Source organism: Lethenteron reissneri, chromosome 6 (genome assembly GCF_015708825.2).
Source record: "Lethenteron reissneri isolate LAM-NWPU_2019-01 chromosome 6, ASM1570882v1, whole genome shotgun sequence".
Classification (NCBI taxonomy): domain Eukaryota; kingdom Metazoa; phylum Chordata; class Hyperoartia; order Petromyzontiformes; family Petromyzontidae; genus Lethenteron; species Lethenteron reissneri.
In genome coordinates this window covers 5,144,664-5,284,769 of record NC_083784.1, presented here as the reverse complement: position 1 = coordinate 5,284,769, position 140,106 = coordinate 5,144,664, and the positions used below count along the sequence as shown (strand labels likewise).

The following is a 140,106-nucleotide window of genomic DNA, read 5'->3' as shown; positions in this document are numbered from 1 at the left end:
CCCTCGTGTACCGTTCCGGCCTTCATAGGTGCTCGCTAACAGCACTTGCCCCAAGTTTGTAAAGGCTACCCGGGGGACCTTTGTCTTTGTGTCCGCACGTGGGTGGGTGTTTCCACGTGTTCGTATCCACGTATTCGTATCCACGTGTACCAGTGTGTACACACGACATTCCTAACCCCCATTCTTGCTCCGGGCCTGTCCGACTGAAAAAAAAACACATTCGTGAATAACACCGTGGGCCTTCGAAGAAAAGCGACGTTTCGGGCAACGGCCCTTCTTTACAGCAGCACATTTGACAAACCACAGCAGTGTATCGACCACGACTGTGCACGGGACTCGATGGAAGCGTTCGGGGGGGGGGGGGTTCTTTTACTTCGATGTCGGGTGCCCGGAGGCCACAACCGACGCCGGCAAATGTGTCGACAAAGGCGGCGGCGGCGACAAGGGGCACCTGGCCCCGGCCGGGTGTCGGGTTCACACCTGAATGCCCGCGGCCACGTGCTCAGTCGCGAGCAGAAGATTCCCCGGGTAGCGCACACGCGGCTGTCGGGGCAAGTGCTGTTTGACGAGCACCAACAACAGACGGGCCGTTGTCTCCCCGGCGTTGCTGTGTACACACCGCGCCAGCAGCAGTGCCGGATGATCCGAGTAGCTGTATGTGTAGTAGCTACTACACGTGTAGCAGCTGCACGTGTAGTAGTAGCTGCACGTGTAGTAGATACTACACGTGTAGTAGTAGCTGCACGTGTAGTAGCTGCACGTGTAGTAGTAGCTGCACGTGTAGTAGCTACTACACGTGTAGTAGTAGCTGCACGTGTAGTAGCTGCACGTGTAGTAGTAGCTGCACGTGTAGTAGCTACTACACGTGTAGTAGCTGCACGTGTAGTAGTAGCTGCACGTGTAGTAGCTACTACACGTGTAGTAGCTACTGCACGTGTAGTAGCTGCATGTGTAGTAGCTGCATGTGTAGTAGCTGCACGTGTAGTAGCTACACGTGTGTAGTAGCTACACGTGTAGTAGTAGCAGTAGTAGCTACACTTGTAGTAGTAGCTACATGTGTAGTAGCTACGGGCGCCGTCCTCAGGTGAAGAACAGGTCTGTCAGACGCTTGCATTGTGGCCGAAACGTCGTGAGAATTATTTTATTATGTTTATTTTTATTATTTCCCTTCCACGTGACTTTACCAAAAGAACCAAGAAGAGGTCAATTAAATGTTTGTCTTGACAGGTGGCGCCTTTCTGGCACAAATCTGCCACCCGAAGCGCCCGGGGCTGGTTCAGAAACTCTTCACCGATGTTGGCCGTGAGTGGGAATCGAACTCGGGCCGCCGGGTTTCGTTAACCGCTCGCTACCCTACCACTCGCAAAGACAAAGATGAAGATCCCCCGCAGAGCCTTAACGGACTGTAGGGGCAAGTGCTGTTAGCGAGCACCTATGAAGGCCGGAACGGCACACGAGGGGGTGGGTGGCCAGCACCACGCCCGACCGCCTTTGTCTCCCCAGTGGCGATGTTTACACACTGTACCAGGTACTAATTTCAGGCTGAGTCGACCTAGGGGAGGCCCAGGACCGGTTCAAATAATCGTCACTGGTGTTGGCCGTGAGCGGGAGTCGAACCCGGATTGCCAGGTTTATAGCGCAGCGCGCTAACCGCGACACTACCGCTCCCCACTAAAGACACACACAGATGCACACACGAACCGACCTGTACACACACACTCAGTCTCTCCTACACGTGGAGACAAAAGACACCCCCCCCAACCCCCCGTATAGCCTGAATAGACTTTTGATAGCAAGTGCTGTTAGCGAGCACACGACACACACAAGCACCCCCCCTACACACACGCACATGTGGGGGTCGCTAGCCCCCGAGATCCCTCCCTCGATAATGTTAACGGCCGGGCTAGCATCATCAATCGCCCCCCCGCTGCTAAGCGAACCGCTGCTAAGTTCCTCACCCATGGGGTGGGAGCCGTCGCCCGAGGATTCCACTCCACCGCGGGTCCGCGTAGCAGGCATGGTTAATTACGTACGCGCACACCCACACACACAGCTCCGTACGGCACTCACTCTTGCGCTTCTCTGCGCCGCGCTGGCCGCTCACGTTACAATCGCGCACCTGGGGTACGCCGATTTCGCACGACGAGAGCTTACGCCTACACCGTACTACACGCGTTCACACTTATAACACGTAACGAGCACACGCAAGCGGGGCACACGCCGACACAACGACTAAAGTCGCCGCCGCCGTGCGCGCGAGATAAACCGTACAACAATGCGCAGCCGATTACGCTATGATCGCGCACCTGGGGGACGCCGATTACGCACGCTGCGAGCTTACGCACACACAGTACCACACGCGTTCCCACACGCTCACACTGCACGACAAGATCACGCGAGACCACGCTTCGCTATTAATGATTTATTACCTGATAACTAATGTTGAATTAGTGAGTCGACGAGGCTGGCCTATTCCACTAAACCGGCACCTATTCCCTATTTATCGGCTATGATTCTAATTCCCCTTCTTACTCACTGTTAAGTGTCCACGGCGGTCCGCTGATCCTTGTGTTAACCGCGTGCCTCGGTGCGTCGCACGGACGTCCGGGTCGCTGGCTCGAGCTGCGTCTGGTCGCCTGGCGCTGGAGTAAGAGAGCGATTTCCCCTCTGCGCTCCTCTATTTATCCTCCCTACCTCCCAAAGGGGATGCTGCGCTGAACAATGGGCTCGTGCACCCCAAGCCCGCGCACGGCAGTCCCCAGGCGCTGTTGATATGCTAATCAGTGTGCTGCGTGCAAGGCGTAAATCCTAATTACTCCCTTACCCTTCCTACCAATGGGGCTTGCGCGCTCAAGCGCAATTATCCCAACCCTCCATGACTATGCGCAACAGCCCCTGTGACCCCGCTATTCATGCTGTCCCGTGCCTCCCCTGCTCGCCCCGTCGACCCGTGGGAGTGTGTGTGGGGGGAAATGCGCCTCAACCGCGGTGGCCGAATGCCCCACGCCACGACCTACCATATTAAGGCCGGCCGCAGCGCCGCGGTGCCACGTAGCACGGGGAGGTCATCCAATTCCCTGATCGCCGGAAACCGTGAGAATTAATCCCGATAAGGGTCTCTCGGATAAAAACCGGTCGATCAGGTGACCTTCCCTTCCAGCTCTATGGGGGGGGGGGAATGCGTGCGGGTGTGTGCTTATGTGGGGCGGGTGATGGGGGGCAGTGCGGTGGGGGAAGCCGGGCGGCTCCCTGGTTCGGCAGAGCGGCCCCGTCGTTGTGGCACCACATAGCCCCCCGGGGTGCCAGTCCCCGTCCCGGGTTGACTGGAGCACCTCGCCTGGGTTGCCCCCACGAGGTATCGCCGCGGGGTCCGCGGGATTCGCCCGGCCCTTGTGGCTGGCCTCGGGGGTGGCGGCTCCGTCTCCTGGGGCTCCGGCGGTGGTCTCCTCCTCCATTCCAACGGCTCCCCTCGGCCTCTGGCACCTGCGGGCTGGGGAACAAACTCAGAGGCGATGGGGTTTAAGGGTCGCCGTCCTCGTCGCCCCCGGCCCCGCCCGGGGCCCCTCGGAGCCCGGGGCTCCGTGGGGCCCATGTACTGCGCGAGGCCCCCGGGCACGGGGGGTGGGGGGACCCCGGGGTTTCGGGGTACTTGGACGGCGGGGCTCCCCCCCTCGGGGGCTGCTCGCCACGGCTTCAGTCGGCGGATGTTGACCACCATCTCCCGGCCCCTCTCTCCTCCCTGAATCAGCACCGTCCATGGTGAGATCTGCCGTCTCACAATCCAGGGTCCTCGCCAGTAGGTGGTCAGCTTCCCCACCTGTCCGGCACCGACGCGGGGAGTGTACAGCCACACCTCGGAGCCCGCAGTGTAGAAGGGGGGCTCCATACGGGGTCGGGCGCCCTGCTCTTGCCGCTGGTGCGCGGCCTCTCCGTGCGGGCAGGCTCGGTCCCTGGCCCCTCGCAGGGTCTCCAGCAAGTGCTCCACGGGGTGGCTCCCTTCCTCCCGTTGCGGCGGAGGAACACCGAACAGCAGATCTGCGGGCAGGCGAGACTCGCGACCAAACATCATTAGGAACGGGGTCTGTCCTGTAGAGGTGTGAACGGCGGTGGTGTAGGCGAACAGGGCATAGGGAAGGTGTTCGTCCCAGTCCTGTTGATTCGCGGCCGCCATGCGTTTAAGCTTCCCGGCCAGAGTCTGGTTCATCCTCTCTACCATCCCGTTCGCCTGGGGGTGATACGCCGTGGTTCGGTCCTTCTGGATCCCGAACTCTCGGCACAGCGCCTGAAATAATTCGGCCTCGAATTCACTACCCTGGTCGGTAATGACTCGTTCGGGGATCCCGCACTTAAGTACATAGTTTTCCACGAAGGCCCGGGCCACTACAAGGGCTGTTTTATCTGGGATAGCCACCGCCACGGGGTAGCGGGTGAAGTATTCCACCGCTACGAGAATATATCGGTTGCCCCGGTGGGATCGTGGAAAGGGCCCCTGCAGGTCGATTCCGACCAACTGATTCGTCCGACTGACTCGGAACGGCCTCAGGGGTACCTGGTACCTCGCCGGCTTTTGCCCACACTGCTGACAGGCCCGGCAGCCCTGCACCCAGGCGGCCACATCTTGTGCCAATTTGGGCCAGAGATACTGGCGACGCAGGGTCTCCCGGGTGCGCCGTTCCCCATCATGGCCCCCGAGTGGGTGGTCATGCACCAGCCGTAGCAGCTGGGGTCGCACCTGGGCAGGAACACAGATGCCCCCCGGCTGGCCGGCCTCGGTTAACTCCCGTACCACTCCGTTCCGCACACACAACCGGGCATACAAACCGCTCCAGGGTCCTGGTAGGGCGCTCTTTTCCTCCCGCAGTGCCGCCTCCACTGCCGCCAGATCCGGATCTCGCTGCTGGGTCTGTCTCAGCTGCTCGTCGTTTAGGCCCGGGAAGGCGCAGCCGACGTCCTCCTGGATCCGTCCGATCGGGTCCCGAGCCGCGGGTCCCGCGCTTGCCGGGCGGTCGACGGGATCCTCAGTGCCACCTGTGAGGGTTTCTGTGGCGCACACTGCACTCTCCCTCGCTGGGGGGGGGTCAGTGGCCGCGGCCTCTCGGGGGTCCGTTGCCTGCCGGCAGCGTCCCGCCGTGAAACACGGGCAGGCCTCCTCCGCCCTCGTCTCGGCGTACACCGTGGGTCGCCTCGATAAGGCGTCCGCGTTTGCATGCGTCCGGCCAGCCCGATACTCGATTTGCAGGTTGTACTCCTGCAACTGCGCCAACCACCGGGCCATCTGCCCCCGCGGCTCCTTGAATGTAAGAAGAAACTGCAGAGCATAATGGTCAGTGCGTACGCGACATCTCCTGCCGTACAAATACGGTCGGAACTGTTTGCATGCGAAAATCACGGCGTACAACTCTTGGCGGGTCACGCAATAGTTCAGCTCGGCCCCACTCAAGGTCCGGCTGGCGTACGCGATGACTCGTTCCGCCCCATCCTGTACCTGTGACAACACCGCGCCCAGCCCGCTGCTGCAGGCGTCGGTGTCCAAAATAAAATCGGTGGTAAAATCGGGGAAAGCGAGGGTGGGGGCGTGGGTGAGGTGGTCTTTGAGAGTGGTGAAGGCCGTCTGGCAGGCCCCCGTCCACTGGTAGGGGTGCTTAGGGGAGGTGAGTTGGGTGAGGGGGCGTGCAATCTCGCTGAATCCCTTTACAAATCGACGATAATAGGTGGCGAGCCCCAAAAATGATCTGATCTCCGTCAGATTCCTTGGCCGTGGCCACTCCACTACGGCGCGTACCTTCTCCGGATCGGTGCGCACGCCTGCCTCGCTGACGCGATGCCCGAGGTACCCCACCTCGCGTTGTGCGATGTAACACTTACGTGGCTTGAGCTTGAGATGAGCCGCTCGCAGCCGCTGGAACACCTCTCGAAGCCTGGACCAATGCTCAGACAAAGATCTACTGAACACTATCACATCGTCCAAGTAAATCAGGCACTGTTCCCACTGCAAGCCCCGCATCACCAACTCCATCAACCGCTGGAACGTCGCGGGCGCGTTAGTGAGTCCGAACGGCAACACTCGAAACTCAAACAGGCCCATCGGGGTGGTGAATGCTGTTTTTGGCCGATCCTCCTCCGTCATCTCCACCTGCCAGTAACCGGACGCCAGATCGAGGGTGGAAAAATACCGCGCTCCTGCGAGACTGTCGAAGGTGTCGTCGATGCGAGGTATGGGGAAGGCATCGCCGAGCGTGACTGCGTTTAGTTTACGGTAATCGACGCAGAATCGGGTTGACCCATCCTTTTTCGTTACTAGTACCACCGGGGCTGACCAGGGGCTCGCCGAGGGCTGAATTATGTTATCGCGAAGCATGTCCCCAACTGCCTCTTTGATTTGGACGCGTTCGGGTGCGCCCACTCGGTACGCAGGGAGTTTGATGGGTCGGGCTGCACCGGTGTCAATTTGATGCTTAACAAGGTCGGTCCGACCCACGTCCGAGTCGTGTTCGCTGAACACGTCGGCATACTCCCGCAGTAACTCGCGCAGCCGATCGGCCTCTCCCTTAGGTAAGTCCGCCCATGGTACATGTAACGCATCGAGCAGGGGAACGACCTCGGCTCGGGGAGTCGGGCCGACTCGCCAGGCCAGGTCCTGCTCACCCTCAGGACGACCGGGGTCCTCAGCCCAGAGTGCGAACACCGAGTCGTTAGAGTGGCGTGCGTGCAGGGGGTGTACTGTGGCTATCGGGGTGCGCCGTCGCAGTATCGCGGGGGTATTGTGGGGGTTAAACATCCGCATAAACAATCGGTCCCCATCTGCGTTTACCAACGTGGCGGATCCCACAACCCCATACCGTTTTGCCAACTCCGGGTGAGGAGTTAGCATTACCTCCCCTGATGGTCGGAGCGTGGGGTCGGTGGGGGATGTTGCCACCGGCACCAGCACCTCGGTGAGCGGGCCGATGGTGACTGCCGTCGTCAGGATAGCGGCCACAGGTGCAAAGCGGCGGCGCGTCGGTTCTCGTCCCAGGAACGGTATCCGCTCGCCGTTGCTCTCCATGGTGGCGCATCGCTGGCGGGGTTGCACGTTGAGTCCCAGCCGTTCTAAGAGGTCGGTACCTGCGATACACTCGTGACACAACGCACTCGACACGTAGAACTCCTGGGTGCACACCTGACTGCCTATGCGGACCTCTAGGGTGGCTCTCCCCAGCAGCCCCATTCCGGCTCCGCTCGCCGTGTGCAGCGCGCGGTCCGGTGCCTGCAGGTGACGCACGTCGACCCCGATCGCGCTGCAGTGCGCTGCGCTCACGAGCGAGGCCACCGCCCCCGTGTCCAGCAGGATTCGGGTACGCACTCCGTTAACCTCCCCTTCCACCAGCGACGTGGCCCCCGTGATCCCCGCCACCAGCTCCCGTAGCCAGTCGCCAGGAGTCACCGTTTCCGTGGGCGTTGTTGCTGGAACCTGTGTGGAGATCACTCGCTCGCCATTATTCTCATTATCGTCCATTTGTATCGGGACCGCGTCGATTGCACCCCTAGTTGGTCCGCTCTCTAGGGGGCGTTGGAGTTTTAACCCCCGCGTCTGTCTCGCTCGGGTGATTTCAGGACAGTCCCTCACTAGATGCCCTCGGCGATCGCACATATAACATGCCCGGGGAGGGGGGGCGGTTCCGTAGCGGGTCCCCTGTCCGCTCCCTCCCCCCCCATTACGCCGCTGTCCACCCTCCGCCTCTAGTCGGGCTACCCTCCCAGATAACCCTCCCACCGTGGCGCGTAGGTCCCCCATTTCGGATCGGATGGTCTCAACGGAGGATTGCAGTTTGGTCATATTTTTATTTGCTTCCTCGCGTACCTGGGTTACCCTTTCACCTACGTGAGTTACCCTCTCACCTACTTGGGTTATCATATCTCCCATGCCGGCCTGTAACCCGGCTACCCACCCCGGGGTCGTCTCGCTGGGTCTCTGTGGCTCTCTTTCCCGGCCCCTTACCGTCCTCGCGAGCTCCTGTCCCTCCTCCTCGTCTTCCGAGAGCAGGCTCGCAATGGCGCGCTCTCGTCCCAGCCCCCGGAGCTGCGCGCGTTCGCTGTGAATTCTTTCACACTTACGTGCGCGCTCGACAAGGGTGTTAAACGGAAGACGTGGGCAGCTCATGTCTGGCTGCCACCACGCCGTGCGAGACAGGTACCGCTGGATTTTCTCGGCGGCCAGTTCCTCAATAACATCAGTTGCGTACCCCGGGCGTGCGATCTTTGTTAACTCACGCACATCCTCGGCGTAATCACGTAGATCTTCGCCAGGTTGGCGCCGGCGCGCCTCTAAGGCCGATTTTGCTTCCTCCTCGTCACGCGTGCCAAAACGCTGATCGAGTCGGCGCATCAGCTCCTCTAGCTGTGTCTGTGCGCTCGCGGGTAACGCTTCTACAAAATCGGCTGCCCGCCCATCAAGATTCATATTAAGTTGACGTACTGCCTGCGCGTCCGTCCATCCATTAATTTCCTTGGCCCCTAAGAGATTGCGGGCGAATGCCTTCCACGAAGGGGCCCCCCGGCCGGTAAATATTAGTCTTATTTTAGCGTGAGGTAACGCGGGGGTCCGTACCGCTTCTGACACCAATTTGTGGGGGTCGCTAGCCCCCGAGATCCCTCCCTCGATAATGTTAACGGCCGGGCTAGCATCATCAATCGCCCCCCCGCTGCTAAGCGAACCGCTGCTAAGTTCCTCACCCATGGGGTGGGAGCCGTCGCCCGAGGATTCCACTCCACCGCGGGTCCGCGTAGCAGGCATGGTTAATTACGTACGCGCACACCCACACACACAGCTCCGTACGGCACTCACTCTTGCGCTTCTCTGCGCCGCGCTGGCCGCTCACGTTACAATCGCGCACCTGGGGTACGCCGATTTCGCACGACGAGAGCTTACGCCTACACCGTACTACACGCGTTCACACTTATAACACGTAACGAGCACACGCAAGCGGGGCACACGCCGACACAACGACTAAAGTCGCCGCCGCCGTGCGCGCGAGATAAACCGTACAACAATGCGCAGCCGATTACGCTATGATCGCGCACCTGGGGGACGCCGATTACGCACGCTGCGAGCTTACGCACACACAGTACCACACGCGTTCCCACACGCTCACACTGCACGACAAGATCACGCGAGACCACGCTTCGCTATTAATGATTTATTACCTGATAACTAATGTTGAATTAGTGAGTCGACGAGGCTGGCCTATTCCACTAAACCGGCACCTATTCCCTATTTATCGGCTATGATTCTAATTCCCCTTCTTACTCACTGTTAAGTGTCCACGGCGGTCCGCTGATCCTTGTGTTAACCGCGTGCCTCGGTGCGTCGCACGGACGTCCGGGTCGCTGGCTCGAGCTGCGTCTGGTCGCCTGGCGCTGGAGTAAGAGAGCGATTTCCCCTCTGCGCTCCTCTATTTATCCTCCCTACCTCCCAAAGGGGATGCTGCGCTGAACAATGGGCTCGTGCACCCCAAGCCCGCGCACGGCAGTCCCCAGGCGCTGTTGATATGCTAATCAGTGTGCTGCGTGCAAGGCGTAAATCCTAATTACTCCCTTACCCTTCCTACCAATGGGGCTTGCGCGCTCAAGCGCAATTATCCCAACCCTCCATGACTATGCGCAACAGCCCCTGTGACCCCGCTATTCATGCTGTCCCGTGCCTCCCCTGCTCGCCCCGTCGACCCGTGGGAGTGTGTGTGGGGGGAAATGCGCCTCAACCGCGGTGGCCGAATGCCCCACGCCACGACCTACCATATTAAGGCCGGCCGCAGCGCCGCGGTGCCACGTAGCACGGGGAGGTCATCCAATTCCCTGATCGCCGGAAACCGTGAGAATTAATCCCGATAAGGGTCTCTCGGATAAAAACCGGTCGATCAGGTGACCTTCCCTTCCAGCTCTATGGGGGGGGGGGAATGCGTGCGGGTGTGTGCTTATGTGGGGCGGGTGATGGGGGGCAGTGCGGTGGGGGAAGCCGGGCGGCTCCCTGGTTCGGCAGAGCGGCCCCGTCGTTGTGGCACCACACACACTCTAGCGTGCGTGTGGGTACGGCAGCTGTGTGTGTGTGTTTGCGCCGGACACACCACTCGCACCTGTGCTGGGCCTCCCACCTGCGGCTACACACGTGGCCGCGAGTGCACGGGGATTAGCTTCAGAACCATCTAACACACACACACCTTCACTCCCTCCCACGTTAACAGCGGAGCAGCGTTACGAGTCGATTAAGTAGGGCGAGAACTTGTCTTATATTCATTGGGAGCGCCTTAGATCAAGGCGCTCTCTCCATAGCAGAGTTTATAGTGGTAACAAATATAGATTATGCATTAGAAAAAAAGTATTTCACAAATCTGGCTGTCGCCTGATGAAGCTAGTTGTAATTACTGGCGAAACGTCGTACGCAGATTGGAAATGTTGTGGCTTGGGTCTCCAACACACCGGTGTGCTGAACTAGTAGCGGGTTTAATGACACATTAATATTTACGCGATCTAACCCAAACCCCCCCCCCCCCCCACATCACAGATAACATTAGTCGCGAAAGCCTTCCACGCGTTCAGCAGTCGAAAAGAAATTCGTTTTCAGTCTAGGTTTTGAAAAAACGAGCGGTTGAGATGGGCAGGGCCAGTGATAGGGAATCCTCTCTCTCTCGGAGCGATAGAGGATCAACCGGGGTGACGAGGAGACGAGTGGCGGGGATGGGGGACAATCATTGGACGACGCCGTCCTTCGCGCTTCCGGCCTCGCGAGGGCCAACTGTGGCCTGCGGGTCCCGCGGAGGACGCACCGACTCGCTGCGGAGTCGCGCGCGGTGCCCTTCCGTGCCCGCCACCGCTTGTAAGTCACGGAACAGACGAGCGCTGCCATCCATGACGCGTCGGCAGTGGTGCACAGAGCACAATCAGCCGACACGACACGCCGAATCAACAACGCCGCGTGCGTGCTACGCGTCACCGGTGACGCGTCGATGACGCGTCGGCAGTGGTGCACACGGCACAATCAACAACACAACGCGACACTTTCGATTTAAAGCTTTCGTGACTGCAGGGATTCATCTTCTTGGTTCTTTCGGTAAAGTCACGTAGAATGGAAATAATAAAATAATAAAACATAATAAAATAATTCTCACGACGTTTCAGACCTGGTCTTCACCTGAGGACGGCTGCTTGCGTTGTGGCCGAAACGTCGTGAGAATTATTTTATTGTTTTATTTTATTATTTTCATTCTACGTGACTTTACCGAAAGAACCAAGAAGACAACGCGACACGTTGGAGCGAACAACACCGCGTGCGAGCTACGAAGGCCTGTTGCCCGAAACGTCCACTACTGTGCAGTCTTCCTTTCAAGGCCGCAACGGCGTTATGGACGAACCCGTTGAGTTTTGCTTCCGAATTAAATTCACCTCGACTCGACGCGTCCCATGGCTTAAGGCACCCGCGTGTTCAAACCCGGCAGTCATCACGAGCGCGCATTCACGCTCGAGCTTTGGTTGCCACCCGTCCTGCTTTCCCCCGGGATCGTCCTCATGCTCAGGGGCAGCTCGCAGCGGCTGCTGCTGCTGCTGCACGTGGTGTGGGAGCGTTTCTCAACGCGCCGATTGTGACCGTTTCGCCTCATCCACCCACTCACTGAAACCACACATCCACTCACTCACCCACCCACTCACTGAAGCACTCACTCACCCACCCACACATCCACTCACTCACTCACTGAACCACTCACTCACTCACCCACTCACTGAACCCACACATCCACTCACTCACTTAACCACTCACTCACTTAACCACTCACTCACCCACCCACTCACTGAACCACTTACTCACTGGACCACTCACTCACCCACCCACACACTCACTCTCCCACTCACTCAACCATTCACTTATCCACTCACTGAACCCACACATCCACCCACTCACTCACTGAACCACTCACTCAGCCACTCACTCACTCACCCACCCACACACTCACTAAACCATTCACTTATCCACTCACTCCTCCCCTCACTAACCCACTAACTCATCCACTCTCACTGAACCACTGACTCACCCACTCACTCACTCACTGAACCACTGACTCACCCACTCACTCAACCACTCACTGGTTAAGTTGCAGAACAATTCTCACAACCAATTTTAGCAGCGATTATATTCGCGACGTTTCACTTGAAATTGCATCAATCATCTTCAGGACACGATCCAGGAAGTCATAATAAAGGATTCTTTCTTCCGACTTACTGGGTTTTATTACCAGAGCATGCTTTTGTTGGCATGTTCACCACAAGTACGTGTGGTTAATGCGGACACGATTCCTTTCAAAAGGTTTCTGTTTGGTGTTTGAACATCTTAACACCTCCTGTTTTATTGCCAGAAAGGGTAAAAGCTATTCTTCAACTGGGTTTCACTTGTTGTGATCGTGGTGTGGAGAAGACTGCGGTGAGGAGGTTATGGTGAGGTGGTCCTGGTGAGATCGTGGTGAGGTCGTGGTGAGGTGGTCGTGGTGAGGTGGTCGTGGTGAGGTCGTGGTGAGGTCGTGGTGAGGTCGTGGTGAGGTCGTGGTGAGGTCGTGGTGAGGAGGTAGTCATGGGAAGAAGGTGGTCGTGGTGAAGTGACCACGGTGAGATCACGGTGCGGAGGAGTTCCTGATGTGGAGTAGATTGTGGTGAGGTCACGGTGAGGCGGTCCTGGTGCAGGGTTCATGGCGAGCAAGTGGTCATGGTGAGGTGGTTGCGGTGCGGTGGTCGTGGTGAGAACATGGTGAGGAGGTAGTCGTAGTGAGGAGAAGGATGAGGAGCTCGCGGCGCGTGACCCCCAGCCGCGTGCTACTTGAGGGCGTGCACGGCGTAGTTCACGTCCGTGGAGTCACTCCAGCGCCAGCTGCCCCGCAGGGGGCTGTAGGTCATCCCGCGCAGCTCCACCAAGCTCAGCCCGTCTGCAAGAACAGGGCCGTCGGGGAAACCGCCGCGGCCACGACCCGCCATCGTCACGACGTTCCCCACCCCCGACAAACGTCACCACTCTTCTTTTAACAAAGAGGCAACACATTTTCCCCGCCAATGTGTTCGCGATCACGCCAATATCGGAGTCGTCGCGTCCTCGTTGTTATCGTCGTCGTCATCGTCGTCCTCCTTGTCATCGTCGTCATCGTCGTCGTCATCGTCGTCATCGTCGTCGTCGTCGTCGCGACACCGAGGAGGATCCGGTCAGAAATGTCGTGGAGCGACGCGCGACCCGACCGAGGCGTTGATGCTCATCTCCCGTCAACAGCCCTGAGCCAGCGGTGGGAATTCCCTATTCCTATGGCAGGGGGCGAAGGTTATCCAGAGGACAACCGCCGTTGACAAGCCAAGGTCGTGCGATTGTGGCCGTGCAGCCCAAACTACGGACCGCACAGTAAACCCACCGCGGTCTGCCCTCCTTTAACGGAGGAGGAACAGTGACACGACACGAACTCTCTCTCTCTGCTGAAGCCCTCGCGTCGTGGCCAGCAGCAAGACCTCGACATTGACATCGAGCTCTGCTGCCGTATGGCGCAAAACCAGAACAGAACCACTGTGGGAATTTCCCCGCAAATTGGCACTGATTTTATCGACCCTTTAGGGATGATAATGACGATGATGGGCTTGGGTCAACACCTCTCCAGCAGGAGCTTTGAACCCGCGGCCTCACGACTGCCGCTCGCTCCCTACCGGCCGAGCCGCCCGCGACCGGTGCCACGGGACGGGCACCGGGTGCCGAGCGGAAGCGGCGGGAATGCGACGGTGGCGACGGTGGCGGTGGTGGCGGTGGTGGTGGCGGTAGTGCCGGGGTTGCCACTCACTCTCCTCCAGGGCGGAGCGCACGGAGCGCGGCTCCACGAACGACTCCCAGGCGTGCGTGCCACGCGGGACGATCCGCAGCAGCCACTCCGCCGCCACGATGGCGAAGGCAAAGGAGGCCGCCGTCTTGTTGATGGTCGTCAAGAAGAGCGAACCCCCGGGCTGCGGGCGGGTGGGGGGGGGGTAGGGCGGAGGGGAGGCGAGGAGTCCCGTGTTGGGGAGAGCACGTGGAGCGGACGGAACGTTCCCGGCGGACACGTCGGACGTCGAGCAGCACGACGCGCGGCACAAAGCAAACGAGCACGGGGGGAGGGCGATCAATGGCTATGCTGGGTGATGCCATGTGGTGTGTGTGTGTGTTGAACTTCTTTGGCACCGTACGTATCCAGCCGTGCTAATCGGAGGTGCGGGTTGGTTCCGAGTGTTCACCCGGGACGGCCTCGCCGAGTCTCAAGACTCTTTTTCAGGAGGGTCCTGCCAAGATGTTCACATTAGGGGGCGGGTGGATGTCGCCGCTGCTGCTGCTGCTGCTGCCGCCGCTACGCGATTCCAACTGATTAACTTTTAGGTAATTTCTTAGCAACGGGCGGTGTTGTTCTTTGGCCACCACCAGCTCCACTGCGCGCTTTCATTTTAGGTATGCGAGGAGAGAACCGGAGAACCCCGAGCAAACCCATGGAGAACAGGGGGAGAACACACAGACTCCGCGCCGAGAGACGCCCGAGACGCGGCATCGAACCCGGGTCCTTCTTGCTGTGGGGCACGAGCGCTGCTGCTACGCCACCGTGAGAGAGAGCGCAGGAGCGAGACAGGGTGAGTGGGTGAGAGGTACAGAATGAGAGAGTGAGAGTTAGAGAGGTAGTGAGTGAGTGGGGGATAGAGAGCGTGAGAGAGCATGGGAGAGAGGTAGAGAGTGTGAGAGGGTGTGAGTCTGTGGCAGTGTCCGAGAGAAGGAGAGTGGGAGAGCGAGAGCGCGGGAGAGCGTGGGAGAGCGTGGGAGAGCGTGGGAGAGTGTGGGAGAGTGTGGGAGAGCGTGGGAGAGCGCGGGAGAGCGCGGGAGAGCGTGGGAGAGTGTGGGAGAGCGCGGGAGAGCGTGGGAGAGTGTGGGAGAGCACGGGAGAGCGTGGGAGAGCGTGGGAGAGCGTGGGAGAGTGTGGGAGAGTGTGGGAGAGTGTGGGAGAGCGTGGGAGAGCACGGGAGAGCGTGGGAGAGCGTGGGAGAGTGTGGGAGAGCGTGGGAGAGTGTGGGAGAGTGTGGGAGAGTGCGAGAGAGTGTGGGAGAGTGTGGGAGAGCGCGGGAGAGTGCGGGAGAGTGCGAGAGAGTGTGGGAGAGTGCGGGAGAGTGCGAGAGAGTGTGGGAGAGTGTGGGAGAGTGCGAGAGAGTGTGGGAGAGCGCGGGAGAGTGCGGGAGAGCGTGGGAGAGCACGGGAGAGCACGGGAGAGCACGGGAGAGCACGGGAGAGCACGGGAGAGCGTGAGAGAGCACGGGAGAGCGTGAGAGAGCGGCAGCAGCGAGCATCTCACCTTGACAAGGCGGCAGCAGCAGGCGATGAAGGCGGCCGGGTCGTGGACATGTTCCACCACCTCGGACGCCACCACCGCGTCAAACACCGGCCCCTCGCGCTCCGCCAGATCCTCCACCGTGTCCACCTCGTATCTACAGGTTCACCACCTTGTCAACCTCGGAGGTACACGTGGGCTGTGCCACCCAGCTAACTCCACCGGCGTCCGGTCACATCCCAGGTCAACTCCAAGATTGCACACTCACCGTTACCACACCCTCCATGGCCTCGCCCCTCCCACCTCACTCTACTCCTCACTCACCTCACTCTCCGCCTCTCCCCTCTCACCTCACTCTGCTCTCCTCCACGTGCGCTCTCTATTCCAGCAGCCAAAGCTCTACGTCCACCTTCGCTCAGTGGGAGGTCACTCATTCCACCTTCACTTCGACTCCCTGCCCCCGCTCTAGTCCAGGCTCAAGGTTTCCCGTTGCGCTTCTCGCCGACGGGCCGCTATAAAACCGATGCGCCTGCCGTCTGCGTCCTGCGTCCCGAGACGCGGCCGCACTGAGACGCAGGGGGGGCGAGGCCACGCGGGACCTCGAGGTCGGCGAGTTCGCGATCTTGAAATCGACCCGGGGATTCGATCGCGTCGTCACGGCCACACGTACCGGAGGCGCGACGCCAGCTGGGGGTCGGAGCGCGCGTGGACGCGTGCCGTGCCCACGTTCTCCTCCAAGGGGTCGATGCCCAGAACCGTGGCTCCGATCCTGGCCAGCGGCTACGCACAACGCAACAGACGGACGGACGATGGAATCATACCACTCCGCAGCGTTACCGCGATCGCACCATCGGCGTCGCGTCGTCACGACACGGAGAATCCATTCGGAAATCTCGCAACAGCGGTGCACAGGGCTGCCCAGAGTAAGGAGGGCACAAGGGATGATTTTACGTACTAAACAGGCCTGGTTTTTTTTGTCGCTGATGTATAATTTGGCCGCACGTGGCCTCCTGCCCTGGGCCACCTCCAGGAACCTTGGGGCGGGCCTGGCGATGCATCGGCCCGCGTGCTAGCGAACAGCCCACAGAAGAATATATAACGGTCCTGCTTCTGAATCTGTGTGAGTGACACAGCACTGAGCCAAGAACCGCTGAGATTCTGAGCCAGACTTTGAGGCACGCCACCGTGACTGAACCGGGTTCTCAAGCGTCGTGAGTTTACGGTCTCACTGTAGGCCAGAAATTACTTCGCAAAAATTACGCGAGTGGTTCTTCCCAACCAAGCGAGTAACCGATCAAATTTGGCAACGTTGGACCGTGACGCTGACGCACACACGGCCAACTAATCCGTTTAGAATATCGTCAAGATTCTTTATCGTGCTCACTGTGCAGCTGTTGGTCCTTTTACGGTAATTATTACACCCCCGAGTATTAACCAGCACGGCCACTGGGCTCGAACCGAAAGTGTCTGCAACAAGCGGCGAACGGGCAACCGCCTGGCCTTGTCGCTGCACTCAAATCGATCGTGGAGGTGGCCACGGGGTCACAACCACACAACAATAATCACTTTTTCGCCCAGGGGGGCCACACTCGAGCCTGAAGGAGGGTCCCGCTACAATGGGACGCTTAGGCAGCACCAACGGAAGAAGCTCGAAAAAACCCATGCAGAACAGGGGGAGAGAATGTACAAAGCCCACACCACAGAGAGGCGCCCGAGTCGGGAATCGAACCCAGGGCCTTCAAGCTGCGAGGCACGAGTGTTACCACCGCGCCACCGTGCTGCAGTGGTCGCAACACGGGTACCCGATACCCGTACCCTACCCGATACCCGGCTACCCGTACCCAGCCGGGTACGGGTACAGGTAGCCGTTTGCGACCCTGGTGCGGCCGGGTACGGGTACGGGTAAGGAATCAAAACCCGTTTGCAACCTCTGCCGTGCTGCCCCCAAATCTGCGTGAGAGGTGAGACCCCAGTGTGTCAGTGTAACCCCCCCCCAATTGGGGGGAGGGGGTGTGAGGTGGCAGGGGGGTCAGTGTCGACCTCGCATAGCAGGCCCCCTCCGCAGCCCACGTCCAGGATGCGGAAGCCTTTGAGAGGTAGCGCGCCACGGGTTGGGGCCTCGGCACCCAGCAGCCCGTCCCTACGGGACACACGGATAGACACGCGACCCGCGCGGTGTCACCCGCGGTTGAAGAGGTGGGGGGTGATCATTGGTAACGATCGTCATCACGTGGAGCTCAACTCGGCCACGGTGGTGCTGGTTTTTTTTTTTGCAAACGCTGCTGCGACGGACGAAGAAGATGGAACGAAAACGGGAAAAGTGCGCCAAGAAGCACGAGGAGATGCTGCATTTGGAGGAGCACCTGGATTGGAGAGAACATTGCAATGTTAACATTGACATCACCCGGACTGTTATGAAAATTGAGTGGGCTTGGGCAGGGCGCGTTTCGAACGGGCCGATGGTCAAGAACAGTAATGGAGTGGTGGCAGAGGAACAGAACGTGTCCGACAGGATGTTCGACGGGGAGATGGAGCGACGAGATCGGCTCGCGCGCAAGTGCCGGGGCGGATCGCTGCATCGCCGGGGCATTGAAGACACGGGTAGGCCTTCATCCGGCAAACATTTCTCCGCGCGGCGCTTCTAAACCCCTCGTTGAGCGGCCGTCGCCACGCCGCCGGGGGCGCGGAAGCGTCGTGCGCGCGAGTGCTGAACTTAGGCGGCACCTGATGAGGGGCACGCGGAGCGAGTTGAGGCTGTGCAGGGCACCCAGCTCCCCTCGCTCGTTCCACCACGTGTGGGCTAGGGCTTGGAACTTGGCCAGCTCGTGGGGGTTCACGCTGCTGGACTTGCGCTCCGCGTCCCCTGTGGCCTCCGTCGCGAGCCCGCGGGATCTGTCCAAGGGAAACGCAAAGACAAAGAACCCCCGCGTAGCCATTGACAGACCGTCGGGGCAAGTGCTGTTCGTGAGAACCTACGAAGGCCGGCGCGGCACAAAAGGGGGCGGGCGGCCAGCACCACGCCCGGCCGCCTTTGTCTCCCCAGTGCTGATTTTTTCACACACACCCCAACAAATAATTATTTAAGGCTGATCCGACCTACGGCAGGCCCAGGACCGGTTCAAATATTCGTCACCGATGTTGGCTGTGAATGAGGGCTCTGGCCACACTGGGTTGGTTGTGAGCGTTGTCCGACCGCGACTCATCAGCGGTGCGGTGGAACATCGCACGAGCGTTTGTGAAACCCCCGTATGGCGTCGAAGAGGTGCCATAACCTGGCTTACCACAAAGCAGTCCAGCAAGTGGACTAATCGCCACCTGTTTCCATCTGTACGGGGGGTGGGGTTGTTATAGAGTGCTGCTGCCTCCCTCTGCGCGAGTGGGTTTTCTCCGGGTGCTTCCGTTTCCTCCCACTTGTAAACGCTGGCGGAGCCAGTGGGGGGGGTGGCACGTGTCGATTCCTGAAAACGAACCCGCTGCTTCCAAATCGCCAAAGCCTCGTGAAAGGCGGCCACGGGCTCTACGAGGCGATGGGCAACGCGTGTTGTGACTGATCTATAGTCCACGATGTAACTCAGTGCCGGATCATCCAAGTAGCAAACGTAGCATATGCTACGTGCCCCGCACTAAATGCTTTCAAGCTATCAATTCCGGTTCAGTGATTCTGCACTTGCTCTATTACTATAGTACTATACCGCCTTCAACTGTTATGAACGACCGGGTGTTTAAGGTTAGCGATTTGTCGTATTATCTGGCTGTATAGCAAATGAAAAATACAATTACTTTACAATGCACGTGAAAAATGTATGTGTTTTAATATTTACATTTTTTTTATTTATAACATATACCACACAGGCCCCGCACTAGATGAATCTGGCAGCTATTTCTCTCGAGACTGGACCACGACGTGGACAAGTGATCAATAAAGTGTCAAATGCCCGCTGGCGGGAGGTCGCGGGACCCAGGTGGTACCATGGGTTGACTGCTATGCCAGGCTAGGTGCAGGAGGCGGTAACAGGACAGGCTCAGCAGGTGCCATGGGTTGACTGCTGTGCCAGGCTAGGTGTAGGTCATGGGACAGACCCTGCAGGTGCCATGGGTTGACTGCTGTGCCAGGCTAGGTGCAGGTCACGGGACAGGCCCTGCAGGTGCCATGGGTTGACTGCTGTGTCAGGCTAGGTGCAGGAGGTCACGGGCCAGACCCAGCAGGTGCCATGGGTTGACTGCTGTGCCAGGCTAGGTGCAGGAGGCGGTAACAGGGCAGGCTCAGCAGATGTCATGGGTTGACTGCTGTGCCAGGCTAGGTGCAGGAGGTCACGGGACAGACCCAGCAGGTGCCATGGGTTGACTGCTGTGCCAGGCTAGGTGCAGGAGGAGGCTGCGGGACAGACCCAGCAGGTGCCATGGGTTTGACTGCTGTGCCAGGCTAGGTGCAGGAGGTCACGGGACAGACCCAGCAGGTGCCATGGGTTTGACTGCTGTGCCAGGCTAGGTGCAGGAGGTCACGGGACAGACCCAGCAGGTACCATGGGTTGACTGCTGTGCCAAGCTAGGTGCAGGTCACGGGATAGACCCAGCATGTACCATGGGTTGACTGCTGTGCCAGGCTAGGTGCAGGAGGAGGCTGCGGGACAGACCCTGCAGGTGCCATGGGTTGACTGCTGTGCCAGGCTAGGTGCAGGAGGTCACGGGACAGACCCAGCAGGTGTCATGTGTTTGACCTACTGAGACGACCGGTCGACACACCACCTGTGTCCCCTTTGCTATCCCAACGCACGCAGACACAAACACTCTGCGACGCCACGTACGTGCACGCTCCTTCACACACACAGAGCACATTAACTGGACATCAATGAAAAAGAGCTTCATAGCTCATCGGATTTCTCCAGTATAAATACATATTCTGACTCTGAGCCACGACCTCTGAGATTACCCCACACACCCCACACACACGCACCCGAGACCCCGAACCAGGGCCGCGATGCCGAACCCCGCGGCAGGGCCAGGGGACACTTGAAGGGTCCGTGGGGGCCCCGGGGTGGAGGAGGCGAAACGACGGCGCGGGCAGCAGCAGCAGCAGCAGGAGGAGAGGGCACGTGGTCTGACCAGCAGCAGCGGCAGCGGCGGCGGCAGGAGATGATGGAGCTGCCGGCAACGCAGGCCCAACGCAGCCATCGCTACCACGGCTGATGTCTCACCCACTGCCACTGCCCTGGGCTGAGTCGGGCTCAGTGGCGCCCTCTCATGCCCAGTCCGGATGATCTCACACAGAGGAAGCCTCCCACCCCACCATCCCCTTGAGAAACAGCTGGCAATTCGAAACTAATTAAATTCTTTATATTAAGTTCGCGTGCTTGCTTGCTTGCTTAGGACCGTGCAAATCTTTCGGTCGTTTTTTAACCCACTTCCCGTGATCCAATCGAGCTGATATTTTCCACACAGACTCGTTGTGCCAGACAATTATTGTTCGTGAAAAAATTTTTTACACTTTTTAGGCAAAAAAAATGTATTTTACATATATTCAAATAGAACGCATTCATGGCTTTGGCTGAACGTCAGAGTGTAGGAGCCCAGAGCGTAACCCCTCCACTGGCCGTGGCGGAGTAGCGCAGTTGGTAGCGCCCTTGCTTCCCATGCCAAAGGTCGCGGGATCGATCCCCGCGTCCTCCACAGGCGAATATATATTTTAAATCATTTATATTAAGTTCGCTGCCACGCATATAAAGGATTTATAGTGAAAAACTTTGTTTTTACGGGTTATACTTATTTACCAGGTTAAGGCCCACTGAGTTGTGTATCTTTTTTTTCAGAAGCGACCTGACCATCACAAACGATGAGCTCAACAAAGTTGAATTTAGAGTCCCATATTTTTGTTGTTATAAATATATTTGTTGTTATAAACGGGCACTAAATAAATATATAAAATGTAAAGTAAAGTAATTGTATTGTTTCATTTGCCATACAGCCAGATAAGACGACAAATCGCTAACCTTAAACACCCAGTCATTAATTAAACTTGAAGGCGGTATAGTACTATAGTAATAGAGGAAGTGCAGAACCACTGAAGCGGAATTGATAGCTTGAAAACATTTAGCGCGGGGCCCTTGAAAGTGCGGGACCCGTAGCGTATGCTACACCACACAAAAACAACAACAACAACACACTCGTCAATACTGACACCACACTAAGACAACAACAACAACCACAACAACACCACAACAACCACAACACCAACACCACCGAATGAGCGCGTGCTCGTGGAGGCGACGTCACGTGTCACGTCACGCCGCGTGACGTCGTCACCGGAACGGATCTCACATCAACTCCATATTACCCCTCTCACTCTCACACACACACACACCCGGCCGCCTTTGTCTCCCCTATTCCCCATCATCATCATCACCACCACAACAACCATCAACCACCACCACCACCTCCCACAGTCATCGTTGTTTTTATTTTAATTTCCCTCGCGTCGTCGCTGCCAGGAGACGCGGGGACCCTGCCGGGGCGTCTATGGCTGCCGGGGAGCCCTCGCTGCGGGCGGCAGGTGAACCAGGAGAGAGAGGGGGGCAGGTGGAGGCCCTGTCGGGGCCGCCGTGTAACACGGTGGTGGGTGGGGGGCAGCAGAGCAGGGAGGGTCCGGGAGAGGGCAGCGAGGCGACAGGGAGGGCAGCGAGACACGAGACGGGGAGTAGATAGGGCAGCGGGGAGAAGGGCAAGCGATACTATATGACGGCGGAGAGGATGGTCGGAGGGTGGCAGAGAGGATTGAGAGGGCAGCCGAGAAGACAGAAGGGCAGCAGATAGACGCAACGGTAGGGTAGGGGGCGGCAGAAGGGTAGGAGACGCAAGGTAAGGGAGGCAGGTGGAGGCCCTCACGCCGTCATTCGTGTGTTGAGGGGCAGCAGAGTGCAATAGATGACAAGGGCAGGGAGGCAGCAGGGCAGGGAGGAAGGAGACAGAGGAGGGTAGGGGTGCAGGTAGAGAAGTAGGGCCTGACGGGGGCTCATACAAGGGCAGCGGTGTGGAGGGCAGCAGGGAGGAGGGTAGGAAGGCAGAAGGGCAGGGTGACAGGTGAAGGAGGGCTTGACGGGGGTCTATCTTGCATATTAGGTGTGGGCAGCAAGGTAGAAGGACATCAGTAGAAGGGCAGCAGAGGGGAGTAGGGGGTTGGGGAGACAGGTGGAAGAAGACTTGACGATGCATCATCGCGCCCACAGCCAGCAGGAGGGCAGGGATAAGGGCAGCGAGATGGCGAGGCAGGGGGGGGGGGGGGCAGCAACACAGGGGGACAGAAGGCTGCCCTGTTGGGCCCCGTAGTGCACACGTAGGTGGGCAGCAGGACAGGGACACAGGAGGGCAGAGAGGTGGGAAGAGAGGCAGGAACAACAGGGAGGTGGGCAGCGGGGTAGGGAGGCGTGAGGGCAGGGGTAGAACAGGGCAGGGAAGCAAGGGAAAGAGAGTGCGATGGAGACAGAGGGAGACAAAGATAAACAAACAGGGAGACGGAGGCAAGCAGGCATGGAAAGGAGAGAGACAGGGAGGGAGTGAAGCCATTAGACAGGGAGGTACAGTGTTGGTTAGGGCCGGGCAGTCAAGGCATTCCTCGTGGAGCTGCTGAATCACATTTCTGAGTGACGGCTCCCAGTATTAAGCAGCCACCGCACACACCAAGCCCCTGTAAAAGGTCAATCATATTTACAATATTTACAATACTGTATGGGAACAGCTAAGCGCAGGCCAGAGTGCCCATACACACACCCTGCAGTTGTGAGATTTCAATCGGTGCGTTCTTGTCGCATGAGACACACACACACACGACATGTTAATTTGAATCAGCTTCTCGCCAACGTCACATGGATCATACCTCCACACGCACCCACAGTGGTGCACAGCACCAATAGCATGGCCCTCATGCACAGCACAGAGCATCAATGGGCTATGAAGCGTCGCCTGTCATTATCCTGTTTAAGACCACACACTGTTATTGACGAATGTGTCGAGTTCATTGTTATGTGCACGCACACAAGATCTCTCGCATCATCACGTGGGGCACACGTACACACACAAAGAGCTCCGTCTTCATTCGATCCGGCGATCTCTGTGTCACTTGTTTGCCAATCATCAGGCTCGTGCGGTGCACGTAACGACGCAGTGGCGCTTGAACAAAAGCGACAGATGAACGTGGGTTCGGTGAATACCGTGGCGGTTTTGCGAGGATTGCATTCGGGGAAAACTTGCCCGAGTCCCAGGGGCAAAACAGAAACCAATGCCACTTAGGGCGGATAAATGTTATCAGTACTTACGTGTTCATGTGGCACAACAAGTCAATCATGTGATTCATTTTAAAAGGTCATGGGACGCTTTAGGTATGTCCTTTGCTTATTTACAGACATGGTACTGAAAAGTGAAACTCTGGTATTGGCACATTGACTACCTGATCTTAATACGTTTATACTATTCTTGCGTATGTTGGTAATACGTTCAGGAGCTAAATACCAATGTCTGAGATCTACTAGCCACGAGAGGGATTCAGGAGAGAGGCGGTGATGTTTTGCTATTCCTCCGTTGAATGAGTGCCATACTACAGTAGTTTCATCATCATCATCGCGATCCATAGGCAAATAGCTCGTAGGTATCCACTGCGCATTTCGTTATTTGTTTCCACTTTCCTCTGCCTTGTGCCAATATGCTCAAGTCGTGGCCACGTCTTTCTGGCACCGATCTCTGATGTTGTCAAGCCATTCTCTGTTTCGGTCTTCCTCTCTTTCTGGTTCAGTGGTTTGCCACATGGCCAATGGTTTGGATTTCATGGCCACAATCACACTGTGGCTTGTCTTTGATTTTACACACATGCGCGAGATGTGTGCATTGGCCTGTCGGATGTTCTGATGGGATTGATGCTTACGCCTGTGTCTTCACGGAGGAATGTCAAAACCAGGAGGTGCAATGTTTGGGTCTCCAGTGAGGTGTTTATTCTGGACTGACGCGTTGGTCCACTCAGTTCGTCAATGCTCTTCCGGATCTGGGTGAAATTCTAGGATGGTGAGAGCACGATCCCAGAAGGGGGATCGAGACTTGAGTTGTCAGCGAGGGACATTGTCGAGGTCTTGGTTGATGGGGGAAGATTGTCATTGGCAGTTTTCACGTCTCTGCGGACACTGTTTGGTGCCAGGATGTTCGCCAGGACAGGATGCCAGGAGATTGGTGTCGGTTTCAGTGTTCCGGTTAGAATAGCACCTCTTAATTATAGAGGCCTCACGAGGTCATGTTAGTCATGGGGGGCTCTTGACCATACCTCACCATCACTGGTCAGTGCGTGTTGAAGAAAGGGTTTGTCGAGGACCGTTTCGGATATCGCTCCCACTAATTTTGACGGTGGCCCGGATTGTAATAATAATAATGGGTTTTACTGACCCAGGGGAGACTCACTGAGTCTCAAGGATCTTTTTTTTCCAGAAGGGTCCCACTACATTGGGATGTTTGGCCATGAATTCAATTCGTAATGAGGGTTTAGCTTTATGAGGGGGGTAACACTCAAAGCTCCACACGGATGTATTCAAGAATAAATTGCTGTACTGCCATCGACTGGCCAACTCGCAGTCCTTTACGGACCATACTGGGGCTCATTTGTAAAAGTAATATTCTAATCTAGTAGAGTTGTCTGACTATCAGGGAACAGTAGGCCAATTACCTTCTAGAAGGGGTTTCTAGAGCTCCCTCTAGTGGAGGCACTTCCTTCAGCAGTAGCATAAGCAGGCCTTCGCCTTTATCTTTTACATTTGCTGTTTGTGCCATTCTTACTGCAGAAGGCTATAATTAGTTTTACGGCAGTGACAAAACACACTGTGATTGCAGTGCATTACGGGTGACAGGATCACAGCTGTAATTGGCTCCAGGCCTGACTCAGACCGTGGTCAGGCTGTGTTTGGCTGGAGGTGGGCGGTCGGTGTGAGACGAATCTTTGTGTTGGTCCTCGCGAGGGTCCGGAGTCCGCGTGTGGGGCGTGCGTTTCGGTGTTTGTCGATCCGTGCCGTGCCGGGTCGTGACGGCTGATGACCTCCGCGCCTGCCAGCACCTGGGCACGACGGTTTGAGTCGGTGAGGCTTGCAAACGCGACGCTTTGTTTTAACTAATGATTGATTATTCGGGTTTGGCCGCTTAAGGATCTGGCCAAATTTTGGGTCGTAATTCCTCTAACCACCCGACATGGCCAAATGTATTAAATTGTCACATGCACAAGTGTTTAACGCAGGGGTGGGGAACGTCCAGCCCGCGGGCCGTGTAAGGCCCGCAAAATAATTTGGTGTGGCCCTGCCAAGGCAACCGCAGGTGGGACTCTAAATTAAATAAATCTTGGAGCAAACCTGAAAAGCAGTTGCGAGTAGCAACATCATCAATACCAGCTAACATCATATGCCTCATCAAAGAGAAGCAGTTCCAGCCATCACATTAGGGGTGAGTTAATTAAATGTTTGTCCAAATATAGCAGGCTAATTTTTAAGTTGATCATTTTGTGTGGCCCGCGAATGATGTTGTAGATATCCAAATGGCCCTTGACAGAAAAAAGGTTCCCCATCCCTGGTTTAACGCACCAGTTATTATTGTTTATGTTATATTGTCTGCGATAACCTGTGTGTCGTCTCCATATTTTTATGTTTATTTGTGCGTTTCTCAACCGTCAGAGCACTGCCGCTAGAAGGGATTTAGGAAGATGTGGCCGTATGCACGATATTCCAATCGTCCATGTGATCACCGGGTGGAGCCTGGCTAGTGCTTGGGTGGGTGATCACCATGCACGACAGGTTGTTATACTCTTTGGTTCTTTGGATAAAGTCACGTAGGTATAAAATAAAATAAATTAAATCACGACGTTTCGATTGCAACACAAGCAATTATCATCAGGTGGGAAAACCACAGCAAGAACATTTTTTTTGCTGAAGTGGAAGAGAGAAAATGTTGTTCTTGCTATGGTTTTTCCACCTGATGATTGCTTGTGTTGCAATCGGAACGTCGTGATTTATTTATTTTATTTTATACCTACGTGACTTTACCGAAATAACCAAAGAGTATGGATCCCTGCAGTCACGAAAATTCAAATCTAGGTTGTTATATACTGCGGGGTTGTGCTACGTTGTGGGCAGCAGAGGACATTTTGAGTTCCCCATGGCTCCCTCATTTCGCGACGTGACACCGATCGCGCAAAGGGAGATAATATTGCAGAAAAAGTTTCGAGCGTTTATTTTCAATCGACGAAATTTCCACGATGACCCCTTGACCCCTTTGACCTGCAGGCGACGAGCGCGCGGCGTTAGTGCGGTGCGCGAGGATTCGGTAAGAGTTGCGCCGATCGCCGGGCCCGCATGCCGACGGGCGCCGTCAGGATGAACGCGGAGGAGATGGAGCTGCTCAACGACCCTAAGTACCGCAGCTACGCAGCCACCCTTGACAAGGCGCTCAAGAGCTTCGAGTACAGCAGCGAGTGGGCCGATCTCATCTCCGCGCTGGGAAAGCTCAACAAGGTGGCGTGACGGAGGGGGGGTGGGGGAGAGTGGGAGGGGCGGCCTGCACCATTGTCTCCCAGCTGGGGGCGGCTGCTGGGTTGGCCAATCTGTAATACGGTGAAGTTTCGATTTTCCTGGGTAATAGTGGGGGGGGTAGTATTGGCGACCCGGATAAAATGAAAACAGCATTTGTTTAACGTGGCCCGACTCTGCTGATGAGACTCTTAAAGTTGAAACCGGTGTGGGTGGTGAATTGCTCTGTGCCTCCTGGTCAATGGGGCCTCGCCAGCTGAAATAATAAAGCCCGAGTCTGACCTAAGGGGGGTAATTTTGTTCACGAGAGGGAAGTCATATTACCATAATAGAATGCCCACCTCCGGCGGTATTGAAACAATACGTCGTCATTCTGACCCCCGGGGACAACATTTATGGCTTCGCCGAGAATGATGTCCGTGTGACCCCGCGGCAGGTGCTGCAGGGCAGCAGCAAGTACCCGGTTCTGCCGCGGAAGCTGACCATCGGCAAGCGGCTGGCGCAGTGCCTGCACCCGGCGCTGCCCAGCGGCGTGCACCTCAAGGCGCTGGAGACGTACGAGATTATCTTCCGCATCATCGGCAGCAAGCGCCTGGCGCGCGACCTCTTCCTCTACAGGTGGCGCGCCGCGTCACGCACGCACGCACTCGCGCACGCACAGTGCCAGGTTGTGTCAACCTAGGGGAGGCCCGGGCCGAGTCACAGATGTTCGATGTGAGTGGGAATAGAACTCGTGTCAGCCGTGCCACCGATCTCCGTAAATCGCACGAACTCTTTCTCTCTTCACCCCCTGTCCTCCCAGTGCGGGCCTCTTTCCGCTGCTGGCAAATGCGGCGATGTCGGTGAGGCCGGCGCTGCTGCAGCTCTACGAGACTTACTATGTGCCCCTCGGCAAGACGCTGAAGCCCGGCCTGCAGGGCCTCGTCACCGCCATCCTGCCCGGGCTGGAGGAGGGCTCCGAGTACTATGACCGGTGCGATGCAGTTGTTGTGGTTGTTGTGGTTATTTTGTCGTGGTTCTGTCCTTTAATTTGTCAGGAAATGAAGCAATGAACCAACATGTCATCTTTGGCAAGGGTGACCTAGATGGTTTAAGGCTGTGGTACCAAAGCTGTAACAAAACCGTACCACCGCTGCACCACAACCACACTACAGCCATACCACAGCCACACCACCATTGCACCACAGTCGTACCACAACCGTACCACAGCCGAACTGCAACTGTATCACAACCGTACCACAAAGATGCCACAATCGCACAGCAGCCACATCACAACCATACCACAATGATAGCACAAACACACCATGTGGGTTTATACAGCACCTCGGTGTGGGAGCTGACAACACAGGAGGCTGGAAGGATGGGAGTTCCAGACTTTGCGGGCAGCACAGCAGATTGAGTAACCTCCCACTGAGTGAAAGTCGATTGTGGGATTCATCAGAAAGCCTTGGTTGCCGAAGCAGAGAGTGCGTGGAGGGGAGTAGACTGAGATGAGACGGGAGATTTAGGAAGGGATGAGTCCATGCAAGATCCTGAAGACTGTGTGAGTCCGGCCCTGAAGTTGATGCGGGATCGGATTGGGAGGCGGTGGAGAGGTCCGGTCTAGGGGGTGACGTGGTCTCGTTTACTGGCGGGGGGAGTCTGGCGCCCGCGTTGCAGATTGCGTGGAGGTTGGAGGTGAGGGATTGGTGAAGGCCGTAGAGGAGAGGGAGCTGCAACAGTCGAGTCAACCGGGACGGTGGCTGCCACGGGCATGCATCCCCGCATTTCCGGCAAGGCTCCCAGCTTCACCGGCGATGCCTCGGGCCTGTGCCGGGCGGGCCTTAACCGAGCCTGTCGGCGCCTGCGTGCAGGAGTAACTGCCTGCTGGAGAAGACGTCGCTGGCGGTGGAGCCGTGCGTGTTCTTCAGCGCGCTCTGGGGCAGCGTGCTCACCAGCCCCGCGGTGCGGCTGCCCGCCGTCACCTACACGCTCACCCACCTCAACCGCAAGCTCTCCATGGAGGACCAGCTCCATGTCATTGGCACCGACGTCGATCTCATGGTTAGTGGGGGTGGGGGGCGGGGGGGGGGGTGGCGGCACGTCGGTTGTGGGAGGGCGGTGTGTTCGGGGGGTGGGGGCCGTGGTGGACTTGGGGGTGGTACTGTTCATTACAGGCCTAGAATGCCGCATGTGGCAAGCTCAATGACAGAGATCTGGGGAGAACACTGTGTGCGTGTGCGTGCGTCCGTGTGTGCGTGGGGAGCAGTGGTGTCGTGGTTAGTACACTGTTCTATGAGCCTGCCGACTCGAGTTTGATTCCTGCTCAAGACAAACACCTGTGACGATTATCTTAAGTGGTCCCGGGCCTCCCCTGGGTCGACTCAGCCTTAAATGAGTAGTCGGTGCGATATGTATAGAACATCAGCACTGGGGAGACAATTGTGGCCAGGCGTGGTGCTGGCTTACCCACCCCGTCGTGTGCCGTGCCGGCCTTCGTAGGTGATCGCTCGCAGCACTTGCCCCACTGGTCTGTTAAAGGCTATCCGGGGGATCTCTGTATGTGTTTGTGCGTGCGTGCGTGCAGGTGGAGGCGGTGTGCGCGTGCGTGCAGGACTCTAGCGTGCTGGTGCAGAGGAGCACCCTGGACCTCCTGCTCTTCTGCTTCCCCTTCCACCACAGCCAGGTTCGTATCCTCTCATCCCACCTGCGCGCGGTGTCCCTTCAAACAAAATCCCGCACGTCGTCGCGGCGACCCTCATCGCGAGGGCGACGACGTCAAGCGACGCTAACTGCGGACCTGAGCCCGCGTTCTCCTCCACGGGGTCGATGCCCAGCACCGTGGCTCCGATCCTGGCCAGGGGCTTTGCACAGCGCGACGGACGGTCGATGGAATCTGACCACTCGGCGACGTTACCGCGATCGCGCCCTCGGCGTCGCGTCGTCACGAGATGGAGAGTCCATACGGAAATCTCGTAAAGCAGTGCACGACCCTTGGTGTTATGGATCCCTTCTTCATGCGAACGCTGGTTTGCTCGGCATAGAGGGCCGCACTTTTGCCACGCGCCCCGTCACTGAGAGAAACGTTCGTGGCCTGGCAGTCAAATTGGTGTGTTTAATTCTCAGAGCTGGGATTTTAAGTGCGGAGGGTTTTTTTTTGTGCAGTCATCGGTGACCGGGCAGCGACCATCAGTCATTGCCGTGGTGCCGTACTGTGTGTTGTGGTGCGATGTGGTGCGATGCATTGATGTGGTGCGGTGTGTGGTGTGGCGCGCGTGGTCTGGCACGGTGCCGCGCTGCGCGTGCGACGCAGGTCACCAAGCTGGACACGGTGCGCCTGCTGTCGGCTGTGCTGCACGTTGTGCTGCGGCGTGACATGTCTCTCAACCGCCGCCTCTATGCCTGGCTCCTGGGTCCGCTCACACACACACACACAGACAAAGATCCCCCGTGTAGCCTTAACAGACTTTTGGGGCAAGTGATGTTAGCGAGCACCTATGAAGGCCGGCACGGCACACACACGCACATTGGCACATGGTGTGACAGCATTACCGTCCGTGACTGTTACCTATCAGTGAGAAGACAGCTGTCGGTCACAATCACTGGTTAGCTTCACTCACCACAGTTTGACTCATTGAGCCACAGTGTGACTCATTGAGCCACACACCCAGACAGGAGCAGTATTCATTTCCAATAACAGAAATAACAATCGTGCATACGCATGCCCCTCCCCTCCTTCCCGATTAGACGTCCATACTGAGATCGCGCACTTTTGCAGGAAATCGTTCACATTGATTAGAGATAATTTCAATGAAAACTAAATAGCGTGTTTGTCTGTGTCGCGGCCGCGTGTGTGTGCACGTGACCGTGTGTGTGTGTGCGTGACCGCGTGTGTGTGCGCGTGACCGTGTGTGTGTGTGTGCATGACCGCGTGTGTGTGTGTGCGCGCGTGATTGACTGCAGGGTTCGACAATAATGGCACTGCGTTGGGGCCCCGCATGGCGCGCGACGAGTCCCGTGAGGAACACGGGGCACGCTACTTCAGCACCTACTCCCGCGAGCTGCTTGTGCAGGTACATGCGTGTACGTGCGTGCGTGTGCGTGCGTGTGTGTGTACGTGCTTACGCTCATGTACACCAGGTTTATCAGTTGTTAATCTCACTATTTTGCAACCTTTGCTGATGACGTCTGCGGCGAATAGTAGAATCGGTGTGCGCACGTTTCACAGGCGGCACGAATGGAGCGCGGTTAACCCGTAAAGTGGGTGATCCATGCTGTTGTGTATGATTGTGTTGATGTGTGTGCGTCTGTATTTACGCCCATGCGTGTGTGCGCGTGTGTGCGCGTGCGTGCGTGCGTGCGCTCGCAGGCCATGGTCGGGATCCTAAAGGGCCGCGGCGGGGGCGGCTGCGGGGAGGAGGGCGGCTCCGTCTCCCCGGACCTGAGGCCGTTCCGCATCCTCCTGAGTCTGCTGGACAAACCTGAGATCGGTGAGGTCGGGCGCGTTCCCGTGGCCCGGGTGTTTCGCGCGTGCACGCGACGCGGTTCTCCGACGCCATCCGGGGTCGTACCCAGCGCATTGCTCAGCACGATTTGTCCCACGTTCCTCCCCGCGTGCTGCGAGCTTCTCCAGGAACGGTGGCGATTGTGGTGGTGGTTGTGGTGTCACTAGTTTGTGTTGTTGGTGGTTACGGCAAGTGGTGGTGACAATGATGGGTGGCGATAGTGGCGGTGGCGGTGGTGGTGGCAGTGGCGATGGTGGTGGTGGCGGCGGTGGTGATGGCGGTGGTGGTGGGGGCGGTGGTGGTGGGGGCGGTGGCAGTGGTGACAGTGGTGGCGGTGATGGTGGTGGTGGCGGTGGTGATGGTGGCGGCGGAGGTGATGGTGGTGACGGTGGTGATGGTGGTGGCGGTGCGGTGGTGCTGCGTGGACAGGCCCGGCGATCCTGGAGGAGGTGCTGGTGGAGGTGTTCCGTGCGCTCCACGGGCAGTGCGAGATGGAACTGGGCACCGGGATCCAGCCGCTCTTCAGCAAGGACCGTAGCCAGCTCAGCAGGTGCTGGCCCGCGTGGCGGCCTCACGACTACCCACAATGTACCGCAAATTAGCGACGGTAGCTCAACGGCAATTTAGCGTCTCAAGGCAGCTGCGTGTCACTCGCCAGAGATTCATCAACAACTCTGAAACGGAGCAACAGTGTACGAAACCGTCAGTCACTCGTAACAGCAACTCGCTGTCAACGCGCAGTCACCAACATTCATGTCTTACTCTTTGGTTCTTTCGGTAAAATCACGTAGGTATAAAATAAAATAAATTAAATCACAGCAAGAAACAATTGTTTTTTGCTGTGGTAATTTATTTTATTTTATACCTACGTGACTTTACCGAAAGAACCAAAGAGTATGGATCCCTGCAGTCACGAAAACTTCAAATCTAGATTCATGTCTTACATTATGAACCTATGGAGATTCACCGGCACTCACTGACAACACTCATCGAAGACACTCGCTGATGACACTCGCCAATAACACCCACCGACGGCACTCGCCGACATGCGGCGACAGATTTACCATCACACGCCGGCGATGCGCGGAGCCGCGCTCGTTGACGCGCGACCACGCGTGGATGCGTGCCACCGTCCGTGTCGTTCCGCACGTGCACCGACCCGCAGAGGGGACGGGCAGTGAAAGCGACAGCGTGGACTCTTGCGCGGCGCGGGGCGGTGCGGGCCGGCACAGGTGGCGACCGGGCGCGTTTACCTAGGGGATTAGCGCACCGCGAGCGTCCACGAGTGGCAGCAACGCCGCCAGGAGCTTAACGGTGGCGGTCGTAACGGGTGCGTGCCGCTGACGCGTAGAGGAGGAGGGCGGAGCTGGAGGCTCTTGTCACCGGGCTGCCGTGGCGAGCGTGTGCGTTACCTGCGCGCGTCGGCTCTTTGCACGCAGCAAGATGAGGGAGAACAAGCAGACGGCCGAGGTGGTGAAGACGGCCAACCTCCTCTTCAACTCGTTCGAGCCCTACTATCTGTGGGACTACCTGGCGCGCCTCTTCCAGAGCTGCTGCAGGTGCCGGCCAGAGCGCGGGCGAGACTGTGAGGTTGCGAGCGAGCGAGACTGTGAGGTTGCGAGCGAGCGAGACTGTGAGGTTGCGAGCGAGCGAGACTGTGAGGTTGCGAGCGAGCGAGACTGGGCGAGGGCGTGAGAGCGGTGGTGGTGAGCGAGGTCGTGAGAGTGGCGGTGTGCGTGTGTGTGTGCGAGTGGAGGCGAGTGAGATTGTGAGCGTGTGACGGTCGCCATCCCCAGTTCTTCACGAGAGCACGTGTGTAAATATGTATGTGGATACATACGAACGCGTGCGATCGCACTGCTCTTCTCCGTCGCGCTCGTGCTGCGGGTTTTGCGCAGCCGTCACTTTGTCGCTGATCGTCGTCGTCGTCGTCACTGCCACTCACCCCTACCACCGTGCGCCCCTGTGCCCGCTTGTTGCCGCGGCGATGGCAGGCGGTCCCGGCGCGGGGTGAGGAGGGCGCGGAGGCCGAGCGGCATGAGCGAGCAGGAGTTGACCGTGTGCGAGCTGTGCGTCCTGGCCGACTTCCTGCTCGACGTCGTCTCTCTGGTGGGGTCGCCGCTCCTTGCACGCACACGCGTGTGCTCACGCACGCACGTGCGCACGCGCGCACGACCCCGGGCGGCCACACGCAGTCACTCGCCAACAACACTCACAAGCCTGCGTGTTAAACTAACACTCGCCAGCACTCGCCAACACTCATGGTCACTCGCAGTCACGGGTACTCACAAGTACTCGCCACCCCTTGCAGCCAGATGAACACAGACGCACGCGCACACATGCATGCATGCACACACGCACAAAACAGAAGACACGCGCGCGTGCGTACGTATACGCGCGCGCGTATACATACATACACGCACGCGCGCGCGCACGCACGAAGGCACGGGCAGGTGATGTGTGCGTGTGTAGCGCGGCGCTTCATTCCTGGCAGAGCAGTAGCGGCAGCAGCAGCTCATGGCCGTGACCGCCTCGGTGGGTGGCAGGGACGAAAAGGTGCGAGCGTGTGTGTGTGTGTGTTGTCGAGCACGTGTGTGCGAGCAAGCGCGTGTGTGTGTGTTGTCGAGCGCGTGTGTACGAGCATGTGTGTGTGCGAGTGTGTGTGCGTTTCTGCGTGTGCGAGCGTGCGTGAGCGTGCTTGTCCATGTGTGTGTGCGCAGATGCATGCGTGTGAGTGTGTACCTGCTTGTGTGTATGTGCTTTTGTGCGTGATGGCTGCAGTAGGCGTGGCGGTTAGCGCGCTGCGCTACAAACTCGGTAACACGAGTTCAATTCCCGCTCATGGCCACCAATACCAGTGACAATTATCTGAACTGGTCCTGGGCCTCCCCTATCTTTGCCTTTGTGTGATTGTGTATGGATGTGTGCGAGTGTGAGAGGGCGTGCTTGCGTGTGTGTGTCTGCGCATCTACTATTGTGCGTTCATGCTTGAGTGCGTGCGTCCACCGATGCAATGCCAGCCTATGCACGTGCGCCCTTGCCGGGGTATCTACACGCGCACGTCTGTGTGTGCGCAAGCGCGGGTGCGCGTGTTACCATGTACGCGTGAGTACGTGTGCCCAGTGTGCGCGCGTGCAAGTGTGTATGCGCTCACGTGCGTGTGTGCTGGTATATATGTGCACGTGTCCACGCGTGTATGAGTGTGTTCATGCGTAACCCGCGTGTGCACGTTTCCGCACGCGAGCGTGCGCGTGTTCTTCGTGCGAACGTCCGTTCACGCGCGAGTGTTTGCGTGTGTGCAGGTGCGTGTGTGTTCCTGCGTGTGCGTGTGTGCATGCGCTTACGCGCGAGTGCGTGCGTGTGCGTGCGCGCTTGCGTGCCGTGGTGGCTGCCGCGGGGTTGTGGCCCGGCCCGCGCAGCGGTAGTGACCGATGCTTTGCGCACGTGTGTTTGGCCGTGTTCCAGCCGACACCGAGTCTGATGGCCGCGCTGTGTCAGGTAGGCCGTGCGTGCGTGTGCGCGTGCGGGCGCGTGTGCGTGCGTGTGCTCGCTCGCCATCTCTGCATGCAGCTTTCCACTGGGACGCCTCCAATCCGCAATCAGCTGGTGATTGCCAACACAGAAATTGTTTCTCCGTGATCCTCTTTCTGCAATCCTCGCGCGTGGTCTCTAAAATATTCTCGTTGCCCGCTACTAATCGCTGACCGATCCTTCCGTGTCGTTGATTTGTGTCCAATGAGGGGCGCCGCGGCGGACGCGTGTGGGACGGGCGTTGTTAACCTGGGGGCAGACGCTCGCACAACACCGACACGGCACTCATCCAGCAGTGGATCGGGACGATCATCGTCATTCTGCGGTTAGGATAGGCTCCGAGCGATGGGTATCGGACGAACTCTGAGGCAAGGGGGCGATGGTGTGAACATCAGGAACGTATCGCAGTCACAGGCTGAACAGGTGACGCGTCGTTACGACGGAAAGGAAGGGCGGGTGGATCCAGCAGTGGGTCGACAATGTTGCTGTCAAACGAAATAAATTGAGCGCCGAGCTGAGCGAGCGATTCGCGGGACGATCGTGTCGGTGTTGTGGGAGCGTCTGCCGTGTCTCCACGTCTCTTCGTGGCGGCTGGGGAGCGTGGAGCCGTTTCGGTTACTTGGGGGTCATTACGGTTACTCGGGGGTCACCGTGGTTACTAACCCTGGGGTCACGGCTGGAGGATGGATTTCTGACTGGCGGCTGTCGCGACGATGACGGCGCCGCCCGCATGGACGCTGGGCTCCGAGGTGCGAGGAGGAAGATTAACGACGGCTCGTCTTCATCACCGGCGGCATTATGGTTGTCACCATCATCGTTATAGTCATCGTTCATCGTCAAAATCCTTATCATCCGTATTGTCATTACCAACATCAGCTGTGCGGCCAAAATGATCATCTTCATTATCAGCAGCAGCAGCAGCAGTAGCCGCAGCATCAGCAGCACCTGCGATTAGCATGGTCGGCTATGTACGGTACGAAAGAAGTTCAACACACACACACATCGATCCATATTTGGGAACGGGTCGAGCAAGCGGACAGAAGGCCGCCGCCGTCTCGTGCTCCGGCTGAACGCTGTCGCCTCACCCTCACTCGAATCTCAGCTGGGCCACGGAGAGCTTGGCCCTCCCCCTCCGTAGGGTCTTGTAGAGGAGAGGGGACCGCCCGCCGGAACGCACGTTGGTTCACGTCGCACGCGTGTAGTTCACCTCACACGTGGCAGGGTTGAGCATTTGTCAGTCCCTGTAATGGCACTTGAGCCCATAAATGCATCACGAAGTACATGATGCCAATTATAATTATTTTGAAATGAGAATTGAACCCCAATAAATGATCGCTTAAATGCAATCTGCTGATTCCAATCCTATTGAAATGAGAATCGAGACTGAATGCATCACCAAGTGAATGTTTCTGGTTCCAATCCTATTGAAATGAGAGTTAAACTCAATCAATAATCACTTGTGTGCATTACATTGATTCCAATCCTATTGCAATGACAATTGAGCACACGAATGCACCACTAAGTGCATTGCGATGATTCTAATCCTTTCGAAATGAAAATTGAGACCAGGCAATCATCACCGTCACCACCATCACCACCCTCATCATTCCGGCGCCGTTCCTCGCGGGCATCGGAGAACGACGGCGCCCACCGCTGGTAACGGCGGCGGCGCCAGCGGCTCCGACTTAGTGAGGCTAACAAGCGCCGCGCGCTGCGCGTCTGCGGTCCCCCTTCCCAGGAGTCGTACATCGAGATCCAGACGGAGCACCTCCCGCGCCTGCTGCGCCGCCTCATCGGCTGCCTGACGCGCCACCTGGCGTCGCTCTCTCTCACCGAGCTCACCGACTCGCTGCGCCTCTGCTCCAAGATCCTGAGCCGCGTGCAGCCGCCGCTGGTCCCCGTGGCGACCGCCGCGATGCCGGTCGGCCCCGGCGAAGATCACCGTGCGACGGTTGGCGCGGCGACGGCCGAGCGGGAGGAGCCGTCGGAGGAGGGGAGGGAGGCGTCCGGGGGAGTGGGCGGCGACCCGGGCCCAGCGGTACGAGGCACGGTGGCGTCGCTGAACCGGAAGCGGGCTCACAAGTCCGGCGAGTTGATGGTCACAGCCTGGTCACCGATGGCTCGCACAGAGACCCATGGACTCGCTGTGCAATGCCGAGTGCAGCGCGTGCGCGAATGTGCTGCCCTCTGCTGTGTGGACTTTTAAGGCATCTGAGAAGTGGCTCTGTTGCTAACTTCTTCCACAAAGACCCCCCCCCCCCGTATAGCCTTTTGGGGCAAGTGCTTTTAGCAAGCGCTTATATGAAGCTCGGCACGGCACACGAGATGGTGGGTGGCCAGCACCACGCCCGACCGCATTTGTCTCCCCAGTGGCGATGTTTACACACCGCACCAGGTAATAATTTGAGGCCAAGTCGACCTAGGGGAGGCCCAGGACCGGTTAAAATATTCACTTTTATTGGTCGTGAGCGGGAATCGAACTCGGGTCCTCGGGCTCGTAGCACACTGCGCTGACCATTGCACCACCGCTCCCCGCAAACGCACGCACAGTCACACGCGTACCTGTCGGCCCCTCCCCCCGCCCCGCACAGCCCGCCGCAGGGCCCGCCCCGGCGAGAGGGCCCCCCGGCGGGAGCAGCTTCACGGAGTTCGTGCAGTACAGCGGCGGCAGGGGCGAGCATCCCGGCGCCGGCACGGGCTCGCGGGAACGGCAGGAGGGCGGCGCCCGGGAATCGCCGAAGGAATTGCGCGGCTGCTCCGACGGCGCCGGCTCCGGTTCGGAGCGCTCGCGATCGTCCTCCGAGTCTCCGCCGCCGGCACGCCGGCGCCCCGGAGACCCGGCCCGCCACGACGGCGCCCTGGCCGGGACGGGGGACGCCGACCCGGACGAAGACGAGGAGGAGGCGGAAGAGGAGGAGGTGGACGACGGGGGCGAGGAGGTGTACAAGGACAGCGATGACGACGAGGGCGACGAGGGCGAGCGGCGCCAGCAGCAGCGCAAGACGACGATGCAGCGGTGCTGCGAGCGCTTCCAGGAGTTCCTGACGCTCTTCTCGCGTCGCTACGTGCTGCGCAGCGACGGCGCCCCCGCGCAGTTCGTGCGCGACATCTCGCTGGGAGGGGCGCTGACCGGCGCCGGCGCCCTTGCGGTGTGGGGCAAGCGCAGCGGACGGACGGCGGACGGGGAGGCGGGAGGCGGGGGGCCGCGTGGGGAGGACGACGGGGGGAGCGACGGCACCGCCGCCGCCGCGGACGGCTTCTCGGAGGGCCACCTGGCGGCGCTGGCGGCGGCGTGCCAGCTGCTGCTCGAGTGCTCCAGCTTCCCCGTGTACGTGGCCGAGGGCAGCCCGGCCTCGCCGCACCGAGCGCTGCCCGCCGGCACAGGTTTGTCTGTCGGCGTGGCGCTCGTCGGCGCGATGGCGTTGGCGCGGTGGTGGTGACGTCGTCGTTCACGATGCGGTGCGACGCAGATTCATGATAGATTTTGGGATTAGGCCACTTCCTGATCTGGCCAGGGTTTTGTTCCCAAATCCATCTGGTGGAGGGTTTTACAACACAAATCTGGCCGGATCGTTAGGTGGCCTCACCCAAAAGTATTTTACGAGTACTAACATCGACTGGGAAAATCTATGCCTTGAGATGATGCGGAGCGTTCGTTGGCGTTCGCCACTGCATCGCGACGCCACCGATGCCATCGCTGTTGTGTCGTCGTCGTCGTCGTTACGTGCAGGCGACACGACGGGCGTCCTCCCCGAGTGGCTGCAGACCCTCCTGGCCTGCTGCTGCTACGGCTGCGGCGGCGGCGGCGGCTCTGACGCAGGCCTGAGCGGCAGCGAGGCGTTCCCCGTGCGCGGCACGGCCATCGCCTGCTTCCTGGACCTGCTGCACCTGGCGCGCTCCGTCTCCGCGGTGGCGGTCTCCTCGCCGCAGCAGCAGCTGCAGCAGCAGCAGGCGACGATGGCGTACCCAAGCCCGGCGAGCCCCGGGCGCGTCGCCGTGGTGATCGTGCCGCCGCTCACCGACGCTCACCTACGCTACCTGGCGGAGAAGACTCGCTTCTTTCAGGTGTGTGTCCGCGCGGTGACTGCGCGGTGCGGCGCTGTGCGGCCGTGGTACAGAACAGTTGGAGTACGAGGCGGTGTAATTCAATACAGCTTTGAGATGTATACAGCTATAATACAGTGCAGCCGAATTCAACGTGGGTGCAACACAAAGTCGGCCGGACTTGAGTTAGCCAGATTTTTGGGTCTGCTGGAAGGCTTCCCAATTATAAATTTAAAAAGCCAAATCAGAACGCTGGTCATGGACTACGCAAGCTGCACGTGGTAAGAGGTGAGGGGTGAGGGGCGGGGCGTGGGGTGAGGAGGCTCGTGAAGGACGCTACTGCTGGGCAGTTGGAGGCAGTCGCCTTCCAGCAACAACGGAGGGCGGTGGAGCGACGCTCACAACAACGAGCGGAGCGCCGGGCGGCTAAAACACAGCCGCCGCGGTCCCAGCTCAACTCCCGTCCGCTCGTGTCGCGCGTTGCGGGCAGATGGTGGCGGCGATCCTGTGGGCCCAGCTGGGCGAGGGCGGAGGGGGGCGGCACCACCGGCGCTGCGTGGAGCTGCTGCAGCAGCTGCACGGGCTGGCGCCCGGCCCCTCGGTGTGCGAAGACGTGGTGTCCCGCGACCTCGCGTCCCGCGTGCCGGTGAGACCCCCGTCTCCTGCAGGCCCCTTGGGCCTTCCCCGTGGACCCTTCTGTTGATCCACTCTGCCGGACGTTATCCACGCCTCTCGATTCCTTCCGTAAGCTCAGTTGCTGCTCCCCGACTAGCCGTGCCCTCTTCTCCAGAGTCCGTCGGCTCTCCCCTGTTGGCACTGTTCGTTGAGGTAGGCTGGGCTCATCTGCTGGTCTAATCTGTTTTCCCAAAGTGTCTGTGCTTGTATGTATGTATGTACTATGTTGAACGTCTTTCGCGCCGTACGTAGCCAACCGTGCTAATCGTAGGTGTATCTGTGCATGTGCGTGCACTCCCTGTGTGTACATGCGTTAAAGCGTGTGCGTGTTTGTACCCACACGTGCCTGCTTGTGTTTGTGTGCGCGTGCCCTCGTGTGTGCGTGTTTGCTTACCTGTGCGCATGTGCGTAGGCGACGCGCGTGGAGGCGTACAGGAAGTTTGCTCTGCTCTGGCACCTGACGCGCGACCTCCAGCAGAGCAAGAACTGGGCCTTCACGCGCACCTTCGACAGGTACGCACCTCATCGATCCGAGATCGTTGGCAGCTCTCGCGGGTCTCACGATGCAACGGTCGCATTGTTGTATATGTTGGGTATGAAAATTTGTTATGTTGTATGCGTGCGTGGGTGAAATTATTATGTTGTATATGTGGGTTATGAATATTCAGTGGAAATAATAATAATTAAATGAAATTTGGCCAAATGTGTAATTATCCGGAAATATGTTAATTTATGTAATTACGCACATTTTAATTATGCCAATTCGAGAGGTAATCGTATTAATTATGCGAGTGGGTGTAATTATGATAACGCAAGTCGTTATGATAACCAGACCCCGGTTCACCCCGTTATCGCTTTAACATTTACTGAGTATGTATTAGTGTGTTTATTAAGGTCACCAAGTTCAAATCTCAACGCAGAAGCAGATCTTATGCATAGATTTCAGGAAAGAATCACACAACCACTTCTGTATTGATCAATTTATTACTAATTCAACCTTAACTATGATATAGTATGCGAACTCTCAATCCCGGAACGTCAATACGGCATCAATACAGTATCATCAACGATTGTCTGATTTCACTTTGACAACGGCACATGGATCCCGCATAACGCGATGGTTCTTAGTGAGAGAGAGAGTCGTTAAAACATGCAAATATTATGCTAAGAAAACCTTAACGTTAATGAATGATTATACTCAATATTGTTCACGCAGTACCGCACTCCTTATTGATCATACGCAACCCTTATCACGTTGTTAACACCTTGGGTCACGGAACAGTTGAATATTCTGTAGAGGATGCGAGTACGTGCGGCGATTATGACTGAAAGATACTTGAAAGATTATACGGCGATAAAAAAAACACAATCAAAAACAGTTATTATTCTTAAAGGCACCAATCTCAACAGATACATCGGCAGGTTATCTCAGAACGGCTCGGAGTAAGGGCCTGCGACGGTGCTCCTTTTCCGAAGATCGTTATCTTATACCAAGTTTACTAATTGGGGACCAGATCACCTGATAAGGATCCGGTGGGCCACCACTCCCCACGTGAGCGTGGCTCGGCGGAAGGAGGTGCCAAGAATCAGTTCGTATTGATGGATCTGTTGGGAATTTATGCGATTAAGAGTACAGCCCACTAAATATTAAAGATAAAAATTAAGAATACTCTTATAAACGACGGAGGGCCATCCCTCGGTCTCGTTGTGATGCTTTCCAGCCACGGATGGCTTATGGGTTCGAGTGTTTTTGAGTGGTAAGAGTTGTCTTGAATAGTCAGTGTTCGGAGTCGATTCTTTAGGTCAAACAGACGCCTGGTGGTCGTGTGGTGAGGGGGCGGTGCGCGTCATACGTATCAGTCGATCCCGTGGCGAATTGGTTCGGATGGCTGTTGATACGCTGTCGCAGTTCGGAACCCGGTCGGTAGGTGGCGCCCACAACTCGCTCGTAGCGTGCAGCTCTGGGTTGTCGCCGATCCGCGATGCTCACCACTCCGGTGGCAGCAGAGACCCCCGATTCGGCAGAGGTTGACGAGCTGAAGATGAGTCGAGCCGACCCGCTGGTCGCAGCTCGCTCCTGAGTCGACCCTCCCGGTCGAGCTCGCTCCTGGGTCGACCCGCTGGTCGCCCTCGCTCCTGAGTCGACTCTCTGGTCGCACTCCTGAGTGGACCCACTGGTCGCACTCCTCCTGAGCCGACTCCCCCGGTCGCGCTCCTGAGTGGACCCTCTCGTCACACTCGTTCCTGAGTCGACCCTCCCGGTCGAGCTTCTGAGTGGACCCTCCCGTCGCACTGGTTCCAATGCTCAGGATCCTTTACTTTATGCCGAAAAATCCCCCTGGATCCCGCCCACAAGGCGGGGCTTCTTTCGATTTTTGCTGTGTCAGGATCTGTCCGTAGGCAGGTGTGTCCATGTGTCTGTCCGTATGTCCGTGTGTCCTTGTGTGCATCACTGACGGTATATTCGTTGTCACACTCCCTCCATAAAACCCACGAGCAAACAATCAGATGTTACAAATTGCCTCGAAGTCGTCTCTCTGTCTGGGTGCAATATTATCTCTTGTCTGGCCTTCTTCATGACCCAAAACACAGACGTTACAAATCGTCTCATAGGCGTCTTTGTTCGTGTTGCACAACCTGGAGGGAGGGGCAACACTCTCTCCGACCCGGCGCACAAAGAAATGGTTAAAAAGTTTTAAGTTAACATTTGTCCCTTACTATTTCACAGTTATGATTCTGTATGTAACCTAAGGTCTGTCGTTTCCCATCGTGGTTCCCGACCCAAGTGTAGGTGTTTCCCCGAGCGTACACACACTCCTATCCCGCGCTGCGGGGATACAAAGACGGCCGGGATCTCCCTTTCTCTCCGACCCTGGGTTTAACATCGTTTTTTTTTATTATGTATTATATTCGACCTGGTGGTGATTCATCCCGTTATCCTGGCTTTTCCATAAGTTTTACTTTGTCTTTTCATGCATATACTTATTACTATTAATTTATTTCCGATATCTTAGGTTAAGGGGTAAGTTTCTTGATCCTAGGAATTCGTATTCCTTGGTGCCTGGATGGTTATATAAGCGGAATATAGTTTACGGTGAATAGCGTTAACATTGATGTTATGTGCGATATTATGTATTGTGATGTCTTTAACTTAACTTGTTTGTCAGGGCTTTACTGACACGAAGTTGCATTCCATAGCCCGCAGTCTTTGCCCCACCCTATCTCTGCTCGCCGTTGTTGTTGCCTGCCGTTAATTCAAGGCCTCATTAATTTCCGTCACTCCTGAGTAGGTGAGGGCGGTTGAACCTTGGAGTCAGTTCTGGTTTTTGTCTGCCTGCTTCTTCTTGTGTCCCCTGACCCCGGGAGTTATTATTCTACTTTATGGCCTGTCGAAGCCCCACTCGCTGTTGCTGGGCTGGTGTTGTTCCCGGCTTTTTGCTTACGTTTGCAGTTCGCCGTGCTCTTGATTTCCTTCCCTCTTCAACCTTATATTGACTATTCGCTCCTGTCTGGGTGCGATTCAATTTTGACTTAGGAAGGTTCTGATTGTCATATGCTTCGGGTCGAATTGTATAGAAAGTATTGAAGTATGGAAATAACATTTCATATTGACTTAATAATGGTGATGGTTCAGTAGGCGTAACTTGTGGCCTGGTTTAATTGGAGTGGGTGTGAATATCGATAACTTTAGCCTACCCTGTTGTTAAATTCCGACTTTAACGTTACTTTAATAGCAATACAGAATAATTGAGCTTTTTGTCTTAACTAGGCGAATGCGAACTTCTGGTGACCCCGCAGCCTTGTTGTTCAGCTGGGTCTGCCTCCTTGAGAGATATACACCACTCTTATTCTCGTCTCACTGTGGTCATCCAACCTTCTGCTCTGGGAGTGTTATTCTTACTTTCAGGTCAAAGGCCCCCTCACGTTCAGACGTGCAGGGTTGTTTACATCAGCTCCCCCCCTGTGCACGTGTTCTAACTAGCTCGGAATCCCTGAACACACAATCAGTGATGATTCCTGGCTTTCTGTGGTTGTGATTTAGACAAAGGCGCCTCTGTTTCTTCCATTGCCTTTGAGTCGACACTGCCCTATTATTTGCCCATGTGCTGAGGTCATAGAATTCGTTTTGACTTCAGTAATATTAACATTCAGTATTGGATTAGCAAATGGGCAATGGTTCATTGATGTAGCTCGCAGCCTGGTCTCCAATTTGAGCGAGCGCGAGGATCGATAATTTAGCCTACTCTGTTGTTGAATTTCGAATTTTGACGTTACTTTAAAACCATGCAGGATGGTTGGGCTTTTTGCCTTAACTATGTCTGGCTGACACTCCCACTGTCTCTGCCGCCTGCACGGGTGACATGTGCCCGTTCATCAGGCCTTATCTTTCCTTGAAGCAAGGTTGCAAATTCTGCCATCCTAGCCCTCCTCCAGTTCATTACTTAACAACACCTGGTGTTTTGCAGTTTGCTGCGCTTTGGTGTGTTTCATTCATTAAAAAAACAAGTAAAAAGATAATATATAAAAATCATCAAATATTATTAATCTCAATTATGGAAGAAGGGTTAGGATACAACATACCGCCCTTTTAAAAATGACCAGTGGTCAAATGGCCACGGGTTATTTTTAAAAAAAATGTATACCCTTCTTCCATCATGAACCATCGATTGTCCTCAAGTTTTGCTGCTATTCCTTACAACGCGCGCGTACGTGTCACAACTTAACATGGTTATTTGAATTGAGCAAAGAAAATTAAACAAGCGTTAAACATCGATATTGCGTTACATCGGTTCTGATACATCATGACTCCGACGAATATTCATTTTTGTTTTTGTTAAATCCTGGGAAACGCTAGGTAGCGGTTTCGAACGCATTTATGCGTTACCTTCCTCATGTTGCCTCGTTCACCACTTATCACTTCGATAATTCGATCACGGTTTTCGGGTTCGTTTTTGTAGTTTCCTCTCTGACTCTCTGTGTCGTGGGAGTGTGTGGTGAAAAATTGTGCTGCACATAACCAGAATTCGCGCACACGACCCACTTTGACACTTGGTTCGAGGCATTCGCTCTCTCTGCGATTACATGCACATTTGCCGAGTCAGTGTGTCGATTTAATTCTGTCCCTCGTAATGTTGCCCTCTTTGTTTTTACTAGTGTGTTGGATTTCAACACCATTCCCGGTACGTCATGGACATTCGTCTCCATTTTAGCACTCCGATCCACATAATTTTTGGTTTCCCTTGGATATTTTCCATTCAAAGGCTCATGCCTGCGCTCCTCAGGGCGTGTCCCTGCTGTCTGTTTTTGTACTGTCCGATCACGCTTCAATGCAACCCTGTCCTTGTATTCGATCCGCGCGTCATTTACGGGAGCACTGTCCACGTTTTTGCCCGCCCTGTCACTTGCAGCCTGCCTGTATTTCACATTGAGCGCCGGGTTTAACACCTCGGCGGGTGTGGCGCGTATGGGCTGCCCGCTCTCAATCACTGTGGATGGTTCATCACGTATTTGGACCGTATTCTGTGTTATTCCTCTATTCCCTCCTGGTATAGCCGGTGGAGGAATTGGTCGGAATTGGATCGATTGTGTTTGACCTCCCATCCTGCGATTCTCGTGAATGTTCGCATCCATACCTCCGCGGTATGTGTAACACCTTCCCGCTAGGTGGTTATCTTCCCATCTCTGTGCGTAATTTGAACCTTGCGTGTGTCGTGGGATGGGGTGTTGATATGGTTCTGCTCTGAACCTCTCCCTCCTACGATTCTCCTGCACCCTTGGCCCAGTGTTTTTCCCATTTGGGTGCCAAATTTTTCCTGGATTGTTACTTCGCCATCCCTGTGGGTAATCTTGACCTTGCGCATGTCGGGGCATGGGGTGTTGGTATGGTTCTATTCTGAACCTCCCCCTCCTGCGATTCTCCTGAAGGTTCGGCTTTGTGCCGCTCTCATTCTCGTGCCAACCTCTCTCTGGGTTATTTTGCCATGTGTGCGTGCGTTTCTGCTGCTCTCTGCATGGTGGGACTGCTCGGTGATTTTTATTCCTCTCTGAGAGGCTGGGTTCCTCATCCCTCTCCCTGTGTTCTGGATCCGAATTATGATTCTTAGCTCTGTATAACCATGCCATGTACGCCTTGCTCTCTATGCGGCGTAAGGATGCGGTTTCTGGATTCAAAACCATTCTCACCCTTTCTGTAATCTCTGGGCTTAAGGATTCAAAAAACATAATTTTGAACATTTTATCCCCTTCGTGGTATTGATTCACATCGCCTGCGTAATACGCTCTTTTAAATTGGACGAGGTAGTCACGTGGATCTTGGTCCATGCCCTGGGTCATCGATTTTACAGCATAAAACCCCTCAGTGAGTGTCGAATATTCTCCAAACTTCCGAATCACTGCCAGGCTCAATTGTTTAAAATCATTTCTAACCTTGTGTGGTAGTGACTTTACCCATGGAATAGATTCTTTATGTAAGGTCCGTTTCAACAAACTCGCTTTTTCATCCCGTCTCCTCAGCCCTCTAATCATTGCCTCCTCTTCCACTGTCGCGATATGTGTGTGGATATCCATAGTCTTATTGTGGGGGTCAAAATCGGGAATTCTGACTAGAGCCTTGTCCATCAACTTAAGGGTTTTACTGGTGAACAGGTATTCCGAAAGTTGATTGCTGACAGCGTCATCATCAAACAAGTTATCATCAGGCAATCTGTCACTTTGGTCTGTGCTGTGTCTCTTGTGTTTAAGTGGTGTGCATTTTCTGTGTGCGCGCCCAGGGCCGTGTCGCTCGTGTTGCCATTTCCCTTCAGTTTTTGCCTCTGCCCTTAGTGTACCATGTCCTGGCGATTTTACTTTAACTTTTGTGCGATCAATCCCTGGACTCTGTCCACGTACCCAAGAGAGTGATTTGATGTTACTTCCATATTTATTCTGTGGCTCAACGTCTGTGAGTTTCGCTGGTGTCGCGAGCTTTGATTTCTCCTCCCTCTCGAGGGTGTGAGGACATTTCTCGTCGTTTATTAGAGACGATTTCTCTCCCGTTTCCTTTCCAAAATTTCCTTCATTCCACAATCCCTGTCTGTATGCCTGTGTGAGAAGGTATGAGTCCTGTCCTGCCTTCTCTGCAGTTTTTGCATCGTGTTTGCCTTCGTTACTTTTTATCCAGTCAATTAGTTTCCCCCAAGGTGTGTTCGTGTTATCGATACAGCTCCCTTCCCATATGTCTCTCTGACTGTACTGCTTTGTAACAGATTGGTCGGTACGTTTAAATACGAGCTCCCCGTATCCCATAACCCATTCAAATATTATTCTTAATCCTAGCATCTTAAGTATGGCAAGAGTTACCTTAATATTTCTTTTCAGAGTGCATATAAACAATTGTATCACAGGATGCGTCAGTTCAACTCGAGCAAATAATCTCAGCCCAGCTGTCTTTGTTATACTCTGCTACTCTGGTATTTCCCTTCAGAGCGCGTTTTGTTTGTATACCCCCGTTTACAATCACAAGGCAACGTTAGTTCACAACACTTTGATTAACACATCAGTGATTCGTTCCTGAATTCATGCACAAACTGTCTGCGAGAGATCCCGGAAGACGAGCCCCCATTATGTTGTATATGTTGGGTATGAAAATTTGTTATGTTGTATGCGTGCGTGGGTGAAATTATTATGTTGTATATGTGGGTTATGAATATTCAGTGGAAATAATAATAATTAAATGAAATTTGGCCAAATGTGTAATTATCCGGAAATATGTTAATTTATGTAATTACGCACATTTTAATTATGCCAATTCGAGAGGTAATCGTATTAATTATGCGAGTGGGTGTAATTATGATAACGCAAGTCGTTATGATAACCAGACCCCGGTTCACCCCGTTATCGCTTTAACATTTACTGAGTATGTATTAGTGTGTTTATTAAGGTCACCAAGTTCAAATCTCAACGCAGAAGCAGATCTTATGCATAGATTTCAGGAAAGAATCACACAACCACTTCTGTATTGATCAATTTATTACTAATTCAACCTTAACTATGATATAGTATGCGAACTCTCAATCCCGGAACGTCAATACGGCATCAATACAGTATCATCAACGATTGTCTGATTTCACTTTGACAACGGCACATGGATCCCGCATAACGCGATGGTTCTTAGTGAGAGAGAGAGTCGTTAAAACATGCAAATATTATGCTAAGAAAACCTTAACGTTAATGAATGATTATACTCAATATTGTTCACGCAGTACCGCACTCCTTATTGATCATACGCAACCCTTATCACGTTGTTAACACCTTGGGTCACGGAACAGTTGAATATTCTGTAGAGGATGCGAGTACGTGCGGCGATTATGACTGAAAGATACTTGAAAGATTATACGGCGATAAAAAAAACACAATCAAAAACAGTTATTATTCTTAAAGGCACCAATCTCAACAGATACATCGGCAGGTTATCTCAGAACGGCTCGGAGTAAGGGCCTGCGACGGTGCTCCTTTTCCGAAGATCGTTATCTTATACCAAGTTTACTAATTGGGGACCAGATCACCTGATAAGGATCCGGTGGGCCACCACTCCCCACGTGAGCGTGGCTCGGCGGAAGGAGGTGCCAAGAATCAGTTCGTATTGATGGATCTGTTGGGAATTTATGCGATTAAGAGTACAGCCCACTAAATATTAAAGATAAAAATTAAGAATACTCTTATAAACGACGGAGGGCCATCCCTCGGTCTCGTTGTGATGCTTTCCAGCCACGGATGGCTTATGGGTTCGAGTGTTTTTGAGTGGTAAGAGTTGTCTTGAATAGTCAGTGTTCGGAGTCGATTCTTTAGGTCAAACAGACGCCTGGTGGTCGTGTGGTGAGGGGGCGGTGCGCGTCATACGTATCAGTCGATCCCGTGGCGAATTGGTTCGGATGGCTGTTGATACGCTGTCGCAGTTCGGAACCCGGTCGGTAGGTGGCGCCCACAACTCGCTCGTAGCGTGCAGCTCTGGGTTGTCGCCGAATCCGCGATGCTCACCACTCCGGTGGCAGCAGAGACCCCCGATTCGGCAGAGGTTGACGAGCTGAAGATGAGTCGAGCCGACCCGCTGGTCGCAGCTCGCTCCTGAGTCGACCCTCCCGGTCGAGCTCGCTCCTGGGTCGACCCGCTGGTCGCCCTCGCTCCTGAGTCGACTCTCTGGTCGCACTCCTGAGTGGACCCACTGGTCGCACTCCTCCTGAGCCGACTCCCCCGGTCGCGCTCCTGAGTGGACCCTCTCGTCACACTCGTTCCTGAGTCGACCCTCCCGGTCGAGCTTCTGAGTGGACCCTCCCGTCGCACTGGTTTCCAATGCTCAGGATCCTTTACTTTATGCCGAAAAATCCCCCTGGATCCCGCCCACAAGGCGGGGCTTCTTTCGATTTTTGCTGTGTCAGGATCTGTCCGTAGGCAGGTGTGTCCATGTGTCTGTCCGTATGTCCGTGTGTCCTTGTGTGCATCACTGACGGTATATTCGTTGTCACACTCCCTCCATAAAACCCACGAGCAAACAATCAGATGTTACAAATTGCCTCGAAGTCGTCTCTCTGTCTGGGTGCAATATTATCTCTTGTCTGGCCTTCTTCATGACCCAAAACACAGACGTTACAAATCGTCTCATAGGCGTCTTTGTTCGTGTTGCACAACCTGGAGGGAGGGGCAACACTCTCTCCGACCCGGCGCACAAAGAAATGGTTAAAAAGTTTTAAGTTAACATTTGTCCCTTACTATTTCACAGTTATGATTCTGTATGTAACCTAAGGTCTGTCGTTTCCCATCGTGGTTCCCGACCCAAGTGTAGGTGTTTCCCCGAGCGTACACACACTCCTATCCCGCGCTGCGGGGATACAAAGACGGCCGGGATCTCCCTTTCTCTCCGACCCTGGGTTTAACATCGTTTTTTTTTATTATGTATTATATTCGACCTGGTGGTGATTCATCCCGTTATCCTGGCTTTTCCATAAGTTTTACTTTGTCTTTTCATGCATATACTTATTACTATTAATTTATTTCCGATATCTTAGGTTAAGGGGTAAGTTTCTTGATCCTAGGAATTCGTATTCCTTGGTGCCTGGATGGTTATATAAGCGGAATATAGTTTACGGTGAATAGCGTTAACATTGATGTTATGTGCGATATTATGTATTGTGATGTCTTTAACTTAACTTGTTTGTCAGGGCTTTACTGACACGAAGTTGCATTCCATAGCCCGCAGTCTTTGCCCCACCCTATCTCTGCTCGCCGTTGTTGTTGCCTGCCGTTAATTCAAGGCCTCATTAATTTCCGTCACTCCTGAGTAGGTGAGGGCGGTTGAACCTTGGAGTCAGTTCTGGTTTTTGTCTGCCTGCTTCTTCTTGTGTCCCCTGACCCCGGGAGTTATTATTCTACTTTATGGCCTGTCGAAGCCCCACTCGCTGTTGCTGGGCTGGTGTTGTTCCCGGCTTTTTGCTTACGTTTGCAGTTCGCCGTGCTCTTGATTTCCTTCCCTCTTCAACCTTATATTGACTATTCGCTCCTGTCTGGGTGCGATTCAATTTTGACTTAGGAAGGTTCTGATTGTCATATGCTTCGGGTCGAATTGTATAGAAAGTATTGAAGTATGGAAATAACATTTCATATTGACTTAATAATGGTGATGGTTCAGTAGGCGTAACTTGTGGCCTGGTTTAATTGGAGTGGGTGTGAATATCGATAACTTTAGCCTACCCTGTTGTTAAATTCCGACTTTAACGTTACTTTAATAGCAATACAGAATAATTGAGCTTTTTGTCTTAACTAGGCGAATGCGAACTTCTGGTGACCCCGCAGCCTTGTTGTTCAGCTGGGTCTGCCTCCTTGAGAGATATACACCACTCTTATTCTCGTCTCACTGTGGTCATCCAACCTTCTGCTCTGGGAGTGTTATTCTTACTTTCAGGTCAAAGGCCCCCTCACGTTCAGACGTGCAGGGTTGTTTACATCAGCTCCCCCCCTGTGCACGTGTTCTAACTAGCTCGGAATCCCTGAACACACAATCAGTGATGATTCCTGGCTTTCTGTGGTTGTGATTTAGACAAAGGCGCCTCTGTTTCTTCCATTGCCTTTGAGTCGACACTGCCCTATTATTTGCCCATGTGCTGAGGTCATAGAATTCGTTTTGACTTCAGTAATATTAACATTCAGTATTGGATTAGCAAATGGGCAATGGTTCATTTATGTAGCTCGCAGCCTGGTCTCCAATTTGAGCGAGCGCGAGGATCGATAATTTAGCCTACTCTGTTGTTGAATTTCGAATTTTGACGTTACTTTAAAACCATGCAGGATGGTTGGGCTTTTTGCCTTAACTATGTCTGGCTGACACTCCCACTGTCTCTGCCGCCTGCACGGGTGACATGTGCCCGTTCATCAGGCCTTATCTTCCCTTGAAGCAAGGTTGCAAATTCTGCCATCCTAGCCCTCCTCCGGTTCATTACTTAACAACACCTGGTGTTTTGCAGTTTGCTGCGCTTTTGGTGTGTTTCATTCATTAAAAAAAACAAGTAAAAAGATAATATATAAAAAATCATCAAATATTATTAATCTCAATTATGGAAGAAGGGTTAGGATACAACAGCATCCTCGCCTCTCCGTTTCCGCGGCCGACGCCCCCTCGGGCGCGTTCGCTCTGTCGATAAGTCTCCACCGCCCGGCCGCCGTCTTTCCCTATCGGAAAGCGTCCTGCCCGAGCCCGCTCGCTTGTCTTAGCGGTCCGTGCGACGTCCTCGAATCGGCGTGTCTTCTCTAACCCACGTGGTCATCTTCCCGTCTCTCGGTGCAATTGCACGCGTGCACCTGCCCGTGCTTCGCTGCGCACTTGTCAGCTTTCGTTTCTGTTCCACGCGCCGCTCCGATCGGGGCGCCCTTGCAATGGGTTTAACTCATCCCCTGCTTAAATACAGGAGACCCCGACTACTCTCCCCCCTCCACCTTTCCCCTCGAACCTCTCTGCCTACTTTTCCATCTCCCCTCCCTCTATTTTCTCCCCATTTCTCGGCTCTCGGCTCTCGCCTCTCCCCTCACTCCCATGTGACTGACCGGCTGAGTGACCGAGCGAGTGAACGCCCGGCTAAGCGAGTGACCCGACCGAGCGACCCGGCATGCCGGCAGGTCGCTGCTGCTCATGCTGGACTCGCTGCGCTGCGTGGAGTCGGACGGGCAGTGCGCCTCCGTGTGCCACGAGTGGCTGACGCACGCCGTGCAGCGCCACGACGTGCCGCGCCTGCTCGAGCCGCCGCTGCTGCTGCTGCTGCACCCCAAGACGCAGCGCGTGTCGCTGGCGGCCGTCGCCTTGCGGCAGTCGGGCGCCGGGACCGGCTCCCGCGCCCTCTCACTGCGCCAGCTCGGCGACGATCCGCGCGCCGGCGAGCCGCTGGAAACCGGCGCCGACGGAGCTGGGGAGATGGCGCTGCGAGACCCGGAGATGCGGGGAAATGGCGGGAGCTGCGTGGTGGAAGGGGCGTTCCTGGCCGGCGAGGCCGGCGCCCGGGAGGTGACTGGAGTGAGCGGTGAGTTTGGGGATGCCGCGGGTTGCCCCGCTGTGGGTGTTTGTAGGAGGAGTTTGGCAGCGGATAGCGCACTGTGCCGCGAATCCCGGGTGCGTGGGTTCGATTCTTGGCCCCGGCCAACATACGTGGCGAGTCATGCGGTGAATAGCTGAATCGTTCCTGGGCTTCTCCTGAAAACCACGTGCGGTGTATAAGCATCAGCACTGGGGAGACAAAGGCGGCCGGGCATGGTGCTCGCCAGGTATGGTGTTTGCTGTGTAGGTAGTGGGATTGTGGCGTTCGCTTACAGCACTTGCTTCACGGACGATGATGATTACGATGATGATAACGACGATGTGTGTGTGTGTGCGCCCAGTATGCGTGCGCGCGTCCGGCGACCACGCCGGCTACTACGTGACGGAGCGGGTGGCGCGTGGGGGGTCCAGCATGGCCCACGGCGGGTCCCGCGTCCCCGTGGGCCTCACCGTGAACCCGCTGGGCGCCGACTCCGAGAGCCCCCTCTCCTCCTCCCCGCCCAGCGCCAGCCACGCCAAGGAGGGGCCCGGCGCGGCGGACGACGAGGACGACGGCGGTTGCGGCGACGACGACGACGACACGGGCTCGACGCACGGCGTCTCGACGAGGTCGCGCTCCGACAGCGGGGTCAGCGACCGCACGGGCGACTCGAGCCTTGCCGACGAGGAGGTGGACGAGGCGGACGAGGCGGATGAAGATGAGGAGGAGGAGGAGGGTAGGGTGGTCTGCCGGGACATCGATCCGGAGGTGTGCCGGCTACTGGAGGATGTGGTGGAGGCCGTCGCGAGACTGGAGGGTGGAGGGGAAGCGGAGACGGGAGACGCGGTCGATGGTGAGAGCCGCGGCAAGTCCGGCGGCACTGCCGCCACCACGCGGAGCGTTCCGGCGGATCCCAGTCGAGGTTGGGTTCAAGGGTCATTATTTTAGTTGCGATTGTAGCGTCCATCTCGTTTTAATTTCTGGTCTTGTTCATACCGTGCGTCTCGTTTGTACCGGTTTCATTTTGCCGACTCCATTCTCAGCCACGTTTCTGCCGTCTCTCGTTCGATGCTCACTCGCCCGGTCCCCGTGCTCACGGTTCGACGCGCGCACCCCACTATTCTTGGCGTCCGTGGTGTGCCGTTCAATAAACGCGAGAGCCGAGTATTTACCCGCGACTCCTTTCGCCACCGGCAGGCGGTGCGGTGACGGCGCCGTGTGGCACCGTGCTACCGCGGCCCAGCTCCTTCCCGCTGCTGGCGCCGGGCGTCGAGTCCGGCGCCCCGCGCAGCCGCAGCAGCAGCACGCTGGACCAAGGTGGTGGTGGGGCGCGACCCAAAGTCCGGCACGGAGCGGCGCGGGGGGTCTCGGCCGCGGCGGCGCCGGCGGCGCCGGCCGTCCAGGACCTGCCGATGCGGCTGCCGCCGGCGTACCTGGGCGAGGCCGGTGGGCTGGAGGCGTGGTACGGCACCAGGGAGGGGGACGGCACCAACAGGGACTCGTCGTCAGAGGAGGAGGAGGAGGAGGGGGACAGCGACTCGTGCTCGCCGCGCAGGTTGGGCTCCGGTGCCGCGCGGTTGAGTTGGAGGCGCGGGGAGGTCGTTGCGTACGTCGGAGGTCACTGCTGCTGCGCCAGCAGCACCGCAGAGCACCTGAGACGGTCATCGGCTTCAGTTTTCCTTGAGCAAATAATTAGCATGCAAACGGCAAAGGTGCAGCCCTGCAATTGCTCGCTCACATCACTGCTGACGGAGAGGCCTCCGTGATCGTACCGCTCCAGAGGGCTATTTGGTCCGCACTTCCACGCTGGCCAGATGCGTTGGATAGAGGTCGGAGTGCCCACCGCCACACGCGACCTGACGATTATAGACCACCTGTGGTGGAACTTTCACATTCACACAGCTCGGTGGACAGAGGCGGCTGGGGGCGGGGCAGGGAGATTCATTAACTCACGGGAGATAGAATTGGACCGGCGTGACCTCAGGATTGTGCGTCCAGTGCGCTGCTGACCATGACTCCGTTGTGGCACCGTCCCCAATTTGCGTATTTCTGTGTAAAATTGTGAATTGCCATTCTACTAAAGCAGTGGTTCTTCCTCTTAACCTGATGCCCTTTCTGCGGGTGCAAGACATGGTCAGGTTTTTTTAGAAGGTAAATCATCGAAGCACAAATTAATCACGGGCACTCAAGTACAACTACTTCGTTTAATTAAACCTGCGTATTTATTAACGTATATATATTTTTTTACTATTGAGAACCAAAGGGGTGCAAGGACCGCAGTAAAGGTTAAGAACCACTGCACTAAATATTTGGTGCAAGTGGGTCGTGACGATGCCCGGAGTCGCTGTGGGCTGGCGTGTGTCCGGACCGTCGCGTCGTGAGACCCGATGGCGAAGTCGCCCAGCAAGCGCCCGAAGCAGGCTAAGCAGGCTCGAGCCTGGATAGCGCTTGTACGGGCGCACACCACAACGGGTGGCTATGGGCGGCTACGGGGCTACATTGTTAGCGGAGTGTGGTGCAGAATAATATATTGTTGTACTGCACTTGTGTGCTCCTCCTGCTGCTCCTCCCCGACCTTCGCCAATCTGCCGTGACCAGCATGTAAAAGTATCGTCAAATGAACAATGTACGGAACTGACGCAGCCAGCAAGGGGAGGCCCTCATCCAGCAGCGGAAACACGGACAGGGGCCGCGCGTGTACCACGTGGTGAGTGCGGTGGTGCTGTGTCTCCCAGGGCTACCCGGAGGATGGGAGGAGGTAACCATGGCAACGCGGCCGCCCCCTCCTCGTCTTTGGGGGTGATGGAGAGAAGCGTGGCCACCGTGCACCCCCTCTACCAGCACGTGCTGCTCTATCTGCAGGTGAGCACGGCCCATTCGTTTTCAGTCTGAGCTGACCTAGGTGAAGCCCACTGCAGGTTCTCATTTCAGTCTGAGCTGACCTAGAGGCGGGGGAGCTTTCCTCCGGCACGGCGATTCCCCAACATCACGCTTGTCGTGGGCCCCCCGATCAGCGCTGTCAGCTGCCCCGTGCCCCCCACCCACCGTAGGCCGAATATTTAACGAGATAATTAATAACTAACGACGAGTTCATTACATTTACACGTAATTAACACCTACGACGTTTACAACCGGTGAGTAGATAGCTTCAGAATTGCACTTTCACGGAGAGCAGCACCGCTTAGTAACCAGTGGCAGATCGCCCCCCCGTGAGACCCCCACCCCCACCACCCCCCCACCACCCCCCCAATCCCCCTCCCCCCCGCCCCCCCACACCCCCCTCCCCCCCCCGCCCCCACCCCCCCGCCTCCCGGAAGTTTCTGTTTGTAACTCCCGAGTGACCAGACCCCCAGGCCAGCCAGGCAGGGGTGGCAGCGCGCGTGGCCTCTAACCCAGCGCTATGCAGGCAGCAGCAGCAGCAGGAGCAGCGAGGGTTGGTAGATCACACGCGGATGCTACGATACACCCACCTCTTGGGCGTCGAGGAGGAGCCCGCACTCTGGCTCACCGGGAGAAGAGGGCGGTGCAGCAAAGTGCGGCCTAATCTTCATCTGTCACTTCTGTGTGGAATCGAGTGTTGCTCCCTCGTGTGTGCGGGTTTTTTTTCCCCGGGAGCTCCGGTTTCCAATCTAATTAATTGGCTGATGACATCTTAATATACGGAGGACTGCAGAGCTTGGGCAATTGTTGGTAGCTCTGGCTCCTCACCGCCTGGCTGCTGCTGCCTTCCTTGTCGTCTGTGGCTCCTCCCCTGGCGATTGTTAGCGACGCTATTTACACGAACGACAACGACCCTAAACCTAAAGCCTGAACAGTGTTCGGCCTTTATCTCGCGCAATCCCCGCTAGAGGTGTCACGCGTACACACCCCCCCCCGCTTGCGCCCGCAGGTGTACGACACGGGCCGCGTGCTGCATGCGCTGGCGGTGCTCGGCTCGGTGCTGCGCTCCATCCCGGCCGCCTTCGTCAGCGCCCTCGCCACCACGGGCGTCAGCGGCGCCCGCGCCCCGCGCCTCGTGCTGCTTCAGAACCTGCTGGCGCGACACCGTGCCTCCTTCACCGGCGGAGACTTCTATGCCAGCGCCCACGGTCGGTAGCGACTGGAGGATGTGTGGAGAGAGCGGGTGGTGGCACGGCGGTTAGCGCGCCGCGCTACGAACACCCCCAATGACTAATAATCTTACCTAGTCCTGGGCCTCTGATAGGTCGACTCAACCTGAAATTAGTACTGGGTGCAATGTGTAAATATCACCACTCGGGAGACAAAGGCGGCTGGGCGTGGTGTTGGCCACCTACCTCCTTGTGTGCCGTACCGGCTTTTATAGGTGCTCGCTAACAGCACTTGCCCAAGCAGCCCGTTAAGGCTATACAGAGGATCTTTGTCTTTGTGTGGTTTGTGCCGCCGCCGGTGCTGGCTGCTTGCAGGCCCGGGCGTGGTGGTGTCGGCGGAGGGCGGAGGGGCGCAGGCGGGCGGCTTCCGTAACGCCATGTACCTGGAGGTGGTGCTGTCGCTGGGGCTCGCGTTCCTGCGCTCGTACTACCCGCACCACGTACGCGCGTCGCCGCGCCAGCTCTCCGAGAACCGCCACGTGCAGGCAAGGCCCCTCAACCACTGGTCCAGCTTCGTGTGAATCGGCTTGTGCCGACCGGGCCCCAGCGTAAGACCATTGCCGCTGAGTACCCCGAATTATTTCATGCGAATCGTCACCCTGAACTCTTGCCCTTGTCCCAAACCAAATCCTAACCCAAGCTCTGATTCATAATCTGACTATTATCTCTCATGCTAGCCCTAAAACCCTAAATATAGTCTCACTCTAGCCCTAACTGAAACCTGACTTGAGCCTTAAAACACGAAACCTGAACCCATAACTCAACGCGATTATATCCCTAAACCCTACCTTCGCTCGGTGTATATAACCATTAACGCTTACACACACACACACACGCGCATGTACAGGAAGGGCCGCATCACAGCCCTGCTTGTCTCTCACCTCGTTACTCCCCGGGGCTGTTCAGCTCGCCAGCGCCGAGGTGCTGACGCTGCTGGTGTCAGCGCTGGCGCGGCTCGTGGACTCGGGCTGCACCGGCGCCGGAGGTACGGGTTCCGCCTCGAGCTCCGGCCCGGGCTTTGCGAGCTTCCTGCTGGACCTGCTGGCGCGCTGCAAGGCGCAGAAGGTGGTGCTGCACTGCCTGGTGGCCGGAGTGGCGGGGGCGCACGCCAGGGCACAAGCGCACGGTGGGTGGCGGCCCGTGGCCTCGCCGCACGACGAGGCGGTGAGGCCGTGGGTGGACTGGTCGGTTCGTTGCTCGGTCCGTCAGCCAGTCAGCCCGCAAGCGTTGACCTTATTAGCAAGTTGAGTCGCGCCCAGTAACCTGCAATCGATCTAGTGCCTTGCCATCATCACACCGGCACCAATACACTCATCACGCCACACTCGCCACTCCACCATCACCACACCACAATTGGCACGCTCGTCACACATCGTCAGCCGCACACACGAATCCCAACGCATCATCACCGCCCACGTCTGAGCGCGTCCGACACCGACGTATTTTACGAGCGATTTTTCCCTAAAATGGAAAGAAAGGTGGGCAATTGTTTCGATGTTAATTGCAGCCCTACTTTACGTTTGCGTACGATGCCCGTGCAGCCACTTCACGATCGTCCACGTCATTGCCCACGTCTTTCGAGTGTGCGTTGTCGTGCACGTAGCCAGTTATGGAATTTCTCTACCGCCAAGCTTGCGCCGCCTGGCCGGCGCCGTCGTGCACGTCCGGCGGACGCGCCGCGTGGGAGTCGCGGTGTCAAACGACGGCGCTGACGGCGGCGACTGTGCCGACGGTGCCGCCCGTGCAGTGCTCTCCGTGCGCAACGACCCGGCCGCTGAAGAGGGCCTCTCCGTGGAGGGAAAAGTGAACTTTTTTGAGGACGGAGAGGAAGAGGAGTCGGAGTCGGGGGAGGGGAGTGCCGGCGCCAGCGGAGAGGGGACAAGCGGGGCTCTGCAGGCCCAGCTGCTGCGCCTGCTGCAGGTTTCATTGCGTCCGCACAGATCATATTAACTAACTACGCAGGAGGTTTTCGCAGCCAATGTTATTAGGATTCGTAATTGATTTGTAGGTTATGCCGCAGGGTGACCATGTTGTAGCTGCTCACCCCGAGGTATGAACGCCCTGATGGTGCATTATCTTTGTGCTGTTCGCCTTTTGGCATTCTCTGGTTTTAACACTGGTTGGCTGTCTCTGGTGTAGACCAATCGGTTTCAAAGACAATGCATATATGCATATATTACCAATTGTGCGTGGTTAATGCAGACATGATTCCTTGCAAAAGGTTTTTGTTTGGTGTTTGAACATCTTAACACCTCCTGTTTTATTGGCAGAAAGGGCAGAATCTATTATTATACTTTAATACTGGCAAGAAAAGGTCCCAGGGTGACCTGGCCACATCTTTTTATCATTCCGACTTCCTGGTTTCATGACACGTGAGGATGGGCACTTGTTGGAATAACAACAATAACAACAGGAACGAAGTCTCCACGCGCGACCGGTCTCTCTTCATCGCCAGGCCCTAATGGTGCTGGAGCACAAGGTGCTGGCCTGCACGGAAGACCCCGAGGGCGGATTCACCGAACTAGTGGCAGCGCAGCCAGAAAACCCCCCCTCCAACCACCAGCAGCACCAGCAGGAGCACCAGCAGCACCAGCAGGAGCAGGCCGTGGGCCCGGCAGCGCCCACCTCCCTGCGCTTCGTGTCGAGCCGCCCGCTGGCGGAGCAGGAGATGCTCGGCTGGGCGGTGACGCGGGCGCTGCTGGTGTCGGCGCCGCCGGGCCGCGCCAGCTGCGCCGCTCACCCGCGCTGGGTGGGCGCCGTCACGGCGTCGCTGCCCTACCTGGGCCGCGCGCTGGCCCGGCTCGCCGTGGCCGTCGTCGCTCAGGTGTGCCGCAACCTGGACGCGGCGGCGCAGCAGCACGCCTGGGAGAGCGCCCTCGCGGCCGACCGGTGAGCGACGCTGGCTCGGGGTGGCGTGTGCGGTGGTGGCGTGTGCGGTGGTGGCGTGTGCGGTGGTGCCGTGTGCGGTGGTGGCGTGTGCGGTGGTGGTATTGCAGCGGTTAGAGCGCTGCGCGAAGAACCCGGCGAGCCGGGTTCGACTCCTGCTCACGGTCAACACCAGTGACGATTGTCTGAACCGGTCATGGGTCCTCCCCGGCCTTCACAGATGCTCGCTAACAGCACTTGCCCCAACAATCTGTTAAGGCTGTACGTGGGATCTTTGTCTTTGTTGTGTCATGTGGATCTGTAGCACGTGGTTCTGCATGTTATTTTAAGAATGTTTGGTGGTGGATTACTGGTGGTGGTGGTAGTGATGGGTGCAGTGTTAGTTATGGTGGTGGTAGCGGTGGTAATGTGTGTGGTTTCGTGTTGATGCCGGTGGTGGTGGTTATAGGGATGATGGTAGTTATATTGGTGATGGTGATGCAGGTGGGGTGGTGGTGGTGGTGGTACGAACCTGGCGATCTGAAATCGATTCCCACTCACGGCCAACACCAGGGATGATTATCTGAACCCGACCTAGGCCTCCCGTAGGTCGACTCAGCCTCAAATGAGTACTTGGTGTGGTGTGTAAATATCGGCACTGAGGAGACGAAGGCAGTTGGGCGTGGTGTTGGCCACCTGGGTGTGCCGTGCCGGCCTTCATATGTGCTCGCGAACCGTACTTGCCCCAAAAGTCTGTTAAGGCTATACGGTGGACCTTTTTCTTTGTTGGTGGTACACAGTGGTGCATGCGGTGCTGTGCGATGCAGGCCGGACGTGCTGCTGGAGAGTGTGCCGCCCGACTACGTGCTGTGCCTGCTGGAGGGGCTCACCACCGTGGTGCACTACTGCCTGCTGGACAGCTCCACCACGCACATCCACGTGAGAGGGACACAGCATGCATGCGTGTGCGCGTGTGCGTGTACGCGTGTGTTTGGGTGACAGTGTGGACGTGTGCCTTTTGCCGTGACGGTGCGCGTGCGTGTGCATGCTTTAGTGTGTGTCCGACTCCACGTGTGGGCACGTACGCTTGTGCATGTGTCCATGGGTGTGCGTTTATGTAACATGTGTGCGTGTGCTTTGCGTGCGCCCGCGTGTCTTTTGCGTGCGTACGTACGTGCGCCTGCACGTGCAGTCGCCAAGTTCCGCTAGCCGTGCCGAGGCCCGCGCCGCCATGCTGTGCGTGCTGCCCTGCGTCCTCTCCACGGCTGCCCTGCTCTGGAGCCTGCTGGGCAAGGCCGAGGGGCAGCGGGTAGAGGTCGTGGCTGGGGTCACGGGAGGAGCGGCCGCCCCCTCCTCGGTTGGGCTGGGCTCCACCAAGGTGAGCGCGAGTGATCGTTCCGCTCTCAACCAACTCTCTCCCCGCGTGAGTCTCTCTCCCGTCGCGCCGGTGGTTGAGGTGGACGGGTGGCTCGGAGCGCTGAGCCGGCACCGCTGAGATGCTGGGATTGAATCCAGGCGGCCACCTGTGATTAAACTGGGGGTTCTCACATAGAGACCCAAAGACTCACATAGAGACCCATAGACTGGGCTAGAGACCTGTAGACTCATATAGGGCCCTGTAGACTCGGCTCGAGACCCGTAGACTCATATAGAGACCCGTAGACTCATATAGAGACCCGTAGACTCATATAGAGACCCGTAGACTCATATAGAGACCCGTAGACTCATATAGAGACCCGTAGACTCATATAGATACCCGTAGACTGGGCGAGAGACCCATAGACTCATGATGGAGAACCGTAGACTTAGCTAGAGACCCGCCGACTTGTATAGAGACCCGTAGACTCATTTAGAGACTTGTATATTCACACAGAAACCAGGTAGCATAGCACGGTAACCCGTAGCGTATGATAACCGCTTCTCCGAGCCATTCCCTAACACCGAGAGACTCGCTGCTCTCTGCAAGAGTTCCAAGCGGATTCCTCCGTCACGCCGCTCGTGTGTGCTTGCGTTTCGTCTCTCCCGCTGCCCGTCTCAGATCCTGCGCCAGAAAGTTCTGGACCTGCTGAGCCCCCTGAGCCTGCAGCACGGCGTCGCCTTCATGGCCGCGGTGGCGCGCGTGTGGAGCGAGCGCACGAGGGGGCGGCCCGCGGCCTCCCGCAGCCGGGTGTGTGCCGCGGAGGTCGACGATCGACCCCGCTCGTCGGCCGCGGACAACCGCGCGCAACCTCGCTCGACCACAGTTAACCGCGCTCGCCAAAACGTCCACGCCCGCCTACACTCGCCCTCCTCACCCACACTCGGCCACGCTCACCCACACGTGGTTAACCGCACTCACCCACGTGTGGTTAACCGCACTCACCCATGGCTAACCGCGTTCATCGGTGATCCACCGCCCTTTCCCCCTTGCCGAGGAGCGTCAACGCTTATCCACATTGGACCGCGCGTAACCACGCGAGCTTGAACTGTACCCACCCGTGCTTAACCTCGCTTGACTAGCCGAGCCAACCTTAATAGGTGCTCGCTGACAGCGCTCTCCACGACTGTCCGTGTCGGAGGCTACACGGGGGCGGGGGTCTCTCTGTCCGCAGGTTCTGGCGGCCGCCAATGTGGACCAGCAGCTGCTGGTGGACCTGATCCGCGGCATCAGCAGCATGCGCACCGACAGCGTGGTGGGCACCGTCAAGGAGGTGGTGCGGCAGCCCCCGAGCGGGCCGGCCCCCTCGCCCAAGGAGGTGATGAACCCCGCCCCCGCCCCCTCACCCCCCCCACCCGCGGTCCTCCGGTCACTCCGTATCGTCGACGAATGTGTTCAGTAATTTTAGGAATCGTCCCCGGTATTTTGATGGTGAAGCCGTTGGGCACTCGGCAAGCTGCTGCCGCCACTGTCGCGGTGTAACGGCCACCAGCTCGCTGGACTTGCAATCCCGGAGGTCGCCGGTTTCGATTCAATCTCACGGCACGGCGGTTCAACCTTCCAATCGCTTCTGATCGGCCGTCTCTACCCGAAGCGAGGGACGCATTTCTCGGAGAACGCCTCCACGCACGCGCGCGGCCGCCACTCGCACGCCGCGGGTGCGGTGCAGGTGCGTTTAGCCGGGTTGGCGTGATGTGGCGTTTCCCGCTGATCTCTCTCGTCGTGTCGCCAGCAGAAGAGCGTGCCGCTGGAGGTGAGCGTGCTGCAGTTCTTCTTCGCCTACGTGCAGAGGTGAGGCGCTCTTGGGGGGAGTGTGTGCGAGTGTGCGAGTGTGTGAGCGAGTGTAAGCTGTGGAGGACCTGTATATGTGCTCGGTGTGAGTGCTGTTGTGGAGTGGCGGTTAGCACACCACACTACAAACCCGCCGACGCGAGTTCAATTCCCTCTAACGACCAACAACAGTGTTGAACTCGTCCAGATCGACTCAGCCTCAAGTGAGTAGCTGGTGCGGTGTGTAAACATCGCTACTGGGGAGACAAAGGTGGCTGGGTGTGGTGCTGGACACTCACACCCTTGTGTGTCGCGCTCTCTTTCAAAAGGTGCTCGTTAACAGCACTTGCCCCAACAGCCTGTTGAGGCTATCTCGAGAGGGACCTTTTGGCTTTTTGTGGGCATTGCAAACAGAGCACCAGTGAGCCTTCCGCACCGTACACGATAGCCTCAAAGTGGACTTAACATGGCACAAGCGTCACTTAGTGGAGAGTGGTGGCTGTTGTTGTTGCTGTGTGTGGGTCAACTAAGTTGGCTGGGGATGGTTGTGGACGCAGAAAGCCCTTCTGCGCCGTGCTGGCCTTAATGGGTGCTCGCTAACCACGCTCGCCCCAGCAGTCTGTTGAAGGCTACACGGATGTTCTTTGTATTTGCGTGTTACGGGTGTGTGACTCGGCCTCAAATGAGTAGCTGGTGCGGTGTGTAAACATCGCCACTGGGGAGACAAAGGCGGCTGGGCGTGGTGCTGGCCGCCCACCCCCTCGTGTGTCCTGCCACCGTTAATTCGTGCTCGCGAACAGCACTTGTCCCCCCACTCTATTGAGGCTATACGGGGGATCTTTGTCTATGTCTGTGTGCATACAGGATAGCTGTGTCTCAGTTTGTGGACAGCTGGCCTTCATTGCTGTCACTGCTCAAAGATTGTTCCGCTCTCAACCTCCCTCCCCCCGGTCACTTCCTGCTGCTAGGGTACATACACACACACAGACTCATGGACGCACACATACACACGCACATACACACGCACATACACATGCACATACACAACAACAACCGCCATTCGCCACTAAGTGGCGGTGACGTCACCACGACGCTTGTGCCTGGCCATGTGCACCTTGAGGCCACACACACACACACGTACATATTCGCACACACGCACCCACACATACACACTCTTGGACGCACACATACACACGTACACACACACACACACGTGCACGCACGCACACACGCTCCCATGCACACACAGACTCGCACGCACCACACATGCACGCACAGAAACGTGGCCCAGTTTAATTTGTCGATGGCGATTCCCGCTGCAGAATCCTCAACGAGTTTGTGATGAAGATGCCACCCATGGAGAGCAAGAAGGATCTGCGAGACCTCCAGGTAAAGGCGACCGGGTGGCGCGTGGAATGATGGTAAAAGAGCATTGAATAAATAAATACTCGGAGCTCGGACGCGGAGTTGTGACGCTCGCGGTGCGACGTGCGGCCGCAGGATGTGACGCAGCGGCTGGTGGAGGCAGTCACGCACGTGGCCGGCTCCTCGCTGGAGCAGACCACGTGGTTGCGGCGCAACCTCGAGGTGAAGGCCGGACCCCAGGTCACGGTGGACGCTGCCGGACTGCAGGCCGACGCCGACGGTAAGGACTCGCTCGCCCTCGCCGATCCTGCTCCGTGGATCCAGCGTCCACGCGTTCCCGCGGCGCGGCTGCCCAGACTCGCCGCCCTAAACGAGACCGTGTCACCCCCACTACCCGGATCCCTCCACCGCCTCGCAATCCGATCCCGCATCAACTTCGGGGATCGCACTCGCAGTCTTCAAGATCCTCCTTGGACTCACCGCTTCCTACCTCTCGTCTAACTCTACTCCCTTTCACACATTCTCCTACCCCCACTCCTCTCATCTCACTCTATTCCCCTCTCCACGCACTCTCCTGCCTCTCCCCTCTCATCTCACTCTACCCCCCTCTCCACCCACTCTCCTACCTCTCCCCTCTCATCTTACTCTACTCCCCTCCACCCACTCTTCTACCTCTCCCCTCTCATCTCACTCTACCCGCCTCTCCACGCACTCTCCTACCTCTCCCTTCTCATCTCACTCTACTCCCCTCCACGCACTCTCCTACCTCTCCCTCTCATCTCACTCTACCCCCCCTCCACGCGCTCTCCTACCTCTCCCCTCTCATCTCACTCTACCCCACTCTCCACGCCTACCTCTCCCTCATCTTACTCTACTCCTCACGCACTCTACCTCTCCCTCCCTCTCATCTCACTCTACTCCCCTCCACGCACTCTCCTACCTCTCCCCCCTCTCATCTCACTCTACCCCCCCTCCACGCACTCTCCTGCCTCTCTCCTCTCATCTCACTCTACTCCCCTTCACGCACTCTCCTACCTCTCCCCTCTCATCTCACTCTACTCCCCTCCACGCGCTCTCCTACCTCTCCCCTCTCATCTCACTCTACTCCCCTCCACGCACTCTCCTACCTCTCCCCTCTCATCTCACGCCACTCCCCTCTCCACGCACTCTCCTACCTCTCCCCTCTCATCTCACTCTACTCCCCTCCACGCACTCTCCGCCTCTCCCCTCTCATCTCACTCTACTCCCCTCCACACACTCTCCTACCTCTCCCCTCTCATCTCACTCTACTCCCCTCCACGCGCTCTCCTACCTCTCTCCCCTCATCTCATTCTACTCCCCTCCACGCGCTCTCCTACCTCTCCCCTCTCATCTCACTCTACTCCCCTCCACGCACTCTCCTACCTCTCCCCTCTCATCTCACTCTACTCCCCTCCACACGCTCTCCTACCTCTCCCCCCTCATCTCATTCTACCCCCCTCTCCACGCACTCTCCTACCTCTCCCCTCTCATCTCACTCTACCCCCTCTCCACGCACTCTCCTACCTCTCATCTCACTCTACTCCTCTCCACGCACTCTCCTACCTCTCCCCTTTCATCTCACTCTACCCCCCTCTCCACGCACTCTCCTACCTCTCCCCTCTCATCTCACTCTACTCCCCTCCACGCACTCTCCTACCTCTCCCCTCTCATCTCACTCTACCCCCCTCTCCACGCACTCTCCTACCTCTCCCCTCTCATCTCACTCTACCCCCCTCTCCACGCACTCTTCACTTCAGAGATCCTCGCGGCGCAGTGGATCCTCTGTTTTGTGAAGCGATGCCGATCGTACAACAGCAAATAAAACCCAGGTAGAGGACGAAACAAATTGCAAACAAAACTTAATTGACCCAAAACGTCCCGAACGAGGAACTTACTCAACCTTTGAGACTCGGCGGGGCTGCAGCACTTGCCGGCGAACGCACCGCACGGCGCGAGTTTGTTTAGCGAGCGTCTGTGTGGGGCCCGGTCTGCCGTTGCAGACGCCCTGCTGCTTTCTCCGGTGGCCGAGGTGGTGTCGCAGCCGCCCTCCGTCTTCAGCGTCCACGCCCTCACCCTGCTGGCCGAGGTGACGCCCGCCGCTCTCCCCACGCGCCGCCGGAACTCCGTGCTCCGGCTCAGAGTCCGCTCCGGGTCTTGTCCGTCGGGTTTTAACGTGGTCCGTGTCCGTCGTGGGACATACACATGCCAGGATTTACCTAATTCTAGATTTGAAACTTTCGTGACTGCAAGGATTCATACTCTTAGGTTTTTTCGGTAAAGTCACGTAGGTAAAAAATAAAATTAATAAAATAATAGAAATAAAATAAAATAATAAATCACGACGTTTCGGAGGCAACACAAGTTTCCGTCATCAGGTGGGACCGTCACAGCTAGATTTACTGTATCACTTGATACTTGTCCGTGCTCTTGAGACAGTAAATCTAGCTGTGACGGTCCCACCTGATGACGGAGACTTGTGTTGCCTCCGAAACGTCGTGATTTATTATTTTATTTTATTTCTATTATTACTTTTATTTTTATTTTATTTTTTACCTACGTGACTTTACCGAAAAAACCTAAAAGTAGGATTTACCTACTCCGTGCCAGGTGTTGCTCACACCCTGTGCTCTGACTCCGCGCCGGTATTCACGGCGCGCCGTGCCTCCCTCCTGCAGGTGTTGGCGCATCTCCTGGACATGGTTTTCCGCAGCGACGAGAAGGAGAAGGTGGTGCCACTGCTCATCAACATCATGTACTACGTCGTGCCCTACCTCAAGAACCATAGGTGCTCGCTAACAGCACTTATTCCAACAATCTCTTAGGGCTATACCGGGATTTTTCTCTTTGTTACGTGTGTGTTGCATTGCGTATTGTGTGTGTGCGCGCGCGTGCGTTTGCAGTGCCCACAACGCGCCGAGCTTCCGCGCGTGCGTTCAGCTGCTGAGCAGCCTGAGCGGCTACCAGTACACGCGGCGCGCCTGGAAGAAGGAGGCGCTTGACCTCTTCATGGAGTCCGCCTTCTTCCAAATGGACGCCAGCTGCGTCCCCCAGTGAGTCCCACCCCGTCCGGGAGTCTCACCAAGTTCCCTGGGCCTCTCGCTGAACCGCCAGTCGCCTTCCTATCGCTCCTCTCTCGCTACTGCGGTGGTTACTGTTCCCGTGAACCTCGCTCACTCAGCCACTCGCTCCAGTCACTCTCTCACTGGCGATCAGTCACCTCCCTGTCACGCTTCTATCACTACTACGATGGTATCTGTTCCCGTGAACTTCACCGTTGATTCCTTCACTACCTGTGTTGAGAGCTCTGTTCAACCACCACCACGCTGCAGCTCACAACCCACTCACTCACCACAGTGCAGGTCACAGTGCTTCGCTCTCCGCTTACATGCTCACGTGCGCACACGTTTGCGAGAGCCCTGGAGGAGCCTGCGTTGGAGCTGACTCGGTTAACACATCGCCGTGCGTGTGTGTGCGTGTGTCTGCGTGTGTCTGTGCGTGTGTCTGTGCGCGTGTCTGTGCGCGTGTCTGTGCGTGTGTCTGCGTGTGTCTGTGCGTGTCTGTGCGCGTGTCTGTGCGTGTGTCTGCGCGTGTCTGTGCGTGTGTCTGCGCGTGTCTGTGTGTGTGTCTGCGCGTGTCTGTGCGTGTGTCTGCGCGTGTCTGTGCGTGTGTCTGTGCGTGTGTCTGCTCGCGTGTCTGTGCGTGTGTCTGCTCGCGTGTCTGTGCCTGTGTCTGCGCGTGTCTGTGAGTGTGTCTACGCGTGTCTGTGCGTGTGTCTGCGTGTGTCTGTGCTCGTGTCTGCTCGTGTCTGTGCGTGTGTCTGCTCGTGTCTGTGCGTGTGTCTACGCGTGTCTGTGCGTGTGTCTGTGTGTGTCTGTGCGTGTGTCTACTTGTGTCTGCTCGTGTGTCTGCTCGTGTGCAGGTGGCGCTCCATCATCGACCACTTGATGACCCACGACAAGACCACCTTCCGTGACCTCATGAGTGAGTGAAGGTCAACTGCTCGCGCACACGCACGCACACGCACGCACGCACACGCACGCACACCTGTATCATCCACAGTATATGGAGCGTACATAATGCCCAGTGTAACTTTGTGTCGTGTGTTAGTCTGTGGCTCCTGTGTTAGTATATGAGCCCTCTCTGATGCCGTAGATCCCATGTCCTCTATTATTGTTCTACGTATCGGAGGGTTTGCCGCGGTTAGCGTACTGCGCCACGAAGCCGGCGACTCGGGGGTTGATTGCTGGCCAACATCGTGATTATCCACAACGGTCTTGGGCGCACCCCGGTGCGGTACGGAAACATCGACGTTGGGAGGAGACAAAGGCGGCCAGGCACGGTGCCGCCCTTCATAGGTCACCGGTAACGGCCAGGCCACACGGGGTCTCTCTTTATACGTGTGCATGTGTATCATCGTCGTCGTCGGTCACAATCAATCCGCCGCTGGATGAAGGCGTCGGTTTGTCCGCGTGCACGCAGCGCGCGTGACGGTGGCACAGAGCAGCTCCCTGAACCTGTTTGGGAACCGCGAGGCGGAGCTGGAGCAGCGCGTGATGCTGCTCAAGCGGCTCGCCTTCTCCGTCTTCTCCAGCGAGGTCGACCAGTACCACAAGTTCCTGCCCGACATCCAGGGTGAGTCTCCGCCACCGCGCACGCGCATTCATACGTACACACACACACGGACGCACCCACGCGCACACAGACGCATGCACACACACTGAAACTACACTAAACTATTTGTATTTTACCGGGTAAGGCCCATTGAGCTACGTAGCTCTTATTCAGAAGCGACCTGGCGAAAAAATGACAGCTCACCAAAGTGCCTTATCATCACGTGGACATTTATAGCAACCAAATGCTCGTGCGCCTTGCCGGCCTTCGTCGGGTCCTCGTTTGAAAACACTTGCCAGCAGCAGTCTGTGTAGGCTACCCGGGGGACCTTTGTCTGTGCCTGCGCGCGAGCAGAGCGGCTGGTGGAGAGCCTGCGGCTGCCCCAGGTGCCCACGCTGCACGCCCAGGTGTTCCTCTTCTTCCGTGTGCTGCTGCTGCGCGTGTCGCACCAGCACCTGACCGCGCTGTGGCCTGCCATGATCACCGAGCTGGTGGGCAGCGTTCCTTTTGTTGCCCGCGGTGTGTGAGCATGTGCGCATTGTTCGGTGCGCTGGTGGTGGCGATGGGGGCGGTGTTAGTTCATGTGGTGGTGGCGGTGGTAATGTGTGTGGTTTGGTGGTGATCCTGGTGGTGGTGGTTGTATTTTTGGTGGTGATGCAGGTGGTGGTAATGGTGGTGGTTATAGTAGTGATGGTGGTGGTGGTAGTAGTTATATTAGTGGTGGTGATGATAATGCAGGTGGTGGTGATGGTGGTGATGGCGGTGATGATGGTGGTGATTGTTATAGTACTGATGCTGGTGGTAGTAGTTATATTAGTGGTGGTGATGATGATGGTGGTTGTGATGGTGGTGGTTATAGTGGTGATGCAGGTGGTGATGATGATGATGGTGGTTGTGATGGTGGTGGTTATAGTGGTGATGGTGGTGGTTATAGTGGTGATGATGGTGGTTATAGTGGTGATGCAGGTGGTGGTGGTGATGTTGTGAAATTGCATGGTGATGTCGCAGTGTGTTTTTTCTCTCGGGCGTGTTCCCTCTCCAAGCCGCCATCCCATTGCTCGTCCCTAGCACCGGCCATCGCCCCCTGCTATCCGTGACGCGCCCTGCCCAAGCCCACTTACGTCACGTGACAGTCAATGCGACGAAGCCTCCGAGACCTGTGCGTGTCTTCCCGTGTTCATTATTCCCTCTGCGTCTTTGTGCCGACCGCCCCTGCACTCGCTCGCACAGGTGCAAGTGTTCATGCAGATGGAACAGGAGCTCATGGCGGAAGATGACATCACCAGGTGAGATGAGAGATGGGAGGGATGTACAGGAATCTACAAGTGTTGGGGGGAGGCGGGGGGGTGTTCATAAAGGCCGTGTTGGAGCCGACCTCATCACCGCCGCGTGTATAATCACGAACGGAGTTGGCCAAGCCATCTCGTTACAGGGCCCCGCAGAGCCTGGGCAACCGTTGGCGTCATCTGCCTGCGACTTTGTGTTTAGGAGCGCCAGTCCGTCCATCACGGGGCTGGAGACAACGTACGTCGGGGGGAACGGCTTCTCGTCGTCCTACAGTCAGCAGCGGTGGCTCGCGCTCTACCTCTCCGCCTGCAAGTTCCTGGACCTCGCGCTCGCTCTGCCCTCCGCCCACCTCCCGCAGTTCCAGCTGTACGTTCCTGCCTCTTGCAAGCACTCCTCCCCCACTTTCGCCCCCCACCCCGCGTCCTCGCTCGTCCGTCCACGGCTCGCGTTGTCCACACCTCTTGCGTCTCTCCGTGCCCTCCCAACACTTGCAGTCGCCACCTCTTCGTGTCCAGTCGCCACCCATTCTGAATCACCACCTCTTCATGGTCACCACCTATTCACGGTCACCACCTCTTCCCACCGACCTGGGCATACTCACTAGTGTACACTCCACCACTGATCTATTCTCACATATTTGAGCTCACTCAACCGGTGTCCACTCACTCACCTGTGTGCCCCTCGCCTGTGAGCTCCCTCACCTGTCCCCTCACCTGTGCACGCAGGTACCGCTGGGCGTTCATCCCGGAGACGTGCGACGACTCCGGGCTGGAGGTCCGTCGCCAAGGCAACCACCAACGCGAGTTCCGTCCGTACGTGGTGCGGCTCACAAAGCTCCTGCGCAAGAAGTGCAAGGTATGTGTGTGTGTGTATTGTGTGTGTGTGTTGTGTGTTGTGCGTGTTGTGTGTGTGCGTGTGTGTGTTGTGTGTGTGTGTTGGTGTGTTGTGCGTGTGTGTTGTGTGTTGTGTGTGTGTTGTGTGTTGTGCGTGTGTGTTGTGTGTGCACGTGGCACCCCACCAACCTGCTCCGCCACACAAGCTGGCCTCATAACTCCATCTCCGCGGTGGACGTCCTGTTGAGTTGGCTGCCACCTTCGCTGCCACTCTGTTACAAGTTGACGACCTTGTGATTTGTAATATTTTTCGTGTCTCCTCCTTTCCCTCCCTGTCTCCACCTGTCCCCCGTGTCCACCTGTCTCCTCCTCTCTCCCGTCCTCTCAACACCCGTCCGCTGTCTCCCCCCTTGTTTCCCTCCCGCTATCCCCCGCCGCTGTCCCGTGCAGAAGAGCTCGGAGGAGGAGGGGGGCGGCTCGCCGCGCATGATCCCGTGCGAGGCCGGCCAGCCGCTGCTCACCGTGGCGTCACTGCGCTCCATCGACCAGCTGCTGCCCTTCTTCAGCACGCTCAGCCACTTCTTCTGCAACAAGCCCATGGTGGGGGCAGCGCAGGTGTGCGCACGCACACGTGCTTGTGTTGTCGCCTTCTGTCGCCCCCTGCCTCCTCCCATCTCCATCTGCCTCCTCCCATCTTCACCTGTTCCCTGTCATCTCCACTGTCTCCTCCCAACTCCACTGCCTCCTCCCATCTCCAGTCTCTTCCCATCTCCAGTCTCCTCTCATCTCCATCAGTCTCCTCTCATCTCCATCTGTCTCCTCCCATCTCCACTGCCTCCTCCCATCTCTTCCCATCTCCACTGCCTCCTCCCATCTTCATCTGTCTCCTCCCATCTTCACCTGTTCCCTGTCATCTCCACTGCCTCCTCCCATCTTCACCTGTTCCCTGTCATCTCCACTGTCTCCTCCCAACTCCACTGCCTCCTCCCATCTCCAGTCTCTTCCCATCTCCAGTCTCCTCTCATCTCCATCAGTCTCCTCTCATCTCCATCTGTCTCCTCCCATCTCCACTGCCTCCTCCCATCTCTTCCCATCTCCACTGCCTCCTCCCATCTCCATCTGCCTCCTCCCATCTTCACCTGTTCCCTGTCATCTCCACTGCCTCCTCCCATCTTCACCTGTTCCCTGTCATCTCCACTGCCTCCTCCCATCTTCACCTGTTCCCTGTCATCTCCACTGCCTCCTCCCATCTTCACCTGTTCCCTGTCATCTCCACTGCCTCCTCCCATCTTCACCTGTTCCCTGTCATCTCCACTGTCTCCTCCCATCTCCTCCCATCTCCTCCCATCTCCACCGTCTCCTCCCATCTCCACTGTCTCCTCCTTCTATCTCCAGCTGTCTCCTCCTATCGCCTCCCATCTCCACCTGTATTTTCCTGTCTCCATCTGTCTCTGGCTAGATTTCTATAAATATGTAATTTTACTTATTGAGATATTTCACCCGGAATAATGCCTCGCAATGGAGCACCTCGTTTACAAGGATGTCCAGGGTGTAAAGTGACACACGCTTTGAGACACGAGTGGAAGGCGCGTTGCGTTTCAAATAAATGGAAATTATTATTATTATTATTAAACAGGCGATGATGATGGCACGCACCGTTACAGTTTACGTTAATAATAATGAACATCGCACCCAGTGCAACGCACGAGCGGAATGAACGCCTAATGAAGTGGTGCGTGTACCGCCGGTTCATGAGGAATGCGCTGCGGCTGGACCAGCTGCGGCTGTGGACGAATCTCGTGCACGAATGAGGTCCACGATGATCGTGTCGCCCGTGCGTAAAGCGTCGTCACGTCGTGATTATCCTCACTTGTTCTACCTGGATTCACATTTTATCTTCCGACTAAATACTTCGCCACACTCATCCCCGTCTCGACTCACTAGCCTGTCTCCGTGCCCTCAACTGGCTACCCATTGCAGCAGGGTCACATACAAGATCGCTTGCCTCTGCCACCGCGCCTTCACATCTGCCTGCCCGCCGTACCTTTCTTCATTATTGACAACTTGCAGCTCGGCACACGGCAGATGCCTGCGCAGCGCGACTCACGACCTCCTCTTGATACCAAGATCCAGGATGGTCATGTCTATGCGCTGCTTCTCGGTGGCAGCCCCAACAGTCTGGAACGCCATCATCCCTCTGCACATTCGCAGCATCACCTCAATCGTCCTCCTTCAAGAGAGACTTAAAAACTCACCTCTACAACCACGCTGCTTTCGAGCGACTCTGAGCTTGGCTCCAGCGCCTCTGAGTTGCGGCCATTACGTCCGCAAATTTGCGCGCGTTATAAATTGCATTCTTATTATAAAGATTCTGACGATTCCCTGCCTCTCCCCCACTACTACCCAGGCCTTCCTGTGCGACCCGGGACGCCCCCCGGGATCTGGCGGCTCCGGCTCCCTGGCGTCGTCATCGTCCTCGGCGCTGGAGCACGCGGGGAGCGGGGAGAGCGGCGCGGGCGCCGAAGCGCAGTGGAGCCGCGCCCGCCGCCGCGTCGAGGAGACGGTGGGCCGCGACTTCCTGGAGACGCTCAACAAAGGCTAGCGCCGGGGGTTGCCTGCCTCCGAGCTGCGACAGAAACGGGACAACTGAGAATATCTCGCGGCACCCGGCCGCCTTCACCCTCGTCCGCGGTTCCGCCTCGTGCTTCCGAGTCATTCCGTGTCTACGAGGGTGCGGAGCAAGTGGTGCGCGGCGGTGGGGCGCGTGTTACGAGTTGAAATTATCACGATTATTGTCGTTGTACTAAGAGGGGGTGGGCGAGCTGCGTGCGAACGAGTCGTCTCCAGTGGCGCGTTGCGGTAATTTTTTGCACAGCCGATGAAGAAACCCACCCGCGACGACGAGCTTTTAATGTACCCGGAAGACGTCTTTAACAAGAGGACAATCCTGGGAAGAGCAGGACGGGTGGCTACCCCCTGTCTAGCTAGCTTCCTCCCAATGAGGCTCGCCCAGGGATAGCGCTCCGGGCCAGCTCCTAGGCGAACTCCGATGGCTCGCAAACAAAGGCGAGCCCTCACCGGGGCCAGTGTCCGTGAGCCATCCGCGCAGGCCAGCTGTCCCCTGCCCCCCCCACCCCGCACCCCTCCATCACTTGGCATTTGCATTGAAACTGCAAGTGACCAAGTGTGTAATATATTATTTCTTCTGAAGCGTTCATTCTCTCTGTGCTGGAAGGGTCTGACCAGCACGGAGATTCTCTAGGTAACGTGCCTCTGGGTTAGGCCTGAAGTGTACGCGCTGGGGCCATTTGAACAAGTCGGCCGTTTCTCCAAGCCTGAACGGCCTGAATGCCCACAAGGCGCGCTATAGCACTGCTGGAACCAGGCTCGCCGATGCTTTGTCCGGTCCTATGCGATTATCCTACGTTTCGCTGTACGCGCCGGGAAGCTTCCTTTTCGGTTGCTGCAAAAAGCTCCCAGCACGTGGAGCGAAACGTCGGACGTCGCGCCGAAGAAGCGAACGGCACGACCCGGCGAAAACGCATCGGGGAGTTGTACGGCACAACCGCGGTCGTGGCTCACGCGTCGATGCACTTTAAGCCATGCAGGGAAGCTAGACGTAGAGGTGCTTAGGCGGTTTTCAGTGAAAGCCACGTGCTGGCGGTAGTATTGCCGCGAGCAAGCAAGGGGTGCGGCTGGTGAGCGCGATGCCCCGGGGGGGCTGTGTAGGAAGTGTGCGTAGAATTTGTGTATTTGGCGTAGGAATTGCACGCTGTCTGAAATTGGCCAGGAGCGACACAAGCAAGGGACCATCGCTACGGCCCTCGTCCCTCCCTCTGGAATCCTCGCCCCCCACCCCCCCCACCCCCTCCCGGCATCGTACGCAGGGTGACGGTCCGCACGCTAAACCCTTGGGGGTTTCTGTTACCCGCGTCGATGGCCCACGTTGTTTTAGCCGATGGAACACTCGCGATGGGACGGCTCGCGCGTGTGACGCGTTTGTGTTTCTGTAAAAACTAAAATCCACGGATTCGCTCTCGTCGGAAGTGGGGTTCTGCGTCGGCCGCTCCACTGTGAAGTCACGTGTCACTGGCGGCGGCGGTGGCGCTGCTACCGGGTGGGAACACGTGCAGTGGCAACAGCAGGTGGTGCAGCAGCTGGTGGCGCAACTGGCGTAGCCACCAGCAGCAGTAGCTCCTGCCGCTCGCGTGAATCTTACCCACGCTGTGCTAATCAGGATTTTCGTCTGGGGGGTTGAGGACAACTTAACCAAAACGTATTTATGTCGTTATATCTGTAGAGGAGACTCGGGATTGGTCAAGCCAAGTTGCTGGCAAGTGGTGGAGCTTGCTGAAAGATAATATATTTAGAGACATTTGCCACACAGATCCAACACTTGCAAGTTTATTTGTTTTAACCAGGTATGAAGTCAAGATATCAGGACAGTTTCTTTTGCAAGAGTGACCCAAGGGCTAAGCAACCTTCATCTGGATTAGAGCGCGTGAGGCCTTGGATTGGGCGACCAGGAGGTTGAAGCCTCCTTCCCATGACAATTCAGTGGCGACACTGGCTCGCTGAAATTGGCTCCTAACAAAGGACAGTATTTCTTTCCTAAGCTAAATGTCAGCATCCAAGTATCCACGGCATCTATTGCCTTGCCACACTGAAGAGAAACCAAAGTCTTTCAGGCCCTCTTCCAAGTACTAATGGACATGCTATTCGAGCCCTCTAGAGTAGGACCCCTGTTTTTTTAATCTCTGCACATGGCCTCTTACTGGGGGGGGAGGGGGCGGGGATTTAAAGCTCCCCCACGTTTTATGAGAGGTAGAATATCACAACTCTTAAGTCATCGGAAGCGTCTCCACGAGGTGGAGCCCGTCTAGAGACTAGGTGGGTTTACTCTTTCGCTCTGGACAGATGTCTTGGAGGAGGATGGAGTACTCGCACTGGTACGCCCTCCGCATGCGACCTGCTCGCTCGACTAAGTGCGGTACATGCGCCCATTCATAACCGCTGGGTGGACACAAGCGGGGAGGGATTTAAGAAACTTGCTTCGCCCACAAAAACGGCATCGAACCGGCATGTCCAGTGTGCTTGACTGTTACACCGCGTCACCATTTTTCAGGGCATCACAACACCGATGTGGCCTCGCGTCTGTGCGTCCTGGTAACCAGAGAGGGCCACTTGGAAACACCTTAAAACATTCATTGAATTAACAAAAAGAATAAACATGTACATCCCCTTTGTCAGTCTGCTGGTTGAAGGCCTCCCCATAACTGCAGTCGTGGGGGTTGTTTGACCATACTTCACCGCGCCGGTTGGTGGAAGGGGGGGTGAGAGCCCAGGACTGGTTCCGATATCACACTCGCCACTGATGTTAGCCGGTGGTCGGGAATCGAACTCAGGTCGCAGGGTTTATAGCGGAGTGCTTTAATAATCACTGCGCCACCACGCTCCATCCTTTTTATTTCTAAATAAGTCCTTTATATCTGGAAAATTATCCGTTAGTCACTACTATTTATCTGGTGGAGGCGGGGGGGGGGATTGTTACAACTGGGATGGATGTCTGCCATTTCCTCGTGTCTTTGCATGTGGTAGGGAACTGGAGTGCCCGCGGTCAAGAACGCACATTTGATAGCTCCCTGGTACCGTTCGCCACAATGTCCGACGCTCGGCACCATGTCCCGGGGGGAGCGCCTTCAGTGAAACTGAATTACCCGGCATGTGGAGCGAAACGTTGGACGTCGTGCCAACCAACCAAACGCGCGGCCACTACCCCAAGAAGCACGGCCGGGGGGGGTGGGTAGGGTGAGAAGCTGCACAGCACAAAGGCGAGAACATCCGCTGCGGAACGACTGATATATACATCTCATCTCGCATCCCTCCGTGGTTGCGTATCTCACGTCACACTGCATTTCACCTTCACGAACACCCCGATTGGGAAAGTGTGTGTCCCCCGTACCACAGCCAGGCGCGCCGCCGCCACCACACCTTGTGCGACTTTTGAGACGTCTTGGTTTTTCTCAAGATAATCGTTGTGAAAGGGCGCGCGGTGACCGGCGCGCGCGCGCGCGTCATTTTCTAACGTCGCGTATTTCGATGCAATCTGTCTGCTCACTGGGTTTGCCGTTTTGGGGCTCTGCGTTGCTGTGGGGAGGCCCTGTGTCATGTTTACCAAGGTTGGAACACTGCGATTATCGCTGAGTTGCATTAGTATACAAATAAAGTCAGTTTTAAACACTTTTGCCACAGTTTGCTTCATTTTTTTAAAGGGCATAGGCCGATAAGGTTGGATAGGATGGTTCAAGATTCATATCCAATGTTTTGGGTCAGGCCACAATTATCTGGCCGAATTCAAGGCCGTTATCCAACTAGCCTTTTGCCCGTCCAAGGACGGGTGTATTGCAGTAAATCTGAAACTTGCAAGCGAAAAGCAGACCGCGACGTGATATTCATCGCATCAATTCGTGTGCAGTTTGTAAGGGCGCGGTGACACAGACCTCTTTCATTTAAAGGTCATAATCCCTTGATAATTGTTTTTTACCCTTCTATCTGGCAACAAAACTGACACTTTTTTTACAAGGAGTCATGTTTGCATAGACCACAATACCTGCAGTCATAATGCAAACAAAAACTGATAATGTGCACTGGTCTATGCAAACATGACTCCTTGTAAAAAAAGGTGTCAGTTTTGTTGCCAGATAGAAGGGTAAAAAACCAATTATATTTTTTACTGGCAAATGAGGTTCCAATGGTGTTATAATCCCTTGTTCGTCATGACATCCTTTTTACTTTGATGTCTCAACAGCGCTACGGAGACCGCGTGACGTGAGGGTTCTGCCTTTGCAGCGAGGGTTGTAAGTTGACGCCGAGGAGTGGGGAGGAGGCGCCTCGGCCCCCCATGTGGAGTGACGTCAGCCGCTAATTATTATTAATGGAGGGGGTGTCTATTTGGAGGACGTCACCTGCTCATGAATATTAACGAGGGGGGCTGGTAGCTGTGGAGTGACGTCACTTGCACATTATTAGTGAGGGGGGGGAATACTCCATATTGAGTGACGTCACTTGCTCATTGAGGGGTGGGGAGGGTGTCCATTTGGATGACGTCACCTGCTCATGAATATTAATGAGGGGGGCTGGTCTCTATGGAGTGACGTCACTTGCACATGATTGTTCGTGAGGGGGGGAGGACTCCATATTGAGTGACGTCACCTGCTCATTATTATTCATGAGGGCTGGGGGGGTGTCCATTTGGATGACGTCACCTGCTCATGAATATTAATGAGGGGGGCTGGTCGATGTGGAGTGACGTCACTTGCACATGATTGTTCGTGAGGGGGGGAGGACTCCATATTGAGTGACGTCACCTGCTCATTATTATTCATGAGGGCTGGGGGGGTGTCCATTTGGGTGACGTCACCTGCTCATGAATATTAATGAGGGGGGCTGGTCGATGTGGAGTGACATCACTTGCACATGATTGTTCGTGAGGGGGGGAGGACTCCATATTGAGTGACGTCACCTGCTCATTATTATTCATGAGGGCTGGGGGGGTGTCCATTTGGATGACGTCACCTGCTCATGAATATTAATGAGGGGGGCTGGTCGATGTGGAGTGACGTCACTTGCACATGATTGTTCGTGAGGGGGGGAGGACTCCATATTGAGTGACGTCACCTGCTCTTTATTATTCATGAGGGCTGGGGGGGTGTCCATTTGGATGACGTCACCTGCTCATGAATATTAATGAGGGGGGCTGGTCGATGTGGAGTGACGTCACGAGCGTTAAGGACATTCCTGGGTGATTTTTAGTCGGTCGAGGCCACAGCAGGCACAGTGCCTCGGGCGTACGAAAACTAAAAGGCCTACGAGAAAAACGTTGACCCGTGTCTTTTTGCTTGTGTGGTGGTCAAGGTTGACACCAAGGTTGACACAGGTCACACAGGTCACACAAGCTAGGGGAGAGGTACGTACCGGTCTGGACCGGCCCGGATTGACAGGGACGAGAGGTGGTTGGAACGGCTCTGAGGGGAGGGGGCTGGCGAGAGCCAGGGCCCGAGACACCCCCGCCCCTCAGAGAGAGGGGATATATAAGACGGCTCCCGGAGAGCGGAGGGGTCGATCGGAGGAGAAGCTGAAGGAGGAGAGCCGGAGATCCTGGACCCCCGAGCCTCAAGGATGCCGCCCCGCTGGAACTGAGTGGGCTGAGTAGCTGTAGGCTAGGGAAGAGAGTAGCTGAGTAGCTGTAGGCTAGGGAAGAGAGTAACAGAGTAGCTGGAGGCTAGGGAAGAGAGTAGCTGAGTAGCTGTAGGCTAGGGAAGAGAGTAGCCGAGTAGCTGTAGGCTAGGGAAGAGAGTAGCCGAGTAGCTGTAGGCTAGGGAAGAGAGTAGCCGAGTAGCTGTAGGCTAGGGAAGAGAGTAGCCGAGTAGCTGTAGGCTAGGGAAGAGAGTAGCCGAGTAGCTGTAGGCTAGGGAAGAGAGTAGCTGAGTAGCTGTAGGCTAGGGAAGAGAGTAACAGAGTAGCTGGAGGCTAGGGAAGGAGAGAAATGAGAATAGAGCCGGAGGCTGTACCTCCCTAGGTTGTGTGTGTGGGACTGTCTCCCCAGTGAGTCCTGAGGACTAGTGTTATCGGAATAAAAGCGTGTGGCCTCTACGAAGTGTCGGTCTCATTCAAGAATACTACATTTGGTGTTAGAAGCGGCCAAAGAACCTCGCCGACATGGAGACAAGACAGAAAACGCTCACCAGGGGCCAGGAGAAGGACGTCGAGGGAGACGCTGAGCCGGAGGCGGGAGCGCCATTTCCGGGGGACGGGTCTGCGGGGGCGGGCTCGGGTTCTCCGGGGCCCTCCAGGAGTCCGCCGACGTCGGGATGGGCGATCCAGTCAGCCCATGCCCGGCTGGCCGATCTCCTCCATGCCGCTGCCTCCATCCTCGACGAGCTCACGCTGGGGGGAGCGGGAGCGCCGGGTGGAGTACCAGGCCGAAGGATGGGACGGGTTCCCGCCGAGAAACGCGCCATTCCCGTGCAAAACTTTGACGTCACCTCCGGAGGGGGAGACGTCACTTCCGCCGGGGATGCGGCCGCCGGGGATGACGTCACTTCCGCCGGGGGGGTCACCGCTTCCGGGGGACATGACGTCAACCGCCCAGGAGGTCAGGGGGCAGAGGTGGCTCGCGTCACATCCGCCATCTGCGGCCTTACATCGGGAGAAGCAGAGTTTTCGGGTAGGTGCCCGCCGATTCCGTCTGATATTCTGCCGCCGGAAGATGCTTCATATACTGCACTTGGGACGCTGCTGTCTTCGAGGGGGGACTACATCCCGGCGCTACAACAGCGCTTGCCTTCGCTTCAGGTTTTCACGGCAAAGGGGGGGGACTGGGCTGCTTTTTCACGCCGTTTCGTGGCAAATGCCGAGACGGCTGGGTGGTCTGCTGACGTCGCTCTCCAAGCCCTGCCTTCCGCCTTGGACGACGTGGCCTTGGCCTCGTTCCTCCTTATTCCACGGAGGCAACGCTCCACTTTGCAGGAGGCCCTCGATCGGATGGCCTTAGTGTATGGACCTCCATCCGAAACTAGACATCGTTTCGCCAGTCGGAGGAGGGAGGCGGACGAGACACCTCTTGCCTATCAGAGTGCACTGATGGCGTTGGCTCAAGCAGCCTATCCTCGAATGGACGATGTGGGCCTGGACTCCATCGTGCTTGAGAAGTTGCTGCTGCTGGCTCGGGAACTGAGGATTGCCATCCACGTCAAAGATGAAGCTAACCTTTCCTCGCTGGGGGCGGCACATTACCTGCACACAGAGTTGCTCCTCCAGCGGGATGGGCAGGTGGCTGCGTGCGCCGCTGCAAGAGTTGACGAGGTCCCGGATGCCCAGGCCTTCGCGTCACAGCGGGCCGCCAGTTGGAGGGGGGCCGACCGGCCTCGCCAAGGGGAAACCCGGGGGAGACACGGACCCCCGCGGGCGTTGGCTGGCGTCACGTGCTATAACTGTGGCCAGCTGGGTCACCTGGCATCGGGTTGCCCTGCACCCCGGCGCCGGGCTTCGGGTCATCCACCATCGTCCGCCCGTCCGCCGGCCGCTCCACAAGACCCCCAGGCATGTCGCGACACCTCACGCACACGGTCCCTGCCCGCATCTCATACACCGCGATTCGGCGCGCCAGTAGATCGCGTTGCGTTGAGGGGTGGGGAGCGGAATGGGGCTGATGTTCGGGGGCCACTTCGCGCGGTTCAGTGGTCCGAGTTGGCCCACAGGGTCGTGGCCGCGGCGATGGGCTCGTCGGTTATTCTCGGGGATATTGAGGGAATTCAATTTCGATTGTTGGTCGATACGGGGGCTTCGGCTACCATAATCTCTGACCTCATATACAACGTGTTACCAAAGAGATGTCAGGCACTCACCCCGTTCTCCGTCCCTTGCTTTGCGGAAAATGGGGGTTCCCTGGGGATTATTGGCCAAATAACTGCACAAATTTGTATTGGCGACATTAAATTATCTGGTCCCATTTTGGTTTCCGATGCCTTGGCCGTTCCCTGTCTGTTGGGTACGGATTTCTTGGGGAGGATGCCCATCAAAATTTTGATTGACAAAGGCTGCATCGAGCTTCCTTCGGGCCGCCGGATGGCGTTTCTGCCTTCACCAAACCGGCTGCGCACAGCTTGCACGACTGTTCCGGCTATGGCGTCTGAAACCGTGCGGATTCCGCCGGGTGCGCAGATGCTGATACCGCTTCAGTTACGCAAACCACTGGAGGCAGACGCTACTTCGGGGGTTTTGTTATCTCCTTCAAATACGACCGAGCGAGGGTTGGACCTGGTGGGTGCACAAACGCTTGTGCCTAGAGATGGACAGCTCTTCATTCAGGTGCTGAATGCGGGGTTGCGGACGAAGGTCGTGCACCGAGGGGCTGTCATTGCACATGCGTCGCTGCCGCTGCACACTGACTCCGTTGCAGCTCATGTCGGTGAGGCGCCGGCGTCCGGGACGCAGGTGGGTGTCGATGAGGCATGGATGGATTCTCTCTGTTCAGGGGCTGAAAATCTTTCAGAGTCACAAAGATTCAAGCTGCGCATGTTGCTTCGTGATTTTCCCGATGTTTTTAGCAAGCACAAATTCGATGTTGGGTGCACTAATCTATTGAAACACCACATTGATACGGGGGATTCCGCTCCCATTCGGCAAAATCCGTTCCGATTAAGTCCGGCAGAGAAGGAACATGTCCGGTTGGCAGTGAATGACATGCTTGCCGCAGACATTGTGGCTCCCTCCAACAGCCCATGGGGTGCGCCCATTGTGCTTGTTAAAAAACATGATGGCAGTTTGAGGTTTTGTGTGGATTTTCGGAAGCTTAACAAGGTTTCGCTGGCGGACGCGTATCCACTCCCTCGCATGGACGAGTCGCTCGATGCCTTGGCGGGGGCACGGTATTTTTCTACCTTGGACCTTTTGTCGGGGTTTTGGCAACTGCCCTTGGATGACGCTTCCAAACCTAAGACCGCGTTCCGTACGCCACAGGGCCTTTATCAGTTCAACCGGTTGCCCATGGGATTGTACTCAGCTCCAGCGACGTTCCAGAGATTGATGGAACTGGTCCTCGCTGGCCTGCAGTGGGACTCTTGTCTTATATATCTGGACGACGTGATTATTTTCAGCCGTACGTTTGAGGAACATCTGGACAGACTGCGGGCTGTATTTCTCAGAGTGCGATCGGCTAATCTTAAATTTAAGCCTCAGAAATGTTTCCTGTTGCGTGAATCGGTGCGGTACCTCGGCCACGTTGTCAGTTCTACGGGTATAGCCACCGATCCTGCTAAAACTGACTGTGTAAGGTCGTGGCCCACGTCCACGTCTGTGGGGGAAGTCCGCAGCTTTATAGGCTTTGCGTCCTATTACCGCCGGTTTGTTGAGGGGTTTGCGACGATCGCCAAACCCCTTCATGCTCTGACGGCTAAGGGGGCTAAATTCCATTGGGGGGAAGAGGAAGACAGGGCGTTCAGGGCGCTTCGCGATGCCCTTGTCCGAGCTCCTCCCTTGTGCTATCCCGATTTCACGTTGCCCTTCATCCTGGACACCGATGCCAGCAATACCGGCATCGGCGCGGTGCTTTCGCAGGTTGTCAACGGGGTCGAACGGGTCGTTGCCTACGGCAGTAGAGTCCTGTCTCCGGCAGAGCAACGTTATTGCGTCACCCGCCGTGAACTGCTCGCTATTGTCGTGTTTGTTCAACAATATCGACCGTACCTGTACGGTAGGCATTTTACGGTTCGTTCCGATCACGCGCGCTACAGTATGCGTTGAAAATAGACCAGCCGTCCGGCCAGCTGTCACGTTGGCTTGAGGTCCTACAGGACTACACGTTCACGGTGGTGTACCGGAAGGGGACACAACATTTGAACGCGGATGGCTTGTCACGCCTTCCTCCGGGTGATGGGTGCGCGTGTTTTATGGGCTCGGGGAGATGCAAATCGGCCACGAGTACCGCTCCGGCTTCTCCCTTGGCAGCGGCAGCAGGGGTGGTTGATAGGGAACCTGTCGCCGAGGGGGACTCGCAGGTGTTGGTCGCTCGCGACTCACTCCTCGATCTGCCTCTGGACGAATGGGGACGGTTCCAGATGGAAGACAATTCCCTCCTCAGGTTACGCCGTCGTGTGGAGAGAGGGGGAGATTGTCAGGAAAGGGTAGGTATTGTCAGGTTGCGGGAGGGTCTCCTCATGTCATGGGACGCCAGCTCGGGGCGTTACAGAATCGTCGTCCCCACCGCTCTGCGGGGCAGGGCCGTGTGGGCGGCGCACGAACGCGTCCTGCATTTAGGTATTCACAAAACGCTCGCTACACTGCAATTGGATTTTTTTTGGCCGGGAATGGCGCGCGATGTCGCCGACCTTTTGAATAGTTGCACACAGTGTGCGCGGCGGAAACACCCGGCTAGGGCGGCTTGCCCACCCCTTCAGTCCATTCAGGTGTCCCGGGTTAATGAGTTGGTGGCTCTTGACATTCTGGGTCCCTTCCCTGTCACCGCTCGGGGAAATAAGTACCTGCTGGTTGGGGTTGAATATTTCACCCGTTGGCCTATGGCCTGGCCCCTCCCCAACCAGTCGGCAGCAGCCATTGCGGAGGCGTTTCTCCAGGGCTACGTCCTGGATAAGGGTGCCCCGGAACGGCTGCTAACCGACCAGGGAAAGAACTTTTCGTCCAATCTTCTGCGGGAGGTTTGTGACCTTTTGTGCACACAGAAGGTCCGGACTTCCCCCTACCACCCGCAGACCGATGGTATGGTCGAACGTCTACACCGGACCATTACCTCTATGTTGTGTCATCAGGTAGACGACACACAGTTGGATTGGGACCTGAGGATTCCCGGAGTTCTGGCCGCATATAGGTTAGCGCCTCACGCGGCCACGGGCTATTCGCCCTTCTACTTAATGTACGGCAGGGAAGTCGACCCCCCCGTGGAGGTGCAATTGCGGGTCCAGTCTGCGGCTTCTCGCTCGAAACTGTCCGAACACGCTCAGTTCAATATTCGGAAGTTGGTCGAGGCGAGGGTGGCCGCGCAGGAAAATTCCAGGGCAAGGCAACTGGCCAATGAGCGTCTGTATGATCGCCGGGTTACGGTGTATAAATGGGCGGTAGGGGATAAGGCGTGGCTGCACTGCCCGCAGGTGCCGCTGTCGACGTCATCGAAATTGCTGCGGCCCTGGCGGGGGCCGGTCGACATTGTTCGGGTCGTTCGGGACCAGTGTGTTAGGGTCGCGTGCGGACGGCGTTCTTGGTACGTGCACCCCTCGCGCCTGAAGCCCTATGTCGCACCACGCACTCACACACCTTCATCTCGCAGGGGCCGGCCGCGTGACGTGTCCGGCAGGTTGGGGGAGGGGCCTCGTGACCCCCTTGTTGTTCCAAAACCCCCTGCCACTCTTTCGGATGCTGCAGGTGTGAGTCCACCTAGGGTGGTCTCGCCAGAGGAGCGGGAAGCGAGCCGGCCGCCTGTCCAGCAGGAAGACGGCTCGCGGGCTGTGTCCCCGGGGCCTCGAAACGTGCCGGACGCCCGTCATCTGGCCCCTCCTGACCCTCCGCAAGGAACGCTGGCTTCTGGCGATGGACCCGCCACACGGACTCGTTCGAAGGGTCTCAGGTTCTCCTGAGACCTGTCGCAGACACACTGCCTCCTCACGGGGCCTGGGTGTTCGAGTCACCTTGTTCGTTGGTGTGGTGTGTCCGCGGTGTTCTTGTGTACAGGGGGGTTGGGGTAAATTATCGGGGATAGTTGTGTTGTTGTTGTTCTGTTGTTGTTATTGTTGTGTTGAGGCTCACGCATTGTTATTGTCGTGTTCAGAATTCCTGGTTCGCGAGTTAGGGTTGGGATGTGGATAGTGATGCAGCCGGGACGGCTGCGTGCTGTATAGGGGGGGGTGATGTGGTGGTCAAGGTTGACACCAAGGTTGACACAGGTCACACAGGTCACACAAGCTAGGGGAGAGGTACGTACCGGTCTGGACCGGCCCGGATTGACAGGGACGAGAGGTGGTTGGAACGGCTCTGAGGGGAGGGGGCTGGCGAGAGCCAGGGCCCGAGACACCCCCGCCCCTCAGAGAGAGGGGATATATAAGACGGCTCCCGGAGAGCGGAGGGGTCGATCGGAGGAGAAGCTGAAGGAGGAGAGCCGGAGATCCTGGACCCCCGAGCCTCAAGGATGCCGCCCCGCTGGAACTGAGTGGGCTGAGTAGCTGTAGGCTAGGGAAGAGAGTAGCTGAGTAGCTGTAGGCTAGGGAAGAGAGTAGCCGAGTAGCTGTAGGCTAGGGAAGAGAGTAGCCGAGTAGCTGTAGGCTAGGGAAGAGAGTAGCCGAGTAGCTGTAGGCTAGGGAAGAGAGTAGCCGAGTAGCTGTAGGCTAGGGAAGAGAGTAGCCGAGTAGCTGTAGGCTAGGGAAGAGAGTAACAGAGTAGCTGGAGGCTAGGGAAGGAGAGAAATGAGAATAGAGCCGGAGGCTGTACCTCCCTAGGTTGTGTGTGTGGGACTGTCTCCCCAGTGAGTCCTGAGGACTAGTGTTATCGGAATAAAAGCGTGTGGCCTCTACGAAGTGTCGGTCTCATTCAAGAATACTACACTTGTATGATAATAATGTCTTACCAAGATATCTTCTTGAATATATTTATATAGCAAGGATAGTGCACCGTGTATTTCCATGCCAATTGTTTTTTCACAAGGTGGGAGAGAAATTAACACCGGAGACGAGACCTTTTGAGATTTTTTTAAAGTGCGAAATTTGCAAATAACATCTTCAAATTGTGTTTTCCGCACAATCAAGCGAGTGACAGCATCAGTAGCAGCGGCAGTAGTACTACCAGCTGTAGTAGAAAGTTATCACGGAAGGACCTAACGAACCTTAATTGTAGCAATTTCCATTTGGCAGTGTCGGGTGGTGGAGGGTTTTACGACAGCAATTTATTTTGTCCAGATCCTAAGGATAGTAGTTTCAAGTTTCATTTATTAGGTATTGCCCTGTGGGCCATTCGGCTCTTGAGTCGGGTGCAACCGCAACAAACAAAATATGAACAGAGAAACATCTTAAAGCGACGACGCGCAATAGAAACATCCTGGATAAACCAGCAAATCTTCCAGAAAAAGAAAAACACCGTCTTACAACGCTGTGTGCCAAAATCCCAGTGTGATGCAAGTCAAACAATAGCAACCATAAGACAATTTAGATTAAAGTTATCAGGCCAACTCCGCACTTCCGCAAGAAACATGGCTTAACCATTTGTTTTCGAAATCACCAAAATAAAGCTATAAAAACAATTTAACAAAAGTGATCATAGGAACTGTGATTCACATTTAACAATAAACGATATACATAACATGTACGACCAAACTTGCAGCCATAGCTGGCAGCATGGCACTCCCAGTGTATGATGTGTGAGTGAGTCAGTGGTAGTGTGAGTGAGCATATGATGTGAGTCAGCGTATGATGAGAGAATGGGTCAGTGGTTGTGTGAGTGAGCCAGTGGTAGTGTGAGTGTATGATGTGTGAGTCGGCGTATGATGAGTCAGTGTATGATGTGTGAGTCAGCGTATGATGAGTGAGTGAGTCAGTGGTAGTGTGAGTGAGTCAGTGTATGATGTGTGAGTTAGTATATGATGAGTGAGTGAGTCAGTGTATGATGTGTGAGTCAGTGTATGATGTATGAGTGAGTCAGTGTATGATGTGTGAGTCAGTATATGATGAGTGAGTCAGTGTATGATGTGTGAGTCAGTGTATGATGTGTGAGTCAGTGTATGATGAGTTAGTGTATGATGTGAGTCAGTGTATGATGTGTGAGTGAGTCAGTGTAAGTCAGTGTAAGATGAGTAAACACCGGATGGCGTTTTTCACAAATTTACAAAGTACCCTGGCCAACCCAAGTGGCTCCATCATCTAGTCCGTTCGTTGTCACCCTGAAAAGCCAAATACATTTGATAGCGAGACACGCCTGTTCACATTTGCCCATAGACGTAACGATGGTCTAGCAGCTTTATTTAGAGACGAGGCTCAAAAGAAAGCCGTCTCTGGTGTGGACCAATCCGTTTCAAGGACAATGCATATATTATCAGAGTGTGTTTTTTGTTTGCATTTTGACCACAAGTGTTGTGGTTAATGCACACATTATTCCTTGTAAAAACGTTTCAGCTTCTTTGCCAGAAAATAAGGGAAAAACCCCTATTACGATGACCATAAACTTAACGTTGCTGATCTTCGGGGTTAATATCCAAACGCGGTTTTGACCTCACAGCTTCCCGTCGTTTTTCCGCTTCACCCCCCTCAACAACAACATCAAGTGCCATTCGCCACTAAGTGGCGGTGACGTCACCACGGCGCTTGTGCCAGGCTAGGTGCACGTTGTGGCCACGTGACGTGTCGAACGCCCGCTGGCAAGAGGAGGTCACGGGGCAGACCCAGATGCCATGGGTAGCCCCCCCCTCGCCCCTCCCCCCCCATACGTTGTGACGTCACCGCAAGGAAATGTGACGTCATCGCAAGGGAATCTGACGTCATCGCAAGGAAATATGACGCCATCGCAAGGTAATGTGACGTCATCGCAAGGAAATGTGACGTCCTCGCAAGGAAATGTGACGTCATCGCAAGGAAATGTGACGCCATCCCCCCCCCCCCCCTTTGTTGGTCGTGAAGTCACCCCCCCCCCCCGCCGGGTCGCCGTGACGTCTTTCCGAACGGGCGTGCAATCTTACATGGAATTGACGTCATGTCGGTGGGGGGGGCGTGACGTCATGTCGGTGAGGGGCGTGACGTCATCGCGGTAGAGAGAGAGAGAGAGAGTGGGGAGGTTCGGATGACGTCACCGTGTGCGTCGGGGGAGGGAGGTCCGACGCTGAAAATCAACACCCGGACGAGGAGGCGAGGAGAGGCAGCGCGAGAGAGGAGAGAGAGGCAGAGGCAGGCAGGAGAGAGGCAGAGAGGAGAGCGGGCGGGAGAGAGTACACGGCGGGGGAGAGAAGCAGCGGCAGCTGAAGCGGGAAGCGCGGGGGCCAGCAGCAGTAGCAGCGGCGGCAGCGGCGGCCCACGACTATGGCCTCCACTAGGCCTTACAAGCTGAGCGACAGGGGCATTCGCCCCTCTGAGGTGAGCAGCCTCCCCTGCGCACTCCACTGCCCCCCATGCCCTCCCCTCCTTGCCCTTCCCTCCTTTCCCCTATCTCCCCACCCCTGCCCCCCACTGCCCCTCAAATACCCTCCACCTCCCTTCCCCTATCTCCCCGCCCTTCCCCTATCTCCCCGCCCTTCCCCTGCCCTTCCCTCTGCTGCCCCCCTCCCTACCTGGCCTGTCTTCCCGACCCTGTTCGCTCACCTGGGGAATTGCCGACGCCGCCGCCGCTCGCGGTGACACGGAGAGGTGTAGGGGGCCCGGCGAATGTGCCCCGTACCCCCCCCCCCCCCCCCCCATGTACCCATCGTCCCACTCCCATATTTATATACGTTTCGGTGCTCGTTTAACGCGGTAGATGCGTTTCTGAAATGTTAAGCGAAACCAATTCCTCCCCTCCCTTTCCCCCAATAAATAACGTAACGATAAAGTTTCGCGAGATAACGACGTACGCGCACTTCGGCAAGGAAGTGAAATGACTGGACCGCCCGATTAGCGCGGTTGGCTACGTACGGTGCGAAAGAAGTCCAACGTACAAGTGCGTCCGGGGAACAAATAATTGTTAATTTTACGTCGCGTTCTGTATCGCTCAGCCGCGCTCTGCTCAAGGAAGTAGTTCGTCGTTGATCGCTCGGAAACCGCGTTATAAGAGGCGCGTTTCGCGTTATAAGAGGCGCGTTTCGCGTTGTAAGAGGCACGTATCGCGTTGTAAGGGGCGCGATTCGCGTTATAAGAGGCACGTTTCGCGTTGTAAGGGGCGCGTATCGCGTTATAAGAGGCACGTTTCGCGTTATAAGAGGCACGTTTCGCATTATAAGAGGCACGTTTCGCGTTATAAGGGGCACGTTTCGCGTTATAAGGGGCACGTTTCGCGTTATAAGAGGCACGTTTCGCGTTATTAGAGGCACGTTTCGCGTTATAAGAGGCACGTTTCGCGTTATAAGAGGCGCGTTCCGTGCTGTGCGCAAAGTGTTCCCTAATGGCAGATCCGCGTTATGTACGCGTCTTCTCTGCTCCTCTGCTGCCCCTGCTTGAGACTGCCCTCACCTCGCTCGCACTGCCCTGTATTCTCCTTGTGTTTGTACCCGTGCCTTGCCTTCTCATATTCGCTGGCCCACACGGCCCGACTCTGCCCTCGTGCCCTGCCCTGGCATTGCCCTTGTGCCTCGTCCATCTCCGCTGACCCCTCCCGCTGAGCGGTCAACTGCCTTGCCACCCACCACCACCACCTGGTTGCGTGCAACTAACTGGTCGCGTGCAACTGAATCGCCCGTATGTGGACGCCTCTGCAACCAGTTGCGGTCGCTGACCCCACCGCTTTTCGAGCGTCGATGTTACTCGGCGATTTGTAGCGACTGAGTTCACTCTGCGCTGCGCGTTTGAGAAGAAATAAGTAATATTGAGAAATACTTTTTTTAAAACACGCTTTAGTAAAATGTTCCGTACGAGTAATGGCAAAACTCCACGACTCCAGGAAGTGGCCCCGAAGCTTGCCATAACGTAAGTGACCGTGGTGATTTACAGCCAACGTCAGTTGAGCGTGGACAATTAGACCCAAGCCGAAACATAACATATAAAAAAGATGGTTTAAAAATATTTATTTTTAATTTTTTAATGATAGAATATAGTATTGTCATCAGTAAGACATAAGTATACCAAGTTTGCAGTCGATACCACATTGGGAAGTGGGTTAAAATTGAGTTACAAGATTTGAGGATACGACAACAACAACAGAGTGAGTTAATAGAAAGCGTGTAAAAAGATTGTTTAAAAATATATTTTTAATTTGTATGATATAATATAGTATTGCCATCAGTTAGACATAAGTATACCAAGTTTGTTTGCAGTCGATACCATATTGGGAAGTGGGTTAAAATTGAGTTACAAGATTTGAGGATACGACAACAACAGACAAAGTGAGTTAAATAAAAAGCGTGTAAAAAGATTGTTTAAAAATATTGTTTTTAATTTGTATGATAGAATATAGTATTGCCATCAGTAAGACATAAGTATACCAAGTTTGCAGTCGATACCATATTGGGAAGTGAGTTAAAATTGAGTTACAAGATTTGAGGATACGACAACAACAACAACAGTGAGTTAAATAAAAACGTGTAAACAAAGTGGCGTTGCGAGACGATGCGAGGGTAATATGTCCCCGTTGTGCAACTGCTCTCTTCTCTTCTCTCTCAGAGGCGGGCAAAGCAAAAGTCGCGCGATTTTGAGAGCGATTTGGTTGGGCAACTGGATCGGCCAGACGTTTCTCTCAGACTGATTTATTTGGGATCTTGTCGCCGTCAGTTGCTCTTCCGTCTCTCGTTGATTGTTGCGAATGGCTGTTGTTGTTGCTGTTGCTGTTGCTGTTGTTGTTGCTGTTGTTGCTGTTGTTGCTGTTGTTGGTTGCACCGGGGGGTGGGGGTCGTCGTAATTGGACCTTCATCCACAATTCGTAACAAAATTGACGAAAAATTTAACGAATTCCGTGAATACAAACAACACTGATGCGTTAATTCTAGATTTGAAGCTTTCGTGACTGCAAGGATTCATATTCTTAGGTTTTTTCGGTAAAGTCACGTAGGTAAAACATCAAAATTAATAAAAATAAAATAAAACAAAAAATCACGACGTTTCGGAGGCAACACAAGTCTCACCACTTGATGCAGCTAATCCGGCTGTGACGGTCCCACCTGATGACGGAGACTTGTGTTGCCTCCGAAACGTCGTGATTTTTTATTTTATTTTTATTAATTTTGATGTTTTACCTACGTGACTTTACCGAAAAAACCTAAGAATATGAACACTGATGCGCTGTGGGGGGGCGGGGGGTCTCCCTGGCATTAGTCAGACTGAGTGCTATTTGTAAATTGCAAAAAGGGTTTTATAGAAAACATATGAACATATAATATGTAGTAATCTGGGTTTTTTTTGTGTGTATGTAAATATTGTTGTGTTCGCTTACACCGATGGCGCGGCTAAATGTTCATGCTGAAGATGAGTGGTGCCGAGCTATATGAAGTGGCATCAGGTACACTCACATATTTGGTGTGACGTCTACCAATTCCAGGAAAACTCAAATATTACCCCAGCAGGGAAATCTTACCACAGGCCCACCTCTAACTCTACATCAGTGGCAATTGGTTTACTGAATTAGCGACGAAATACAGTTGCCAACGGCGTGTTATGAACCGAGATTCCAAAAAGATTCGCGTAAATAAGCGAGAATCCATGGTGTCACAAGACAATTTATTTTTTTATTGGATGAACAACAAAATGTTAACACGTCTTTACAGAAAGATAGACAGCGCATAGCAAATGCAGTTGTTATGTTCAGTGGCATGGGGTTCCCTGTTTGGTCATCCCTGCAATACACAGAAGCAATCGGCCAATTTTACCAGTGAGAAGTTTTTTACCACCACCACCTTATCGGCCCTACACAGTTGCACATTTACACCAGGGGACTGGCAACAACATCCAAATATCAGAGGACTCCGCCTTCACGTGGGAAGGCTCTCTCTAATTCTGTTCGTTGCTCCCCGGACCACGTCAACCTCGTCCTGTGCCACACACGCTCTCTCAATCCTCGAGATCCACCCAGACTCTGCCTTGTGGATCTCCTCTCGTCCACTCGACACGCACCCTTGATGCTGTCCAGACTCGGGAAGGATAAAATAAAATTTGTATATTTGCCAAAACTACACATGGTCGCTTTCAATTGTTGCAAGCATAATTGATAGTGTACCGTGGTCAGGTGACGTTCTGTCTTACTTACTTTTATTCAGCCCTTGCCTTGACAAGATACCCACGGATGCTGCCAGCTTGCATTGGTAAAAGTAACGCCCTGAGATTAATGTGAAGCTTACTATTTTTACTCTGAGGACTTATCAGTCTCTCCTAATGTTCAAGCCTGCGTACTTTACTACGCGTTCTTCGTACTCATTGACATGTAATTTTTTTCTATAACCCCTCCCTCTCTCTGCCTCCGCCCCCCTCTGTCTATTTAAGGCCACCCCACAGAGACGATCTCCCTCTCTGTACCTGTGTTACTCTCTCTATGTATCTTGGTGATATCTGTCTGCTTATATGTCTGTCTATAGTTTTCTGGTCAGATGTTTTGTTGCTTGTTCATTTATACCTGATGATGATTGCTTGTGTTGCAATCGAAACGTCGTATGCTATTATTTAATTTATTATTTTATCTTTATACGTGACTTTACCGAAAGAACCAAAGAATAATACACTTATCAGTCCCCTTCCAGGATTTTAACGAGGAACCTTTTGCTTGTGAACTGCTGTTTTGTGTGTGCGCTTGCTTGTGGTGGTTGCAGGTGAATCGCAAATACCTCCACACCAACTCAACCAGTCACACCTGGCCTTTCAGTGCATTTGCCGAGCTTATCGGTGAGTCCATGTGATGTACAACAACGATAATAAACATCCTTTTTTTTTTTATTGGAGGCTATCGACGTTGCTGTGTGGTTAAACAAAATTTTTTGCAGGTTTATTTAAATAATTAGCCTACTTTTTACCATCAGGCGGGCAAACTTAACCTTCCGAACGGAATGGTTTTTAGAAGTAGGTTGTCTCAGCCAACTTTTCTAACAGGAAATGAATGTTACGTAACATGTATTATGTTTGCTCAATGTTTTAGACTTATTCTGTCATGCTGTCGTTATTGTTATGATTTATATTTGTTTGTTTTTTCTCTGATTGCTGTTTGATTCATTGTTGTACTCAGTTTTTTTAAAATTCCTTTGTCACTATGGTGACCCACGGTCACTCTTGCAAACGAGGCTCTCCCTGGCCTCTTGAGTTCCCAACTTGGCTAACCACAACAAACTTTAAACCTGAAACGAGCTCTCGCACAGCGGGGAGCACTGGTGTAGCGCCTGCATTGTCACGTCGCTCCTAACACCCCGGGACCTTGTCCCGTGACCTCGCAGACAACGCGTACGACCCCGATGTCGGTGGCAAGCAAATCTGGATCGACAAGACGGTCATCAACGGAGAGCAGTGCCTCATGTTTCGCGACAACGGCAAGGGCATGTGCCCCGACAAGCTGCACAAGATGCTGAGGTACATATATGCACACGCATGGACGCAGGCGTCGCTGCGTTATCCGCCTCCGTTGGCCGTCCTCTCTCGCGCTCAGGTTTCCACTGTTTTGTAGGAAATCCGGTCGGATACTCCGGCTCGTGACAATGCCAGCGCAATGAGGATACTTCTTCCTGGTTCTTTCGGTAAAGTCACGTAGAAGGGAGATAATGAAATAATAAAAATAAAACATAGTAAAATAATTCTCACGACGTTTCGGCCACAACGCAAGCAGCCGTACCGAAAGAACCAAAAAGATGAATCCCTGCAGTCACGAAAGCTTTAAATCGAAATTTAATCAGGATACTGTTGGAATATATAAAATGTAAATAAACTGTAAATAGAAATTGCCCTGATCATGGGAGGGGCTTCTTCTACCAGCCTGGCGTTATTAGAGAATAGAGTTCTGCTTCTTTGCTTTTTCCCCACAATGCTCCACAGTCGCGCGTAAGAGAAGCGTGAGCCCAGGTCTGTGTGAATGGCACTCGAAGATCCTGGCTACTGATTGTGTGCGCTTGGTTAAATTGCATTTCTTTCCCTTAATTTTTGTCTGTAAAAGAATGTCATCATGCTTGGTATGTTGTATTTTTTATTTTTATTCACGTTTTTCTACCGGTTCCATATTCCCATTTACATGAAAAGCACGTTTCGATACTCGCCGTCTGTATCGCCCACCTACGTAACCATGATCGTAACCAAGTTCCGTACTGTGTAGTAACATCTGTGCTGTCGCAGGACACTCATGAAATGGAGCCTAACAGCTCGTTGGACCCTTCCTCTTGAAACAAATACAATCTATCGATGAGCAATTTGTATTATTCTTTGGTTCTTTCGGTAAAGTCACGTGACTTTACCGAAAGAACCAAAGAATAATTTCTGCAGTCACGAAAGCTCCAAAATTAATATTGAGCAATTTGTACTTATTGTCAATATTATTCCACTCTCTCGCTCCACTCGCTCCCTCGCTCCACTCCACAGCTTTGGATTCTGCGAGAAGCAGAAGGTGGACAACCACGTGCCCATCGGCATGTACGGCAACGGCTTCAAGTCGGGCTCGATGCGCTTGGGCCGCGACGCCCTCGTCTTCACCAAGAACGGCACGCAGATGAGCGTGGGGATGCTGTCGCAGAGCTACCTGGAGGCCATCAACCAGGAGACCATCATTGTGCCCATCGCCGTGTGGAGCCAGAAGGATCATATCCTTGCTGATACCGCCGGCGCTTTCCTCGCCGCCACCCCCACTGGACGCGGCGCCGGCCTCTTGATCGCGGCTAATCGTACGGACCAAACGGACGCTGAATGCGCCCCGGTCTCGCTAGATCCCGTGCCAGACGCCGGCGTAGGATGCGGGACGTCCGATAGCCGCGATGATGAGACGATGGGGCACGACTGGCTGCTCTGGGATAGCAAGCTGGCGGCGTGCGCTGGACCTTGTTCAGTTTTGGCGGCTTTGTAGAGGGTTTTTTGTATTCCGCTTGTTTACCCAGGAGAGCTTCAGGACTCCTTTTCATGAGGGTCCTGCCAATTGTTCATTCGGGGATGGTGATGTCCTATGTGTAATCCCAATTGAGTCATTTACAAAGAATTTACAAAGAGCATGACATATTTGGCCAATACCAGTTACATTGTGTTTTTTTTTTTGTTGCTTCAGGAGGATAAGGGAAAAACCCAGAGGGAAACCCATGCAGAACAGGGAGAGAGACGATACAGACTCCACACAGACAGGCACCCAAGCCGGGAATAAAACCCAGACACTTCTTCCTGTGGGGCACGAGTGTCGCCACTGCGCCACCACCCTGCTGCCATAGGATAAGTGCCGAACAGCAACACAACTTCGCACTGAAATTTCTTCTAAAACACAATCCTGCTTCGGTTGTAGGATGAAACCGGCTCTCTATCCTCCAGTTGTTAGTTTTCGCTTGGGTACAATGTGCTATTTTGTCAGTCATTTTTATTCTCTGGAGAGGAACACTGTTGCGCCGCATATCACATAATCCGATAGCCCATCCCTGGTTTGGAGTCGAACCTTAACACAGGCCCGTCGCCGGCGCTTACATAAGCTGGAGCCTGTGGAGGACCGGGAGGTGAGCTTGCGCGACATCCTCCACTACTCGCTGTTCAGGACCGAGCAGCAGCTCCTCACCGAGCTGTCCGCCATCCAGACGCGGACCGGAACCAAGATCATCATTTGGAACTTGCGCCAGTAAGATGGGAGGAAGCCCCAAAAACGCCAAGCAGCCGGCAACAAACAGCACCGTTTAATACTCTTTGGTTTTTTCGGTAAAGTCACTTAGGTAAAAAGAAGGAACATAAATTTAATCACGACGTTTCGGAGGCAACACAAGCTTCCGTCTTCAGGTGGAACCTTCACAGCAAAATTGCTGTATCAAGTGAAGAGAGCTCTTAAGAGACACGGCGCTCTCTCCGTCCCCCTAATCCCCTGCAGCATAACAAAAGGCGGGTTAACTTATCTCCCCCCCACGGCCCATCCTGGCTCCTCCCCCCCCCCTTAACCTGTATATAATCTCGTGTCTCTTAGAGTTCTCTCCACTTGATACAGCGATTTTGCTGTGACGGTTCCACCTGAAGACGGAAGCTTGTGTTGCCTCCGAAACGTCGTGATTAAATTTATTTTCCTTTTTTTTTACCTACGTGACTTTACCGAAAAAAACAAAGAGTATGGACCCTTGCAGTCACGAAAACTTCAAATCTAGCACCGTTTAAGTTGAATTTGCAAGAGTGTGTTTCTGAGTTGGGGCCTGTGTCACCGTCTCTCGCGCGGTCTGTCTCAGGAACCGGGCAAAATCGCTGGAGCTCGATTTTGAGACCGACAAATACGACATCCTCATCCCCCACGACTTGGTGGAGGAGCAGTTGGGGTTGAACAACAGGCAAAGCTACGGGGAGAGGCAGCGACAGATGCCGGACAGCGAGTACTCATTGCGGGTACGCGTTGGGACGGCGTGCGCCTGCGTACCGCTTGTGTGTGCGCGCGAGCGTGTGCGTTTGTGTGTGGCAGGGCACATGCTTGCAGGTGGCACAGTGGGGAGCACAGATGGTGCATCTATCGGTCGTCTCGGGTAATTCACGACACGTGGCTCTGTCCCGTGCCCTCGTGTGGCGAGGCGATGACTCTGGGGGAGTGGGTGTTGTGGAGTGCGTGTCGGTGCGTGTAAGCGACTTGAGGATGGGATTTGTTGTTGATGACGATGATTATCTTGATGATGTTGATGACAACAATGAAGATCACGATGATGCTTCTGCAGGCGTACTGCAGCATCCTGTACCTGAAGCCGCGTACCCAGGTGATCCTGCGTGGAGCCAAGGTGAAGACTCAGCTGATCGCCAAGAGCCTGGCCCACATCGACCACGACATCTACCAGCCCATGTTCCTCACCTCCATGGTACACAAGCATGCAAGCATGGCCGTGGGGGCACACACACCGTCTCCTACCGCTTACCTCATCTCACCTTGCTCCCCTCCACACACGCTCCTGCAGCTCCCCTTTAACCTCACCTTACTCCCCTCCTTGGATTCTCTGCTCCAACAACCAATGCTTCTCTGTCGAAGCCCAACACTCGCAAGCGGCGAGCAACAAAAAAAAAACACTGTCGCATTTCAGATGGGTCGGAGTGCAGCCCGTTTCTAGACCTAAAGCAAGGTTGTTAGAGCTCAGGGGGGAGACGACGAGAGTGAGTTCCACAGTCGGAGTGCGAGGGAAGAAGCAGAAAGAGAAGTGAGGTGACCTGCAGTGTGGTGAGTGCTTGGGTGAGCAAGTAAGCTGGTGAGTGGTGGGTGATTGCTTGAGTGAGTGAGTGAGTGGGTGAGTGATTGCTTGGGTCAGTGGGTGAGTGATTGAGTCGGTGAGTGAGCGAGTGGGTCAGTGGGTGACTGAGTGAGTTCTTATGACCTGCGATGTTCTGGTGGGGGTTTAACAGGGTGCGGATGAGACGAAACAGTCATTCTGGTCGTGGGTGGAGAAATAGAAGTTGATGAGCGGAGTGTTGAGATGTGGACACACCTGGACGCGGCATGACTCCAACGTGCAGAATTGTAAGCGTATCCTGGGCGGACCTTCGGAGAGTTGCCTCGTGTGTTGTTCACCGAGAGTGTGTTTATTCGTTGCCCCAACAGTCTGTAAAGGCTTTGTTCTTGTCTTTGTAGAAACGTAAAGTGAAGGTCACGTTTGGGTTCAACTGCAAGAGCAAGGTGCACTACGGCATCATGATGTACCACCACAACCGCCTCATCAAGGCCTACGAGCGCATGAAGTGTCAGCTGCAGGTGCATGCACGCCGCACACTCACCGCCCGCAACGCTTCCCCCTGGGAGGCGGCGGCGTTAGCTACGCTGTCGCACGTGGCCGCCCGTAATCCGGCACCGTGGAGGCAGCTAGCAGCGAGGGTTGGTGAATCACCGCACTGATGTTGCGAAGCTCCCTTCCCCCGTGAGAGTCACGGAGAGGAGAGCCGTATCCTGGCTCGCCAGGAGAGGTCGGTAACAGCAAAGTGCGGACTAATTTCAACTGTCCCTTTTGTATGGGATAGAGCGTTGCCCCTTCACACACTTGGGTTTTTTTTTTCCTGGCGCTCCGGTTTGCTCCCACATGTTTAAACACTCATCTTAATATATGATGGACTGCAGAGCTTGGGCAATTGTTGACAACACAGGCTCCTTACCACGTGGCTACTGCTGCTGCCTTCCTGCTCGTCCGTGGTTCAGCAGCGATTGTGAGAGACGCGATTCGCATGAACGCCGACGCAGTATAAATGAAATGTTACCACCCCCCTTCCCCACAGCATTCACCACTCGCCATGCTCTCCAGCCATCATGCGCAACACTCACCACGCATACCACTCACCCAGTCACAACACGCATCACACATACCACCAGTCAAAGCACTCACCACGCGCACTGCTCGCCATTCCACTCGCAACACCACATATCACCCGCGCTGCTCATCTTGCACACCACAGGCGCATCGTTCAACACACAAATACACACCGCTAGCCCCACACACCAGTCGTCACGTGTAAGCCACTCGGCACGCAACACCACACGCTCGCCTCTCGCCGCGTGCGTTGAATGCACCGCCGCTCACCGCGCTCTCCACACGCGCGCCGCTGTCTTCCAGGCGAACGGGGTGGGTGAGGGCGTGATCGGCATCATCGAGTGCGACTTTCTGAAACCCACCCACAACAAGCAGGACTTTGACCAAACCAACGAGTACAGGTGAGCGTGCGGGCCCACGATGCCAATCTCTGGCGTTCTTTGCCGACGGTGACCGGATTGGCAGGTGACGGCCGGGGGGGCAGGGTCCTGGGGAGGGGTCGCTGCGCGTCTCCTGTGGGACGTCTGAGGGCTGTGGCGGAGGGTGGCGTGGACGCGTTGGAGGCGCAGCTCGGGCCCGCGGTGACGTCTTCTTGACCTCGGCGTTGTCAATAATTGCATTGAAAAAACCCCCAAAGATGATTGGTTCACGCAGTCTCGCCGACGTGCATTGACCAGAGTGGTGAAGTGTGGTCAAACGTGTCCGACGCGGCACGGTGAGGCCCTCCTCCGGCGGTGACAGACAAAGGGCTTTGCGTTATCTACGTGACGCTTTCCAACTGCGTTTTGAAGTGTTAAGGCTACAGCTGCTCTGCATATATTCAGAGGCCTTTCAGACTTAGCCTGATGAGTCCGGTTACCTCTGTGCTCACGGAATGAGCGCGACGCATGACACGGGCGAATCGGGAACGAGCCGGGCTTGCCCCTCCGGACGTGTTCGCGCTCTATGTACGTATGTTGAACTTCTTTCACACTGTACGTAGCCAACTGTGCTAATTTGAGGTGCCGTGTGTGTTCGCCGTCGTTCAGGCTCACGCTGTCTGCCGTGGATCGCAAGCTGCAGGAATACTGGAGAGACCGCAGCAATCTGAGTTCGTTTCTCGTGGATTCCACCTTCAACAGCAAAGACCTGATGTGAGAAACTAAACACAGCAGACCTGTCCCTCCACATACCTCCACGTACAAAACAAAAGCATTTCTTAAACAAAGGCACCTTTGGTTCCAGTTGCTGGGTCACTGCCGTGATGTGAGAAACACCGATCAGGGTTAGGGTCGTTAAGTCCGGTTCTGATAGCGTTATCGATAATCGAATGCGAAAAATTAAACGGAACAAAAAAATTCGGTTAACCTTCACCCACCCGCACTGACCCACGTGGTGAAGTACGGTCATACAAGCGCCATGATTGAAAACGTCTTGGCGATGCCTTTATCATGTACTTGACGGAAGGGCTGTAAGTTATGTAATATACACGTGAGTATGTAATTGGTTGTCACGTGACGAGACGCATCGGAATGCTTGGTTTGAACGTTACCGCAAATTTCACCAAATTTCAATCATTCTTCGCAAATTTCCTGATTGGGTAATTCATGAGTTACAGCAACACCGACTACTGCCGACCGCACACGTCTGTGAAACGTTGTAGGAATGACGCGAGCACCGAATGCGCCCCCACGATTTGAAATACATGGCGATGGTGCCGATAATGGTTTTGGCGAGAGGTTTTTTGGCGCGCTGCCGGGCCGGCGTTCATGGTGCGTCGTCGCCCGCGTTGTGCCGCCGGCAGAGAGAAACCCGACCAGATCTGGGCTCAGTGCGACAGCTGTCTCAAGTGGCGCAAATTGCCGGATGACATCGGCAAACTTCCCGACAAGTGGTACTGCCGGCTGAACCCCGACCCACAATTCAGGTGATTCCCTCTTCCCCCCTACCCCACCACTTTCCCCCCCCCCCCCCCACATTGCAACACTCTTTTTTTCAATAATAATGTTTGCATCTCTATGACGTTTGCTCAAAGTCCTCCGTAACTGGCAGAGTGGCTCCAAAGCTTACAGACAGCAGAAAAAGAACTTGCCTCGGCATCACGGATATGCCGGTGGAGGCTCGCCCTCCCCCTACAGAGCCCCTGTGGTCTTGTCGCGGCCTATGGCCGCTTCCTGCACGCTTCCGTGACCGTGGCCAATTTAAGTACCTGCGGGGAAAAGAAAAGCACACTCGATGATATCTGTTCTCAGTTGGATTTTGTGGTTTTCATGCACACGCCAGGACCTGCGATGTTCCCGAAGAGGCGGAGGACACCGACGAGATGGACGTCTACAAGAAATCCGTCCGCCGGCGGTAAGCGGTCCATCCGGGACACCTCCGGCACGCCCTGATCCCTCGGGGCCCCTCCCGCGCGCCCATTCGAGTGGTGCCGCGCGTTTGCACGACGACGTTCCAACGTTTCCCCTTTGCGTGCCGGGGAGCTTCGTTGGCTTCGGACGGAAGCTCCCGTCGCGCGGAGCGAAACGGGACGTCACGCCCGAGCGGAGCCGTCTCCGCGCCTTCGGCGAAACCTCGTCGTCGTCAGACTGGAACTCCCCCACTGCTGGGCAGAGGGCCTCCCCCATTCTCGTCTGCTCCCTGCTCTCCCCAGCTGTGACCTCCGGACTCTGACGCTGCCTGCTGCTGCTGCAGTCTCTTCTGCTGTCTCTCCTCCGCTTCTCTGCCGCTTCTCTCGATCTCTGCTCAGGGAATTGGTTTTTGTCTCTCTTCAGTTGATCTCACGACATGCGCTGCCCGTGTACGCTCGCCCTTCTGTTGTTTTGCTTTGCGTCGGCATTTGTGACCGCTGTGCTTTTTCCCGTCTTTCTTCATACGGTCAACTTGGATTGGTCCTAAAGCATGCAGCGAACCCGTAAGACTGAGATCCTATAAGACTGTCGCAGAGCCTACGCCCAACTCGTGTGACTGAATGGACCCGAGCCCTGTTTTAAGAATCACTCTCTCCCATCCACATAGAGAGCTGAGAGAGAAGGCTGAGCAACAGCAGAATGCAAGGCTGCAGAAAGAGGTGAGCTTACCTTGTCCTGCCCCGTGCGTCACCTGTGTGTGCGTCTGTGTGTGTGGGGAGCGGTAGTGTAGGGGTTAACATGCTGCACTATTATTCCCACTCACGGCCAACACCAAGTGACGATTATCTGAACCAGTCTTGGGCCTCCTAGTGTCACTCGGCCTCAATTGAGTACCTCGGGTGGTGTGTAAACATCACCACTGGGGAGACAAAGGCGGTCGGGCGTGGTGCTGGCCACCCACCCGCTCATGTGCCGTGCCGGCACTCATTGGTGCCCACGGATAGCGCTTACCCCAAAAGTCTTTGAAGGCTAAAGGTGCGATCTTTGTGTTTGCATGTGCGAGTCCTTGGAACAGCCGAGTCGCACGCGGGTTTTCAGAGTCGCTCGTAATCTCGTTGTGCCCTTCCGGGATGGGAATTTCTTCTCTCAAGCGTTGGCCACGCACCGCCGCGCCCATCTGCGTGTCCACTTCCGAGTGCGCGTTTGTGCGTACTCGCTGTGATGGCGCGTGCCGTGACTGTGCGTGCGCGTGTTTTCTGGGTCGTGTTCCGCAGGCAATGCAGCGTAAAGTGCAGCTGGCTGCCCAAGCTAAGCAGTCGAACCAGGTACGACCTGACCCAAACCTTCCCCCCCCCCCCCCCTCTCTTCTCCACTCTCCACGTTTCCTCGTCCACTCCCATGGTCAATGCCTGCCCCACTGTCAATAGCACTGTTGTGGTTGGCGTGCTTAGCTCTGTTGAAATGTGCTCTCTGTCACCATCAGCCCTCGTGCGCCGGGCCGGCCTTAATTAGGTGCTCGCTAATAGCACTTGCCCCGAGAGGAACCCGATTGGTCGGGTAGTAGAACCGATAACCGGTACAGTAATCGATGACGGATATAATTGGGAAGAGCCCAGCTCCACTTCTGACTGCGTCGTGCTCGTTTCGCCTGCGTCTTCTGTCTCCTGCATCTCCTGTCGTACTTTCCGACTCTCCCGTCCAGGTGGTTCCCCCGCTGGTTATCCACACGGTCACCGACGGCAACGGCATAACCAGCGCAGCGGTACTGCACACGGGGAAGCCACCCACCCTCGTCGGCGCCGCCGCGCCCGCCGCCGGCGCTGCCTCACCGTCCGTGCCGACGGCTAGGCGGCTGCCGGCCGGTGCGGAGGCCGCTGGGCCGGAGATGGTGCAGAACCTGATGAACAGGGTGATCCAGGAGGCGGCTTTCCTCAAGCGCGAGAAGGAGAATCTCAAACAGCTGTCCCGCCAGGTGGGCCGACGTCCTCGAATTGTCCGACATGTTCACGCGACACGTGCCGCGCGGGGTCCTAGCTCGCGGTTACGGAGTTAAAGTTTGGCCGTTGGCGGGAGGGGGGTGGCTTTTTTTCTGTTGTGATGACGTGTATTTGTTAAATCGTAATGCCGAAGATGATGTAGAAAGAGAGCGGCTTCATCGTTTGCAGAATGCAGCAACCTCAGACCTCCGCTGAGCTTGGTTAGCGGACAGAGGCTTCAATGTTACCACGTGTGCTTGGTAGTAATGGACATCTCATTTAAAACACTTTGTAGAATTTGTGCAGGGGAAATGTTTGGAGCCAGCCAATGGAAGGAAGCACTTACAACTGGGAGATGGAGCGGTGAGATCAGCTTGTGTGCAGGAAGCAGGTGGTTCAAAGGTCAACTTTATTCGGGTGTGACAGCGTGTGTGACTTCACTACCAGTTGCTTGAGTCGCTCTCCCTCTACCCAAAGTCCGACGAGCACAAAAGGCAAACGGAGAATCTGGAGTGTTAAAGGATGGCAAATGTTACCGGTGAGTGCATCTGTACCAACTGCCTGATGTAAACCCAGACGGCCTGTCCAGCAGCAGCAGTGGAATGTGCAGCTGCAGTCCCGTTTATGAAGTGATATCCGGAATCAGATTTGCCTGATTAACCTCAGGCTTCTTCGGGCCTTGTTCAGGCCTACTGGAGGTTTGGTGCTCATGGTTTGGCGTTGTGGTCTACGGAGAACGGTTGTAGGAGGGCGACTTGAGCGAACTGACAACAAGAGTCGCACACGCAGGCAAATCCGCATTAAGTCTAAATATGAATTCTCATTGAAGGCGCCGAAGCCTTCAATCTAACGAGCTAGACAGTTCGCCGCGTCCTGTGACTGCGATGCATGGCGGCAGCTTGGGAAAGCCCTCTTCCAGCAATGGCTAGAGCATGGACGTGGATGATGACGATGATGACGACGATGATGACGATGATGACGACGATGATGATGTGTGTGTGAGCAGGGCATGGCGTGGCGGGGGGGGGGGGGGCGGTAGTTTAGCGGTTAGCGCGCTGCGCTTCGAACCCGACGATCCGAATTTGATTCGCACTCATGGCAAACACCAGTGACGATTGTCTGAACTCGTCAGGGGCCTCCCTTAGATCGACACAGCCTCAAATGAGTACCTGGCACAGGTGTGTAAACATCAGCTTTGGAGAGACAAAGGCATCCGGGCGTGGTGCTGGCCACCAACCCATCCATTTGTGTGCTGTGCCAGCCTTCACAGGTGCTTGCTTAACAGTCTGTTAAGGCTACGCGGGGGATCTTTGTCGTTGTTTGCAGACCATACAGGCAGAAACCACGGCGGTCGCAGAGATCTCAAGGATAACCGCGCAGCACAAAATGGCGTCTTGCTCCTCCACGGCGTCCCCCTCCACCTCCTCGTCCTCCTCGGCGTGCGAAGGCCTTCGCATCAGCGACGTCAAGAGCCTGAGCGCGGACGGCGCGTGGCGGCAGCAGTCCCCGTGCGCCAACGGCACCGGCTCCAGCCCCGGCGGCGTAGCCAACCGGTGGGTCCCGCTCGAGTTGCGCTCGCCCGCAGCCTGACCGCGGCTGTGCCGTTGTGCCCCGCCGGAGGCTTTGTCGGTGGCGTTCCGCGGCTCTCCCGACGGCGTTTTTTTGAGTTGCGCCGTCGCGTGCCGTTGGGCCACCGCGTCCGTTGTTTCGCTCGGTCCACGGTCCGGGAGCTTCTTCGGGATAACCAATTCGCTTCGTTTCTCGGGGAGCGCAACGGGCATCGTGCCGAACAGCGCGCGGTGAAATTGTTGTAAGCGCATCGGAGAGATGTCGGTGCCGTCTCACGCGAGACGAGGAATCCGCGTGGACCGTTCCGCGACGCCTGCTCACGTTCACTTCTACCGGAATGGTCTCTGCTAGAGGAGCCCCTCTCGAGGGTATTTTGTAGCCTACTGCTCCGCCCCAAGAGGGCCGTCATGTACGCCTGTTGTTTGCGCGCCCGCGTAGAGAGAAGCGGAAGTTGGAGGCGTGCGGGATGGACCAAGCGAAGCGGCCGAGGATGGAGTCAGCGGAGAGTTCCCCGGCCGCGAACGGCGTCGCCTCTTCCCGTGCGGCCGCCGCGTCCTCCTTCACCGTCGACGACGGCGATGACGACGATGACGACGACGTGATTTGTCTCGACGTGAAGAGCCCGCAGGTGCCGCGGATCGACGCGGATCTGAGAAAGGTGGGGGGCCCCGCGTGCGTGTGCGTGTGTGCGTGCGCCTGCGTTGCGTGCTCTGCTTGGTCCGTACCGCCGCCTCCGAACTGCCGTTCTGTCGTCTTAGATTCGGTCGTGTGCCTGAAGAGCATGAGTGCGCAAAAGCCCAGCGCTCGAGGGACAAAGGTTCGCAGGTGTGGTACTGGTTACGCCCCACCCCCTTGTGTGCCACGCTGGCCTGAATAGGTGCTCGCTAACGGCTTCTGGCATGATGCCGTCTGAACGGTTATACGGGGAGACCCGTGCCTGGCAGCGCACGCCTGTAACGCGGCACTGTGGAGGCGACGGTTGGTGGATCGCGCAGATGTCGTGAAACTCCCGAACCCGCTGAGCTGCGGGGTTGCAGTCTCGTGGCTCGCCAGGGCATGCCGATGGCAGTGCAGCAAGTGGATTAATTAATATTTCTTTCTTCTGTACGGGTGTTGTGCATTGCACCTACCCTGGCACGTGCGGGTTTTCTCCCAAGTATCCCGGTCTCCTCCCGCAGGTGTAAACACACTCATCCATGGACTTGTCCAAACATCCCGATATAGGTCCACAGGGCTTAGGCAGACGATGGCGCCAGTTTCGGCTGCCTGGATCTCGGCAAAACGCATACGGCGCGTTGCAAGCGTATTTGTATTGTTGATTTGCGCGCGCGTCCAGGTGAAGCTGGAGGCGGACGCGTCGACCGGGCCGGACAACGAGGCCGCCCAGGCCCGCGACGCTGCGGCCACGTCTTCCCACGGCGTGCAGACCGTCACGCTGCCCTTCAAGTGCAAGGCCGAGGAGGAGGACAGCGGCGACGCGGGCGACGCGGGCGACTCCGCCGCGGGCGCAGGTGGGGCCCGACAAAACAGGGACCGGGCGGGCGGAGGGACGGGGAGCCGAGCGGCGTGCGGAGATTAAAATCGCTTCTTGCACGAGTGATGGACGCATCGAATGTCACGCCCGCACGCGCTCGCTCGGGAGCCTCGACCGCGTTGTACGTCGAGGCCCGCGTTCGGAGTCGGGGCCTTGCTCAGGCTCGGCTCAAAAGTCACGCTCACCACGAGCCAGCCCCCGAGTCACACGCGGTGTGGTGTACGGTGTGGTTATTCTCACCTCGTTCAAGACGTCTGGCAGAGTAGGTCAAAATACCTTCACTGGAGGAGCTCTCTAGAGCACTCCCGAGTGGAGCTCTTCTGCCTGCGGTGGCATGAGCAAGAAATTGCAGGTCTCCACCTTTACCTTTCATTGATCAGCAAATCCACGCATCGTTCCTCCCGCGAGTAGAGAGGGCCCTGCAGGCAATCGGACGTCAATGCGTCGGTGTGTGCGTGTAACAGTAGTGTAGCGGTCAGCGCTCTGCGCTATGAACCTGGCGACCCGAGTTTGGTTTCCGCTCGCACCAGTGACGGTTATCTCAAACCGGTTCTGGGCCTCCCCTAGGTCAATTCGGCCTTAAAATGTGTAAACATCTCCACTGGGGAGACGAATGCGACCGGGCGTGGTGCTGGCCACCCTCCCCCTCGTGTGCCTTCCTGTCACACGAGTCCAAATTCGCCGCTAACGGTACTTGCCCCAACAGTCTGTTAAGGCTATATGTGTGGGGGATCATCTTTGTCTTTGTATTGTGGATGACGACCACCGCAGCGGGCGCCGTCCCTCGTGCCTCCAGCGCCGTGGACGCCGCCGTGGACACCCTGCGCCGGGAGAACAAGCGCCTGCAGGAGGTGGTGCAGCAGCTGCAGCAGGAGCTGGTGACCCGCACGGTGGTGAAGGAGGAGGACAAGAAGCAGACGGAGGAGAAGGCGGAACTTGTGGCGAAGGTGGGTTACCCCTCGCAGCCGGGGCCTCGTGACTGCCGATTGGACAAACGAGCTACGATCTGCACGCGCGCAACACTACCACGAGTTTGTAGGAGGAGGCAGTTCCATGGTTTTGGACTTACGTTGTGGACGCTTTGACTGTATGGTTAACCTGACACTGCTGAGAATCCTGGGTTGAAATCCGGGTTCATGCATTGATATCCGCAGACTCTTAGAGTCGCACAGAGATCCGCGGACTCGCACGGAGACCCGCAGACTCGCACAGAGACCCGTAGACTCGCACAAAGATTTACACAGTTACATATAGACCCACAGACTCACACAGCGACCCGCAGACTCGCACAGAGACCCATAGGCTCGCACAAAGACCCGCACAGTCACACGGAGACCCACAGACTCGCATAGAAACACACGGACACTTCTAGAAACTGAGAGGCTCCCGTCTTCGCCCGTCGGTATGCCACTGGCGCCGCTCCGCAGGTGGACAAGGCAGTGGGCGACAGTGAGGCGGCGCCGGACGAGGTGCACGCGCTGCGCCAGGAACTGGAGAAGCTCAAGAAAGATGAGGAGGAGTGGGCGTCTGTGATCAGCCACCTGATGAAGGAGATCGAGGATAGTGTGGCGGGGCACAAGCAGGTGATCCCGGAGAGACCGGTGCCCATCTTGGCACGACACACTTGTGCGTCGCAACAAGACGGGGGTCCTGGGTCGGATTCCCGACTCGGGAGCCTTGCCGCGTGGAGTTTGTATTCTTCGATTCCCCCTCGCGGCCGACACCAGTGGCGATTATCTGAACGGGTCCGGGGCGTCCCCGAGGTTGACTCGGCCTCAAATGAGTATCTGGGGCGGTGCGTAAAAAATATCGCCGCTGGGGAGATAAAGGCGGCCGGGCGCGGTGCTGGCCAACCACCTCCATCGGTGCTCGCGAACAGCACTTGCCTTGACAGTCTGTTAAAGGCTATACTGGGGAATCTTTGTCTTTTGTGTGTGCGGGTGGCGTTCGTATGTTCTCACTGTGTCCTGTTTGTGTTTCCTCCGTGTTCTGTAGTTTCTTCGCCTAGCTCAAACACACCCACATACATACACACAATGTATCTGGCATTGGCCAAAAACATCCCTAACACTAAATGCGTGAACGCCTTAGTTGGAGGCGTCAATAAACTCCACTTCGCCACTCTTGAGCGTGTTGTGCCCGCGCGCCGTGTGCCACCGCAGACGACCGCCGAGAACGAGCGGCTGAGCGAGGAGTGCGCCCGGCTGCGCGCGGCCGCCCCCGGCCAGACTCCGGTCAAAACAGAGGCCGGCACCAACACGGACGGCGCCACGGACGTCGCCGGAGCCGCCGCGGACGCCGGCGTGGACGCCGGCGTGGACGCCTGCGTTGGCCCCGACGCGGACACGGTAGTTGGGGGGTGGGGGGGTGGGGACAGCGCTCCGGTCGGCAGTTCAGAAACGTACGCGTCCCACTCTGCAGTGCGTCACGCCGGGCCCTGTCGACAGAGTTGTGGGGGGGCCGTGGTGCTTTAGTGTCGGCTGGGGGGCCGCCGCCCCTTCTCATAGCGACTTGGCCACCCCCCCCCCCACGCCCAGGCTGTAGGCACAGCGGCCAAGTTGCCAGGAGATTCCCCACGGGTAGGGATGGTAGTTTCGCGAATGGCACGCGTGATTCACCAACCCTACCGCTGCCGTGGGGTCCATGCTCTGTGCCGCACGGCGCACCACCCCGCACCCCCCGCCGCTTGGCCAGCCTGCGCACCGCGTCGGGCGGTCGGTCTCACGCCCCCCGCCCGCTGTCGTTTGCCGCCCCCCCCCAAGGCGAGCGAGACGACGGAGGAAGGGAGGAAGCTCCAGGCGGAGCTGGAGAAGACTGGAGCCGAGCTGGAGCAGCTGCAGAGGGAGAAGGTGGAGCTGGAGGCCCGGGAAACAGAGACAGCCATTTACCTGTCTCAGGGAATGTAAGCTGTGTGTGTGTGTGCGCGCCAGGGAGTGTGTTAGAGCGAGTGTGTGTGTGTCTTTGTCTTGAGCGGTTAACGGTAGTATAGCGGTTAGCGCGCTACACTACTAACCTGGCGACCCGGGTTCAATTCCCGCTCACGGCCATCACCAGTGGCGATTATATGAACCGGTCTTGCGCCTCCTCGAGGTCGACTCAGCCTCAAATTATTACCGTACCTGTTGGGGTAAAATCGCCACTGGGGAGACAAAGGCGGCCGGGTGTGTTGCTGGCCACCCACCCCCTAGTGTGCCGTGCCGGCCTTCATATGTGCTCGTTAACCGGAGTCTTTACCTTGTCAAAAAATATTAAAATAAATGCTCAATACAAAGGCTACATGGATTATAATTTTTGCTTTTGTGCATACGAATGGTGAATAGTTGATGGCTAATCATTGGTGTTGATGATGGTGGCGGCTTGGGGGAGTGGGGGGGGGGAGGCCTTTCACCCAGCAGTGGATAGATCATGGCCAGCGGCGACGATGATGATGACGATGACGACGACAATGATGACGACAATGATGACGACGATGATGACGACAATGATGACGACGACGACGACGATGACGATGATGATGATGACGACGACGACGACGACGACGATGATGACAATGATGATGACGACGATGATGATGACGACGATGACGATGACGACGATGACGATGATGACGACGATGACGATGACGACGATGACGATGATGATGATGACGACGACGACGACGATGACGACGATGATGATGACGCGTGCCCCTCGCCCGTGCGTCGAGGCGCAGGTCCGACAGAGACAGCCTCGTGAGGCTGCGGCAGAACGTGGCGCGGCTCCTGCAGAACCTCATCCCGGAATTCCAGATGCCGGACGACCCGACGCTCGTCGACGACATCGTCCCACAGCTGCTCAAGTCCACATCGTCCTGAAACGCGGGAGGGCGGCTCCTCGCACGGCCGTGGTGGACTTCTGCAACCCTATTTTAAAAAAATATAAATAAATAGCGATTGGGTTTTTTTTTTTCCCTCGCAGGTCTTGTGCTGTGCTAAGCCTGACGCGGCAAAACTGTGGCACACGCTGGCCTCGCAAGAACTCTCTGATGTGGCTCGTGGGAGCGGGGAGGGGCCAAGCGGGGCCAGGGGGGGCACTGACGGACGCGCGTGTCTCGACTCGTCCCGTTGAGGGCGGCAGAAACGGCATCGGCATCGGCTCTGCTGCGTCTGCAATGGAAAACAGCCCTCGGCGTGGCTCTGCTGTTACAGCGGGCGTCGTGCAAACCGCGGGGCGGGGCCTGGCCTGTGGGTCTCGTTGCCCAGGGACAAAAGATCTTTGGGCAGATGGAAACGTCCGGACAATATGTTGGCAGGGGACGTACGGACGTGGACCACGGGATTGATTCGAGCGGAACGTTTCTTCACTATGGTGGCCGCCCCCAACTGTTTGTTAACACGTCGTCGTCGCCATCGTCGCCATCGTCGCCATCGTCGCCATCGTCGCCATCGTAGCCATCGTAGCCATCGTAGCCATCGTAGCCATCGTCGCCATCGTCGCCATCGTCGCCATCGTAGCCATCGTAGCCATCGTAGCCGTCGTAGCCGTCGTAGCCGTCGTAGCCGTCGTCGCCATCGTCGCCATCGTCGCCATCGTCGCCATCGTAGCCGTCGTAGCCGTCGTAGCCGTCGTCGCCATCGTCGCCATCGTAGCCATCGTAGCCATCGTAGCCATCGTCCGCACAGCAGAGGAGGGTGGACGGACGCGCCTTCTCTTGCCACCCTCTCCACTGACTAATTGCCCCCCCCCCCCCCCCCCCCCACTTTTCCACCAAATGGCAGCCTCTGTACGTGCACACAGCATTGTACCCAAATTGATTTACCTAACGCCGCCGCTCCCCCCCCCCCCCCCCATCCTGGCTTAGGATTGTGTTGTCCCCAGGGATTAATGTTGGCTGCAATCCTACGCAGCACCGCATCCAGTGTACATCTTCTCTATCAACTGTGTGGGGACTATTTTTATTTGTGTCACCTGCTTCAGTCTACACCAGCAGCTTAGATCAGCTCCCTCCTCCCCCACCAAACATTTGGTCATCCGAAATGTCATGGGGTACAGAAGTGCATGTGTCACGGCATTCCTTTTTGAGTCGGCGGATCTTGTAAATGTTTTAGGTGACGATAAAAATAATAATATTAGAATTGCAATTCACGGTTGACCTTTGGGTCAAATCGCGCGCGAGTGCAATGCCCGGTGTGTGTCGTACGTGCCCTCCTCCACCTGACACGGCCAAATGAAGCAAAGTTATCGTGGCCACACATTTGTAGAGAAGTTACTCGGAGACGGAGGTAAGTTAGGAGCTTTCGCCAGGGTTTATTAAGGGTGAACAATATTACACAGCAGGGTACACAACTCCCAGGGGCTAGGGGTCCTACTCTGAGTACGGGTCCCTGCCGGCTAGCTCCGGTCTCTCTCTCTCGTGTCGGATCGTGGAGTCTGCCGACTCCACCGACCGGAGAGAGAAGCACCTCTACAGCTACCACCGGCTTCTCCCCAGACTCCCTATTCGATCCCTCTCTCTACCCCTGGTTCCCTCTTCACCCTGCTTACTCTACCCGTTCCCACAGTGACCCCGCTTACGTCACGGGGTATCCCTTAAGTACCCTAGGAGACGTGACGTCATCGCACTGAACGGCACACCTGACGTCACGTCCCCATTTTACTCCTCTACACATTGTTACCGCATGGGCAGTGACACCGGGTCGCTGGAGAGCGATCCGCTCGCGTTCACTAATTGCGCGCGGACGTTTGACTGGCCGTCGCCACTGCCATCGTTATCGTCATTGGCCGGCTTTCAGGATTGTGAAAATATCCTCCAGTCTTCTTGGGGCCTTAAATAGGTGGTGTAATGTCATCAACACGGCCCCCATGAGGTTAATGTCGGCGCACAAATTTATAATGTGTTCTGTCGGCGGAGCTTTTACATATCTGGCTGCGTCGGGTGAAGGAGGGCACGCAACACACACGGGCATTGAGCTCACACTATGGCGATCTGACCCAGAACTCTACAGGGAGTAATAACAATTGCCACGAAAGCGACTCGTGTTAAACGCGAGTAATGTAATGTTACATTTTAAGGTTGGCGCAAACACGCTTATTGAACCGTATTGTTTCCATACCCGGGTACGCGCGCGCTGTGCTTGTTTGGTATGTTGCACGGCCTTTGTGTTGGCGGTGACCGACGAGGATGGCCCCGACCTCGGTGCGACCTCGGTGCGACCTCGGTGCGGCCACGGGCACGCCGGGACGTCCTCGACGGGAGTTCCACGTTTTTTACGTTCCGCCTGACCGCACGGGCTTTCGTAGAGCGCGTTTTGCATTTGCTGATGTTTTTCCCCAATTACTTAGTCGGGGAGGTCCAGGTCGCCGTGATGCCGCCGGGTTGCGTCCCCGTGTCGGCAAGCGCCCGAAGTTGCCTCCGCGGCTCGGCACGGCGCGTCCGCTGTACCTCTCGCCATGGCCGCGACCGTTCGCGCGCCAGCTCCGCTCCCCTCTTCCCGTCGTGGCACCGTTCCGCGGAGGGAGCGAGGGAGCGAGCGAGCGCAGTTGTCGGACGCAGCTCCACGGTCCTCCGTGGGGAGCTGCTCGCCCCGAAGGGGAAGGGGGCCACTCGCTGAGACGTCCTGCGCCTGCGGCTCGCAGCCACGGCAGTGTTCGACGCACAACGAAAGTCGCCATCACCTCGACCCCCTCCACCCCGGCCACGTGATGCTCCTGTTTCACACGATTTTCACCCCGTTTTAACATTACTATGGCAATGTTGACCTGTTTAAAGAAAAGTGATTTTTATATTTATATAACCGCAGTTTCATACGCAGGTTTAACAAATAAATGTTACCCCTTATGCCAATACCAGGATATAATTTCCTTACAAACCTCGATTACGAACTGCCACTCGCTCGATAACAATTCCCGTCATCACCGACGCCACTCATTATATTATCGGTCCCACAACACGAAAGCGAGCCCTTGCTACGGCCCGAACAGCTCTCCAACTGCGCTTCGACTCCACGTCAACGGCTGTGCGAGGTCGAACCACGGCGCGCTTTTATTTTGTGTGCGCGTGGCGCCCGCGATTCAGCGATGGGAGTCGTCGCGCACCCAAGGCGCCTCGCGATCTTGATGCGCTCCGAGCCACGGCGGTGGAGGGCTCGAGGTCGTCCCCACGCATGGCCCCTGAGCACTCCCCTCTCCGTCGTGTCTCTACGGTGGTCCGTACCGTGACCGCGGTGTTTGTACGGGGGGGGTGGGAGGGGGTCGTCTCTCCGACCAAGCACACCACAGAGTCCACGACCAACTTTCCTTAACCACTCCCACCTCTGCTCTTTGCTGTCACGATACCTACACCACTTTTAATAACCCCCACCCCACCCACACTCTTTATTTTAACCAGTACCATCTAATGTACAATGTTGTCATTAATGTAAATAACTGTGGACTCGGGTGCTACATACAGCTATAGAAGATAGGATAAGTGGAACACTGTCGAGCCGTGCCAGATTATCCGAGTAGCACAAGTAGCTGCACGTGCTACGGGCCACGCACTTTCAAGGGCCCCGCGCTAAATGTGTTCAAGCTGTCAATTCTTTTGTCAAGGCTCTCTCCTCCTCTAACCCAGCTTAAATATACGCTGCCAAGCTTGGTGGTGTTCATTCAGACGCTGTTTCTCCGACAGCCCTGTTCTTCACCTGAAGACGGCTGCTTGCGTTGTGGCCGAAACGTCGTGAGAATTGTATTTTATTTTTATTATTTCCCTTCTACGTGACTTTACCGAAAGAACCAAGAAGACTATCAATTCCGGTTCAGTGATTCTGCATTTGCTCTACTACTATAGTACTAGACTGCCTTCAACTTTGATCAACGACTGGGTGTTTCAGGTTAGCGATTTGTCATATTATCTGGCTGTATAGCAAATGAAAAAATACAATTACTTTACTATGCAAGTACTTTTTTTTTATTTAGGGCCCCTTTATAACATGTTACAGGCCCCGCACTAGCTTACTCAGGAACTGTTGTCGAGTTGACGGTGCCTGACTTGGCGCCCAGTAGCCCCCTCCCCCCTCGCCTCATCCCCCACCCTGTGGCGGGCGAGGCAGGCGAGGGGGTTGAGTGAAACGCTTGTGAATTGCGGTGAAATCCCCGGGTGGGGGGAGGGTTTCTAGACCCACCTCTGTGGTGAAAGAGGCAGAGGTGGGACAAAGTCATTGTTATGCAAGTCCAAGTCGAGTCTGAAGTCATCAAATTCATGACTCGAGTCTGACTCGAGTTCAAGTCACATGACTCGAGTCCACACCTCAGAGGTGGGACAAAGTCATTGTTATGCAAGTCCAAGTCGAGTCTGAAGTCATCAAATTCATGACTCGAGTCTGACTCGAGTTCAAGTCACATGACTCGAGTCCACACCTCAGAGGTGGGACAAAGTCATTGTTATGCAAGTCCAAGTCGAGTCTGAAGTCATCAAATTCATGACTCGAGTCTGACTCGAGTTCAAGTCACATGACTCGAGTCCACACCTCAGAGGTGGGACAAAGTCATTGTTATGCAAGTCCAAGTCGAGTCTGAAGTCATCAAATTCATGACTCGAGTCTGACTCGAGTCCAAGTCACATGACTCGAGTCCACACCTCTGGAAAGAGGATCTTCAGCAGCCTCTGGGGGACGATTGTGTTCCTGTACCAGGGCCAGTGTGCTTATGGACTCGTGCCGATTCGGCATCCCGAGGCTGTGGAACCGATTGAAGCTCTGTGCGGACAGCAGACAGCCTGAGCGATGGGACTTGACGTGAACCAAGCTGGTCTCTGAGCTGGACTCAGGGTCGCTGCCTTCGGGCGAGTGAGAATTGTGCCCGTTACAAATGAGCATTTTTATGACTCGCCTCTATCCACTGCTGGATAAAGTTCACCCGCTGAGCCGCCACCATCTACCGTGATCCCGCGACGATCCGTGGAGCCCTTGTGCACGCGAGCCGATCATAACAACGGAGACCGGACATCAATTACAGGAGGCTGGATATATAAGAATGTTTGTTTATTCGCTTAAACATAACTTAAAACACTGGGGCCTTTGTATCCAGAGAAGTGATGCGTTCAAACTTTGGCCCCGGGCTTGGTGAAGGGTAGGTATTTGTCCTTTTAAAACATGGAAATACTCGCTCACGTAAATTTGCATAGAACTGTGGATGCACTTCCCGTCGAAGTCAAGGAAAAATCCACGGCTGTCAGAAATCAGCTTAAGGCAAACGTGTTAGAAATCTGCGCAAGTGAGGCGGGCGAACAGAGCCCTTGTATGTCATTGCCCAGGGTATGTGAGCTTCAGGTGGTGTCTGTGTGTGTTGTATAGGTGTATCTGCAGGGCAGGTGTCTGTACAGGCAGGTGTTTAGGCGTGTGCTGTGGTGTTCCAAACGAGCGATTTTTGGATTCAAGTTCTGCGCTGTGCGCGGCTCAAGAAGTACATTTTAGGCGTGGCTTCAGATTCGGCCCCCCAAGTTCAGCTCCGAATGCAGTCGGTTGCCTGACTGCACGTGCAGCAACGTGTCCAGAAATCTATTCACAGCTTTGGAAGACAAATCCAGATCTGGCTCCGGGCTTTGCTCATGTGGGAAATCCATTTCCGGTCCTTCACGTGTGGCTCCAGAGAAATGCTTCAGCAAGGCTCCTCGACCTGGCTCCAGGAAAGTTGTCTGGCTCCAGGAACGGTGTCTTGGTTCCGGGTATCTGGCTCCAGGTACGTCCGACAAGCGACCTCAGTTTCTGGGCGCGGAGGAGCAGAGGTCGGCGATGGCGCCAACGGCGATGAGTCTCCGCAGGAGGCGCTGTTCACTGCGGATGCTGTGGGAGCCTGCCTGCTGCTCGCACGGACGAAGACAACGACCCACCCCCATACAGCCATGTCAGACTGGAGGAGCAAGTGCTGTTTGCGATTCACACCGATGAAGGCCGGCACAGCCCCAGGTGCTAGTGGCCAGGGTCACGCCCCCAGCCACCTTTTTCGCCGTCGTGGTGATGTCTAAACACTGCACCAGGTGCTCATTGGAGGCCGAGTTGACAGGCACGGCTGGGGGTGGGAGGGGTAGTAGTGGTAAGAAGGGATAGGGGGTAGTAGAGGTAGGATGAGGAGTACTCACTGCCAGCAGATACGCCATGGTATCGTTGCTGTAGTAGTGCACGGGCTGCTGCAGGGCACTCATGTTGTAGCCGAAGCCGGCGATGGAGACCTCATCGCAGAAGTGCATCGCCAAGCCCAGCGCCATGAGCCCCATGGTCGGGACCTGGCAGTGCTGGCTCGCGGACGCAGAGGAAAGTCGTCGTTGGTGGCGGTGAATGATGAATTAACGGACGGATGAACACACGTGAATTGACCGATAAAGGAAGGAGTGAGCAAAGCAATGGGACAGATGAACACGTGACTCAATGGCCCAACAGATGGACGAACGAGCGAGTTCAGAGACTTCAAACGTGAACCTTTCGAACGGATGGGGGACGGACGACGAGCATGCACAGTGGCCGCACCTTCACTTGCTTCTTCTTGGCGAACTTGAGGAGGTCGAAGGCCACCGAGCGGATGATGTCCGGCCGCAGGATGCGGATGCGCTCGGGGCTGTAGCTCAGCCGCGTCGCCACCCTCCTCCAGAACACGTGGACGCGCTGCTTCTGCGCGCGACCACGGCGAGCACGGCATCAGCGCGGCCTCTCTCACCGCCGCACGAGGATCCCACATTCGCCGCCCTCCTACACACGTCTCGAGCGTCCCAACCGTCCACCCCTATACCCCCCCCACCCACGCCACGGTCCCCCTACGCACCTTGTCCCGCGTCCCCGTCCGCAGCCACATGAACCCCGGCCGCCGGCTGTCGCTCGCGGCCACCGCGGCAGAGGAGATGTTCTCGACGTAGCCGAGTTGCCACAGCAGGTAGGGCAGCTCGTTCGAGGCGGCCTCCTCTGCGAAGCCCTCCACCGCGTCGCGCAGCCACAGCAGGTCCTGCACCTTGTAGGGCACGAAGACGGCGAGGGTGGAGCGGGCGTCGTGGCCCCACAGCGCCCGCTCCAGCCCCGAGGACTCCGGGTAGAAGAGACGCAGCGACGTCCTGGAGCCCACGTCCTGCTCGTAGCCGGTCACGGGAGCTTCGTTCATTCTGGGGAGGCGGGGGGCGGGCGCATGGGTGTGGGAAGTCGCAGCACGATCAAAGCTGCAATAGAATATGAGAGTAATGCGGTTCGTGAATTGAGTGAGGCCACTCGTGACAGCTTGGGGTGGGAAAGAGGCGTTGGGAGCGAGTTCTAAAGTGTCGTGTTGATGTGCTGTGCGGCGGCGGTGGTGATGAGATGAAGCGATCTGTCGCAGTTCTCAAGAAGGGTGGAGGAATCTGCGGAGGTTTGCAGTCGCGACCCGATGGGGCGCCCTGGTTAATACTTTGTGCTCTTGCCTACCGAATGATGATGTCATGCTTGTCGATCTCCTTGCCCAGGGAGCTGTTGCTCAGCACGAATCCGTTACCCACAACCACGCATCTCTTGCATGCATGCCTAAACGGACACACGCACACAAAGACAAAGAGCCCCTGTATAGCCTTTAACAGACTCGGGGCAAGTGCTGTTGGCGAGCACCTGTGAAGATTGGCACGGCACACCACGGAGTGGCGTGGCCAGGACCGTGCCTGGCCGCCTTTGTCTCCGCAGTGCTGACTTTCACGCATCTCACCGCGTACTCATTTTAAGGCTGAGTCGACCCTCAGGCGAGGACCCGGGACCGTTTCGGATAATCGTCACTGGGTGTTGGCCGTAAAGCGAAAATTTAACTCGGGTCGCCGGGTTCGTAGCTCAACGCTTTGAACCACCACACGATCGCTCCCCACCGGTTGTGTGTGTGTACACACAAACGCATACAAAGACCACATGCAAGGGGGTGGGTGGATGAGGGTAAGGCTAGGGGGGGTGGAAATGCGGTGTCACCTTGATAGTTCCCAGGGCACCGTTGAGTCCGGCACGGCTCTTAACAACGCCTGGTATTGCCTCTCTGCACACGTGGAGGAGGGGAGGGGGGAGAGGGGGGTATCGTGGGGGGGGGGGTGGGGGTTGGGTAGATGAAGGCCGTGAAATTAAACACGAACCTGCACTCAAGCCGATCTTGGCCCAACTCGATACGCTGGATCCTCGTAACTCAACACCACGACCCATGTTTGCTTTGGGTGTAGAGGCCACCGTGGTATTTGAGGACAACAATTCTGATGAGCTATTCACGAGGACCCGTGTCTAAGAGGGTGGGGGGCCCCTCGCCTAGAAGCGTCCGACAGTTCAAGTCCCCCGGCGCGCCCCGTGTACGGTGGGGTTAAAAGCGCGGGTTCGTCCCGCGCATTGCCTTGTCCCAAGACGTTACTTGGCTGGCGTGGGAGAAAAGTCGCCACAGGGGCAGAGTGGGGGGGGGGCACGTGGGCAGAGTAGGGGGGGGGGCGCACACGACCTGTGCCCTCGGAGAAGTACGGCAGGCGGTCCACGGTGCGCAGGGGCGGCAGCAGCGGGATGATGCCCCAGAGCGTCCGCGCCACGTCGCCCCACGTGACGAAGGGGTTGTGCATCCTCCGCACCGCGCTGCGTGGCGACACACGCGGAGCACCGGCGGACGCTGGGGGCGCGGTGTGCTAGCGTGGTGCCGTATGTCTGTGGTGTGGGACGGCGTGGTGGCGGTGTGGTGTGTGGTGCCGTGTGTCTGTGGTGTGGGACGGCGTGGTGGCGGTGTGGTGTGTGGTAGTGGTGTGGTGCCGTGTGTGGTGTGGGACGGCGTGGTGGCGGTGTGGTGTGTGGTAGTGGTGTGGTGCCGTGTGTCTGTGGTGTGGGACGGCGTGGTGGCGGTGTGGTGTGTGGTAGTGGTGTGGTGCCGTGTGTGGTGTGGGACGGCGTGGTGGCGGTGTGGTGTGTGGTAGTGGACGTGGTGCCGTGTGGTGTGGCGAGCACTCACGAGAATTTATTTTCGTGAAGAACGCTTCGTATGTAGCCGCCTGAGCAGAGCTGGTGACGGCCCAACACCCTGCAGAGACAGACAGACACAGCCACTCAGACACAACAACAATCGCCATTCACCACTAAGTGGCAGTGACGTCACCACGACGCTTGTGCCAGGCTATGTGCACGTTGAGGCCACGTGAAGTGTCGGATGCCCACTGGCAGGTCACGGGGCAGACCCAGGTGCCACGGGTCGACTGACTGAGATGACCGAGATAACTGGCTGATGCACCACCTGTGCCCCCTACTGTGCCAACTTGCTGTGCTTTAGCCACCCGGCGCTCCACTCGTTGTTGTGAGCGTCGCTCCTCCGCCCTCCGTTGTTGCTGGAGGGCGACTGCCTCCAACTGCCCAGTAGTGTCCTTCACGAGCCTCCTCCACTGAGGCCGATCTTGACACCGCTGGTACCAGTCATCGGCAAGTCCACTCAGCTCCACATCCCCCTTGACCACATCACTCCATCTCCTCTATAGCCCGTGCCGTGCCCGCCTAGCCCCCCTGATCCAGCCGAACAAAAGCTGTTTAGGCATGCGGTGGCTGGGCATGAGGGCCACATGACCCAGCCAACGCAGCCTTGCCCACCGGAGGAGCTCACCGATGGGACCCTGCCCAGATCTTTCAAGGATATGTGAGCTGCTCACACAATCCAGCCTGATTAAACCCAGGATTGACCGCAGGCAGGACAGTTCAAATGCTTCCAACCGGCGAAGATGTTCCACTAAGGGGGTCCACATTTTGCAAGTGCAGAGAAGGTAGGGAATGACTGTAGCCGAGAAGATCTGAAGCTTCGTGTGGAGCAATAGATCAGGTAGCTTCCACACAGCGTTACGCAACCTATGAAAAGATAATGCCGCTCGACTGATTCGGAGTGAGACCTCTGCTATCAAACCTGGAGCCAGCCATGAGCACACTGCCCAGGTATGGGAAACTCTCCACTCTCTCCACAACTGCCCTATCACCAATTGGGAGTTGTGGGGGTGGAATGTCCGATAGTACAAAAAACCCAGGCAGGTGCTTAATTTTGGAGGGGCTGATGGTAAGTTCCCACCTCTTAGTGGCAAGCTCCAGGTTCAGCAGCAGCGCCTCCAACTCCTCCTCTGAGTAAGCAGCAATTACAAGATCATCGGCATACATAACATGGTTGGGCAATAGGGAGCCATCCCTTGACCGCACCCGGGCATTGATCAGCCTCCCATTGTATCTGTACCAGATGGAAATTCCTCTGGCACAGCTACTGAAGGCTTCACGACCCACGTGGTCGAAATAGATGTAAAATAATGTGCGAGCCAGAGGACATCCCTGTCGCACCCCAAAGTGAATAGGGAATGGCTCCAACTCCCAGCCACGTAGTTTTACCCGGGCCCACTTACCATCATGAAAGTCTTAATGACCGTGAGTAGCGGGTCAGGGACTCCGAAAGCACGAAGAAAAACTCAGAGCCCAGGCCTACTAATGGTATAATAGGCCTTCACCAGGTCAATAAAGCAGAGATGTAGGTCTTGTTGGAATTCCCTCTGCTGTAGCAGACGGACAGAAAATATGGCATCCTGTGCAGAACCGGAGGGGTTACCAGCCCCTCGCACTCATCCAGAGCCCCCATTTGGCCGTTGTGGTGGTTACAAACGCCATGAAGGGAAAGGCCAATCTAACTTGGCCCTCCCCCCACGGCACTGCCCACCACAGCATTGCCGTCCGGCACCACGAGGTAGGGGGTTGTTTTTTCCGGACTCAGACACACACCCAGACAGACACAGCCAATCAGACAGACACGGCCACTCGCACAGATGCACAAAGATAAGACAAAGATCCCCCGTATAGCCTTAACAGACTGTAGGGGCAAGTGCTGTTAGCGAGCACCTATGAAGGCCAGCACGGCACACGAGGGGGTGGGTGGCCAGCACCACGCCCGACCGCCTGTCTCCCTAGTGGTGGTGTTTACACACCTCACTAGGTACTCATTTGAGGCCGAGTCGACCTAGGGGAGGCCCAGGACCGGTTCAGATAATCGTCACTGGTGTTGGCCGTGAGCGGGAATCGAACTCGGGTCGCCGGGTTCATAGCGCAGCGCGCTAACCGCTACACTACCGCTCCGCACAGATGCACACACACTCAGACACAGCCACTCAGGAAAACGGATAGAGACAGACGCAGACACACAGTCATTCAGACAAACATACAGAGATACTCAGAGACAGAGACAGACAGAGACAAACTGATACAGACCTCAGACAGACAGTGAAGGAGAAGGGCTCAGGAGAGGGGCTTAGGGAGCTCTCCCCCCCTCCCCAACTTGGTCACTTGGCAGCGGGGGACACGGGGGAGCGCTGTGGTTAGTGCCAGGGATTATAGCCAGGGCTAAGACTAATGCTAGGTTAGGGCTGTAGTTAGGGCCAGGGCTAAGGGTAATGCTAGGTTAGGGCTGTGGATAGGGCCAGGGCTAAGGGTAATGCGAGGTTAGGGCTGTGGATAGTGCCAGGGATTATAGCCAGGGTTAAGGGTAGTGCTAGGTTAGGGCTGTAGTTAGTGCCAGGGATTATAGCCAGGGTTAAGGGTAATGCTAGGTTAGGGCTGTAGTTAGGGCCAGGGCTAAGAGTAATGCGAGGTTAGGGCTGTAGTTAGGGCCAGGGCTAAGACTAATGCTAGGTTAGGGCTGTAGTTAGGGCCAGGGCTAAGAGTAATGCGAGGTTAGGGCTGTAGTTAGGGCCAGGGCTAAGGGTAATGCTAGGTTAGGGCTGTGGATAGGGCCAGGGCTAAGGGTAATGCGAGGTTAGGGCTGTGGATAGTGCCAGGGATTATAGCCAGGGTTAAGGGTAGTGCTAGGTTAGGGCTGTAGTTAGTGCCAGGGATTATAGCCAGGGTTAAGGGTAATGCTAGGTTAGGGCTGTAGTTAGGGCCAGGGCTAAGGGTAATGCTAGGTTAGGGCTGTAGTTAGGGCCAGGGTTAAGAGTAATGCTAGGTTAGGGCTGTAGTTAGGGCCAGGGTTAAGAGTAATGCTAGGTTAGGGCTGTGGTTAGTGCCAGAGATTATAGCCAGGGCTAAGGGTAATGCTAGGTTAGGGCTGTGGTTAGTGCCAGGGATTATAGCTATGGTTAAGGGTAATGTTAGGTTAGGGCTGTAGTTAGGGCCAGGCCTAAGAGTAATGCTAGGTTATGGCTGTGGTTAGTGCCAGGGACTATAGCCAGGGCTAAGGGTAATGTTAGGTTAGGGCTGTGCATAGGGTCAGGGCAAGTACTAAAGTTACTGACAGAGTCCGGGTTTGTCGAGGGCGTTCGGTGTGCCGAGGCGCTCGCGCGTGACGGGCAAGGCTCTCAGCCGCGCCTGTCGCCTCTAAACTCCCGAGACGACAACCACGGGGACGGGGCAGTGTGCGGCACAGGCTGCACGCAGACCGAGCTGGCCTCTGACCCCCAATGATGCCGATGACCCCACGCGGAAGCAGCGGCGATCGCAGCAGCAGCGGCGGTACACGGCAGGGGGACAATGCTGGCATGGTAGGTGACTGTGCAGAGAGAATGCGGTGTCGCCAGTTCGACAGAGACTCTCGCCCCCCCCGCCCGTCCCCTTATAGAGACTGTGAGGGTTGTGAGTGGTCAAGTACCGGGGAACCTGGAGGGAAACGCGCGCTGACTCACCAGTCGAGTTGCGAGCCATAACCTGCGAACACAAGACACACAAGGGAATTGTGTAAGCGTTGTGTATTTATTTCGTGAAACCGGCGCGGCGCAGGATGTGGGCGCACGGCGGTGTGGTTTAGGCGCTACGCTCGGCCGCCTTTGTCTCCCTCGGTGCTGATGTTTACATGCCGCCCCAAGTAGTCATTTAAGGCTACATCGACCTAGGGGTAGCTCTGGATCGATTCAGGTAATCGTCACCGGTGCTCGTGACCGTGAGCGTCAATCGAAACATCGGAACGCTGGGTTCGTAGCGCAGCGCCGCTAACCGCTGCGCCACCGCTCCCCAATAAACGTGCACTCGAGCAGCAACAGCCGCCATTCGCCACTAAGTAGCGGCGACGTCACTTGTGCCAGTCTAGGTGCACTTCGAGGCCACTTGAAGCGTGGAAGGCTGAGATGGCTGGCAGATGCACCACCTGTGCTCCCAAACTGTGCCAACTTGCTGCGTTTTATTCTCCCGGCGCTCCGCTCGTTGTTGTGAGCGTCGCTCCTCTGCCCTCCGTGGTCGTTGGGAGGGCGACTGCCTCCAATTGACAAGTAGCAGCGTCCTTCACAAGCCTCCTCCATACATTCAAATACAAAGATCCCCCGTATAGCCTGAACAGACTGTTGGGGCAAGTGCTGTTAGCGCACGTCTATGAAGGCCGGTACGGCACACGAGGGGGTCTTTGTTTGTGGCGATGTTTACACACAACACCAGGTACTCATTTGAGGCGTGAGTCGACCTAGAGGAGGCCCAGAACCGGTTCAGATAATCGTCACCGGTATTGACCGTGAGCGGCGAATCGAACTCGGGTGGCCTTGTTCGAAGTGCAGCGCGCTAACCACTACGCCACCGCTCCACACATTCACGCACACAGACATCCATGCTGGAGCCAGTGCCGGATTAAGCTAATGCGGGGCCTGTAGCATATGTTATAATGTTTTACTTGCATCGTAAAGTAATTGTATTTTTTCATTTGCTATACAGCCAGATAATACGACAAATCGCTAACCTTAAACACCCAGTCGTTCATAAAAGTTGAAGGCGGTATAGTACTATAGTAATAGAGCAAATGCAGAATAACTGAACCGGAATTGATAGCTTGGAAGCATTTAGCGCGGGGCGCTTGAAAGTGCGGGGCCAGTAGCTACTTTGTAGCTACATGTGTAGTTACTTGTGCAGCTACATGTGTAGTTACTTGTGCAGCTACATGTGCAGCTACATGTGTAGTTACATGTGTAGTTACATGTGTAGCTACATGTGTAGCTACTTGTGCAGCTACATGTGTAGCTACATGTGTAGCTACATGTGCAGCTACATGTGTAGCTACATTGTGTAGCTACTTGTGTAGTTACATGTGTAGTTACATGTGTAGCTACATGTGTAGCTACTTGTGCAGCTACATGTGTAGCTACTTGTGTAGTTACATGTGTAGTTACATGTGTAGCTACAAGTGTAGCTACTTCGTGCAGCTACATGTGCAGCTACATGTGTAGCTACTTGTGCAGCTACATGTGTAGCTACTTGTGTAGTTACACGTGTAGCTACTTGTGTAGCTAAATGTGTAGCTACATGTGCAGCTACTTGTGCAGCTACTTGTGTAGTTACACGTGTAGCTACTTGTGTAGCTAAATGTGTAGCTACATGTGCAGCTACTTGTGCAGCTACTTGTGTAGTTACACGTGTAGCTACTTGTGTAGCTAAATGTGTAGCTACATGTGCAGCTACATGTGCAGCTACATGTGTAGCTACACGTGTAGCTACTTGTGTAGCTTACATGTGTAGCTACTTGTGTAGCTAAATGTGTAGCTACTTGTGCAGCTACACGTGTAGCTACTTGTGTAGCTACATGTGCAGCTACTTGTGTAGCTACACGTGCAGCTACACGTGCAGCTACATGTGCAGCTACTTGTGTAGTTACATGTGTAGTTACATGTGTAGCTACTTGTGCAGCTACTTGTGCAGCTCTCCGTTCCCAGCGAAGTGGAATTCACACGAATGCTGCTGCTACCTCCGCCGTGAGCAGTGTGACCCGCAGTGTGAGCGTGGTGGTGGTGGTCCCCAAATTCCACCACCTATCACGAGTATCACCCACCACTCCACCAACCTTCCCCTAGGGAGGGTGTTGATGGTGGGGGGGGGGCTGGTTAGGGGGGGCTGGTTAGGGGGGGCTGATGGGAGGTGGGGGGGGGGGGTTCTCCTGCCCTGATGCCCCCCCCACCCCCGTACCTGGGATGTGAATGTTGGCAGCGAGGAGGTAGACGGCGCACAGCGACGCGAGGCACAGCCCCGCGAAGACCGCGCGGTGTAGCCCCCTGCTCATGCCCCTGCCAGGAGCTCCCCGGTGTCCCCCAGGGATCCCCTGGGGGGGTCCCCGCACGAGGCCGAGGAGCCCGCGGACTCCGGGGAAGACGATGGAGCGGCACAGGGATCGCCACGGGCGGGAACGCCGCACGGCTCCGCGTCTGGACGCGGTGGGGTTGGTGGACATTGTCGGAGCGCGCACGTGGGGCAGTACACGCAGCACACGTGGGCATTACACGCGCGGGCAGCACGCACGGATCGCGTGCAAGGGGAGTGCACGCAGCGTGCACAGCAGACAGGCGAACGCGGTACGTTTGGGGAAGTACGCACAGTGGCAGCAGCACACAGACACAGTACCGACAGCACACACACACAGTGTCGGCAGCACACACACACAGTGTCGGCAGCACACACACAGTGTCGGCAGCACACACACACACAGTGTCGGCAGCACACACACAGTGACAGCAGCACACACACACAGTACCGGCAGCACACAGACACACAGTACCGGCAGCACACAGACACACACACACAGTACCAGCAGCACACAGACACACACAAACAGTACCGGCAGCACACACACACAGTGTCGGCAGCACACACACACATACACACACACACAGTACCGGCAGCACACACACACAGTACCAGCAGCACACACACACAGTACCAGCAGCACACACTACCGGTACACACGCACACGGCGCGCGGGCACAACGCTCAATTCGCGATCACAATACTCACAGCGAGTGCTCACGACACTCACCCACAGCACACACAGAGTACACACAGTACACACACAGAGTACACACAGAGTACACACAGAACACACACAGCACACACACAGCAGATCGAGAGAGAGAAATCGGTACGAGATTCGACGCGGAGAGCGCGGCAAAACTGCGATCCAGGTGAGCGTGACGCAGGTGTGGTGGGGGTGGAGTGGGAGGTGGTGGGGGTGGTGGAGGTGGAGGTGGGGGTGGTGGTGGTGGAGGGGGTGGTGGAGGTGGTGGAGGGGGTGGTCGTGAGCGGATGGCGCAACGGTTTCGAACCCGGCGACCCGAGCCCGATTCGCCGCTCACGGCCAACACCGGTGACGATTATCCGAACCGGTCCTGGGCCTCCCCTAGGTCGACCCAGCCTCAAATGAGTGCCTGGGTGCGGTGTGTAAACATCGCCACTGGGGAGACAAAGGCGGCCGGGCGTGTAACTGGCCGCGCACCCCCTCGTGTGCCGTGCCGGACTTCATAAACGCTCCTCGCTAAACAGCACTTGCCCCAAAAGTCTGTGACAGGCTACACGGGGGATCTTTGTCCTTTGCTAGTGGATTTGACCATGGCCGCCGCTTGCGTGAGACGCGAGAGAAATTAGATGCGGTGGAGCCGGTTCGAGAAATCCTCTCGTATAAAGGTTCCAATTGCCTGAATCGACCATTCCATCCGTACAGGGGGGGGGGGGGGGCTGTCTGGTGCAGCCGAATGTGTCATCGGCTGAGGTGGAAGTCCCACAGGAGACGCAACAACACCCCCCCCCCTTACCCGCGATAGTGAAGTGGTCGCGTCCGGCACGAAGGCCACGTGGACGCCTGAATCCGGTGTGGTTTCACCTGCGGGGAGCGGTGGAGCAGTGGTTAGCGCGCCGCGGTGTGAACCAACCCCGGGGCCTGCCGAATTCGATTCCCGCAACACGGCCAACACGAATATTTGCACCGGTCCTCGGCCACCCCCCTAGGTCGACTCAGCCTCGAATGAGGACCCGGCGCGGTTTGTGGTGAAACGACCGCCACTTTGGGGGAGTTTCGTCAATTCGTTTTGCTCGTTGTTTCATGCTGACGCGCCGGGGAGGTCAAATTGAAGCGGCCACGTCTGGGTCGCAATCTCAGGAAGCTGCCGATCATCACGACACTTTGATATCGTGTCGCACGTATCGTGGAATCGCCATATCGTGGAATCGCCATATCGTTTGAAAACCCTCGCGAAAATTTCACAGCGGCCGGTAGGTGGCCACGAGGTGCGTGCGTCACCTAAAGTCCTAAACTAGAACTAAATAAAATATTTAAAAATACTTTAAAAAAAACACGCTTTCATGAAATGTACAGTACAGTACTGTCCTAGTTGCCCCTCCCCCTGCCCCCATCGCCCCTCCCCTCCTTCCACACCCCCTGCCCCTGGGCTTGGCTACCCGAGGCTTGCCGTGACGTAAGGGACCGCGGCGATTTGCAGGCAACGTGAGTTGAGCGTGGACAATTGGAGCCGTAAAAAATAATGTTTTAAAATATTTTTAATTTCAATGATATAATATCGTGTTGTCATCACTATGACATAGCTATACCAAGTTTGCAGTCGATACGATATTGGGAATACAGGTTAAAATTGAGTTACACGATTTGAGGATACAACACAGTAAGTTAAATAAAAGCGTGTAAAATGTTTAAAAATATATATTTTGGAATTTTAATGATAGAATATCGTGTTGTCATCAGTATGACATACCTATACCAAGTTTGCAGTCGATACGACATTGGGAATACGGTTAAAATTGAGTTACAAGATTTGAGGATACAACACAGAGTAAGTTAAATATAAACGTGTAAAATGTTTAAAATATGTTTTGAAATTTTAATTTTAGAATATAGTCGTGTCATAAATATGACAGGTATTCAAGTTTGCAGTCGATAACACATTGGGAATTGGGTAAAAATTGAGTTAGAAGTTTTTTTTTGATGATACAACAGACGGGGAGTGAGTTAAATAATAATTTTAAAAAACCCTGACGATTTGGCTGCGTCGGGTTTTAACGACACATTTATATATGAACCCCCCCAAAAAAACACCCTATTCTATTTCATTCTAATTGTGCAGGGAAAAAAACCAGAGGACCTGGAGAAAAATCCACGTGGACAGAGAGAGAGAGAAAAAAACTCCAAATATTCAGCAGCAGACGTCAGAGCCGAGGTCCCCGAATAATCGAAAATCAAAAATCGCAACGAATTTATTCATGGTCACTCCGTCCCACCGCTCTCGTTCTGCATCAAGCACCTGCCAAATTTGCCGTAGTCATCAACAAAACTTTTAAACTTTAATCAGCGCATCGTGTAGAGCTCGTCGATAGGAACAGATGGCCGTGTCGTTCGCCTTCAACAAACATAAAATGACGTCGCAACGCAATTGATGCGAGAGCCAGGGAGGGCTTATAGGACCTGGGGTGGCTTATAGGACCCGGGGTGGCTTATAGGACCCCGGGGTGGCTTATAGGACCCGGGGTGGCTTATAGGACCCGCGGTGGCTTATAGGACCCGAGGTGGCTTATAGGACCCCGGGGTGGCTTATAGGACCCGCGGTGGCTTATAGGACCCGGGGTGGCTTATAGGACCCGGGGTGGCTTATAGGGCCCCGGGGTGGCTTATAGGACCCGGGGTGGCTTATAGGACCCGGGGTGGCTTATAGGACCCGGGGTGGCTTATAGGGCCCCGGGGGCTTATAGGACCCGGGGTGGCTTATAGGACCCGCGGTGGCTTATAGGACCCGCGGTGGCTTATAGGGCCCCGGGTGGCTTATACGGCCCCGGAGGGCTTATAGGACCCGGGGTGGCTTATAGGGCCCCAGGGTGGCTTATAGGACCCGGGGTGGCTTATAGGGCCCCGGGGTGGCTTATAGGTCCCCGGGGGCTTATAGGACCCGGGGTGGCTTATAGGACCCGCGGTGGCTTATAGGGCCCCGGGTGGCTTATAGGGCCCCGGAGGGCTTATAGGACCTGGGGTGGCTTATAGGACCCCGGGGGCTTATAGGGCCCCGGGTGGCTTATAGGACCCCGGGGGCTTATAGGACCTGGGGTGGCTTATAGGACCCCGGGGGCTTATAGGGCCCCGGGTGGCTTATAGGGCCCCGGGGTGGCTTATAGGACCCGCGGTGGCTTATAGGGCCCCGGGGTGGCTTATAGGGCCCCATGTTCCCGCCATAATGTTCAATTGGTCAAACGTTGCGGTCCCCTACACGGCAGATCGAGATGTTTTGAGGCAATGAATTAGTGTTTTTTTTGTTGACACGTGGCCAGAAACAACAGCAATGATTGATACTCTTTAGTTCTTTCGGTAAAGTCACCATGTAGGTAAGAAATGAAATTAAAATTAATAAAACTTGCATCTTGAATCCCTGCCTCATATGATGCAGCAAATCTGGCTGTGACGGTCCCACCCGATGACGGAGACTTGTGTTGCCTCCGAAACGTCGTGATTTTATAATTTTTATTAATTTTAATTACATTTTTTACCTACGTGGTGACTTTACCGAAAGAACTAAGAGTATGAGGCCACCGCAAGTTAAAACCTACGCGCGTGAGGGAGAAACACTCAATGCCTTTGCTCTGCCGCCGTCTGCCAGAGCCAACGTTACGGCTACCCCACCCTCGATGTTGACATACCCACAACCGCTTACTTGTTTGAGGCTGAGTCGACCTAGGAGGAGGCCCAGGACCGGTTCAAATAATAATCGTCACCGGCGGCCGTGAGCGGGGATCGAACTCGGGCCGCCGGGTTCGGAGCTCAGCGCGCGAATCGTGACGCAATCGCTGCCCCGCCCCCCCGCCCCCCCCCCCGCTGCTGCTGATGACGTGTGTGTACACTGTGTGTATGTGTGTGTACACACACACACTGTGTACACTGTGTATGTGTGTGCAGCCCATCGCATAGGATTGGCTAGCGCCGACTGACCGGCTGATAGACTTAGCACGAGCGTTATATTGTATTCTAAAAATAGATCTTCGGTTGACGACCGAAAGTCAATGTCAGTTTCGGCCAAAACCGAAACCACACCGAAAGTTAAAAAATGACTTTCAGCCGAAACCGAAAGTATGCCGAAAGTAAAAAATTGACTTTCGGCCGAAACCGAAAGTAAAAAATAGACTTTCGGCCGAAAGCGAAAGTAAAAAAATTACTTTCAGCCGAAATCGAAAGTTAAAAATTTACTTTCGGCCGAAATCGAAAGTTCAAAATTAACTTTCGCCCGAAACCGGCGCCGAAACCGAATTTCGATCGGCCTCATAAAGAATGATCCGATAGGAATTCAACATTCAAACTTGATTTGAAGCTATTTAAGGCCTCGACACAGAGGCATTGGGACTCTGTGTCTATTTTGTGTGTATCTCTCTGTGTAGTCTCTCACTGCTTGTGTGTCTGTCTGTGTGTCTATGTTGTGTGTCTCTCTCTGTGTCTCTGTGTGTGTGTCTCTGTGTTGTCTCTCTCTGCTTGTGTGTCTGTCTGTGTGTCTATGTTGTGTGTCTCTCTCTGTGTGTTTCTGTGTGTGTGTCTCTGTGTTGTCTCGCTCTGCTTGTGTGTCTGTGTGTCTATGTTGTGTGTCTCTCTCTGTATGTCTCTGTGTGTGTGTGTCTCTGTGTTGTCTCTCTCTGCTTGTGTGTCTGTCTGTGTGTCTATGTTGTGTGTCTCTCTCTGTATGTCTCTGTGTGTGTGTCTCTGTGTTGTCTCTCTCTGCTTGTGTGTCTGTGTGTCTCCGTGTCTGTGTTTTGTCTCTCTCAAATTTAGCATTCTTTGGAAGAACGTAATCAACCAGGTAGGGTGTTGACTGTTGTGTTAGCTGACTCTCTGTGTTGAATTGCATTCTATTTCTCAGTTTACTATGTTTGTTTTCTCATTCATTCTTTGCTGATGACGGTTGCTTGTGTTGGAATCGAGACGTCGTATTCTATTATTGTTTAATTTATTTTCTTTCTACGTGACTTTACCGAAAGAACCAAAGAGTAATTCCTGCAGTCACGAAAGCTTAGAATCGAGATAGAACAATTGTTAAGTTAAATAAATAAAGTTATAACAATAAAAAATTAAGCAATTCCAATACGAAAGCAATAGGACTTTTCAAATCGCAAAAAATCGCAGCCTTAGCAATTTGCTAATCGCATTGTTTTAAATTGCGAGTTCGATTTGAAATCGATTCATCGTTCAGCCCTAGCGGCCACCCACCTGTGCCTCCTGTGTCGTGCCGAAATTCAGAGGCGATAACAAAACATCTCCCCAGAGTTTGTTTATTCTATGGGGGGGGGGGGGGGGGCGATTATTTATATTGTTGGACATTTGACGTCTACAGGTAGTCCCCGAGTTACGATGCTCCGACTTACGATATTTAGATCTTACGATGGCGATACGACAAAATTGCCATCAACAACCTAACATCGTTCAAGTATGCAGACGACGGACAGAATCTTGGTGAGTACAGTACAATATGATACGTTACGATACGTTCAATGCATGTAATGATACGTAGCTTTAGCGATTTTATTTTAAGGTTACCATGATACGATACGTTCACTGCATGTTAAAAGTTTTTTTTTTAGCAGATAGGATTGCTTCCTGAAAAAACTTTCTATTAAATTGCAGTTCATATAGGTAGGCTAAGAATTTACCTTGTTTTTTTTACTTAACATTTTACTGTGCAATACAGTATTGTAATTAATAAATACATACAGTATATAGCTTATACAGTACGGTACTGTAAATTGCTCTGTTTTGCTAAATTATCACCATTCTTTAAGACTCCTGGGTAGGCTAGGCCATCTTCGACTTACGATATTTTCGACTTACGATGGGGTCGTCGTAACGCATCTCCATCGTAAGTATTTACAAATTACTACTTGCAGTCAACCTCTGGCTGATTAATGCTCAACGCTGCTGATCCGTCTCTAAATAATAATTCATAATACATGATCCGTCTCTAAATAATTCATAATACATGATCCGTCTATAAATAATAATACATGATACGATCTGTCTGAAAGATCTCCTCGAGGTGACTTGCACTGCACGCGGTTTAATACGTAACTTTGATGCAACATATGACTTTTACTATTTGTACTTTACCACGTCGCGCAGTTTATTTATTTAACGCATACATTTTTTCCTCTACACTTTCATCACCGCCTCTGCTTGTTGATTTAGATTTTTGTGTTTTTCGGCAGGCGAGACCAGGTGAGTGAGCGCACAGAGGAGACCAGGTGAGTGAGCGCACAGAGGAGACCAGGTGAGTGAGCGTACAGACGAGACCAGGTGAGTGAGCGCACAGAGGAGACCAGGTGAGTGAACGCACAGGTGAGACCAGGTGAGTGAGCACACAGGTGAGACCAGGTGAGTGAGCGCACAGAGGAGACCAGGTGAGTGAGCGCACAGAGGAGACCAGGTGAGTGAGCGCACAGAGGAGACCAGGTGAGTGAGCGCACAGTCGCGACCAGGTGAGTGAGCGCACAGAGGAGACCAGGTGAGTGAGCTCACAGACGAGACCAGGTGAGTGAACACACAGAGGAGACCAGGTGAGTGAGCGCACAGAGGAGACCAGGTGAGTGAGTGCACAGAGGAGACCAGGTGAGCGAGCACACAGGTGAGACCAGGTGAGTGAGCGCACAGACGAGACCAGGTAAGTGAGCGCACAGAGGAGACCAGGTGAGTGAGCGCACAGAGGAGACCAGGTGAGTGAGTGCACAGAAGAGACCAGGTGAGTGAGCGCACAGAGGAGACCAGGTGAGTGAGCGCACAGAGGAGACCAGGTGAGTGAGCGCACAGACGAGACCAGGTGAGTGAGAGCACAGACGAGACCAGGTGAGTGAGCGCACAGACGAGACCAGGTGAGTGAGCGCACAGAGGAGACCAGGTGAGTGAGCGCACAGACGAGACCAGGTGAGTGAGTGCACAGAGGAGACCAGGTGAGTGAGCGCACAGACGAGACCAGGTGAGTGAGTGCACAGAGGAGACCAGGTGAGTGAGTGCACAGAGGAGACCAGGTGAGTGAGCGCACAGAGGAGACCAGGTGAGTGAGCGCACAGAGGAGACCAGGTGAGTGAGCGCACAGGTGAGACCAGGTGAGTGAGCACACAGACGAGACCAGGTGAGTGAGCGCACAGAGGAGACCAGGTGAGTGAGCACACAGAGGAGACCAGGTGAGTGAGCGCACAGACGAGACCAGGTGAGTGAGCGCACAGGTGAGACCACACAGAGGAGACCAGGTGAGTGAGCGCACAGAGGAGACCAGGTGAGTGAGCGCACAGGTGAGACCAGGTGAGTGAGCGCACAGACGAGACCAGGTGAGTGAGCGCACAGAGGAGACCAGGTGAGTGAACACACAGGTCAGACCAGGTGAGTGAGCGCACAGAGGAGACCAGGTGAGTGAGCGCACAGAGGAGACCAGGTGAGTGAGCGCACAGGTGAGACCAGGTGAGTGAGCGCACAGAGGAGACCAGGTGAGTGAGCGCACAGACGAGACCAGGTGAGTGAGCGCACAGAGGAGACCAGGTGAGTGAGCGCACAGAGGAGACCAGGTGAGTGAGCGCACAGAGGAGACCAGGTGAGTGAGCACACAGAGGAGACCAGGTGAGTGAGCACACAGACGAGACCAGGTGAGTGAGCGCACAGACGAGACCAGGTGAGTGAGCGCACAGAGGAGACCAGGTGAGTGAACACACAGGTGAGACCAGGTGAGTGAGCGCACAGGTGAGACCAGGTGAGTGAGCACACAGAGGAGACCAGGTGAGTGAGCGTACAGAGGAGACCAGGTGAGTGAGCGCACAGGTGAGACCAGGTGAGTGAGCGTACAGAGGAGACCAGGTGAGTGAGCACACAGACGACACCAGGTGAGTGAGCGCACAGAGGAGACCAGGTGAGTGAGCGCACAGGTGAGACCAGGTGAGTGAGCGCACAGACGATGCCAGGTGAGTGAGCGCACAGAGGAGACCAGGTGAGTGAGCGCACAGACGAGACCAGGTGGGTGAGTGCACAGACGAGACCAGGTGAGTGAGCGCACAGGTGAGACCAGGTGAGTGAGCGCACAGAGGAGACCAGGTGAGTGAGCGCACAGAGGAGACCAGGTGAGTGAGCGCACAGGTGAGACCAGGTGAGTGAGCGCACAGGTGAGACCAGGTGAGTGAGCGCACAGAGGAGACCAGGTGAGTGAACACACAGGTGAGACCAGGTGAGTGAGCGCACAGGTGAGACCAGGTGAGTGAGCGCACAGAGGAGACCAGGTGAGTGAGCGCACAGACGAGACCAGGTGAGTGAGCACACAGGTGAGACCAGGTGAGTGAGCACACAGACGAGACCAGGTGAGTGAGCACACAGACGAGACCAGGTGAGTGAGCACACAGGTGAGACCAGGTGAGTGAGCGCACAGAGGAGACCAGGTGAGTGAGCGCACAGAGGAGACCAGGTGAGTGAGCGCACAGACGAGACCAGGTGAGTGAGCGCACAGGTGAGACCAGGTGAGTGAGCGCACAGTCGAGACCAGGTGAGTGAGCGCACAGAGGAGACCAGGTGAGTGAGCGCACAGAGGAGACCAGGTGAGTGAGCGCACAGGTGAGACCAGGTGAGTGAGCGCACAGAGGAGACCAGGTGAGTGAGCGCACAGTCGAGACCAGGTGAGTGAGCGCACAGAGGAGACCAGGTGAGTGAGCGCACAGGTGAGACCAGGTGAGTGAGCGCACAGGTGAGTCCAGGTGAGTGAGCGCACAGAGGAGACCAGGTGAGTGAGCGCACAGGTGAGTCCAGGTGAGTGAGCGCACAGTCGAGACCAGGTGAGTGAGCGCACAGAGGAGACCAGGTGAGTGAGCGCACAGGTGAGACCAGGTGAGTGAGCGCACAGGTGAGTCCAGGTGAGTGAGCGCACAGTCGAGACCAGGTGAGTGAGCGCACAGGTGAGACCAGGTGAGTGAGCGCACAGGTGAGACCAGGTGAGTGAGCGCACAGACGAGACCAGGTGAGTGAGCGCACAGAGGAGACCAGGTGAGTGAGCGCACAGAGGAGACCAGGTGAGTGAGCGCACAGGTGAGACCAGGTGAGTGAGCGCACAGAGGAGACCAGGTGAGTGAGCGCACAGAGGAGACCAGGTGAGTGAGCACACAGAGGAGACCAGGTGAGTGAGCACACAGAGGAGACCAGGTGAGTGAGCACACAGAGGAGACCAGGTGAGTGAGCGCACACAGGAGACCAGGTGAGTGAGCGCACAGAGGAGACCAGGTGAGTAAGCGCACAGGTGAGACCAGGTGAGTGGGCGTGCCGCAGGGCCACTGTCGACTCCGATGCGGCACTCCCACCCCCGACTCCGCCGAGTCCTCGCCCGGATAAAACTCAACGCAGACTCAGCGAGGCCTAAGCGCAATGTTTATGAACGCAAATGCAGGTAACCTGATAGCGGATTAAATTAGTTTGACGTTTTCTGAGCAGCAGAGACGTGATGTGGAGCGAGGAGGGGGGGAGACAGGCCGAGGTGACGCTATTTGAGTTTTGCCTGAAGCAGTGAAATCGTGAGTACGATTTCACCCCGATACCGCAATGCGCTTAGCTTACAGATCCAGACCAGTCACGTGTACAGCCGGCTCGGTATACAGGGCACCGGGCACACGGGACGACACGGGAGACACCTCAACACGGATGCACTCGGGGATGGGGACGCTTAAGACACGGGAACTCGGTGAAGACATTGGGCAGCTTAAACACGTGTTCGCGAGAGAGGGTTTGGGTCCTGTCGATGATGACGATGATGCTGCTGCTGCTACAACTGCTGCTGACATGAGTTAGGAATCCGATAGCAATGACGGTGGCGATGATGATGATGATGTAAATAATGATACGACTGCAACCGCTACATCGATGACGATGTAGAAATGAAGCGATGATGCCGGTAAAGAAACGGCACCTGCAGTGAGAGCGTTAATTCGGCTCACCTGAGTCCCCACAGACTCGAAACTTCACGTCCGCAGGTACCGGAGACTTGGTTCCACGTGAGAGCACAGGTGAGTGAGCACACAGACGACGCCAGGTTGAGTGAGCGCACAGAGGAGACCAGGTGAGTGAGCGCACAGGGGAGACCAGGTGAGTGAGCGCACAGAGGAGACCAGGTGAGTGAGCGCACAGGTGAGACCAGGTGAGTGAGCGCACAGAGGAGACCAGGTGAGTGAGCGCACAGAGGAGACCAGGTGAGTGAGCGCACAGAGGAGACCAGGTGAGTGAGCGCACAGGTGAGACCAGGTGAGTGAGCGCACAGAGGAGACCAGGTGAGTGAGCGCACAGGTGAGACCAGGTGAGTGAGCGCACAGAGGAGACCAGGTGAGTGAGCACACAGGTGAGACCAGGTGAGTGAGCGCACAGACGATGCCAGGTGAGTGAGCACACAGAGGAGACCAGGTGAGTGAGCGCACAGAGAAGACCAGGTGAGTGAGCACACAGAGGAGACCAGGTGAGTGAGCGCACAGAGGAGACCAGGTGAGTGAGCGCACAGACGAGACCAGGTGAGTGAGCGCACAGACGAGACCAGGTGAGTGAGCGCACAGACGAGACCAGGTGAGTGAGCGCACAGAGGAGACCAGGTGAGTGAGCGCACAGCGAGTGGGCAGGGCGAACGAAACCGCGGGCTGGGCGATTGGGCAATCAGCATGAATGTGGCCACGGAGCGGACAGACTGTTGGGGCAAGTGCTGTCCGTAGCGAGTCAGCGGCACCTGGGAAGGCGGACACGACACACGAGAGGGAGGGTGGGTGGGTGGCCGCCAGCGTCACGCCCGAACGATCGCAAAACAAAAAGTCACCGTGCCGTAGACGTCACCCCCCCCCCCCCCCCCCAAATTCTCCGATGAATACGGCTTGGGATGCTGCTCCGCCGGTGATTGAAGGGGTTTTTTTGCCGTCGTTTGCGAGCCGCAAACGATGGTTACTCAGATCCGTGGGTTCGATTCCCGGAGCCTGAATGCTGTCCGTCGTATATTTGTGAGTCGGCGTGTTCCCCCCGTCTCTCGGTCTCGGTCTCTCCCCGTGATGATTGTCGCGTGGATTATTTTTTGTTGTTGTACAATGACCCTTTAAATTTCGATTTAAAGCTTTCGTGACTGCAGGGATTCATCTTCTTGGTTCTTTCGGTAAAGTCACGTAGAAGGGAAATAATACAATAATAAAATATAAACATTTATGTTGTATTTTATTATGTTCTATTTTTATTATTTTATTATTTACCTTCTACGTGACTTTACCGAAAGAACCAAGAAAATGACACTTTAATTGAAATTAACATACAAACGGGAAAAGCAAGTTTGGCAAACTTTAATTGAAAATTGGTATCCCATCGCGCCTATGTATGTTGGACGTCTTTCGCACCGGTACATCGTCAACCATGCTGGTGATAAAGCAAGCTTTGACTCTTCAAAATCATTTATTCTAGATTTGAAGCTTTCGTGACTGCAAGGATTCATATTCTTAGGTTTTTTCGGTAAAGTCACGTAGGAAAAAAATTTAAATTAATAAAAGTAAAATAAAAATACATATCACGACGTTTCACTTGCTACAGCTATCGTGCTGTGACGGTTCCACCTGAAGACGGAAGCTTGTGTTGCCTGGAAACGTGATTTTTATTTTATTTTTATTTTACTTTTATTAATTTAATTTTTTTTACCTACGTGACTTTACCGAAAAAACCTAAGAATATCTTCAAAATCATGTTTAATGTTGAAACTCGCGGGGATTCATCTCCAGGTGCCCGCGGCCGTTACCCTCCGCGTGAGTCAACTTGCGCTTAATGAGGCACGTTGGATGGCAAGCCGCTTCCATGCATCGATGATGAGTGGCCAGGGTCAAAAAGAGAATCAGTGGGTTTTATTTTTCGATTTAAAGCTTTCGTGACTGCAGGGATTCATCTTCTTGGTTGTTTCGGTAAAGTCACATAGAATGGAAATAATAAAATAATAAAAGTAAAACATAATAAAATTGTCACGACGTTTCGGCCACAACGCAAGCAGCCGTCCTCAGGTGAAGACCAGGTCTGTCGGGGAGACAGCGTCTGAATGAAACACCACCAAGCTTGGAGCGTATATTTAAGCTGGGTTGGAATGAGACCTGGTCTTCACCTGAGGACGGCTGCTTGCGTTGTGGCTGAAACGTGAGAATTATTTTATGTTTAAATTGCATTATTTTATTATTTCCATTCTACGTGACTTTACCGAAAGAACCAAGAAGAAGAATCAATGGGCTTTGCCGGGTGAATAAAATGGTTTGGTTAAGTTTATGAAGCGGTCAGCAGCGTCGCGTTCCCGTGACCCGTGCACCACAATCAGTAAACATTAAACCCCGTGGTCGTTTCACTCGCTTCACTCAATCATTAGCCGAGCCTATTCATGATCAACTCATTCACTGACTTATTTGTTTACGCGAGCGAGGGTTAACCTGTGTAAGCAGCCCCGCACATTGCTGTTGTGGTTACATGACACACGGGGGGAGGAGGGGATCAGATGACGAAAATCCTCCACACAACCACGTGTCCTCCAAACATCTCGCGAGCGCTCTCCGCTACCTGACACGTCTCTCATCTCCTGCTACACCTGACACGTCTGTCATCTCCTACTACAGCTGGCACGTCTCTCATCTACTACACCTGAGACGTCTCATCTCCTACTACACCTGGCACGTCTCTGTCATCTCCTACTACACCTGGCTAAACACACACACACACAGCGTGGAACTGGTTGCCAAAAACATCCGAATGCTAGTAAATTTCCCTTGGAAATCACCCAATTTGGATCGCATACAGCCTCGCCGAGTCTCAGCAACCACCGCCAATCCCCAACCACCACCGCCGCCGCCGCCACACCGACTGAGAAAAATTGGCAGGACGCTCCTGAAAAAGAACCAGGTTGAGACTCAGCGAGGCTAACAAATGTTCATATTCTTAGGTTTTTTCGGTAAAGTCACGTAGGTAAAAAATGTAAATTATTAAAAGTAAAATAAAAAATCACGACGTTTCGGAGGCAACACAAGCTTCCGTCTTCAGGTGGATACGTCACAGCATGATAGCTGTATCAAGTGAGAGGTACAGCTATCGTGCTGACGGTTCCACCTGAAGACGTAAGCTTGTGTTGCCTCCGAAACGTCGTGATTTCAATTTTATTTTACATTATTAATTTTAATTTTTTACCTACGTGACTTTACCGAAAAAAACTTACGCATATGAATCCTTGCAGTCACGAAAGCTTCAAATCTAGAACTAACAAATGTTTACATCATTGCAGTGCACGGGGTAGATACGATCTCAACCACCTCCTCGCCTGCTCCGAATTAAACTCACTCGACCAGAACTGTCTCCGGGGATGTCACTCGACCTGTCTCACTCCTCTGAAGATGGCTCAAATTGCCCAAAGCGTTCGACTGTGTACATTTATATTTTAATAACGCTCTGGACTGTTCCGACCGCAGACAATGCCAAACTGACCACCCCCCAACCGCCCATCCCCGCCCTGTAAACACCACTCGCGTCATCTTGCCTAGGGTTACAGCTGATGGTGGAGGAGTTTGGATGCACATCGTGGATCGGTCAGCGCGTGCAAGGCGGAGGAGAGATGCCAGGCGCGTGCGACGTGGTCTGCTGTATGAGCTGGCATGAGCAATGACTCACAAAGACACCCCCCCAACCCCCCGTGAAGCCTGAAACAGACTGTAGGGGCAAGTGCTGGTAGTGAGTAGCACCTATGAAGGCCGGCACGGCACACGAGGGGGTGGGTGGCCAACAACACGCCCGACCGCCTTTGTCTCCCTCATGGCGATGTTTACACACCGCATCAGATACTCATTTGAGGCTGAGTCGACCTAGGAGAGGCTCAGGACCGGTTCAGATATTCGTCACCGCTGTTGGTCGTCACCGATAATTTTATTGGGGTCACCGGATTTGTAGTGCAGTGAGCCAACCGACCGGGTTTGTGGTGCAGTGTGCTAACCACTCCGCTACCGCTCCGCACACACACACACACCGTCTCGCTCTTCCGCATGCTCGCTCACCGACACCCGTTCACTCGTTCACTCATTCACTCGCACTCGCTCCTTCTCCCGCTGTGAACTGAAACCCCCGCGACGATGTCAAGAGAAGAGGTCACGAGGTCAAGCGACGGCGCATTGATCGATGGATTATAATCGATTGTTAACGACACGCGACGCACGACACGCGACACACGCAGACAGAGCGACGTGAACACAAAGTGAACGACGCGGAGGCCAAATGGCGAGCGAGCGAGCGAGCGCAGCCGGGCGGTGGAGCACGAACGTGGGCTGCGGCGTGACGGCGGCGTCGACCGTTGCCCTCGGGGCGTCGTGTTTTTCGCGCTCAACGTTTCAAAGTGGCCAGGATTGGAAACACGTGTCGATGGTGGAGCGCTCGCACCGTCGTGGGATGCTGTTGCTCTCACCGCTCCCTGTTTGTGCGCACGCGGCGAATGTCTCGTCCGGCCATACGACCCCACAACCCCACCACTGGCATTACGATGACCCCCTGGCACTACGACCCCAATAGCCCTACAACGACCCCACAACCCCACAACTGGCCCTACGATGACCCCCCGGCACTACGACCCCAATAGCCCTACAACGACCCCACAACGACCCCACAAACCCACCACTGGCCCTACGATGACCCCCCAGCCCATCGACCCCACTGGCCCTACAACGACCCCACTGGCCCTACAACGACCCAACTGGCCCTACAACGACCCCACTGGCTATAAAACCAACCCAGCTGGCCCGCCGATTTAAGGCACAGGAGTTGCGGACAGCACCAGGCCCCGCCCCGACCACGCCACGCAGACGCCAGTCACTCACAAGGGGTCCAGCGCTCGCCGCCATCACGGCTCAGAGTTTCACTGCAAACGCGGAACGAAGAAAACCACAGGCTCCCCTCCACATTTACAAAAATCTGAAAATTTACAAACAGCTACGCTTGCCCCCAGCCCCCCGCCCACCCCCGCCAGCCCCCCAATCCCAACCACCAAAGCCAATTAGCGA

At 55.6% G+C, this 140,106-nt stretch overlaps 5 protein-coding genes across 18 annotated transcripts in view; 2 read left to right on the top strand and 3 right to left on the bottom strand.

Annotated features, from left to right (window-relative positions):
* Positions 1-12,132: 12,132 nt before the first annotated feature.
* COQ3 (coenzyme Q3, methyltransferase) lies at positions 12,133-20,545 on the bottom strand. Its single transcript, XM_061570818.1, has 7 exons — positions 20,281-20,545; positions 18,051-18,218; positions 17,367-17,466; positions 15,997-16,106; positions 15,351-15,483; positions 13,830-13,989; positions 12,133-12,941 (listed from the first exon to the last, which is right to left on the bottom strand). The coding sequence occupies exons 1-7, from the start codon at positions 20,496-20,498 to the stop codon at positions 12,832-12,834; spliced, it is 999 nt and encodes a 332-aa protein (XP_061426802.1). The 5' UTR covers positions 20,499-20,545; the 3' UTR covers positions 12,133-12,831.
* A 1,079-nt stretch (positions 20,546-21,624) lies between these two features.
* DOP1A (DOP1 leucine zipper like protein A) lies at positions 21,625-76,650 on the top strand. 12 transcript variants are annotated; one of them, XM_061570771.1, is made up of 46 exons: positions 21,625-21,873; positions 26,621-26,848; positions 27,300-27,481; positions 27,666-27,836; positions 28,717-28,906; positions 29,430-29,528; positions 30,156-30,255; positions 30,806-30,915; positions 31,212-31,332; positions 31,777-31,897; positions 32,787-32,906; positions 33,342-33,456; positions 34,813-34,845; positions 36,617-36,916; positions 37,470-38,262; positions 38,609-38,943; positions 39,413-39,568; positions 40,010-40,110; positions 51,739-52,136; positions 52,492-52,983; positions 53,328-53,685; positions 54,866-54,992; positions 56,020-56,218; positions 56,555-56,724; positions 57,146-57,365; positions 57,987-58,159; positions 58,695-59,128; positions 59,905-60,043; positions 60,297-60,482; positions 61,143-61,346; positions 61,696-61,839; positions 62,257-62,312; positions 63,156-63,260; positions 63,614-63,680; positions 63,792-63,936; positions 65,678-65,763; positions 66,353-66,462; positions 66,578-66,727; positions 67,597-67,658; positions 68,157-68,309; positions 68,643-68,779; positions 69,519-69,574; positions 69,777-69,941; positions 70,301-70,430; positions 70,859-71,023; positions 72,816-76,650. In XM_061570771.1, the coding sequence occupies exons 2-46, from the start codon at positions 26,690-26,692 to the stop codon at positions 73,008-73,010; spliced, it is 8,232 nt and encodes a 2,743-aa protein (XP_061426755.1). In that variant the 5' UTR covers positions 21,625-21,873; positions 26,621-26,689; the 3' UTR covers positions 73,011-76,650. The 12 variants fall into 12 exon arrangements, with proteins under 12 accessions (XP_061426755.1, XP_061426747.1, XP_061426780.1 ...); XM_061570763.1 differs by having other exon boundaries at positions 52,492-52,995; XM_061570796.1 differs by having other exon boundaries at positions 52,492-53,052; positions 59,932-60,043; positions 61,143-61,271.
* Positions 76,651-87,768: 11,118 nt separating this feature from the next.
* Positions 87,769-112,197, top strand: LOC133354111 (MORC family CW-type zinc finger protein 3-like). Its single transcript, XM_061570699.1, has 23 exons — positions 87,769-88,026; positions 92,373-92,445; positions 92,988-93,120; positions 94,117-94,337; positions 95,197-95,341; positions 95,931-96,084; positions 96,405-96,542; positions 97,304-97,423; positions 98,274-98,371; positions 98,999-99,103; positions 99,754-99,876; positions 100,233-100,304; positions 100,968-101,019; positions 101,575-101,625; positions 102,003-102,272; positions 103,603-103,829; positions 104,284-104,503; positions 105,182-105,356; positions 106,151-106,326; positions 106,807-106,962; positions 107,542-107,727; positions 108,142-108,281; positions 109,092-112,197. The coding sequence occupies exons 1-23, from the start codon at positions 87,973-87,975 to the stop codon at positions 109,231-109,233; spliced, it is 3,231 nt and encodes a 1,076-aa protein (XP_061426683.1). The 5' UTR covers positions 87,769-87,972; the 3' UTR covers positions 109,234-112,197.
* Positions 112,198-114,363: 2,166 nt separating this feature from the next.
* On the bottom strand, positions 114,364-135,253 carry LOC133354095 (type 2 lactosamine alpha-2,3-sialyltransferase-like). Of its 3 annotated transcripts, XM_061570678.1 has the most exons (12): positions 135,022-135,253; positions 125,850-125,917; positions 124,234-124,469; positions 121,980-122,001; positions 118,304-118,372; positions 117,809-117,936; positions 117,301-117,364; positions 116,779-116,874; positions 116,153-116,483; positions 115,861-116,001; positions 115,476-115,628; positions 114,364-115,196 (listed from the first exon to the last, which is right to left on the bottom strand). In XM_061570678.1, exons 3-12 carry the CDS (start codon positions 124,325-124,327, stop codon positions 115,095-115,097), a joined length of 1,200 nt encoding a protein of 399 aa, XP_061426662.1. In that variant the 5' UTR covers positions 124,328-124,469; positions 125,850-125,917; positions 135,022-135,253; the 3' UTR covers positions 114,364-115,094. The 3 variants fall into 3 exon arrangements, with proteins under 3 accessions (XP_061426662.1, XP_061426670.1, XP_061426654.1); XM_061570686.1 differs by lacking the exon at positions 125,850-125,917; XM_061570670.1 differs by lacking the exons at positions 125,850-125,917; positions 135,022-135,253 and having other exon boundaries at positions 124,234-125,829.
* Positions 135,254-139,219: 3,966 nt separating this feature from the next.
* RABL3 (RAB, member of RAS oncogene family like 3) overlaps positions 139,220-140,106 on the bottom strand; it is an 18,439-nt gene continuing 17,552 nt past the window's right edge. The window contains 1 exon segment of the mRNA XM_061570660.1: positions 139,220-140,106. This exon segment is cut by the window's right edge and continues 589 nt beyond it. The gene's annotated coding sequence lies outside the window, so the exon portion shown is untranslated.

What these genes read in the sequence shown, in the direction of transcription:
- LOC133354095 (XM_061570670.1), bottom strand. Translation starts at nt 124,495, where the DNA reads ATGTCCACCAACCCCACCGCGTCCAGACGCGGAGCCGTGCGGCGTTCC. An exon ending in CTTCACGAAAATAAATTCTC is followed by an intron (nt 117,937 to 118,303) that starts GTGAGTGCTCGC and finishes GTCGCCACGCAG; the next exon opens with CGCGGTGCGGAGGATGCACA. An exon ending in GTACTTCTCCGAGGGCACAG is followed by an intron (nt 117,365 to 117,808) that starts GTCGTGTGCGCC and finishes CCACGTGTGCAG; the next exon opens with AGAGGCAATACCAGGCGTTG.
- COQ3 (XM_061570818.1), bottom strand. Translation starts at nt 20,498, where the DNA reads ATGGCTGCGTTGGGCCTGCGTTGCCGGCAGCTCCATCATCTCCTGCCG. An exon ending in GCCCTGGTTCGGGGTCTCGG is followed by an intron (nt 18,219 to 20,280) that starts GTGCGTGTGTGT and finishes TCCCTTGGACAG; the next exon opens with ATCCCGCGGGCTCGCGACGG. An exon ending in GAGGGGGCCTGCTATGCGAG is followed by an intron (nt 16,107 to 17,366) that starts GTCGACACTGAC and finishes CGTTGTGCGTAG; the next exon opens with CCGCTGGCCAGGATCGGAGC.
- DOP1A (XM_061570711.1), top strand. Translation starts at nt 26,690, where the DNA reads ATGCCGACGGGCGCCGTCAGGATGAACGCGGAGGAGATGGAGCTGCTC. An exon ending in AGCGCTGCCCGCCGGCACAG is followed by an intron (nt 38,263 to 38,608) that starts GTTTGTCTGTCG and finishes CGTTACGTGCAG; the next exon opens with GCGACACGACGGGCGTCCTC. An exon ending in TTCACGCGCACCTTCGACAG is followed by an intron (nt 40,111 to 51,738) that starts GTACGCACCTCA and finishes GCATGCCGGCAG; the next exon opens with GTCGCTGCTGCTCATGCTGG.
- LOC133354111 (XM_061570699.1), top strand. Translation starts at nt 87,973, where the DNA reads ATGGCCTCCACTAGGCCTTACAAGCTGAGCGACAGGGGCATTCGCCCC. An exon ending in GGGGCATTCGCCCCTCTGAG is followed by an intron (nt 88,027 to 92,372) that starts GTGAGCAGCCTC and finishes TGGTGGTTGCAG; the next exon opens with GTGAATCGCAAATACCTCCA. An exon ending in TTCAACAGCAAAGACCTGAT is followed by an intron (nt 99,104 to 99,753) that starts GTGAGAAACTAA and finishes TGCCGCCGGCAG; the next exon opens with AGAGAAACCCGACCAGATCT.